This window comes from Bufo gargarizans, chromosome 2, assembly GCF_014858855.1.
Source record: "Bufo gargarizans isolate SCDJY-AF-19 chromosome 2, ASM1485885v1, whole genome shotgun sequence".
NCBI lineage: Eukaryota > Metazoa > Chordata > Amphibia > Anura > Bufonidae > Bufo > Bufo gargarizans.
The window spans coordinates 106,426,929-106,571,107 of NC_058081.1; the positions used below are offsets into that span (position 1 = coordinate 106,426,929).

A 144,179-nucleotide genomic window follows, 5' to 3' on the forward strand; every position below is an offset into this window, starting at 1 on the left:
GGACAGGAGGGGTGGACACAGCAAGTAGGTGGAAGGGGCTCTGAGGGGGATTCATACAAGAAGTAGGGGCAGGAGGTCTGTGCAGGGCAGCAACAGGAGATAGGGGGTGAAACAGGAGCTCTGGATACATGAGGGAGGAAAGGAGACAGCAGGGGCCCCATGAGGATAGATAGGACAGGATATGGGGGGGGGGGGGCAGGTATCATGGAGGCAAACTGCTTAATGAAACAGTAATACAACTAAATAGAATGAAGCAGCAGCCGATCGGAGAGTCCCCCCCTTCTGTCCCACAGACAAGAAACAGTCACAGTGCAGACTCACTCACAGCTCCAGCCCTCCAGTCTCTCTCCTCAGGCAGCATGTTTCCTGTGTAGAGGGGGCGTGTTCTGAGTCTCTGCAGCTCAGAGGGCCCCACCAAAGGGGTACTGCGTAACTGAAATGACAGCAGTGAGAGCTCCCATCTGTATTGATGGAAGTGCTCATAGCAGCTCAGTGGGCCCCCCCAGGAGCATTGGGCCCCGGCACTTGCCCGGGGATGCCGGGTTATGACGCCGGCCCTGCCTGCCATTCCCCAGTTCAATCAAATCTAGCAGACAGCATGAAACCGGCAATTTATAAGGAATTATGAATCACCCGGCCATCGCAGGCGCAAACTGGATACATATTTGTGTGTCCCTGTGGCCACGATGAACAGGCCCGTGGTCATAGTCTGGTGGTGGGAGGCCAGGGAAGGGAGATATACATATCTCCCCACAGGAACTAAATAGCGGTACCATGCTTGGACTCCACTTGTAGCTGGAACCCAGGTAGGTCTGTTTGTCCCAGAACCATCTCCCTGTGACCTTCTGGTCTGGACCTATGAACCCTAAAGGGTTTTGTGGGTCATTGAGCTGCCAGAATCAGCAGGGAGGGGGACACCATCCCCAGAGGCGGGAAGAGGAGGGGCCGGCTACAGTTTAAAAGGCTTGTGCCAGCAAGCTGGCGTGTCTTTTCTCTGAAGGAGGGTCACATCGTGCCATGTGTTTTGATAGTCAGCAGGTTGCAGGTCATCACTGCCCTCCATGTGAATACAGCTAAGAACGCATCACCGCCCAAAAGGACTTATCCATCTGGTAAACTGACTTTTGTTCTGCTTAACTCTGTTTGTACCATACCACCTGTATTTGTAATCTCAGACCATTGCATATATTCCTTGTGTGTATAGTGTTATTTGTAGTGAGTCCTTAAGGCGATTAAATATATAATTTAATCTTGTGCTGTCTTGCATCTCGATCACAAATCCCCAAGTCAGTGTTTCGACCTAGTTATACACTACCGTGGGTTGCTTTCTTACCCTATATAATCCCGTTAGTGGACCGGGCTGATATCGAACAAGAAACTGGTGGCAGACTTCCTGGGCTGAGAACGCGCTGTTTCACTGGGTCAGTGAAAAGGCTCTCTCAGCTTGTTGCCTCTCTGTGCCCGTGTGGACAGGAGGAGTCTGAAAACTGTACCAAGACTGACCTTACCCGCTCCTCCAGGAGGGTGTAACGTCACACCTTGGTAACCAGTGACCATACCGTATCTCATGAGCTCGACGTAGTTGACGTCCGGCGTCAGTCGGAGGCACGAGGGGTACAGTATTTGTCACAAACTACTCGATTGGGGACAGAGAGTTGTTGGTCCTCAAGATGGCATTAGAGGAATGACGTTACCTTCTGGAAGGAGCCAGTCATCCTGTAGTGATCTATACTGACCACAAGAACCTCACCTACCTACAGTCTGCACAAAGACAATCCTCATAAGCTCGGTGGTCCCTGTTCTTTGCTCGTTTTGATTTTGTTCTTTACTTTCGTGCTGCAGATAAGATCATAAAAGGAGATGTTCTTATAAGATCCTTTAATTCCACTGACCAGGAGGAGGAGCCCCAATTCATCATTGATCCCGCTAAAATCTCGGCCTGTCCTGTCAAGCTATGCAAAATCCCTCCTGGAAAGACCTTGTGTTGCAGAGTCTCTCAGAAAGCAAATCTTACTATGGGGTCATTCATCTAAAGTGGCAGGTCATGCTGGTCAGCAAAAGACCTTCAGGTTCATTGCGCAGCAGTACTGGTGGCCATCCATGCGACAAGATATCCAAGAATTTGTAGCTGCCTGTCCATCCTGTGCGCAAAACAAGACTTCTAAACAACGTACAGCTGGACTTCTGCTTCTGCTTCCTGTTCCTGAGGTTCCCTGGCAGCAAATAGCTATGGACTTTATCACGGATCTACCCACTTCCTCCGGTTGTTCCATAATTTGGGTAGTGGTTGACCGCTTCTCTAAAATGGCGCATTTTGTTCCTCTGCTTAGACTTCCCTCTGCTCCCTAACTGGCCAAGAAATTTATCGAACACATTTTTAGTCTCCGTGGCTTCCCACTCCGTATTGTGTCCGATAGAGGTGTACAGTTTACGTCAAAAAGAGCTCTCTGCTCTCAAGCTATTAAATGCATCTCTGGACTTCTCGTCAGCGTATCATCCTCAGTCTAACGATCAGGTGGAGCGTTTCAACCAAATTCTTATTAAAATTATTGCGCCACTTCACCAACAGTCATCACGACAAAAAAATAAAAATAAAAAATAAATCACTATTTATTGTTGTTTATGGCCAACAACCAAATATCCCACTCCCGGTGTTGTCTTCTTCCGGTATCCCTGCTGCAGATGCCACCTCAAGAGAGTTCTCTAAAATCTGGGAGGAGACCAGGGGAGCTCTGAAAGAGGCTTCTGTGCGCATGAAGGAGGCTGCTGATAAAAGAGGTAGGGATTCGCCCAAGTTCTGTCCTGGTGATAAAGTGTGGCTTGCCTCCAAATACATCCGGCTCAAAATACGCTCTTACAAATTGGGCCCACGCCTCATCGGTCCATTTGAAATTCTGGAGCAAATCAATAAGGTTTCCTACAAACTTAAATTGACGGCCTCTCTCCGGGTACCGAATTCCTTCCACTTCTCCCTGCTGAAGCCTGTCATCCTGAATCGTTATTTCAAGAAACCTGTCTCAGCTCCTGTTGCGGTCAGTGATGAGAACGTCTATGAGGTAAAAGTTATTCTGAATATGAAGAAGAAGAGTAGAGGAAAAACCCTGTTTCTGGTGGATTGGAATGGATTTAGCCCTAAGGAAAGATCTTGGGAACCTAGAGAAAACATTAATACACCTCTTCTGAAAAAAATTATTGTCCAGGACCAGGCCTGAGGAGAGGGGGTGTAAGAGGGGGGTACTGTTAGCCTAGCGATCCGTGCCGGCACTGCTGCCCCTAACCGCGGGCAGGGGCACCGGGCTCCCTCTTTCCCTCCTGCACGCTGTGCTGACAAGCTGAGGCAGCAGGTAACTTAAATATGGTATCTGTGATCCATGCCAGAGTTTCCTTCCTGCTGGAGACCTGTACTGGTGTTTGAGCTTGCATAGGTGTGTCTCTTCACCTATGAAGCAGCACATACATGCCCTCTGTCTCACCAGCCTATGGCTGGATTGCAGCAGGTATTTAAAGGCGCTTTCTTCCACCGGAAGATGCCTGAGCAACTCATGGGCTCTAGCTTGTCTAGCTCCAAGTGCAAAGGTGTTTCTCTTGTCTGCTTCACGGTGTACCGGACCCTGCTTATTGAACTCCTGGACTTTGCCTGTTTGCCGCCTGCCTCTGACCTTGTACTTCACTTACTGACCTTGCTTGATCGCTGCCTGTCCTGACCCGGAACCTCCTGGCCACGCACATACCCTCGGTGCTTGCACTGGGTACTCCGACCCCCTGGTCAGCTGCCACTGACTCGGGAACTGCTCTGGAGTGGCACCTGGCAACTACCCTAATGGCTCAAGCCTATCCTCACCATCAGTGAAAACCAGGTAGTTGCTTAGTTACGCCCCTCCAGAGTGCAGCCAGTCAGTGGCGCAGTGGGTCCACACCCGCTTGCATAACAATGAATGACATTTTTTTCCATTGCAATAGTTCCATTTAACTCCCCTCAATGTATTTAAGGATAATTTATATTGTTTTGGGAGGAGTTTCTCTTCTAAGGGGACTTGTCACCACAAAATGGAGTGCAATCTACAGGCAGCATTTCATTGGGCAGGAAGAGCTTTGTTAGATTTAAATATATAGTTTTCCATTTTACCACCATGACAGCATATAACTGGAGATTGACCACTGACCTCTGTAGGGACAGGAAACAGAGAAAGATTAAATTGCCCCTTCCCACCTCAGCGTTTTTCCTGCCCCTATAGTGGCCAGGATAGAGAAAGGCCTCTCTGCCAGCCAGGGAGGTAAAGATTGAGTTTAAAGCTATCCAGTCGGTTACAGGGAGGACACATTGGGGGCTGGGGCCTTCCTTGCATCCCTCAAGAATCCCTGCAAGATCCCCTCGCAGGCGGTTGTATTCTGGACAGGGAAGAAGAAAGGCCTGGCAGCTGTTGATCGAATGCCTGTTCTTGGGCTGCCACACCTTCCTTTCCCCTGGTGGGATGTATGTTCGGGGATCCAGTGTGCTGCCACTTCTGGTTTCAGAGTGGTGCGGCGGCGTTCCCGGAAGTGCGTTTCACAGGAGGCCGACAGGGAGCCAAAAGCAGACGAGGTGAACCATGGAGCTACTTATCTGAGGTCTGTGAGGAGAATGTCAGCCCCTGAACTACAGGCCACTGAATGTGTAATATATATACATACATATATATATATATATATATATATATATATATATATATATATATATATATATATATATATATATATATATATACATACATACACATATACACACACACATACATACATACATATATATATATACACACACACATATATATATATATATATATATATATATACACACATACATACATACATACATACACACACATATATACACATATACACACACAAATTGTGATGGTGTTACTCTCTTAACAATAGGTATCTAAGGTGGCTCAGAAAAGGCCGAAAAAGCATTAAATGCATTTTTTATGATTTAAAAAATTACCAGACCAATATACGAAAAGCTATGTAAAGAATGCATTTCTAACATCGTAAGAGAGGAACAACCATCCATGATGGATAAATTAAGGACCATAATCCTCTGGCCTCTTTGAGAGATAACAGCCCAGGTCCACAATACCCTAAACGGCAAAAATTAGCAGCTCACTACTCCTCCGATAGTCTAGCGGAGGAGGCCGCTTCTTAAAAACAGTAGGATGATGAGGATCCCCTTTCTGAAAAAGAGATGGTTTAAGATTCAAAGAAAATCAAATTTTTCTGCTGATGAAATGTGTGATCTGTTCAGGGCGGTCAGGGCAACAATAGGCATTGAAGAGGTTCAGAAGCCACATTCAATACAGGAGATGTTTGGGGGCCTAAGAACCAAACGCTCTAGAGTTTTTCCTATCAATGAAAACATTAAAGAGATGGCTTTGGATGAATGGTCTGACCCAGAAAAAAAAAAAAAAAAAGAGTAGGCATATCTAAAAAAAAAATATATAAAAAAAATATAAAAATCGGTTACTGTTTGATCCCGACCGAATCTACAATATTTGACTCCTCTCAGTTAAGAGACGCCATGGAAAGAAGCCTCTTATGCAAATCATGGGAAGCGGCCATGTTTAGTTTAAAGACCAAAATATCAGTAGCCAGATCCATGCATCTGTAGCTTAATGAGCTGGAAAATCATCTGAAAAATAAGACCCCAAGAGAGGAAAGAATAGATTTGGTTCCCTTACTAAAGTCAGCTACAGCCTTCTTAGCCTCAGCAGAAACTGTGAAATTCTCAAAGGATGCAGCTCTCTCCAATACAGCCAGAAGGGCATTATGCATGAAGTCCTGGTCTGGGGATAAAGCCTTATAAAATGAAATTGTGCACTATTGCTTTTTCTGGGGAATACATCTTTGGTCCAGTTCTGGACAAGATCCTTGAAAAAGCAACTGATAAGAAAAAAAGGTTTTCCTGAATAAAAAAAATAAAAAAAAGACATTTTCCTTTAGCCCCTTATGGTAGCCAAGAAACTGGTCGGTAGAATTACCACAAAGGAGGCAGAGGAAAAAGGATTCTTCTTCAACCCTTAAAACAAGTCAAATGATAAACAATGATGCCAGGATAGGGGGGCGACTAAGAAACTTATCCCAATGGAAACTAGTAACATCAAATCCTTGGGCTCTGAATATTGTGGAGAACAGCTACAAGATAGAATTCTCATCTCTTCCCCCAAACAGATACATGATCACGTCTCACAGATCAAAATCATCCCTCAAAAAAATCTGGAGGGGTGGTAAGGACTTACTAAAACTGGTGTTGATTGTCCAAGTTCCACCATCTCATAAAAAGCTGGGCTACTACTCAAATCTGTTCCTGGTAAAAAAAAACAAAAAAAAAACTGACAGATCATATTGAATTATAATAAGTCTAAAGCATTTAAACAAACATATTTTGTACAGGAAATTCAAGATGGAGTCCCTGAACTCAACTATCCCTCTAATAAAAAGAGATGCGTTGATGACTATGGTCGATTTAAAAGACGCTTGCTACCATGAGCCAATACAGGAACTCTCTTAGAAATACCTACGATTCGCCCTAAAGGATCTGGCAGGAGTTCATAGCTCTCCCGTTTGGCATTTTATCAGCCCCCAGAGTGTTCACAAAGCTAGTTATAGAAATGGTAGCACATTTAAGAAAGGAAGGTTTGATGATAATCCCTTACTTAGATAATTTTTTGATAGTGGCGGATTCTTACTCCTACTAGAAGAACTGGGATGGGTGATAAACCTGAAAAATCCTCTCTTCTTCCCCAAACAAGAGTAACATTTCTAGGAACATTTCTAGAATCAGAGGCATAAACATCTTTTCTTCCAGAAGAAAGGATAAAGGCTTTAAGACAGGAGGTGTGTAACTTTCAGAAGAGGAGTTCCTGCTCCATAAGAGAAGCGATGATTCTGTTAGGGGTATTAACATCTTGCATAACATCAGTGTCTAGGTGCCAGATTCATTTTAGAAGTCTACAATCCTGGCTGCTAAAGAAATGGGACAGAAGTCCTATATTTCTAGATCAGAAGAAGCTAATCCCAGAACATGTGAAACTGTCACTCATCTGGTGGACCATTCCATCAAACTTCAACAGAGGGCTAGTGTGGCAAAAGATACTGTTCATCCAGATTCAGACAGATGCAGGAAAGGCAGGCTGGGTTGAGAGTATAGACCCCAAAAAATTTCGAGGGTCTTTGGCAAACAGCCAAAGCAAAACAGTCATCAAACTACAGAGAGCTTCGGACTGTATGGGAGACTCTAAAGGCCGCATCAGTTCACTTAAGAAGTCATCATCTAAAAATCTCCGACAATGTAAACAGTGTCTTATTTAAAACATGAGGGAGGAACAATATCAAAGGACCTAATAAATTTGTCAGGGAAAATCTTTTCCTGGGCCGAAAAAAATAATAAAATAAGATCAGTAAGCTGTATATCTGCAGTTCATCTAAAAAGGTTCCCAAAATCAGATAGCAGATTTTCTAAGCAGAAGGAAGCTGGACCAGTGGGAACGGTCTCTGAATATAGAGATCTTCAGACTGATCGAAAAGAGATGGAGTTCTCCCGTGATACATTTATTCGCTCCAAAAAAGAATGCAAAGGGGACACCTTCTTCGAGACTTGGAACTGGAGCCTAGCTTATGCATTTCCCTCATTCCAGCTGATACCGAGGGTGATTCAAAAGATCCTTCAAGAAAAACCAACCCTCATACTAATAACCCCATTCTGGCCAAAGAGAAGCTGGTTTCCCATTCTCAGAAAGCTGTCTCTACAGGAACCTTGGCATTTTCTCACCAGAAAGGACATTCTAACACAAGGACTGATTGTCCTCACCCATCCAGAATTCTTCAGGTTAACAGCATGGATCCGGAGTCCAAGATCCTAAAACGCCAGGGTCTTTCAGATAAAGTAATCTCTACTCTCAGATTTAGCAGAAAGAAAATTACTTTGGCAATTTATCTAAAGATCTGGAAGAGATTTTGTTCTTGGTCGGGCGAACCTAGCCCAAATCATTCAGAACCAAACATCCAAAGAACTCTGGAATTTCTTCAGCAAGGTTTACATCTAGGTCTTTGACTTTCTACCCTAAAAGGTGCAGATCTCTCAGTGCTTTTTTCTATACAGACCTAGCAGAGCATAGATGGATTCAAAGATTTATCGGATCAGCTTGTAGATTAAGACCTTTCATTAGACCGTGTGTCCTTTCTTGGGATTTAAACATAGTGCTAAAGGAGCTAACAGCGGGTCCTTTTGAACCTCTAGATCATGGATGTCAAACTCATGGCCCTCCAGATGTTGCAAAACTACAACTCCCATCATTCCCTGATAGCTGTAGTATGCCCAGGCATGATGGGAGTTGTAGTTTTGCAACAGCTGGAGGGCCACGAGTTTGACATCCCTGCTCTAGATGATAGTTCCGTTAAATTCCTCTCTTACAAACTGCCTTCCTAATAGAAATTTCTTCTGCAAGTAGATAAAGAGATACAAGCTCCGTCAGAGATTCCTATTTAACAATTCTGGATTCCTGGTTTTCTTCCTAAGGTTGTGTCAGATTTCTATAGAAATCAAGAAATAGTACTACCTCATTTTCTAATAATACTAAAAATGCAAAAGAAAGAATACTATTCTTTAGATGTCAGAAGATCGGTACTAAAATATCTAGAGGTTTCCAAAAGCTTTAGAGTAGTAGACAGCCTTTTAGTCCAATTCGCAGAAAAAAAACAAAGGGAAGGCAGCATCCAAAGCTTCTATTGCTAGGTGGATTAGACAGATAATCTGTAGTCGTTATCTGATTCAGGGTCTTCAGTAAAAGATTAGGGCCCATTCCACCAGGGCTATGTCTTCTTCATACGTGGAGCTAGTGCATCTTTGAAACAGATCTGCAGGGCTGCGACCTGGTCCAATGTGCATACTTTTATTAGACATTATAGGCTTGATTTATCAGGATCATCAGAACTATGTTTCGGATGAAAGGTTCTTCAAGCTATAGCCCCCTTAACTGGTGATCTGTTAGGTCTCCAGTTATATGCAGTCATGGTGGTGAAATGGAAAATCTGAATTAGTGTTACCGGTAATGCCGTTTCCATAATTCCATCATCATGGAACAGAATTCCCACCCGAAAAAAGAAAAAGCAGAGATTGTATATATGTGTGTGTAGATAAATAGAGTATAATACAAAAAAAAATAATAAGTGAATAGTTTTCACAGGCACTACAGTAATTTGGTAAACACTGAGGTGGGTGGGTAATAGAATTACCAGTAAAACGAATTCAGATTTTTGGGAAAAGATTTAGCAAAACTTGTAATTTATACATTTAAGTCTCTTTTTCTGAACTCTGTTTTACACAGGGCTACCTTTTCAGTGATTGATAGTATTCTCTGTGTAATGCTTCATTTAGAGTGCCCAGTTGTCAGATTATTGAGAATGAATGTTCTGACAAACGTTTGTTCACGATAATCTGTCCGTGTACTGCAGATCACCAGATGTACGATTACATGATCTTTACTGTGGACACCTCAATCATGGTTTCTGGGCAGCAGACTGCACTGTCAAAACAGTACTCCACTGCTCAAAAACAATGGATTTATACGTGGACGAGCAATAGCACTAGCCATCACTTGTCCCCATACAGTGGAGGTGATCACTTCATGTATATCCAGCTCGTCACTGATGACCAGGCAATTATCATGATGGACCGCTTCCTTCCTGATTAATTGTCTGCTAGTCCAAGCAGTGTAGATGCCTCTTAAGTGTGTAGCCATAGATAGCCGTCAGTCACTAATAAGTTGGCCCCATGTACAACTGAGCTGAATCTTTTCCCATAAAACTGTAATGTTCATTTTAATTTCCAGTCTGCTCAGCTCTTCCTGCTCTGAAACACATGCTGCCTACAGATTACACTGCATTTCGTGGTGACCGCTTTCCTTAAATGGGCAGTAACGTTTCAAACAACTTGTTCTCAAAGGTCATAACAGAATTCATTTATTAAGTGCATGAGTGCCTCTGCATGTGTTGGTTTTAGCTTAATAGTCAGCATCCCTTACTACACTAACTCTGCATCATTTTACATAGTCCTTGCCCCGTCTGTGCTGTAATCAGTGCCCTTGTGTTCTGGATGTTTTCCCTCCAACAGCCCCTCTCCCCTATAAACTATTTTCTGTAACCTGCAATTATTTTACCCTCTCCGTTCTGTCATGATAATGTGTATTCTGGAGACCTAGATCTGTGTGCTGCGAGTATAAACTGTCTCTTACACACTGTGTGTGCTGAGGATAGGGCAAGGATTAGGATAGGGCTCACTGGAGATTGGCCCAGGTATGGGAATGGAAGTCTAGACCAGTATAGTACTGGCAGACTGCCTGTATTAAGATGCGCCTTCAGGCTTGAGGAGAATTGCTGGATACAGGAGCAGCACACCGGGGCACCCAGAAGTCAGTATAAGCAGATCAGAGCACTGGGGAAGGATTCAGCAAAAGCAGAAGTGAATTTCTGAAAAGGTCTAAAAAACGCAGTTACCCTTTAAATCTCAGTTTTTTCTGAGTTCAGTTATACTTGGGGTCGTCTTATCAGTGACTGACAGCTATCTCAGTATACACACTTACGAAGGGGATACTATCAATCACTGATAAGATGTCCTGTGTACAACTGAGCTCAGAGAGAGCAGAGCCATATAAATCTGCTCAGCTCCTCCTGCACTAAAAACATGCGGCAGATTCCATTGTGAGAGGTTCTCAATATTGGATAGATAGAACAGTAGCTTTACATAGTTAATACGGTTGAAAAAAAAAGACATAAGTCCATCAAGTTCAACCAAGGGATAGGTGGGGACTCGAATCCCAGAAGGAAGTCAGACCCAGTTTTCTACATGTTTTCATAAGCATTAAGGCAATTTACTTTTAAGAACTCATCTAAACCCTTTTTAAAACTGTCCACTGTTCCTGATGTGACCACGTCCTGAGGTAGTCTATTCCACAGATTCACAGTTCTTACAGTAAAGAAGCTTTGACGCTTCCGGAGACTGAACTTTTTCTTCTCTAGTCGGAGGCAGTGCCCTTTTTTCTTTTGAGGGCATTTGACATGGCCATATTTTTGTATGGCCCATTTATATTTTTTATAGGTTAATCATGTCCCCCCTTTGAGGTCTCTTCTCAAGACTAAATAAATTATTTTAATATTTCTTCATAACCAAGACCCTCCATGCCCCTTATTAGTTTAGTCGCTCTCCTCTGTACTTTTTCCAGCTGCAGAGCGTCCTTTCTATGGACTGGTGCCCAGAACTGGACTGCATATTCCAGATCGGATGAGGCCGCACCAACGCTTTGTAAAGTGGTAATATTACATCCCTGCCCTGCGAGTCCATGCCTCGTTTAATGATTTATGTTACAGAACTCAGTCCAAATTATACAAGTCTTTGTCATAGGTTTATTGTAGTCAAAGATAATACATCTGAGATTTCCAGAGGTACAGGGTATAAGGACTGAAGGCTTCTGATGGAACCAGGCGTTGGCATCAGCCTTCTCTTCATCACCTCGTATTGTCTGATGTAAGAAGCAGCTTACATACACTCGGTACAGGAGAATAATGAAGATCAGAAGCCTGACACAGCAAAATTATTCTGAGCGATCACATAACATTAAAATAGAAAATAAATATGAAAAGTCAGGGCAGGTGAAGAGGCAAAGGCACCAGAACAACTGCTGGATACACATCCCCCTCCTCTACCGGAGCAACATGCAGGGGGTACTATCATTTAATACAACTGTAATGCTCCATGGACTTCACTGCTACAGATTACAGAAAACCTGAAATGTAGTATGTTATAATTGATTATATTTAAAGTGATTCTGCACTTTGTTTAAACTGATGATCTATCCTCTGGTGGGGGTCCGACACCCGGGACCCCTGCCGATCAGCTGTTTAAGAAGGTAGTGGCGCTCCAGCAGTGCCGCGGCCTTCTTACTGTTTACCGCCAGCCCAGTAACGTCACGACTAGTATCACTGGCCTGGACGCGGCTAAGCTTCGTTCCCTTGAATGGAGCTTAGCCGCGCCCAGGCCAGTTGATACAAGTCGTGACGTCACTCAGCCAGCGGTAAACAGTGAGAAGGCCGCGGCGCTGCTGGAGCGCCGCTGCCTTCCCAATAGCTGATCGGCGGGGGTCCTGGGTGTCGTACCCCCGCCGATCAGAAGCTGATAAGCTGATGTTCTATCTAGAGGATAGATCATCAGTTTAAACAAAGTGCAGAACCCCTTTAAATTTACTAAAACTGAGTGGTTTGTACCAAGAGAGATTAAGTGCGGTAGCCAGTTTCACGCTCCGGCAGAGAGGAGTTATTTCCAAAAAGAAGGCAAATTCCTAAAAGATGGTAGGCTCTGGGTTATGGCTTTGATGCTGGTTTTATTGCGGACAGCTACCCGCATGGCTCAGATCTCCAGACAGCTCAGGGTACTAGCTGACAGTATGGGTTGTATTCTCATATGGGACCAATTTCAGCTGTCATGAACAGTAATATTAAGAAAAATAGGTTTTGTTTTTTTACTTTAGAGAAATATATCTAGATAACTGGTACAAATTAGACATTTGTATCTTTACCTTTTCAATCTGCTTTTGACTTCGAGAGACACGACAATAAAATAAAATATTACAGCCCTTGGCTGAGATTGACAGCCATTGAACCCTTTTGCTAGGAAATTAAAATTAACAGTTTGTTCCCCTCCTAAACAAAAAGACTAGAAGAATTGTCCTGTTATGGACTGAAAACGTTGTGAACCACAAAGCATCATGGGATAGAAGCAAGCATCTTACTGCAGGTGAAGCCCACGGGAGACACTGAGATACATCTATTCTTGAACCACACCCTTCTTTGAATGAAGGGGTATAGAGAATGAATATAAACCGTTTATTTTTGGCACGTTCTGCAGAGATCCCTGCAGGATGGCAGAAGAGGGATAGGTTGGCTCTCTGCCTGGACCGGCTTCTTGTCTCATTTTCCTCACACACTCGCTGCATGAGTGGGGGTGCTGGGCTGTTTCAGGCCCATAGTAGAACACAGCCATCCGGCAAAATCCACCTCTTCTTGCTCTGACGTTTTAATGAAGCTGTGAACCTAAAGGACAATCCAAGGCATGTGTTAGTGACAGAAGGAAAAATTGGCGGGTGCCCATGACGTGTACGCAAAGAGATTCAGCATTTCACAGACCAGAACATTGACATTTGTTAAAACAGGAAGTCATTACCATGAGCTGTTTGAGGTCGGCTCTCTCTGCCGGATTCTTCACCAAGCTGAAGGAAAAATAAGGAAATAACATTATCAAATGTGACTTCTAATATGGCACTCTTGTGTCTCACCTGAATTTCTGCTCATGTGTGAAATTCTATTAGGTGAATTCATATATTTGCTGCAGAAATTTCTGCAACGGCTCCATTCATCTGAGTGGGATTTGCAGACATCAATGTGCTTTCCACCAGGACAACCCCTCAAAAAAGTGTCTGCAACAAATCTGCCAAGTGTGAATACACACTTAATGTGGCATCGGTTTTTAAAAAGAACCTGTCACCATGAAAATTCAGTGTAAGCTACCAGCAGCATGTTATAGAGCGGGAGGAGCTGAGCAGATTGATATATAGTTTATGCGAAAAAATTCAGCAAAACTTGTAATGTATTCATCTAAGGCTACTTTCACACTCGCGTTTGGTGCGGATCAGTCACGGATCTGTTCAGATCTGTTTAGAACGGATCCTTTTGTATTATCTGTAACATAGCCAAGACTGATCCGTCTTGAACACCACTGAAAGTCAATGGAGGACAGATCAGTTTTCTATTGTGCCAGATTGCGTCATAGAAAATGGATCCGTCCCCATTGACTTAAATTGTGTGTCAGAACGGATCTGTTTGGCTCAGTTTCGTCAGACGAAACCCAAAACGCTGCAAGCGTGGAATGGAGACGGAATGGATGTAAACTGATGCATTCTGAGTGGATCATTTTCCATTCAGAATGCATTAGGACAAAACTGATCCATTTTGGACCGCTTGTGAGAGCCCTGAGCGGATCTCACAAACAGAAAGCCAAAATGCCAGTGTGAAAGTAGCCTAAATCGCTGCTCATTCTGAGTTAGAGGACATTTCATGCGATTTTATTAAGGGAGATATATACCTGTACTTGCTGATGCTGCCACCCTGCTTGATTTTTTAAAATATGCCCTGCTGGATTTCTCCCACTCCCTGGCTGTGACGCTCTGCGCTGCGATTGGACAGCGCTACAGCCAGGGAGAAGGAGACGCCCACGTAGACTCAGTCTCCTCCTCCTTGCTCAGTATTAGCATACTGAGCGGGAGAAATTCGGCGGGGCATAGGAGGCATATTTAAAAAAATAATAATCAAGCAGTGACCACCTTCCCAGGGCGATAGATAGCCACCCACATGACTTCTTAGCTCCGAATGAGATGCAATTTAGATGAATAAATTAAGTTTTACGGATAATCAACACAAAAAAAATACAAACATGAAAATAAAATAAAGTAAAACAGTCTCAAACTGCAATTCCTCCTGGAGTGCAGCAGGTCTATGGTGAGGTAGGTTAGCGTTCACACTTAGTCCTGAATATTATACAAAAGACCACGCAGCTCCTAAATCCACAATGGAAGTATCAGTATTCAAAAGGCACACAGTCTATTTTCGATGCAATTGATCACTGGATAAACAACAGGACTTCCTCTCCACCGTTTTATTAGGAAGCTAAATATTACTAAATATAGGATGTCAAACCCAAAGCAAATTGCAAGAGAAGGAGGAAATTGTGATATTATCCACATTAGTTTACGCAGAAAAAAAATCTAGTTTTTTTCTGCAACCCCAAAAAAATAAATGAGTGTGTTGAGGCCTTTAAGAGAGGTTTATTAAAAGAATTAGAGAAGATATATATGAAACCCAGATACATGAACCTTACGTATGGGGAAAGACAGGGTTTGAAGTCATTGGAAAACAATAAGCATATAGTTATAAAGCCAGCAGATAAGAGGGGAGGGGTGATAATTTTACATAAAGAAAAAATATGAATACCGTATGTGATGCAAGGATTATTACAAGATGAGAAAACATGCAAGAAACTTAAAAAAGACCCGACTATCAATTTAAAAAAAGAAATGGAGACGTTGTTATTAAAAAAGGGAAGAGAAAAAATTATTTTAAATAAGAAAGAATATGAATATTAGGGAATTAAACATCCAGCTATTCCCGTTATCTATTATTTACCTAAGATACATAAGAGCACTACGGATCCCCCTGGATGACCAATAGTGTTGGGGATTAATTCCCTACAAGTCGCTTGTGTGAATATGTGGATTTCTACCTGCAATATGTAACGGGCACCCCTGCATATCTGAAAGATACAGGGGATGTAATAAAATGATTGACACATTTTGGTCCCTATACTGAAGATGTACTATTTGCGACTGTGGATGTTACATCCCTTTATACAGTAATCCCTAGGGAGAAAGGGAGAAATGTGGTGGATTTTTTTATGAAGAAAGATCCTGAGAGGACATTTGAACAGAGGATTTTTATATTTGAATGTCTAGAATTCTGTCTATGCCATAATTATTTTTGGTTCAACGGAAATTTTTATTTCGGAGGAATTTATAAGTCCTAAGTTGAGTATAGGTAGAGATGAAGGGAGGTCTAGTATTTTGGAAAAGATATATAGACGATTGTTTGCTCGTATGGAAAGGGGATAAGTTGGGATTGGAAAGATTTTTAGTTTACATAAATGAGAAAAATGAGTCTATTAGTCCCACCTCTGTAAATGTCCACCGGAATTGTACGGATTGGCAAGATTATGAGGAACAAAGTACATTAATTGGGCAAAGGTTTCTAGAAAAAAGAAAGATTTTTTTTTGCAAAAATGTAAAGTGGATGTGGTGAAAGAAGGGGAGACGGGAACAAAATGGCTCCTGCAAAGGAAAGGAAGGAGAAAGTAAGATTAGCGTTTATTATGCAATATAGTAGTAGTGCAGGTGTGATTAAAAAAAATGCCGTATGTAATAACTGGTCTGTTTTGAAAAATGATCCGGTCTTGGGAGGGTTAATCCCAGAAAAACCTACTATAACCTTTAGAAAAGCCCCAAATATTAAAGACAAATTGGTGCATAGTTTTTTTACCTATTAATCAACAAAAAGAGAAGAAACACCAATTCACATGGTGCGGTTTTTGTGCACCTTGCAAGAACCATCCAAAGGGAAATAGACAAAACAGAATCCATTGTTGAATGGATTAGGCAGTGGCAGAGGGACAGACAACAGAGGGTTGTAGTCAATGGAGTATATTCAGACCATGGTCTTGTTACCAGTGGGGTACCTCAGGGATCTGTTCTGGGACCCTTATTGTTTAATATCTTTATCAGCGAAATTGCAGAAGGCCTCGATGGTAAGGTGTGTCTTTTTGCTGATGACACAAAGATTTGTAACAGGGTTGATGTTCCTGGAGGGATACACCAAATGGAAAAGGTTTTAGGAAAACTAGAGGAACGGTCAAAATCTGGCAACTCAAATTTAATGTTGGTAAGTGCAAGATGATGCACCTGGGGCGTAAAAACCCAAGAGCAGAATATAACATCAGTGATACAGTCCTAACCTCAGTATCTGAGGAAAGGGATTTAGGGGTCATTATTTCAGAAGACTTAATGGTAGGCAGACAATGTCATAGAGCAGCAGGAAATGCTAGCAGAATGCTTGGGTGTATAGGGAGAGGCATTACCAGTAGAAAGAGGGAGGTGCTCATGCCGCTCTACAGAGCACTAGTGAGACCTCATTTGGAGTATTGTGCTCAGTACTGGAGACCATATCTCCATAAGGATATTGATACTTTGGAGAGAGTTCAGAGAAGAGCTACTAAACTAGTACATGGATTGCAGGATAAAAAAAAAACTTACCAGGAAAGAATAAAAGGACCTTAACATGTATAGCTTGGAAGAAAGACGAGACGGAGGGGATATGAGAGAGACTTTTAAATACATAAAGGGAATCAACAAGGTAAAAGAGGAGAATATTTAAAAGAAGAAAAACAGCTACAAGAGGACAGTTTTAAATTAGAGGGGCAAAGGTTTAAAAGTAATATAAGGAAGTATTACTTTACTGAGAGAGTAGTGGATGCATGGAATAGCCTTCCTGCAGAAGTGGCAGCTGCAAATACAGTGGAGGAGTTTAAGCATGCATGGGATAGGCATAAGACCATCCTTCATATAAGATAGGGCCAGGGGCTATCCATAGTATTCAGTATATTGGGCAGACTAGATGGGCCAAATGGTTCTCATCTGCCGACACATTCTAGGTTTCTATGAATTGAGGAGATAGTGTCTAGAAGTAAAGTAATTTGTGTTAAAGGTGAAGTGTCATGCGAATCCACTATGTAGGGAGGACCCTGAGAAAACTTAAAAAAGTGTGCAAGAACATATACATATAAAAAGAGGTGGAGACGCATAATGTGTCAGCTCTCTATAAAAAAGTACATAATAAAAATCCAGGTTTAAAATTTGTAGGTTTGGAGAAAGTATTGACAAAGCGGAGAGGGGAGGATCCTATTGCAAAAATTTATAGGAAAGAGGTGGAATGGATCTATTGCCTGGGCACTTTGCAACCCACCGGATTTAATGTTGAGTTGGACATCAAGACTTGTATTAAATGAAAAATGGAGGAATGTAGAACTTGGGATCTAACCTGTAATAGAGATTAATGTCTGGGGATTTATCATGTGATTAGAATAGAGGGATCGGAGGTATCAATGGTATTTAATCACCATGCAATTGTTTAAAAGAAGCTGAAATAGAGAAAGTAGACTATTTAATTGCTGGGTCTGAAAAAATTATGAAAAGTGTTTTTGATTGGATATGGCTATGTGGACAAGATAAGCTCATGAGATGATTATGCTGTGATTTGTATGATGTAAATGAGAGAATATGTATGAAAAGTCTTTTTTATATTTTTTATGTTTTTAAATGACTCATTTTATTTGAAAAAGGCATCTCTTAGGAGGTATTAGTGACAAGGCCCATACCATCATAAAATGAAGGGTGTTAGTTTAGTATGGAGCTGCCCCTGAAGAAGCAACGAGCGAAAACCCAGGTCGGGCAGGTGGAGAAAAAGACTCAGTTTTATTTTATATGCATTTGTTTTAAACTTTGTAAGTACAATAAAAAAAAAACGCGATCATAAGAACCCTTGCGGTACTTCACTATGTTGGGTTGACTTAATAATATTTAGGTAAGTTTTGCTTAAGCTTTTCCCATAAATCTATGCATCAATCTGCTCAGCTCCTCCTGCTCTAGAACATACTGCCTGCGGGTTACGCTGCATTTTCATGGCGACAGATTCCCTTTAAGGATTGCGTTAAAAAAACAGTAAAGGGTTAAACAATGATTTCCAATCATATTTCTATTTAGTACGCCTTGAAAAATTTATTTACTATAGGAACTTCATAACTCAAAATTAGCTTGGTGTAAGGGCAGGAAAAGCTAAATTGTTTTAGGGCTTTTGCCTGTCCCTAGGTACAAAGCATTTTAAGGCAGGCTTAAATCAGTTTATGTCTGTGAAGGTTCTCATTTTACAGATATCAAAATCAGTTTACCATCCCTACTTCAAAAGTGAGACCTCCCTGTGTAGTAGGGCATTTTTGACCAGATACCAAGGGACCCCAAAAGCACCCTGGTTGGGAAGCACCACCCTACGCAATGACTATATTCCCCATAAAAATAGCACTTCTCAAACACTTTTTCCCCATAACTCTGCACTGAGCTGTTCCTCTGTTATTCCTCCTAGAAGTTTAGGAATAAAATGAATTGCCAACTGAGTGCTACCAGTAAGGAGTGTGTCCCTGCAGAATACGACACTGGCAGCACTGACTGGGAAGTGTCAAACTGTGTAGAGACACACCCTCAACTAGCATCACCCAGTTGTCAATTTGTTCACACATTTCTAAGAGACATAACAAAGGCATGACAAATCCGTTTTAAAAAAAATGTGCTCTAGAATTATTTTATTGGGAATAGAATATTTACTACTATGAGGCATGAAGTGATAGATCCTTTCTAACATGCATCACGGTATATGATTTTGCATCGAACAGATAGACGACTGATCTGCAGCTAGCAGAGGAAGTGGTTGCTGCTGGAGTCTGCTGACAGTCAGCAGCATGGATCCGGAGACAAAGTAGATTTGTCAGCAACAGCCTCTATGTAGAGTATTACCAAATTAGGGAAGTACAGATAATGGAATTCCCCAACACATTAGTTTATACTACAGTCAGGTCCATAAATATTAGGACATAGACACAATTTGGCTCTATACACCACCACAATGGATTTGAAATGAAACAAACAAGATGTGCTTTAACTGCAGACTGTCAGCTTTAATTTGAGGGTATTTACATCCAAATCAGGTGAAAGGTGTAGGAATTACAAGTTTGCATATGTGCCTCCTACTTGTTAAGGGACCAAAAGTAATGGGACATAATAATCATGGATCAAACTTTTACTTTTCAATACTTGGTTGCAAATCTTTTGCAGTGAATTACAGCCTGAAGTCTGGAACACATAGACATCACCAGACGTTGGGTTTCATCCCTGGTGATGCTCTGCCAGGCCTCTACTGCAACTGTCTTCAGTTCCTGCTTGTTCTTGCGGCATTTTCCCTCCAGTTTTGTCTTCAGCAAGTGAAATGAATTCTCAAACGGATTCAGGTCAGGTGATTGACTTGGCCATTGCATAACATTCCACTTCTTTCCCTTAAAAAAACTCTTTGGTTGCTTTTGCAGTATGCTTTGGGTCATTGTCCATCTGCACTGTGAAGAGCCGTCCAATGAGTTCTGAAGCATTTGGCTGAATATTAGCAGATAATATTGCCCGAAACACTTCAGAATTCATCCTGCTGCTTTTGTCAACAGTCACATCATCAATAAATACAAGAGAACCAGTTCCATTGGCAGCCATACATGCCCACGCCATGACACTACCACCACCATGCTTCACTGATGAGGTGGTATGCTTAGGATCATGAGCAGTTCCTTTCCTTCTCCATACTCTTCTCTTCCCATCACTCTGGTACAAGTTGATCTTGGTCTCATCTGTCCATAGGATGTTGTTCCAGAACCGTGAAGGCTTTTTGATGTCGTTTGGCAAACTCTAATCTGGTCTTCCTGTTTTTGAGGTTCACCAATGGTGTACATCTTGTGGTGAACCCTCTGTATTCACTCTGGTGATGTTTTCTCTTGATTGTTGACTTTGACACACATACACCTACCTCCTGGAGAGTGTTCTTGATCTGACCAACTGTTGTGAAGGGTGTTTTCTTCACCAGGGAAAGAATTCTTTGGTCATCCACCACAGTTGTTTTCAGTGGTCCTCCGGGTCTTGTTGTGTTGCTGAGCTCCCCGATGCGTTCCTTCTTTTTAAGAATGTTCCAAACTGTTGTTTTGGCCACGCCTAATGTTTTTGCTATCTCTGATGGGTGTGTTTTGTTTTTTCAGCCCAATGATGGCTTGCGTCACTGATAGTGACAGCTCTTTGGATCTCATCTTGACAGTTGACAGCAACAGATTCCAAATTCAAATAGCACACTTGAAATGAACTCTGGACCTTTTATCTGTTCATTGTAATTGGCATAATGAGGGAATAACACACACCTGGCCATGGAACAGCTGAGAAGCCAATTGTCTCATTACTTTTGGTCCCTTAACAAGTGGGAGGCACATATGCAAACTGTTGTAATTCCTACACCGTTCACCTGATTTGGATGTAAATACCCTCAAATTAACCCCTTAGGGACACAGCCTTATTTCACCTTTAGGACCAGGCCATTTTTTGCAAATCTGACCAGTGTCACTTGAAGTGGTGATAACTTTAAAACGCTTTGACTTATCCAGACCATTCTGAGATTGATTTTTTGTCACATATTGTACTTCATGACACTGTTAAAATGAAGTAAAAAAAAATATTTTTTTTGCATAAAAAAATACCTAATTTACCAAAAATTTGGAAAAATTAGCAAATTTCAAAGTTTCAGTTTCTCTACTTCTGTAACACATAGTAATATCCCCAACAATTGTGATGACTTTACATTACCCATATGTCTACTTCATGTTTGAATTATTTTGGGAATTATATTTTATTTTTTGGGGATGTTACAAGGCTTAGAAGTTTAGAAGCAAATCTTGAAATTTTTCAGAAATTTACAAAAACCCAATTTTTAGGGACCACTACAGGTTTGAAGTCACTTTGCGAGGCTTACATAATAGAAACCACCCAAAAATGACCCCATTCTATAAACTACACCCGTCAAGGTATTCAAAACTGATTTTACAAACTTTGTTAACCCTTTAGGTGTTGCACAAGAGTTATTGGCAAATGGGGATAAAATTTGAGAATTTCATTTTTTTGCCTAATTTTCCATTTTAACCCATTTTTTCCCACTAACAAAGCAAGGGTTAACAGCCAAACAAGACTGTATCTTTATTGCCCTGACTGCCATTTACAGAAACACCCAATATGTGGCCGTACACTACTGTACGGCCACACAGCGGGGCGTAGAGGAAAAGGTGCGCAGTTTGGTTTTTTGGAGGGCTGATTTTTATTTACACCGTGTCCTATTTCAACCCCCCAATGCACCCCTGGAGTAGAAACTCCCTAAAAGTGACCCCATTTTGGAAACTACGGGATAAGGTGGCATTTTTTTGGGGACTATTTTTAGGGTACATATGATTTTTGGTTGCTCTATATTAAATTTTTGTGAGGCAAGGTTACCAAAAATTTTAATTCTGAAATTTCATCTCCATTTGCCATTAACTGTTGAGGAACACTTAAAGGGTTAATAAAGTTTGTGTAATCAGTTTTGAATACCTTGAGGGATGTAGTTTCTTAGATGGGGTCACTTTTAGGGAGTTTTTACTCTAGGGGGCATCAGGGGGGCTTCAAAAGGGACATGGTGTCAATAAAAAAGGCCATCAAAATCGGCCTTCCAGAAACCATGTCGGTCCTTTCCTTTTGCGGCCTCCCTTTTACTGATACAGCAGTTTATGACCATAAATGTGGCATTTCTGTTAACTGCAGTATCAGGGTAATAAATATTAACTTTTGTTTGGTTGTAAACCCTTGTTTTGTTATTTCAACGGATTGAAATAGAAAAGTGCTAAAAATAGCGGTTTTGGCTCAGTTTTTTTTTGACCGTGTTAATCTGGGGGGGTTAGGTCATGGAATATTTTTATAGAGGAGATTCTTACGGACGTGGCGATACCTAATAAGTCTTTTTACAATTATTTAGGTTTTTGACTATATTATCCTTTTTGATACAAAAAAAATTATTTTGTATCTCTAAAGTCTAAGTCATTTTTTTTTTTTTTTTAATCCGATTATCTTATGTGGGGGCTCATTTTTTTGCGGGATGAGAGGACGGTTTTATTGGCACTATTTTTGGGCTATATGACTTTTTGATCGCTTGCTATTAAACTTTTTATTATGTAAGGTGACAAAAAAAACAACTTTTTTTTTATTTTTTTCTGGACCATGTTAATCTGGGGCGTTAGATCATGGGGTATTTTTATAGAGAAGATTCTTACCGACGCGGCGATACCTAATATGTCTACTTTTAATGTATTATTTTAGTTTTTTGGGGTGTCTCAAGTCTGAGAACCAGTTTTTTTTAATCCGATGTCAGTGCTAAATTGGGATATAAATTTAGTACTCCATGGAAGTGTAATACTCCCTGAAGCAACCAATAATGCAGAGGCCCGGATGATCGGGGCACGTGTCACATTGAGTTGTGGCGTCCTTCCGTATCCCGCTCCTGTGACACACTATGCACCTTTTTTGGGTTCGTCCCTTCTTTCCAGTATGGGGGACCACACCTGGAAAGTGTTGGCCAGGGACGATCCGGGCGCCTACAGTTCCCGAGGTACTCCGGCCTGCTCTTTCCCGGTCCGAAAAGATCAGGGCCTTGAGGACTGCCTCATAGAACTGAAGGAATGTCCCTGTGTTGCCAGCGCTCCGGAACAGCACAAAAGAGTTGTACATGGCAACCTGCACCAAGTAGACAGCAACTTTTTTGTACCATGCCCGGGTTTTGCGCATGGCGTTATATGGATTGAGGACTTGATCAGAGAGATCAAGTCCACTTGCCACTCTGGTGGCAAGGGACTGGAACAAGGGGATACTGGTATAAAAGTTATCCACGTACAGGTGGTAACCCTTATCCAGCAGTGGGTACATAAGGTCCCACACAAGTTTCCCGGTAACACCCCGAGTGGGGGGACATTCTGAGGGTTGAATCCAGGAATCTCGCCCCTCGTATACACGAAATTTGTAAGTGTACCCTGAGGTACTCTCACAAATTTTGTATAGCTTCACGCCATACCTCGCTCGCTTGGAGGGCACATACTGGCGGAAAATGAGTCTCCCCTTGAACGCAATGAGAGACTCATCAACCGCAACCTCCCTTCCAGGTACATAGGCCTCCATGAATTTGGCCCCAAAGTGATCGATGACCGGCCGTATCTTATACAGACGGTCATGGGCAGGATCACCACCAATGCAGACATTTCCGGATGGCCTCAAACCGGAAGCGTGTCATGGCCGTACTGTAAAGTGGGGTCTGGTATAGGACGTCCCCACTCCAGTACAGCCTGACACTGGGTTTCTTGACCAGGCCCATATGCAGCACGAGGCCCCAAAATGTCCTCATTTCGGCTGCATTGACCGGCGTCCAGGCACCGGGCCTGGCCAAAAAGGAGCCCGGGTGTTGAGCAACGAACTGTTGGGCGTACAGGTTCGTCTGCTCCACCATCAGATTTACCAGTGGGTCACTGAAAAAAATGACAAAAAAAGTCATATTCAGTGTAGCCCACTGTGGAAATCTGGATTCCTGATTGGCCTACAAAATCAGGAATCACGGCTTTGTATCGCTCTGGGCTACACCAGACTAGTTCACCGGCAGGGTGCTCCGGTGGATTTAACTGGTGGGCCGGAAAACTAGTAGGAGCCCCAGAGCTTCTCGTACTAGGCTGGGCCACAGGGTCCCTAACATGGCGGTCCCCTTGCTCCGCCTGGCGGCGTCTCCGCGGATGACAACGCGAATGTGGGGTCATCCTCGTCCTCATTGGGACTCTCCGAGTCGGAGGCAAGCTGGGCGTATGCCGAGAACGTCCGGCGGGCCATAGGGGAGTGTGTGTCTGCGTGTGTAATTGCGTGTGTGGAAAATCTTTATTTGGTGTGTGTGTGGGGGCACAGGTGTTCGCGAACTCACCCTAAAACTAACAGAAAAAAAAAAAAAGGGCTAAAAAATGTGACTTTTTTTTTCCAAAACAGTTGATCAATCGTCTGAAGTTGATCAGCGGTGGGGTGTGCTATTCGCTAACAGTGGCCGGCCACAGTCAGCGTACACAAAAACAAAAAAAATAATAAATCCTGCACCCCAAAAAAGTTGGGGGGGGGGAGCGGCAGCACCCCTGGGGGGGGTCTAGGGTCACACAGCTGTGCTGTGGACCCCAGACACCCTAACTTAGGGTGATGCAATCAAAGTTTTCAAACTAACTTTCCCTTTATTTTCCCTGCCTAACCCAAACTTTCCCTATGCTTTCCCTATGTACCTGCGGTATAGATGGGGGGTGCTGGGGCACAGATCGGGTCCTGGGGGGCACAGATTGGGTGATGCTGGCACCGATGGACACAACGTGCAGGCAGCTCCTCTCTCCTCCAGCTCCGGAACACAAAAGGAGGAGGAGAGGAGCGCTTGCAACTTTTGAATCTCGTCCCGCCCACCAACCATCACCTCTCAGGATCGCAGGATGGTGATTGGTGGGGTAAAATCACACCACCATCACCATCCTGTTCCGGGTTATCGGGTCTTCAGAGACCCGAATAACCCGGAAACGCAGAAAAGCGCAGGTCTGAATTCACCTGCGGTTTTCTGCGATCACCGACATGGGGGGGGGGGGGTCACAGGACCCCCCGGCGCACTTAGCCTAGGTGCCTGCTCAATGAGTAAGTACCAGGGCATCATGATGTACCAGTACGTCATGTGTCCTTAAGAGGTTGAAGATGACGGTCTGCAGTTAAAGCCCATCTTGTTTGCTTCATTTCAAATCCATTGTGGTGGTGTATAGAGCCAAAGATTTTAGAATTGTGTTGATGTCCCAATATTTATGGACCTGGCTATTTATTATCAGCAGTTTTGAAAACTGTGGGATCTGCGTGAAGAGGAAAAACTGCAATGGAGGAATCCAGTGGGCGCATCTACCTGGTATAAGGTAAGTTGATTCATTAAACAGATATAGTATATTTTCTAAAGAGACTGCAGAGGAAAAATAATTTTTTGAAGGGATTCTCTGAGATTGAGAACTGACATAAGAAAATGAAAAAAGTCAATTTTCATCTAAACACTTTGTAATATCTTATCTCTGCAAATATACGATCACTTGAGTTTATGGGCCCAAAGCCTGGAGACAGATTCTGCTGACAAAAGTTCCTGTTCTGATTTCTGTCAAACGGTGTCATGGAGACCTTGCATGGCTCTCAATCAACAAACATAAAGATGTACCTACATAAACACACTGCTATTAAAGCCAGGTCAAAGGTATACGTTACAATTCACACCAGGTCTTCAAGACAATGCTGTGCCTTATAGGAATCAGAACAGGAAATTGTCTCAGAAGCCTTCTTCAGGTTTTGGACTAGCAACTTCAAACAGTAATTTTTATGATCTATTTATTTAGAAACAGATTTACAATTTGAATGTCCAATAAAATGGTATTTTCCTCATTTTTTCTGATAGGTATCCTTTAAAAGGAACCTGACACCATGAAAATGCAGCGCAATCTGCAGGCAGCATGTGAGAGCAAGAGGAGCTGAGCAGATTGATATTTAGTCTCATGGGAAAAGATTCAGTAAAACTTGTGATTTATTAATTTAAATCTCTGCTCTTTTTATTCTTAGGAGTCATGTGGGCGGTCCTAACTCAGTAACAGCGTTCCCTGTATTATACAATGTTAGGCTACTTTCACACCTGCGTTCAGGTGTCCGCTCGTGAGCTCCGTTTGAAGGGGCTCACAAGCGGCCCTGAACGCAGCCATCTGGCCCTAATGCAGTCTCAGTGGAGGCGGATCCACTGAGAATGCATCCGTCTGCCAGCGCTCAGCCTCCGCTCAGTGAGCGGACACCTGAACGCTGCAAGCAGCGTTCGGGTGTCCGCCTGGCCGTGCGGAGGCGAGCGGATCCGTCCAGACTTATAATGGAAGTCAATGGGGACGGATCCGCTTGAAGATGACACCATATGGCTCAATCTTCAAGTGGATCCGTCCCCCATTGACTTTCAATGTAAAGTCTGAACGGATCCGCTCAGGCTACTTTCACACTTAGAAATTTTTCTAAGTTATAATGCAGACGGATCCGTTCTGAACGGATGCAAACGTCTGCATTATAGGAGCGGACCCGCTCCGAACACTAGTGTGAAAGTAGCCTTAGCTGTCAATTACTGAGTGGTAGCGCCCACATGACTGCTGAGATTCAATGAATAAAGTACACAATATACTGACTCTTTTCCCATAAAAAGCTATAATCAATCAGCTCAGCTCCTCCTGCTCTATAAAATTCTGCCTGCAGACTGATCTGCATTTTGAGGACACGTTTTCTTTTAAGAACAAGTCTAATTCACTGCAGCATGGACATTTCTGAAACAGCAATTCATGCCCCATGACAATGCGTGAGGCCTTCAACTGACACCTAGAGGACTGTTTTTCCTTCCAGACATACGGATTGTAATTCACTTGTACAATATAAGCAAAGGAACAGGATACATCTGCCTGCATAATGGTCATACCCACCATTTATTCACAAAGTCCTGGAACTCTGCTCCAAACACTCCACTGGGCAACTTCGGAGGTGGCTGAAAGTGGAGAAGAAACTGCATTACACAGAGAATTATGTAAAATATGTAAAAACACAATAAATACACAATAAGTAAAAGGGAAGAGCAGCATCCCAATACTTTTCTGGTGTATTTCTCCAAAACGACCTGACAAACAATGCTTTGAGTCAAGAGAAAATGTTCTCTTTAGAGCTTGGAGACTTTGCTAAATGATTTTGTGCAAATAAAACTGAGAAGTGGATTAGAGGCCTTACATAGGCCAATGATCAGTGCAACTATTGGAAAGGAGCGTTCCTAGAACGTGTGTAAAGGATCCGCTGATCACCTGATGAATGAGTGAAAACCTGCATCAGGCTGGGTGGCTTTGCCTGCTTCACGGTGGCCTGGATCTCTTTCAGAGGAGCATGGATCAACTGAAGTTCTCCACTTCAAATCCAGGGTAAGTGAATCAAAGTCTTAAGGCCCCCATACCCATTAGTGTATCGTTGGCTAAAAATGCTGAAAATGTCAGGTTTGGCCAAAAGTCTGATATGCCCACGGAGCTCCTGACCCTATTCAATGATGTTGAGGGGAGAAGGATCGAGTAAAATTAATATTTTCTCCCCAATCCCATTGTTCTCTTGGTAGTAAAACCACTGCCAGTAGTGTCTGTCAGCAGTTTTCTCCCCACTTAGTACACGTACACCTTAGGCCGAAACAAATATGTATAGGTTTGGGGTAGCCGGGAGAGATAACTGTCTGCCGAACCATCATTCAGCCATTGGCTATTGAAGGAGTATAACAGTCTTTAGGCTAGACATATGTGGCATCTTCTGCAGCTCAAGAGCCCCTTATATCCTTCCCCACAGCAACAAATTGTAAGCTGTAGAAACAGCCCCATCATGTTTTTTAGGATGTGAGCATATAAATGTTATAACCCCATATAAATAGAAAAAAAACTAAAGACTAACTGATCCTGGACAAACTACTTCTTAATGCAGTACACACAAAGAGAGGCAAGTAAAATGCACAGGAGACACCAACACATAAATGGACTGAAAATTTACCTCATTCACTATATAATCCAGTAACTCAAAAATGGCCATAGGAGGTCGGCTGTCCGGACCATAGGCTGCAAAAAAGCAAAGCAATAGAGTTAGAGTTTTAGAGATTACAACACAAGATAATGTCTGTGGAGAGCAGCAGCTCTGAGTGCAAAAAAGTTACTTGATGGTTTAAAATGTTTAGCACATGACAGAAGCTTTTAAAATAAAAATGTAATTAGTACATGTCATAGAAGTCACTGTGCCCCATCAGCCTTGATTATTGTGTCCAAACTTTTGGAGATGGAAATTGTTATCGTTAATATAAGGTAATTGGCAACTATTTCACAAGGGGTTATTTTGCCATCCTCTGGATCAACGCTGTACAATAATAAGTTGCATTTGATGGATGTGTTTTTTTTTTTCAATGTTACTATGCCATCATGCACACAACCTAATTAGACTCATTTGCATACATCAAAACATTATATTTTTCACAGCAACGAGGGCACATATGAACATGGGACCAACACAGATGCCTTCCGCTGCCAAGTGCACATACAACAGGTCAGCCAGTGTCATGTTTGGTCTGGGAAAACAGGTATTTTCCTCTTAGCATGTGCTACTGGACTGATTTACAGCCAGGTAAGGTCAAATACCGGACCGGATTTTAAATACCAGTCCGGGTTTTGGCAGCACCTGGCTGTCCTTAAATAGGCAGCTGGGCTCAGAAGCCATGTCTCTGTGTTGAGATCTGGGAGCCTTGTGTCTGGATGAAGGTTTGCTACCCGTTTGGTGTGAAAACAGGTTGGAGCTGCTATCAGCAAGGACTCTGAGGCAGAATTGCCGCATGGTGAGAATTACCACCAACACCACAAGGTGACTTTTTGTTTGAATAGGACTGCTTGTTTTGTCACTTGCCTAAAGTGTGAATAAAACACTGAACTGTTTGATCCAAAGAACTTGTTGTTGCCTCTATACTGCGTACACTAATCCTGTCTACCAGAGCGAGTCCCCACAATTGGTGGAGGATGCGGGCAGGAGGAATGAGGCTGGCGTGAACACCGATATTTTTGGTTTCTGCATTTTTCAGGCACAGTTTTATTTTGTACATTAAACCAGCTGTATTACAACTAGTGCCCCACGACAAAATGGAGGCTGTTGTGAAGGCCCTCATAGAGGCTAACCTGCGAGGCTAATAATCAGCAGCAGGAGACTAACCAGTTGCTGCTACAACACATGATGGCTTTGCAGACAGCAGGAGCAACCTTGAGTGTCCACGATGCCCGGAAAGCAGTCTGTGCCGCGATTCCCAAGATGACCCCCGCAGACAACATCGAAACCTACCTGGTGATGTACGAGAAAGTAGCCATCAGAGAAAAGCTAACCCGTGACCAGTGAGCTGAGGTCGTCGCTCCATTCCTGGCATCCTCGCGGTCTCATGGATGTGGCCAAAGAGGTGTGGGAACAACAACCCACTCCACATAAAAAAGTGTCATTGAGTACGTTACCCAGATGCAAGATTGGATAGAGACAGTGTATCCTCTTGTTAGAGAGCATATGGAGGCAGGCTTGGGTCAGGATCTGTAACCAGGGTGATCGGGTTTTGGTTCTGGTGCCGACCGTAGACAGTAAGTTCCTGGCTAGGTGGCAGGGGCCCTACGAGGTACTCGAGAAAATTGGAGATGTAAACTACAAGGTACACAAGCCAGGGCGGTGAAACCCGGAACAGGTTTACCATGTAAATATACTCAAACCGTGGAAAGATAGGGAGACCTGTACTGAAGACAGCCCACGGCCAGGTTTTCTAGGAGAAGAGGTACCGGCCCCTCTGTCTGATGCAAGAGAGGCGGCTGCCACAGTAAAAATTGCTAACAGCCTCTCCTCTAAACAGACTCAGGAGGCCAGGGAGTTTATTAGTCGAAACACGGATGTGTTCTCAGACCTCCCTGGACACACGTCCATAATCCAGCATGACATTGTCACTGAGCCTCAGGCAAAAGTCCGAATAAAACCATACAGAGTGCCCGAGGCTCGGCGACAAGCCAAATCGGAGGAGGTGCAGCTAAACGTCATTGAGGAATCAAAAAGAGAGTGGGCCAGTCCTATAGTATTGATACCCAAGCCGGACGGGACGTTGCGCTTTTTCAATGACTTTCGAAAACGTAACGAGATTTCCAAATTTGATGCATATCCCATGCCCCGGGTGGATGAGCTCATCGAGAGGTTAGGTTCAGCCTGGTATTTTTCTGTTTTGGACCTCACGAAAGGGTACTGGCAGGTACCCTTATGGAGGCTGCCAAAGAGAAAACTGCCTTCATCATGCCTGAGGGGCTGTATCAATATAAGGTCTTACCCTTTGGTCTGCATGGCGCCCCCGCCATTTTTCAGCAACTAATGGACATTGTGCTTCATCCACATCCTCGGTATGCTTCGGCTTACCTGGACGATATTGTGATCCACAGTACCTACTGGGAAAGTCACCTACCCAAAGTGCAGGCTGTAGTAAAATCCCTTCGGAAAGCTGAACTAACCACTAACCCGCAAAAAATGTGCGATAGGGTTAGAAGAGACTAAGTACCTGGGGTATGTCATTAGGCACGGAGTCATCAAACCCCAAGTGATCAAAATAGAGGCGATACGGAATTGGCCCCGACCTGTCACCACTAGGCAAATAAAGTCATTCCTGGGAATGGTGGGCTATTACATAAGGTTTGTTCCTCACTTTGATACTCTAGCCGCGCCCTTGACAGGGCTCTTGAAGGGACACAAGTCAATGATGGTTCACTGGGTTCATCGGGCGGAAGAGGCTTTCTCCGCATTGAAGTCGCCCTGTGCGGGTCCCCGGTTTTGGCGACACCCGACTTCAAAAGGGAGTTTATAGTACAGACCGATGCCTCCGAAGTAGGTCTCGGTACTGTACTGTCTCAGGAAGTCAATGGGGAGGAGCATCCCATTGTCTTCCTCAGCTGTAATCTCACCCTAGCCGAGACCCGGTACAGTATAGCAGTGTTTCCCAACCAGTGTGCCTCCAGCTGTTGCAAAACTACACCTCCCAGCATGCCCGCACAGCCACATGCTGTCCAGGCATGCTGGGAGTTGTAGTTTTGCAACAGCTGGAGGCACGGTGGTTGGGAAACACTGCAGTATATAGTGAGAGAGAGTGCCTGGCTATCAGGTGGGCACTAAAGTCTCTCCGCTATTATTTATTGGGGAGAAAATTCCGCCTGATGACTGACCACCCCCCTCTCAAGGGGATGAGCCAGGCCAAAGACAGAAATGCCCGGGTCACTCGATGGTTTCTCCCTACAAAACTTGATGTCCCGGGTACACTGTCTGGAGTAGGGCTGCAGCTAACGATTATTTGAATAATCGATTAGTTGCCGATTAATTTCTACGATTAATCGATTAATCGGCAAAAACGACAAAATTACAAAACAGAGGTTTATATGATCTTACTTGAAAAAATATGTTCAAAGGCCATATTAAAACAAATTGTGGACGGCGCAGTTATGGAGAGGGGGATCTGTGGGCGGCGCAGTTATGGAGAGGGGGATCTGTGGGCGGCGCAGTTATGGAGAGGGGGATCTGTGGGCGGCGCAGTTATGGAGAGGGGGATCTGTGGGCGGCGCAGTTATGGAGAGGGGGATCTGTGGGCGGCGCAGTTATGGAGAGGGGGATCTGTGGGCGGCGCAGTTATGGAGAGGGGGATCTGTGGGCGGCGCAGTTATGGAGAGGGGGATCTGTGGGCGGCGCAGTTATGGAGAGGGGGATCTGTGGGCGGCGCAGTTATGGAGAGGGGGATCTGTGGGCGGCGCAGTTATGGAGAGGGGGATCTGTGGGCGGCGCAGTTATGGAGAGGGGGATCTGTGGGCGGCGCAGTTATGGAGAGGGGGATCTGTGGGCGGCGCAGTTATGGAGAGGGGGATCTGTGGGCGGCGCAGTTATGGAGAGGGGGATCTGTGGGCGGCGCAGTTATGGAGAGGGGGATCTGTGGGCGGCGCAGTTATGGAGAGGGGGATCTGTGGGCGGCGCAGTTATGGAGAGGGGGATCTGTGGGCGGCGCAGTTATGGAGAGGGGGATCTGTGGGCGGCGCAGTTATGGAGAGGGGGATCTGTGGGCGGCGCAGTTATGGAGAGGGGGATCTGTGGGCGGCGCAGTTATGGAGAGGGGGATCTGTGGGCGGCGCAGTTATGGAGAGGGGGATCTGTGGGCGGCGCAGTTATGGAGAGGGGGATCTGTGGGCGGCGCAGTTATGGAGAGGGGGATCTGTGGGCGGCGCAGTTATGGAGAGGGGGATCTGTGGGCGGCGCAGTTATGGAGAGGGGGATCTGTGGGCGGCGCAGTTATGGAGAGGGGGATCTGTGGGCGGCGCAGTTATGGAGAGGGGGATCTGTGGGCGGCGCAGTTATGGAGAGGGGGATCTGTGGGCGGCGCAGTTATGGAGAGGGGGATCTGTGGGCGGCGCAGTTATGGAGAGGGGGATCTGTGGGCGGCGCAGTTATGGAGAGGGGGATCTGTGGGCGGCGCAGTTATGGAGAGGGGGATCTGTGGGCGGCGCAGTTATGGAGAGGGGGGATCTGTGGGCGGCGCAGTTATGGAGAGGGGGATCTGTGGGCGGCGCAGTTATGGAGAGGGGGATCTGTGGGCGGCGCAGTTATGGAGAGGGGGATCTGTGGGCGGCGCAGTTATGGAGAGGGGGATCTGTGGGCGGCGCAGTTATGGAGAGGGGGATCTGTGGGCGGCGCAGTTATGGAGAGGGGGATCTGTGGGCGGCGCAGTTATGGAGAGGGGGATCTGTGGGCGGCGCAGTTATGGAGAGGGGGATCTGTGGGCGGCGCAGTTATGGAGAGGGGGATCTGTGGGCGGCGCAGTTATGGAGAGGGGGATCTGTGGGCGGCGCAGTTATGGAGAGGGGGATCTGTGGGCGGCGCAGTTATGGAGAGGGGGATCTGTGGGCGGCGCAGTTATGGAGAGGGGGATCTGTGGGTGGCGCAGTTATGGAGAGGGGGATCTGTGGGTGGCGTAGTTATGGAGAGGGGGATATGTGCACTGTTATGGGCATAACAGTGCACAGATCCCTTTCCTCATAACAGTGCACAGATCCCCCTCCCCATAGCAGTGCCATACACAGACCCCCCCCTCCCTTTAGCAGTGCCATAGACAGATCCTCCCCCCTCCCCATAGCAGTGCCATACACAGACCCCCCCCTCCCCATAGCAGTGCCATAGACAGATCCTCCCCCCTCCCAATAGCAGTGCTATACACAGACCCCCCTCCCCATAGCAGTGCCATAGACAGATCCTCCCCCCTCCCCATAACAGCCCCGGCCCCGATGCTTATAAGTCGGACTAATCACGTCTGCATCTTTATTTTACCTTTTTACAATGACGCTCCTGTAACAGCCAGGCAGAGCGGACGGCGGCGTAACGTCACTCACTCACGTGACGCACCTGCTCCGCCCACCTCATGAATGAAGGAGGCGGAGCAGGCGTGTCACGTGAGTGAGTGACGTTACGCCGCCGTCCGCTCTGCCTGGCTGTTACAGGAGCGTCATTGTAAAAAGGTAAAATAAAGATGCAGCGCCCGCCCGCATAGCAAAGAATCGGCGATTATTCGATAACTGGATTCGTCGACAACGAATCCAGTTATCGAATATAATCGATTACATCGATTAATCGTTGCAGCCCTAGTCTGGAGTGTGTTTTCCCCTTCAGGGGTGAACAAAGGGGAAGGGTATGTGACACAATGAGAGGTTTGGTCTGGGAAAACAGGTATTTTCCTTCCAGCATGTGCTGCAGGGCTGATTTACAGCCAGGTGAGGTCAAATACCGGACTTTAAATGCCAGTCCGAGTTTTGGCAGCACCTGGCTGTCCTTAAATAGGCAGCTGTGCTCAGAAGCCATGTCTCTGTGTTGAGATCTGGGAGCCTTGTGTCTGGATGAAGGCTTGCTACCTGTTTGGCGTGAAAACAGGTTGGTGCTGCCATCAGCAAGGACTCTGAGGCAGAATTGCCGCATGGTGAGAATTACCACCAACACCACAAGGTGACTGTTTGAATATGACTGCTTGTTTTGTCACTTGCCTAAAGTGTGAATAAAACACTGAACTGTTTGATCCAAAGAACTTGTTGTTGCCTCTATACTGCGTCCGCTAATCCTGTCTACCAGAGCGAGTCCTCACAGTAGAAATCTGCTGACAGATGCCCTTGATCAGACTAAGACCTCATGCACACAAACGTAATTTCAGTCTAAATCCAGTAGTTACTAAAACATACATGTCAGGAGAGGTGATAGGTCCTCTTTAAGTAGAAGCAGTTCAAGAAATAAAGACTAACTTTGTACATGATCTTTTCTATGTTTTAATGTATTAAAAAGTACTCCCGGCTATACTAAAATATCATTCCAATGAGTCATTAAAGGGGTTGTCCAGGTTCAGAGCCCAGACATATCCCCTTCTTCACCCAGACAGCCCCCCTGAGATGAGCATTTCATTAGATCTGGAGACGTACCAGGTCTCTGCTAGGTGAAGGCTTCCGCGTAGCAGTGTTCCCAGTGATGTCACCGGCACTAATGGGCATGCTGTAAAATGGCTAGGGCAGCACTAAAGCCTGCCCATTAATGCCGGTGAAGAAACAAGTACAGCATATGATCTGTGGGCGGCGCAGTTATGGAGAGGGGGATCTGTGGGCGGCGCAGTTATGGAGAGGGGGATCTGTGGGCGGCGCAGTTATGGAGAGGGGGATCTGTGGGCGGCGCAGTTATGGAGAGGGGGATCTGTGGGTGGCGCAGTTATGGAGAGGGGGATCTGTGGGTGGCGTAGTTATGGAGAGGGGGATATGTGCACTGTTATGGGCATAACAGTGCACAGATCCCTTTCCTCATAACAGTGCACAGATCCCCCTCCCCATAGCAGTGCCATACACAGACCCCCCCCTCCCTTTAGCAGTGCCATAGACAGATCCTCCCCCCTCCCCATAGCAGTGCCATACACAGACCCCCCCCTCCCCATAGCAGTGCCATAGACAGATCCTCCCCCCTCCCCATAGCAGTGCTAACTTTGTACATGATCTTTTCTATGTTTTAATGTATTAAAAAGTACTCCCGGCTATACTAAAATATCATTCCAATGAGTCATTAAAGGGGTTGTCCAGGTTCAGAGCCCAGACATATCCCCTTCTTCACCCAGACAGCCCCCCTGAGATGAGCATTTCATTAGATCTGGAGACGTACCAGGTCTCTGCTAGGTGAAGGCTTCCGCGTAGCAGTGTTCCCAGTGATGTCACCGGCACTAATGGGCATGCTGTAAAATGGCTAGGGCAGCACTAAAGCCTGCCCATTAATGCCGGTGAAGAAACAAGTACAGCATATGAAAACAGAAAGACCCTAAGGTGGTCCAGAGTATATTAATAGAAAGCCAAAGAAAAATAGCTAAAAGCTACAAAAAAAAAAAAAAAAAAAAAAAAAAAAAAAAAGAAGAACACACACCCCGGTCATGTCCCGTTTATATAAAATTTTGCTTTTATGATGAGTAAAATAGAATGAATATGTGCCCCCCAAAGAACTTGATTAAAATATTGCTCTCAATGCCTGTATTGTAGTCTCAGCGATATCCTTAGGTATATAAGACAACAAACTAGAAGGGACTGTGGATGCATTTAACCCTCATACATTCAGAGCTGCCTAATCCATAGTGGATTGTCATCCGATTTATCAGAAGACAAACATACGTCCACTCTCAACTGAGAGGAGTTGATAGTTACCCCAAAACTGGTAAAGGGGTTACTCTAATAAATTGCAAAGTGGCCTAAACAATGTATCTTTTCGAATGGCTACTTTAGTAAATGACTTGTGAATGTATCTAGCAGACGGCAGCTATTTGATTCAGCTATACCATCTGTGGAACTGTAAGCCTTTGTCACAGCAGATACCAAGTCAGTCCCCAAGTTCTGTTCATATGTTGTAAGAGTATAGTGATAAATCATGGTAGTGTGCCTCAAGTGCCCGCTGCCAGACAAGACCGAGAGGTGGAATTTAAAACCTAGGACAGGATAGCTTCCCTGACATGTTTCGCCGTGAAACCGGTGTCATCAGGGGTAAGGAACTTCTAGCAAGCAGATTGTGTAAGTCATGGGTCTTTTAACTTGTAAAGTTGTTGCCTAAATAGCGATGAGGCCAGTCAGTGAAAACACCTGCTTAAATGTCATAAAGAAACCCCCATCACCAGGGCCAATCTCAGACGGACGCCGGTGCAGGTGCCCTGAAGCAGGAACAGCCTACGGCAAAAGATGTCGGGAAGCTATCCTGTCCTAGGTTTTAAATTCCACCTCTCGATCTTGTCTGGCAGCGGGCACATTACCATGATTTATGACTATAAGCATTCGTCTTACGAGGTATGAACAGAACTTAGGGACTGACTCAGTATTTGCTGTGAGAAAGGCCCACAGTTCCACAGACCGTATAGCTGAATTACATAGCGGCCGTCTTCTAGATACAGTCACAAGTCATTTACTGAAGCAGTCAACTGTAGCCATTGGAAAAGATGCATTGTTTAGGCAACTGGCCGAATTATAAATAAAATTTTGCTAGTTTTTCTCTGTATAAAGACTTAGATAATAATGGCTAGCATTGCTTAACCCTTAAGATACCAGAGTTTTTTTTTCCCGTTTTCATTTTTCTTCCCTACCTTCCTTGAGCCATAACTATTTTTATTATGTTTTTTTTTTTTTTATGTTAGTCTGCCACCTGGTGGCCAAAATAAGAAATGCTACTTCAATACTGTCAGCCTCTTTAGCGAGGCTGAGAGCATTGAAACCAATTACAGGCATCCTCATGGGCCACAGAGGATGCTGGTAAGATGTCTGGAAGTGCAAGCTTCCTGGTTTTTGACACTTTAGGTGCCATGATCTCACTTGATCACGGGCATCTAAAAAGGCTTTAATTACCGCGATCGGCATTATTGCCGGTTGCGATAATTAGCCGCAGGTCTCTGCTGTTTGAAACACCGGCACCATGTTTGCCTATCGCTCTAGTAGCAAAAGGGTTAATGACAACAGACAGCTAGATATTTCATAATGTCCTCTCTGGCGATTTATTAATTAGAGTAACCACTTTACCAATTTGGGGTAACTCAAGTCCTCTCAGTTCGAGAGTGGCCGTATCTTTATTTCTTCTGATAAATCGGATGACAATCCACTACGGATTAGGCAGCTCTGAATGTATGAGGGTTAAATGCATCCATAGTCCCTTCTAGTTTGTTGTCTTATATACCTAAGGATATCGCTGAGACTACAATACAGGCATCGAGGGGAATATTTTTAATCAAGTTTTTTGGTGGTGCACATATTTATTCTATTTTAATGATAGTAAAAGATAAGTTTTATATTATACACAGCAGTGCAGGACAGATCTCCGTGGAAATCAATGCAGTATTCAGACATACACTTGACAAATTGCTGAAGAAAACACAGTAGTAAGTACAGAGACTTGCAAATGCAATACTCACAGCTAATGGGGCGACCAGGTGGTCTGGGACGGGGAGACAGATCAGATGACGAAGGGTCTCCTTCAACAGAACAGCCAAATATCAGTTCCAGCTCCTTAGCATCAGGGGGTGGAATTGGATAGCGCCCAATAGCCATTTCCACCAGTGAGAGACCCATGCTCCAGATGTCAGACTGCACAGAGTAATGTGTGCCTTGTAGTCGTTCCGGCTAGAGTAAGAGAACATACAGTCATATGAATAAGATGCACTGCAGATAGTGATGTCTACATTTGATTTTTCACATAGTTTTGGAATATTTTGAATGCTCCAATGTGTTAAAAAAATAAATAAAAAAAATTCATCTCATAAAGGTAGGGGGTCCCGTCAGCACATGGGGGTTGACAGACATTTATGAAGATCGACGATTTAGACACCAGTCTTATTCTCTCCTGCCCTGGCGGTTCATCCGCCTAAGTTATGTAGAGGTGCCGGCCTCTACACATGCTAGTGTAGATTTAGACCATTTTCTACTCCTAAAACAGGGGTGTAAAATACAGGCCGGCTGGCCCTCCCTTTTTTTAGGCCTGGCGTTAGCGTTCGAAAAGGGGGTAAAGTCGCAGATTGAGGCAAAAATAACCTTTGCTCCGCAATCTGCGACAGATATATGCCAAAAAGTGGTTGATATCTGTTCGTAAATGACTCATCGTTTTTTCCTAATATCTCTGGCCTTTATGTGCCGAATAGAGTACATGTCAGTTTTGTCATTTTTACTAACTGGAGACTGGCGTCATAATGTCTAACCAGTTGTTTGTCTATGCCAGCAGGTGCGAATGTAACCATAGGGACCCCCTACCCTCACCTCAAAGAAACATTTGGAGTACAAGCAGCAACAGCAAAAATTATCTATATTCTGGTGAAGATTTGTTGACTTTGCCTGTCCTGCTGCCAAGCATTTTTGGGCAGACCGAAATAACTTTTCATCCCTGCTGTAAAGGTGACAGCATTTGGTGCCGCTGTTCTGTGGAGGACACGTGACCATGTTCCAATAAACCCCGGTTACGAAACACTGTCCTATGCATTGTATTCATAATAAAGAAGCAGAGAACAGACCATCAGCTAGTCAAAAACACGTGAGCACCAAGAGGCCTACTCTGCAACTTGTGCCTATACATTGCATTCGGAAAGCCTTCAGAACCTTTCACTTTTTTCACATTTTGTAGCAGTCTTCGGCTACTTTCACACTAGCGTTCGTCGGTCCGCTCGTGAGCTCCGTTTGAAGGGGCTCACGAGCGGACCCGAACGCAGCCGTCCAGCCCTGATGCAGTCTGAATGGAGCGGATCCGCTCAGACTGCATCAGTCTGGCGGCGTTCAGCCTCCGCTCCGCTCGCCTCCGCACGGACAGGCGGACAGCTGAACGCTGCTTGCAGCGTTCGGGTGTCCGCCTGGCCGTGCGGAGGCGTGCGGATCCGTCCAGACTTACAATGTAAGTCAATGGGGACGGATCCGTTTGAAGATGCCACAATATGGCTAAATCTTCAGGCGGATCCGTCCCCCATTGACTTTACATTGAAAGTCTGGACGGATCCGTACGAGGCTATTTTCACACTTAGCTGTTATATGCTAAAATAATGCAGACGGATCCGTTCTGAACGGAGCCTCCGTCTGCATTATTATGATCGAATCCGTTCAGAACGGATCCGATCGAACGCTAGTGTGAAAGTAGCCTTATGCTAAAATAAAAAAAATAATTAAAAATTTCCCCCTTTCAATCTTCACTCAATACCCCATAATGTGAAAGCAAAAACTGAATTTCAGATATTTTTGCAAATTTACTAAAAAAAAAAAAAAAAAGGACATAAGTAGTCAAACCCTTTGCTATGACACTTGAAATTTAGCTCTGGGGCCTCCCATTTCTCTTGAACATCTTTGAGATGTTTCCACACCTTGATTGGACCGCTTGTTTGCGGTAAATTCAGTTGATTAGACATGATTTGGAAAGACATAGCCCTGTCTATATAAAGGTCTTACAGCTTGACAATGCATATCAGAACAAAAACCAAACCATAAGCAGAAAAGAACTGCCTGTAGAGCTCAGAGACAAGATTGTGTGGAGGCAAGAACTTGAGATGGGTACAAAAAACGTTTCTGCTCCACTAAAAGTTCCCAAAAGCACAGTGACCTGCATAATTCTTAAATAGAAGAGTTTGGAACAGCCAGGACTCTTCATAGAGTTGGCCACCCCACCAAACTACAACCCTAAATGCAAAAAGATATACAATTATTTATTTGCAATTTATAAATTATTTAAAACAGAATGCAATGATTTGCAGATCTCAAAGACCCATATTTTATTTACAATAGAACACACATCAGATTTTGAAAGTGAAACATTTTACCATTTCATGAAAAAATTAACAGATTTAGAACTTGACTGCAGCAACACACCTCAAACATGTTAAGACAGAGACCATGTCTACCAATATGTAGCATCCTCTCTTTTATCAACAGTCTGTAAACATCTGCAAAGTGAGGAGAATTCTAGCTGCTCAACGGTCTTGGGTCCTCTTTGCCGAGTTTTTGGTTTCATGATGCACCAAATGTTTTCTGTTGGTGAAAGGTCTGGATTCAGGCAAGCAAGCTTGGCACCTGGACTTTAATCCTGCGAAGCCATGCTGTTGTGATGGATGCAGTATGTGGTTTAGCTTTGTCTGGCTTAAATATGCAAGGCCTTCCCAGAAAGAGATGTTGTCTGGATGGGAGCATAGGTTATTCTAAAACATCTGTGTTCAGCATTGATAGCGCCTTTTCAGATGTGTAAGCTGCCCACGCTGTAGACACTAATGCAACCCCATACCATCAGAGATGCAGGCTTTTGAACAGCGCGCTAAGCTGGATGGTCCCTCTCCTATTGAGTCCGCAGGACACTGTGTCTGTAGTTTCAAAAACAAATCAAGTTTTGATTAAATCTGACCACAGAACAGTTTTTCATTTTGCCTCTGACCATTTGAAATGAGCTTTGGCACAAAAAAGACAGTTGTGTTTCTGGATGTGTTGACATATGGCTTCTTCTTTGCAGGAAACAGCTTTAACTTGCATTTGTGGATAGTACAGAAAACTGTATTCACAGACAATGATTTCTGGAAGATCACGAGCTTCCAATATTGAACGTCGGCCTTGTCCTTTCTATATGGATTTGAATCTTTTGATTATATTATGTACTATAGATGGTGGGATATTCTAAGTCTTCTCATCTTTATGTTGGGGAACATTTTTCTGAAATTGTTCCACAATTTTTAGACAGTTTTCCGCAGATTGGTGAAACTCTGCTCACCTTTGCTTCTGAAAGACCCTGCCTTTCTAACATGCTATTTTTGAACCCAGTCCTGTGACTTTGTTGCAGATTGCTCCTCTAGCTGTTTTTGTTTTATTAGTACCACTTACTTTTCCAGCCTTTTGTTGCAATCAAGTTCTAAATAAGTTAATTTTTTTTTGTCAATGAAATGGTAAAATGCCTCACTTTCAATATCTGATATGTGTTCTATGATTTACTGTGAAAGAAATACTGTTCTATAAGATTTACAAGTCATTGCATTCTGTTTTTATTTACATCTTACACAGCACCCCAACTTTTTTGGAATAATGGTTGTAAGTAATCACTGGAGAAGGGCATTGGTAAGAGAAGTGACCAAGAAACCAATGGTCACTCTGGCTGTGCCCCAAATATCCTGTGTGCAGATGGGAGAAACTTCCAAAAGCTCAACCATCACTGCAGCACGCCACCAATCTGGGCTTTATGGCAGAGTCACCAGAAAGATGCGACTCCTCAGTAAAAGACACATAAAAGTTAGCAAAAAAAAAAAAAAGCACCTAAAGGACTCTCAGATTGTGAGAAACAAGATTATTTGGTCTAATGAAACAAACATTGATATTTCTGGCCTCAATTCTAAGCATTGTGTCTGGAGGAAACCAGCCACTACTCAAGACCTGCCCAATACCATCCCTACAGTGAAGTATGGTGGCAGCAACATGCTGTGGGGGGGGGGGGGGGGGGGTTCCAGTGGCTAAAACAAGAAGTGTAGTCAAGGTTGAGGGAAAGGTGAATGGGGCAAAGTTCAGACATATTCTTAATGAAAGCCTGATCCAGAGTGCTCTACACCTCAGACTGGGCTGGAGGTTCACCTTCCCACAAGACAATGACCCTAAGCACACAGCCAGGACAACAGATGAGTGGCTTAGGGACAACGCTGTGAATGTCCTTGAGAGGCCCAGCCAGAGCCCTGACTTAAAACCAACCGTCTCCATCCAACCTGACAGAGCTTGACAATAATCCCCAAATCCAGGTGTACAAACCTTGTTGCATCATACCCAAGAAGACTGGAGGCTGTAATCACTGCCAAGGGTGCTTCAACTAAGTCCTGAGTAAAGGGTCTGAATACTTAGGATACTTTCACATTAGCGTTTTTCTTTTCCTGCATAGAGTTCCGTCACAGGGGCTCTATACCGGAAAAGAACTGATCAGGCATATCCCCATGCATTCTGAATGGAGAGTAATCCGTTCAGGATGTCTTCAGTTCAGTCGTTTTGACTAATCAGGCAAAAGATAAAACCGTAGCATGCTACGGTTTTATCTCCGGCGAAAAAAAACTGAATACTTGCCTGAATGCCGGATCCGGCATTTTTTTCCATAGGAATGTATTCGTGCCGGATCCGGCATTCAAAATACGCATGCGCATACTATTAAAAATGAAAAAAAATAAAAAATACTGGATCAGTTTTGCCTGATGACACCGGAAAAACGGATCCGGTATTGCAATGCATTTTTCTGACTGATCAGGCATTTTTTCAGACTGATCAGGATTCTGATCAGTCAGAAAAAATGACATGCGTTTACATACAGTTTGCCTGATCAGGCAGGCAGTTCAGGCAACAGAACTGCCTGTCGGAATCAAACACAAGTGTAAAAGTACCTTTAGTTTTTCCTTTTCAATACATTAGCAAAGATTTCAAACATTCTTTTTTGACTTTATGATAATGGGGGATTGAGTGCAGAATGCTGATTTTTTTTTTTCTTTTAACACAAGGCTGCAACATAAAATATGGGTCTGAAGACTTTCCAAATGCACTGTATATAAGAACTCCTGTTCAGAGGTGTAGTGTCTTCATATATTTGGAACACGTAGAAAACACCATTATTTTCTCTTATGCATCTTTCAAATATTTGCAGTGTTGTAAAATGTACCCTAATTTACAGTATACACTCCAGGCGTTCCATACAAACTCTCACAGGAACAAAGTGTTAATCCATTTTCTGCAATGCATCAAAATGTCTCTGGGGGACATAATGTGAACGGATTACACCCACCCCCACCCCCACGTGTATCGGAGAGCTGTTATTACACACACACACATACACACAATCACTGTGTGGGAGGACATTTCTAATACTCCATCTGCTGTGTGACACACAATGTGAACAAATGGCATCCAGTATACAAAGATAGCATATCTTGCACGCTGCATGGCAATCAGAAAATTACATAATGCGCACAAGTAATGCATGCTCTATGCCACACAACTTACAGTACAGGCGTGATAATGAGGTGGATCTGTACAATATATTGGAAAGACATATAGACACTCACGGACATGTATGATCTCGTCCCCACAAAAGAATTTGCCATTGAGTCAATGAGCTGTCCGCTGACTCCAAAGTCACAGAGTTTGATTTCTCCTCTGGAGTTCACAAGAATGTTAGATGGCTTCACATCTACAACAGAGTAAGGAAAGAATTAACGAGCGCAGAGGAATAGCAATAGAAAGTACTGGAGCTGGGGGTGGCATGGAGCAGACCGCAGTAGTCAGAGTATTCCTTCCTCTAACAATGTGCTCAGTTACTTGGTGACAGATGCTCTAAAAGCTTCTCCTATGGGGGCAATTAAAGCACTTGTGGATGGACTCTACTGCTACATGGAGATTCAGACTTCCTACTGACAGCCGCTGCTGTCCTTGGTGAAACAATGAAAGAAGGCGCCGTATCCAGTGATCAATGTGATGTACTGTAGAGCATGTAACTCACACGGCTACGCCCGACTGCTGCCTGCTCTATACCGACGGGTGAAATCCAGGTTTCATTATGTTTTTCAACTAATCTGTATGATGCAACTCGAAGGCAAACGTACTGTTCTTTTTCTCGCGGCAGATTTTTTTTTAAGAGCAAAGGAGAATTAATCTAATGCCATTGCACAACAGAAAATATACTGTATGCCAACGCCTTCAAGTGGACTTCTGAAATAAAAAAATGGTTTCCAATTCTGACATTTCTTATTAATATCTGATACTCAGAAAGCTGGGTAACAATTGGTGTGGCTCAGCTATCTCCACCAGTCCCATAGAGCTGAACAGAGTTGCAGTGTGCATGCGTGACCGCCGCCTCATTCCCCTATACCCAGCGTTCAGACTCCGACCAAGCAGTGTGCATGCATGACCGCCGCTTCATTCCCCTATACCTAACGTTCAGACTCCCACCAAGCAGTGTGCATGCATGACCGCCGCTTCATTCCCCTATACCTAACGTTCAGACTCCCACCAAGCAGTGTGCATGCATGACCGCCGCTTCATTCCCCTATACCTAACGTTCAGACTCCCACCAAGCAGTGTGCATGCATGACCGCCCCCTCATTCCCCAATACCCAGCGTTCAGACTCCCACCAAGCAGTGTGCATGCATGACCACCGCCTCATTCCCCTATACCCAGCGTTCAGACTCCCACCAAGCAGTGTGCATGCGTGACCGCCGCCTCATTCCCCTATACCCAGCGTTCAGACTCCCACCAAGCAGTGTGCATGCATGACCGCCCCCTCATTCCCCTATACCCAGCGTTCAGACTCCCACCAAGCAGTGTGCATGCATGACCGCCCCCTCATTCCCCAATACCCAGCGTTCAGACTCCCACCAAGCAGTGTGCATGCATGACCACCGCCTCATTCCCCTATACCCAGCGTTCAGACTCCCACCAAGCAGTGTGCATGCGTGACCGCCGCCTCATTCCCCTATACCCAGCGTTCAGACTCCCACCAAGCAGTGTGCATGTGTGACCGCCGCCTCATTCCCCTATACCCAGCGTTCAGACTCCCACCAAGCAGTGTGCATGCATGACCGCCGCCTCATTCCCCTATGCCCAGCGTTCAGACTCCCACCAAGCAGTGTGCATGCATGACCGCCGCCTCATTCCCCTATACCTAGCGTTCAGACACCCATCAGTGTGCATGCATGACCGCCGCCTCACTCCCCTATACCCAGCATTCAGACACCCACCAAGCAGTGTGCATGCATGACCACCGCCTCATTCCCCTATACCCAGCGTTCAGACTCCCACCAAGCAGTGTGCATGCGTGACCGCCGCCTCATTCCCCTATACCCAGCGTTCAGACTCCCACCAAGCAGTGTGCATGTGTGACCGCCGCCTCATTCCCCTATACCCAGCGTTCAGACTCCCACCAAGCAGTGTGCATGTGTGACCGCCGCCTCATTCCCCTATGCCCAGCGTTCAGACTCCCACCAAGCAGTGTGCATGCATGACCGCCTCATTTTCCTATACCCAGCGTTCAGACTCCCACCAAGCAGTGGGAATGCATGACCGCCGCCTCACTCCCCTATACCCAGCATTCAGACACCCACCAGTAACATAACAGGATAGGGGATAAAATTATTTAACCTCTTTAAGAGGACTTGACGGCACTCCTGATACGTCCGTTTTAGTGACTACTGGTTTTACCCATAAAATATCAACTCCCCAGCACTTTATCTTAGATCTTTGCATACTGATGTTCCTCGGATATTACTGTTAGGATTCATGCACACGACCATATGTATTTTGCGGTCCACAAAAAATAGGAATGACATCTGTCATTCTGACAGCTGGCCACTGATAGAACAGTCCTATCCTTGTCCATAATAAAAGGACAATAATAGGACTTTTGTTTTTTTTTGGGCAGAACAGATATACGGACATACAGAGTAAGGCCTAGTTCACACGATCGTATGGCTTTTCTAGTTTTTTGCGGTCCGTTTTTCACAGATCCGTTGTTCCGTTTTTGAGTTCCGTTGTGTTTCCGTTTCGTTGTTCCGTTCCGTTTTTCCGTATGCCATGTACAGTTTACAGTAATTACATAGGAAAAATTGGGCTGGGCATAACATTTTCAATAGATGGTTCAGAAAAAACGGAACGGAAACGGAAGACCTACGGATGCATTTCCGTATGTGTTCCGTTTTTTTTGCGGATCCATTGACTTGAATGGAGCCACGACCCGTGATTTACGGCCAAATATAGGACAAGCTCTATCTTTCAACGGAACGGAAAAACGGAAACGGAAGGCATACGGAACACATTCCGTTTTTTTTGCGGAACCATTGAAATGAATGGTTCCGTATACGGAACACAAAAATACGGCCCGTACACCCGCAAAAAAAACGTTCGTGTGAACTAGGCCTAACTTCCGTTTGTTTTTTTTGCGGACCCATTGAAATGAATGGTTCTGCATATGGTCCGCAAAAACCCCCAGAAAGGACATGGAAAGAAAATACATTCGTGTGCATGAGGCCTTAGAAATTAAGTAAATTGACAACACCCTGTGAATAGTGTCTCACTACACCAAGAATTAAGAGTCGTGGCAGCCTAGTCAGCAGAAATGTACCGACTTCAACTCTGGATTTAAAATAAAAAATTTAAATATTCTATATTATTGTTCTATAAAATGCACATATAAATGCAGTACTCAGGAATTTAGAGAAGACATTCTATTGCAATAAATATAATTTACGTGATGGTGAAGAAAAGCCCGATGCTGCCCTAATTTTACAACAGCATGTTCTTAGTAATTATTTGACATGGGTAAGATATGTCGGAGGCAGAAATTTAGCTTTCTGACTTCACAGCCCCGTTTTTTGGTCTGAGGACCACCATGTCAAAATGCGTGACTCTCAAGGGCCTCAATAAAACAAAGAGCCGCTTAAATCCAATACTGAAAATACCTGTATAAAATGTCTGATGGGTGGGAGTTCCACTTCTAGGACCCACACCTATTTGGAGAATTGGGATCCCCTATTTCCCTGGTCAACACTCTAGAGAGGTTCAGGCATGCAGCTCTCTCTATTGTAATATATCTCCCAATCATCGTTGCCTGAGGACTCAGAGGGCATGCAGTCTTCTACCGCCCCCCTCAGGCCTGAATTAGGCATAACACACTAAGGCCCCTTTCACACCAGCGAGTTTTCCGCGCGGGTGCAATGCGTGACGTGAATGCATTGCACCTGCACTGAATCCTGACCCATTCATTTCAGTGGGTCTGTGCACACGAGCGTTTTTTTTTCCCACCCATCAGTCCTGTGTTATGTGAAAAACACAGCATGTTCTATATTCTGCGTTTTTTCACGCACCCCTTGCCCCATAGAAGTGAATAGGGCTTCAGTGAAAAACACATTGCATCTGAAAGCAAGTGCGGATGCAATGCGTTTTTCACCGATAGTTTCTAGGAGATGTGGTTTGTAAACCTTCAGTTTATTATCACGCGCGTGAAAATCGCATCAAAACGCATTGCACCCGCGCAGAAAAAACTGAACAACTGAACGCAATCGCAGACAAAACTGACTGAACCTGATTGCAAAATGGTGCGAGTTTCACTGAACGCATCCGGAGCCAATCCATCACGCTCGTGTGAGAGGGGCCTAACAGTTTTCCCTGGACCTTTCGACAACCATGTTATCTGTGTCCTGATAGATGGTGGCGACATGGCATTTTGTACAGCAGTCTAACGCCATCAGCATGTAGAGACATTCCCAATCAACAAGGGGAACAGTATCACCCTGTATGATGCAGAGCTCTAAGGCCCTGTGCAGACAGTACTGAGGGTATACTACTGTAGTATCTAAAACAGACATGTCAGGAGATGGGACAGCTCCTCTTTACGGTGGAGTTCACCCTGCGTTTAGACCCCCGCTGGGCTTTCTGTTGGGGGTATACATTTGAATACCTCAAACATATGCCATAATGGGTAAATTCACTTCAATGGTGTAAACAGAGTGCAAAGGATTCAGATTTGAAAACCTTTTGACCTGTGAGCAATTGTCTTATTTAGCGGTCAGAAACCAACAGCATGTAGGTCATAAGAAGTCCAAAGGTGAACGGTTTTCCTCCCTGAAGTGAACGTACCCATCGCTGCATACGTCTGAATACTAACACGGGAAATACCTTTCCTCATATTCCAACCAGGCTATAATTACATATATTATTAAAAAAAATATATTATTCTTACCTCGGTGCATAATTTTATGCTTCTCTCTCAGGTAAGTCAGGCCTTTTATCACCTATTAAAAAATATATTGGTGTCAAATTGGTAACAATATCCTGGCCACAATGCACAGTGCTAATTCGACTTCATTTAGGCCGGGATCACATCACCGTTTATTTTTCAGTTTTTCTGATCCATCAGAAGAACAGAAAAATTAAGAAAAAAGCTGATCCTGTATTTTAAGCATCCGTTATGCTCAGTTATGCACATTTGGCATCTGTTTTAGCCATTTCCATCTGAGAACCGTTTCATTTATTTATTATTATGCAGATGATGCCCTTGGTTGGATTGGAAATCCCAGAACTGCATTGCGCCAGTGTTTACCACTGAGCCACCGTGCGTGCAGGGCATTTCCGTCTAACACAACGGCTCTCAGACGGAAACGGCTGAACAGATGCCAAGTGTGCATAAATGAGCATAACAGATGCTTTAACTACAGTTTTTTTCCGATGGATGTGAACCGGGCCTAAATCGTTATAACAGAAGTAAGAGGTGACGCTATTAGTTATAAGGCTTATCATGAAGTGTTGTCATGTGGACACTGATGCCTTTCTCGCGGGATGACCCTCTGCATATGTATGCCTCTTCTGTTCACATCTGCTCCGTGGTTTCCATATATAACAGAAACCATGACGCAGATTCATCGCACATGTGACAATAGGGTCTGCCTGGTTCTGCCAAGGAGTCCATTTTTAGGGAGAAAATAATGCAGTTTGCAATGCTATTGTTCCCATCAAATATGACAGAATGAACAAGCGGAGGCTCCAGCGTAGATGTGGACATTGCCCAATTATATGTAATAAAATATATTGAAACTGGCGTGTGAATATTTCACAAAAATACTGTCTACAGCAGTCTGATCGAGCAACCTCCGGGTCTATAAATTATATACTGTATGGGTACATTACAAACTACAACTCCTACAAAAAAATACCGAACGGTACACCACACATTAAAAACAAATCTTTATTGTTAGATAATATCATAAAAACATTGAAAACATGGCACAATCTATACACAGAGACAGATGCAGACCACCCCTCCCTCGCATGTAAGGTCAAAGGGGTTAATATAAAACTATGGGAAGGCAAGAGAGGAGGGTACCCTCTATTCCAAGGATCAGCAACCTTCGTCACTCCAGCAGTTGCGAAACTACAACTCCCAGCATGCACACTTACTTGGCTGTTCTTGTAACTCCTATAGAAGTGAAAGGTGGATTCTAAGAGTTGTAGTTTCAGAAGAGTTGGAGTGCCAGAGGTTACTGATCCCTGATCTATTCCATTTACTAATATCAGGCTAGAAAGCCAGTACAAAACACATCTTAATGCACCCCCAAAAAATCCATAAGGGTACTTTCACATTAGTGTTAACCATTGCCGGAACTGGAAAGCCGTATGCAAACGGATATCTTTTTTTCCGGATCCGTTAGACTTTTGCATTGAAATACCAGATCAGCCTTTCCAGTATCATCCGGAATAACGGATCCGGTATTTAATTTTTTCAAAGCTATAAAGAAGACCGGTAAACCGGATCCGGCAATTTCTGGAACACTTGGTACCGGATCCGGTGTTAATACATGTCAATGGAAATGGATCCGGCAAATGCAGTAGATTTACAGGATGTTATCTAGTCAAATACCATAGAAGGGATGAAGGGATGCCGTATTGCGGACTGCATTTGAGGATCCGTAATACACGGGCGTCGTTCCGTGGGCATTCCACAACATGGATGCGGACCCATTCACTTCAATGGGTCCGCAAATCCGGAGATGCGGAATGGAATACACTACCGAGTGCTTCCGTCCAGTAATTCCGTTCCACAAAAAGATAGGACATGTTCTATCTTTTTGCGGAACGGGCAGATCGCGGACCCATTAAAGGGAATGGGTCCGCGATCTTCTGTGGCTGCCCCATGGTCGTTTTTGTGCACAGCCACGGCGCGCACACATTAGTGTGCAGGAGGCCTTGAAAGGGTTTTTCAGGAATCTAGTATTGAGGACTTATCTGTAGGGTAGGTCATCCATATTACAATGGCGGGGTCCAGGTCCTAGCACCACCACTAATCAGCTGATTACTGTACTGTATTGGCCGCGTCTGGTTACTACAGCTGAGTCCCATGAAAGCTGTAGTAACCAGGCACAGCCAGTGTACGGAGCAGTGTCTGGTTCTGTTGCACTGTGCGCTCTGTAATCAGCTGATCGGCGGGGGTGCTGGAAAAATGAAGTCTTAATGTATACAAATGAGCCTCTAGGAGCAATGGGGCGTGTGCAGGAGGCCTATGGCTAGGGCTACACAATGACATTTGTCGCAGTAATGTTGCACAACATTTTTTGTAATGATAGTCTATAGTGTTGCACTGCGATATGCTGCGACTGACACAACAGTCGCACAAAAATCCAACTTGGATGGATGACTGTTGTGTCGCAGTACAACATCATAGATTATTATTACCTCTCATGTCGCAGTGTAGTTGTACCAATTTGTCACGCAACAAATATCATCGTGTAACTGTACCCTAAGAGCTACCATGCCAAATATAGAATATATATTATATAAAAAAATATATATCATTTTAAATTGCAAACACTGAGGGTAGATAAACACAAACTGGAAATAACGCATGAAAACACAGCATTCAAAGCGGCACCCAAGTCTGCCGGTATTTCCTGCTGACCAATGAATGAGCTCCACAGTCCCTTGGGTCCTTTATTTCTTGCTGTATTATATACCTTTGACCTTACATGTGGGCGAGGGCTTGTCTATATCTGTGTATGGATAATGCCATGGATTTGATGTTTTTATGTTTTTGATGTGTGGTGTACCGTTTGGTGTCTTTTGTAGGCGTTGTATCATGTACACATAGAGGAGTGTGAATGACAGCAACATCAGTTATCAGAATCCGAGCTTAGTTGGTGAGCTAGCCGTCTGCATATAACAGACTATTCAGGTTAACCCTCACAGCAAAATAGCAATATTAGGGTGGGTTCACACTAACGTTATGGAGTCCGTTATGGCTTTCCACTATAACAGGGTTATAACGGAAAATAACAGAATCCATAAGACGGAAGGACGGATCCGTTTTGCTACCCATAGACTTGCATTATGACGGAATGCAAAACGGACGCCTTTAAAAAGGCATTCTGTTTGCTCTCCGCCCTAATAGAAGTTTATGGGAATCAAAACTGATCCGGCTGTTTTCCGTCTTGAATAACGGGAACCAAAGTCCTGTCGACAGAACTTTGTTTTCAGTCTTGCATAACGGGATCCAGACGGTTCCATTAGGTTTTCCCATAGACTTCTATTAGGACGGAGCAAAACGGAATTCCTCTTAAAGGCTTCCGTTTTGCATTCCATCCTATGGATTCCGTTATAACCATGTTATAACAGAAAGCCATAACAGACTCCATAACGCTAGTGTGAACCCACCCTTTCACAAGTCCGCAAAACGTGTCTGCATCGGTTGTGCAATTTTGCGGAACAGGTGCAGACCCATTCATTTTCAAGGGGGCAGGAATCTGCTGCCCGCATTTGCGGATCCGCACTTCTGCATCCGGAAAAAAATAGAACGTGTCCTATTCTTGTCCGCAATTGCAGACAAGATTAGGCATTTTCTATTATAGTGCTGGCGATGTGCAGTCCGCAAATTGTGGAATGCACATTGCCAGTGTCCGTGTTTTGCGGATCCGCAGAACACTTACGGACGTGTGAATGGACCCTTAATGTTAAACTAGTTATTTTACAGCATGGGAGTTTAGCAGACTGAATCGCATAAACGGCCATATGTTTTACATTCACTTCTTTCTAAACAAAAGCTAAGAATCTTACACTTAAATAGGTGGTTACCAAGTGTCACCCATCTAAATGAAGCTACCTGTGTGAGGCTACCTTTAGGTTGAATGAAGTATTTATTCAGTACTGCTTATTGATACTCACTGCAATGCTGACTTTTCCCAAAATTTTCTCAGGAATTTTTCCGGCTTTCTTTAGAACTTGATCAAGTGACCCACCATCCTGGAAGAAAAAAATAACACACAGCGTTTTTTAAAATGTGGCATCTAGATCCAGCCAATTAGAACCATAATTTGTCTAAATACATCCGCCCAGATTTCCTAAAGTGTCTGTGCCAAAAACCTGTCTAAAAAGAAGTACAAATTGGCGCATCTAGGGTTTCTACACTTGCTCTACAAGGGGCAGAGTTTAGCATGAAGGGGATGCTTAACGTGAAAGGGGGCAGGCCTAAGATGTGCCATTAGGTGCCAAAATTGCACCACAATTCTGGCATTAAAATCTGTCTCAAAGTAAGCCAACCAATAGTTTGTATGGAGTCCAGCCCGAGCCCCGGTGATAAATCTGGTGCAGGTCTAGACAGCCGGTCTAAGCTTACACCATCTACAGGTTTAGTAATTCTGGGCCATTGTATATAGCAAAGTAAAGGTCCCTTTGCATGGGACGATGTACAAGCAGATTGTCGGGAAGTAAGCGTTCCTTCCCGACAATCTTCTGATCGCTTGCATTTAGATGCACCAATCTCCTCCAGAGCATGGGGACGAGTGATCCCCATAACAATTAGTAGTTACCCGGCAGCAGATCGGGTGTACACAGCACGATCTGCTGTCAGGAAACAAGGATTTTTGTGCTGGACTAACTATCCAATTACCCGATGTACGAGCATTTCGCCGGTTCATTGGGTAATCGGCAGTGCATTTACATCGCCAGATCATCTAAACGAGGTTCCTATAAACACTAGTTAGCAATAATCTTTTCAATTCTCAGCCTGTGTAAAGGGCCTTTAAGGCATCATGCACACAGCTGTGTTTTTGCATTCTGTATTTTCCTCACTCCCATCAACAGAAAGGGCTTTTCTCATCCACAATACAGACTGAAATAGGAGATGCTATATAATTTGCGGAACGGCCACACGAATCCGCAAAAAATACGGCTGTGTGCATGACAAATGAATATGGACAGTACACAGGTAAAAAATATGGTTTGGTGCAGGAGGCCAAAGAGCATGGTTTTCTTTACTGTAAGAGCAGTGAGAAAGTAGAACTGACTATCACAGGATGCTGTAATGTTTAAAGTCGTTCACCAGGACTTTAGTCAACTTTATCGGTGTCCCAACTGTGACTGAGGCCACTGGGCCAGACTCCTCTCACACTAGTGAACTTACCTTCTGAACAACCCATCCTAGTAAAGGCACCTTAGCACCCAAATTTAATCTCCAAATAATTCCATCATCTGCCATAAAGCTGATATGTTGTCATTTTTTTGTTTTATTATACTATATGTGTTATCATGACCCTAACACTGGACATTTATTACCTAATCCATCAAATACTCTAGGTGATAAATATCCAATCGCTCGGGGTCCCACTGATTACTAGAATAGGGGTCCCCACGCCTCTCCTCCTCGTTCTTGTACAACCATAGTGAGGAGGAGTTAAACTGAAGTGGTAATCAAGTGCGAATCATGTGCTCCATTGAAAGTCTATGGGGCAGAGAAAGCTGCTTCCGTCAGCCCCACAGACATTAAGTGGAGAAGCAGGACCCATGTATGACCACCACTCACTTTCAAACCTAACCCCCCCCAACCTCCACCCCTCTGTGAAGATAAACAAAAGGCTCAAGAACCCTCTTCTAATGATCAGTCGGGTGCCTAGTAGTGGGGTCCCTGACTATTACACATTAATCACCTATCCTACAGATAACCGTCAACCCCTTTAAGAATTGATGGCCTAACATTATAAGTTCGCCCCATTCACTGTGCTGATTATCAGGACTGTTAGCAGTTGGAATCCCACCTATTAAACGTTGATTGACTATCCTTAGTCCCGAAAAACTGATTTGAAACACTTAACTGATTTAGAGGGTCTTTCGGGGATTTTAATATTGATGACCTACCCTCAGGATAGGTCATCAATATCAGATCGGTGGGGTCTGACACCCAGAACCCCTGCTGATTAGCTGGTTGAAGAGAAGGCTACGCTGGGTGCGAGCGCAGCCTTCCCTTTATTGTTTACCTGCTCGCTGTTGACATCGCAGTGGTGAGCAGGTGTAATTACAATCCACCCTATGCACTTCTATGGGACGGCTCTTTCCTATATACTTAAATAGGAACGGCATTCTCTTCAACCAGCTGATCAGCGGGAGTGCTGGGTTTCGAACCCCCACCTATCTGTTATTGATGACCGATCCTGAGAATAGGTCATCAATATGAAAATCCTGGAAAACCCCTTTAATGGGGGTTTGATTGTCTTCCATCTACATCTTAGGCCACTTTCACAGGTCTATATTTTGGCACCAGAGAGGCTGGCGCCTTTTCCTATAGTCGGCATGCACAGCCACCGCTGATTGATTGCAGTGTGGTCACAACCCCTGGAAACAAGCAGTGTATAATGTGATGGAAAAAAATGAATCAAACCAGCAAAGGAGGCAAGATTAATTTATGTCTTTATGAATGTATGTTTTCAACCTTGCTCACAAAGTTAGGGCTGATGCACAAACTTTTTTTTGTCCGTTCCATTTAGCTCTTCCGTTATTTTTTTGTTCTGCTCCTATAATCCAGAGTAACAGAACCTCTAGCGCTGCTGTGAACCCAGCCCAACCTTATTACTGCTCAGTGCTCTAAAACTAGACCTTTATATTCGTCACCTTTCCTCTAATGTTTCTGCACCACCACATCCCCTCCATGAACCCATTCTTACCATATGCTCCATGCAGATACTGATTTCCCCATCACTGTAGAATGCCCCATAGAAGCCCACAATGTATGGGGAGTTACACTCATGCAGAACCTGCAGCTCTCGAATAATCTGGTTTCTGATTGCTGGTTTGATCTCCAGATGAATCAGCTAAAAAAGAGGAAATAACAAATTTTAGAAAACACATTGGGGGTCATTTATCAAAGACTGGTGATTTACGTAGGTCTTTTATTCTCCCTCCACTGCCGGAGGATGAGGCTCATTTATGGCGGGGTGTAGGCCTCATCATAAATTAGGTGAATCCTCTACTAGTCCTAGTCTACTTCAGCCCCTGACTGAAGCAGGTTTCCATGTGAAAGCTGCCCAGCATTCAATCACACTAGTAGCGCTGCAGCAGGAAGGGATAAATCAAATACACGATATGAAAAAGATCCCAGCAGACGCTGTATACTCTCAGTAGACCTTTATTTCATTTTTTTAGCAAACAAGATACAGGGTGCATTTCAGCCCAGCCTTTTTCAACTACTGAGACCGTACAGCGGCTGCTGGGATCTTCTTCATATGCCTGGAAACCAGTGTAACTGTTAGTAGTAAATTTGTCCTGGCCAAAGGCCCAGCCCCCGCCGCTCCCCGAGAGGGGAGGACAGCGTAAAAACAGGGTCTCGCGACTTTTTTTTTTTTTATGGCAAACTAGCATTAGTAAATTACTCCCATTGACTACCCTGTAATAATTGTACAGTACAACTGACACATACTATGCCACAAAAGTCCTCTGGTAACCATAAATGAGATCTCCCCAAATTCAAACTGATCCATACCCTTCTGGTACGCCTTTGTAATATTCAACTTGTATATTATGTTTGTTGAACCTTTAAGGGAAAAGCAATAGCTCACCTTTCTAGCCATGATAAGACTGGATGGTTTGTGTGAAACTTTGAAGACCACCCCACCATTTCCAGCACCAAGCTCGGACACTTTTTCAAAATCATCATCCTTCAGTTCTCCAACTTTCTGCTTCTGGGTGAGGAATGCTTCCAGGCGCTTCCTCTGCTGTTCATCCAACTCTAGCTCCTCTAATTTCTTCTGAAGGGCCTCAAGGTTGGTCCTGAGAATGGAAGAAGTTGAAAAAAATACATCAAGAAAAGGTCTAAAGTGCTTGTAGATGTTATTACATGCTGGAGGCAGTGGTGCATCAACAGGTGATGGACTTTTCAACACTTGACACATCAATAAGACTGCCCGTAGAGCCAAAGTCCTGAAATTCTGTTTCAACATGACGCTGTCCCATTATCTGCAAATGGGTCATATAAGACCATGGATGTGTTCCTCTAGGCAAGCTGTTAAGTGGCGTGCAGATTTTCAGATGACCTGCTCAAGACATTACAGTGGGGAAAAAAAAAAACTACTTAACCAGTTGGTAGCAGGCTTCTCATAATAAGAGAAGTGATGGTCAAAGCTAGGAAGCAGTATTCTCATATCTTAAAATGGGGGCATATCGCTAGGTTATGCCATCACTTTATGATGGGTGGATTTTCTAACTCTGGAGCCTCTACCGATCTTGATAATGAAGGGCCATAGCACCGATTACGTTTTCCCTGCAAAGCAGCGCTCTCGACCACCTGTCTGTGCAGGAAACTGCAACCGGCCCCATTCTCTCAAATGGAACTAAGCTGCTGTATACATGCACAGCAGCTGAATGGGGCCGCTGTACAGGAAAAGACTGCAATGCTGAATTCTCAGGATCGGGAAGGAAGGGGGGGGGGGGGGGGTCTCAGAGGCCAAACCTCTATCAATCATAAAGTATTACAGTGTTGACAGTTTAGCTGATATTTATTGCCGTCACACGTACATGTGCACATCCATCACCCAATCGTCTTCCATCTGCAGCTTGAACCAATAATGAGATGGGGGGGGGGGGATGGGGGTCTCTCAGACTACCGCAGACTCCCTACAGACACTAACTAAACTGTAGTCACAGATTTCAGCTCTGCCCTAATGGAGTCAGATCTGAGAAATATAGAGAGTAGGTAATCCTCCGCTGTCGGTACTGACTTGTATATCATTTTGGAGCACCTGACTGGACTTTCGCTTTAAAGGGAACCTGTCACCGGGATTTTGTGTATAGAGCTGAGGACATGGGTTGCTAGATGGCCGCTAGCACATCCGCAATACCCAGTCCCCATAGCTCTGTGTGCTTTTATTGTGTAAAAAAAACTGATTTGATACATATGCAAATTAACCTGAGATGAGTCCTGTCCCTGAATCATCTCACGTACAGGACTCATCTCAGGTTAATTTGCATATGTATCAAATCAGTTTTTTTACACAATAAAAGCACACAGAGCAATGGGGACTGGGTATTGCAGATGTGCTAGTGGCCATCTAGCAACCCATGTCCTCAGCTCTATACCCAAAATCCCGGTGACAGGTTCCCTTTAAGAAATATAAATGGACTCCCAACTTATGGGTAATATGGCCTTTTTTTGTTAGTATTCTATTCCGATATAGGAGGACAAGTGATAGCTCGTTTCTAGGATTGAGGTTCCTGCATGAAAGATCATTTCACCAGGCGAAGGGGCGTTTTGCAGTTTCATCGGGTGATCAGCGGCGCCTTTAAACGGGTCGATTATCAGGAATGAAAGTTTGTAGGAAAGACTGGCCCGACAATTGGGCCATGTACATGAAGCATTACACAGAATGCTATTAATCACTGATGAGAAGGCCCTGTGTACATCTGAGCTCAGAAAAGGCAGAGACTTAAAAGGGAACCTGTCACCTCTACTATGCTACCCTGACTGAGCGTTTCTAAATGTTCATTGTGTTACCCTAAACATATAAATTACACTTTTAATTTCATTTGCCGACGAATTCAATAAGTATTATGCATTTTTGTACTTCCTGCCTTTTATGCAAATTACCATACAAGAGTCATATCTTACTTGTGTGACCAGAGTAGAGTCATATTTTCAAGCTCGGACTCATCTCAGGTTAATTTGCATATGTATCAAATTGTTTAGTTTTTTTACACAATAAAAGCACACAGACCTATGGGGACTGGGTATTGCGGATGTGCTAACGGCGATCTAGCAACCCATGTCCTCAGCTCTATACACAAAATCCAAGTGACAGGTTCCCTTTAAATGTACAAATCACAAGTTTTACGGAATATTTTCCCCATAAAACTATCAAATTGCTCCCTGCAGATTGTTTTGCAGTTTAACCCATTAAGCACCGTGAAATTTTTAAGTGTAATATAGCCGGTACCTGCTGTGTATGGAGCGGAATCAGCCATAGGCCTCTTTCCCTACACCTGCACACTGCTGACGTAATATTACAAAGGGAGGGGTTAAGAGCCCGATTATTAACTAGTTGTAGTCTTGATGCAGTTGATAAAAAAAAAAAAAAAAACACACATTCAAATATTGAGTTTAAATCATCCCTCTTTCCCAATTTTACATATAAAAATATATATTAAACAATAAAAATAAAAAAACACCCCAAAACCTTGGCAGCAGCGTTTAAAAAATAAAATAAAAAATTATTTAACCCCACAAAAAAATGTTTCCCCGTCTTCCAATAACAGATATGGTAAATTAAATGGTGCATAAAAAAAAAATGCATCTTGTCCCACAAAATAAACCCTCATATGGCTATACAAACAGAAAATTTAAAACGTTATGGCTATTGGAACGTAGAGAGGACAATAAAAAAAATGCAAAACCAAAAATGAGCCGGGTACTTAAGGGGTTAAAACATAAGAAAGACCATACATATGCGGTACATCCGTAATTGTACTGACCCGGAGAAAGAAAGGAACTGGTCATTTTTACCAAACTGCGAACGCCGTAAAGACAAAATCCATAAAACTGTGGAGTTGCATTTTGTTTTCCAATTCCACCCCATTTGGATTTTTTTTCCAGCTTCCTACTACATTAAATAGTGCCATTAGAAAGAACCACACATCCTGCAACAAACAAGCCCTCATATGTCTATGTGAATGGGAGAATAAAAAATAAATAACAAGTTATGGCTCCGGGAAGGCCAGGCGTAAAAAAAACAAATGCAAAACAGAAAAACCCTCCAGGATGGAAGGGGTTAAAGGGAACCTGCCAAGAGCCATGGGCAAGATGAAATCTGGAGACTCCCTGGTGGCAAACACCTATGTCTGTAACCAGGTTCTCCTTAAATTAAATTAAATACAAATTATACTGAATCTTTTCCCAGAAACTATAGAACAATCTGCTCATCTGTATATACTGTGCTGCCCCCATAGCGGACTGCATGACAACATGACAGCCTCCCTTTAATACCATTCCTCTACAGCCTGTATGATAAAATAACAGAGTAATTAAAAACTGGACAGTTATCCACAGGCAGAAAATGACTTGTCACTCCTGTGTCATCTTCTGCCAGCGGTAATGAGTCCTTGTGATGTGGGAACAGATTCCGAACAGGAACTGGATCTTATCCAGTCATTAGCTGACTTACATGTGCGCTCCCACTGCACCCATCCTGCTGCCCGTACCATGAGAGGCAATCAAAGAACATAGAAATAGAAGTTACTAAAGGTGTATGCCAGTATCCCCGTGTAAAGTCACTCATTTTGAATAAGTCCTGTTTTGAAACCCGTTTTGCTGTTGTTCTAATCAGACAGCATCACCGTGGCCAGACACATTTATTAATATGCGTGTCAGAAAACTGGCATAAATTACTCCAGATTCTGGTGTACAGACCTCCCAAGGATACACCAATATTTGCGTTATAGCTTCATGCATTCCCCATGTAACAATTCTGGAGCATCTATTCTTATGGCTCTATGTTGTGCCATTCATTTATTATTTCTACTAGAAGTTATGAATGAATGCTAGCAGTCTGCAGTAAGGGTACAGAGGGGTGTTACCAGTAGGGGGTGTGTACCTGAACAGTCTGACAATGGCAGCACTGATTGAAAATAGCGAGACTGTGCAGGTACCCCCCCCCCCCCCCCCAACTGGTTTCCTCCCCTCTGTACCCTTACTGCAGACTGCTAGCAATTTCAAATAGAAATAATACAGGAATGGCACAACATAGAGCCAAAAGAATAGAGGCTCCAGAATTGTTATTGCATGGGGAATGCATGAAGCTATTAAAACAGAAATGGTGAAAGGTCCTCTTTAACTCACCTCATCATCTTGTTCGCGCAGCCAGCATCATCATCTTCTTTCTTCATCTTTCAGGACCTGCAAAAGGACCTTTGATGCTGTAATCGCGCAGGTCCTGCTGAATTTAGATAGAAGGATCTTCTATCTTCATTTAGCAGGACCTGTTCTGACGTCACCACGCTCACCACGTGGTGAGCGCGATTACGTCATCAAAAGGTCCTTTTGCAGGTCCTGAAAGAAGAAGATGATAACGGCTGCGCAAACAAGAGGATGAGGTAAAAAAAATTTGACCCCTCAAGCCACATTTTAATAAGCATTCTGTATTAAAGTTCTGCGCACTCATTTAACTGATGATCTATCCTCTGGATAGAGATCATCAGCTTCTGATCGGCGGGGGTCTGACACCCAGGACCCCCGCCGATCAGCTGTTTGAGAAGGCCGTGGCGCTGCAGCAGGAACAAGCAGGAACTGAAGACAATTGCAGTAGAGGCCTGGCAGAGCATCACCAGGGATGAAACCCAGCGTCTGGTGATGTCTATGTGTTCCAGACTTCAGGCTGTAATTGACTGCAAAGGATTTGCAACCAAGTATTAAAAAGTGAAAGTTTGATTTATGATTATTATCCTGTTCCATTACTTTTGGTCTCTTAACAAGTGGGAGGCACATATGCAAACTGTTGTAATTCCTACACCGTTCACCTGATTTGGATGTAAATACCCTCAAATGTTTACTGCCGGCCCACTGACGTCACGACTAGCATCAACTAGCGTGGGCGGGGCTAAGCTCTGTTCACTTGAATGGAGCTTGGGCCCGCCCATGCTAGTTGATACTAGTCGTGACGTCAGTGGGCCGGCGGTAAACAGTGAGAAGGCCGCATATACACATACATACATACAGCCAGGTCCATAAATATTGGGACATCAACACAAGTGTAACATTTTTGGCTCTATACACCACCACAATGGATTTAAAATGAAACGAACAAGATGCGCTTTACCTGCAGACTGTCAGCTTTAATTTGAGGGTATTTACATCCAAATCAGGTGAACGGTGTAGGAATTACAACAGTTTGCATATGTGCCTCCCACTTGTTAAGAGACCAAAAGTAATGGAACAGGATAATAATCATAAATCAAACTTTCACTTTTTAATACTTGGTTGCAAATCCTTTGCAGTCAATTACAGCCTGAAGTCTGGAACGCATAGACATCACCAGACGCTGGGTTTCATCTCTGGTGATGCTCTGCCAGGCCTCTACTGCAATTGTCTTCAGTTCCTGCTTGTTCGTGGGGCATTTTCCCTTCGGTTTTGTCTTCAGCAAGTGAAATGCATGCTCAATCGGATTCAGGTCAGGTGATGGACTTGGCCATTGCATAATATTCCACTTCTTTCCCTTAAAAAAAACTATTTGGTTGCTTTTGCAGTATACTTTGGGCCATTGTCCATCTGCACTGTGAAGTGCCGTCCAATGAGTTCTGAAGCATTTGGCTGAATATGAGCAGATAATATTGCCCGAAACACTTCAGAATTCATCCTGCTGCTTTTGTCAGCAGTCACATCATCAATAAATACAAGAGAACCAGTTCCATTGGCAGCCATACATGCCCACGCCATGACACTACCACCACCATGCTTCACTGATGAGGTGGTATGCTTAGGATCATGAGCAGTTCCTTTCCTTCTCCATAGTCTTCTCTTCCCATCACTCTGGTACAAGTTGATCTTGGTCTTATCTGTCCATAGGATGTTGTTCCAGAACCGTGAAGGCTTTTTTGATGTCGTTCGGCAAACTCTAATCTGGCCTTCCTGTTTTTGAGGCTCACCAATGATTTACATCTTGTGGTGAACCCTCTGTATTCACTCTGGTGGAGTCTTCTCTTCAGTCATCCACCACAGTTGTTTTCCGTGGTCTTCCGGGTCTTTTGGTGTTGCTGAGCTCACCGATGCGTTCCTTCTTTTTAAGAATGTTCCAAACAGTTGTTTTGGCCACGCCTAATGTTTTTGCCATCTCTCTGATGGGCTTGTTTTGTTTTTTCAGCCTAATGATGGCTTGCTTCACTGATAGTGACAGCTTTTTGGATCTCATCTTGAGAGTTGACAGCAACAGATTCCAAATACAAATAGCACACTTGAAATGAGCTCTGGACCTTTTATCTGCTCATTGTAATTGGGATAATGAGGGAATAACACACACCTGGCCATGGAACAGCTGAGAAGCCAATTGTCCCATTACTTTTGGTCCCTTGGGAGTGGGAGGCTCATATGCAAACTGTTGTAATTCCTACACCGTTCATCTGATTGGGATGTAAATACCCTCAAATTAAAGCTGACAGTCTGCAGTTAAAGCACATCTTGTTTGTTTCATTTAAATTCCATTGTGGTGGTGTAGAGCCAAAAATGTTAGAATTGTGTCGATGTCCAAATATTTTTGGACCCGACTGTACATGACCTACGGTGTGGATTTGTCGCACGCAAATCCACACGCAATCCTGATTGTGTGCATTGAGCATTAAAGGGCATCTGTCAGCAGGTTTGTACCTATGACACTGGCTGACCTGTTACATGTGTGCTCTTCGCAGCTGAAGGCATCTGTGTTGGTCCCATTTTCATATGTGTCCGCATTGCTGAGAAAAATGAAGCTTCAATATATGCAAATGAGCCTCTAGGAGCAACTGGGTCATTACCATTACACCTAGAGGTTCAGATTTCTCTGCAACTGCTGCACCCTCTGCAGTTAGATTGACAGGACCAGGCAGTATAAAGATAATCACAGCTGGCTGTCAATCAAAATGGAGAGGGCGTGGCAGTTGAAGAGAGCTGAGCCTATAGGTGTAACGGCAACGCCCCCATTGCTCCTAGAGGCTCATTTGCATACATTAAGACTTCATTTTTCTCAGCACCCCCGCCGATCAGCTGATTACAAAGCGCACAGTGCAACAGAACCAGACACTGCTCCGTACACTGGCTGTGCCTGGTTACTACAGCCGACTCCTATTCACTTGCGTGGGACTAGTACAGTAACCCGCCATTGTAATATGGATGACCTACCCTACGGATAGTAGATTCCTTGAAAACCCTTTTAAGACAAAGGCCATGAAATCAACAGTGTACACAGTGCTGCCATGTATGCGAGTCCTTTGACCTGGGCAGCCCCCATGTAATTAGTGGCCCCATAAATATTCACTATATGCCTTGATTATACAGACCGGCGTTACTTCTGTCCCCAGGTGCTGCTGACAATTCGCCAAAGGAATGTTCTGGGGATTACCGGATGCCATGAACTTGTATGGTACTTCCCCGGACATTGCCGAGCTGTCTGCAAAGTATCCCCGATCGTTAACCCCTTCAGTCGATCCAAACCCGTCCTGCTGTAAAACCTTCCATCACGTTTCCCATTACATGTGATTGTGTGGGCAATGTGGGTACAGCGTGGGTAGCTTCAGCTTGTCAATCTGCACACACGCAACTCGCTCTATTAACTCTTGCTGTGCCTGCACCCTGAAGAAAGAAGGAGCCACACAAATGAAACTTTCTATTGTATTTCCCCTTTTCATCCTGAGATTAGGTGACATTAAGGTATTGCTCCATCTCAAGCTAAACCTGGGCTGATTTCCTGCTCGTAAAGACAATTTTAGGAGATCCTTGCTCCGGTGTATAGACATCGTAGTGTTAATGGGTTCTGTAGGAGGAAAGGCATTTCAAGAGTAGTATTTATAAGGATTCGGCTCGTTTCCAATGCCAGCGTTGCTAGGCAACATAAATAACAAGTACGTCCTTACACTACAGCCCCCCCCCCCCCCTCCCAATCAAACACACATCCCCCACGTTCTACTTCCATGGATCGAAACATACAGTCGCTCTCATGGATAATCTACTTTTCCTATCGTACAGATGCATCCAGAAAAAGCAGGCAGACGTTGCGGCAGACAATAGCACCACGGCTTTGATACATGCGCCATGTTGATAGACTTAAGGGAATGTAATTCCATGTGAAATACTGAAGGCTTCATGCACAAAAAGTCAACCAAACCTAATGCTTTAAAGCAGATCTGACAGGTTGGGATGGTTAGAACACCAAATTGGAACTGGACAATATTAGATCAGGTCATAGCAGACTCTCGGAACCCCCCTCTGGGTCAGCTGTTTGAAGGCGCTGCAAAGATTTTTTTTTTAACGTCAGCCCAGCCCAAGTGCTAAAGGGGTCTCCCGTGTATCGATGAAGGGGAGTGCGGCTGTAACATTAGGGACGCACTGCTGCTCTAACGGCAAGAACCAGCAGGAGCAGCGATCTGGCCCATTTAACCCCTTACATACTGCAGGCAATAGCGCTTGTGGCATGTAAAGTTACAGGGGGAGTGGACTCGCTCCTGTCAGCACCCCGCAAATGAGATCACGGGGTTCCAATGTCAGTGCAGGCAGCACAGTGCCTAGTGAAGGCCCCAGGCCTGCCTCTAGTGTGTCCCAGCAGGCCAAGCCTTTCTGGCACAGCCTGCTGGTAAAGGTCAGTATAGCACTGACAGTAAAATACATTGCACTACGGGAATAACGCAATGTATTTTAGAAGTAATCAAAAGATCGCCTATTATAGTCCTCTCGTCTATTATGTAATTTATTTCATATGGTGCACACCGTAATAAAACTAAAAAAATGCCCAAATTTCAGCTTTTTGCTTATTCACAAGAAAAAATGGATAAAAAGCGATCAAAAAGTGTTATATATCCCGAAATTATATCAATGAAAAAACTACAAGTTGTCCTGAAATAATCAAATAATCATCACACAACTCTGTAGAGAAAAAAAAAAAAAAAAACACACACACACACACACACACACACACACACACACGTGTTTGGTATTGGTATGAATATAAAAGTTATCATGTTTATGCCAAAATTTGAGCACCACAAAATTTATAACGCAAAAAGCTAGGGCTCATAGATGCGCCCATTGCGGATGCCGCAGACAGATCCAGATCCATTCAACTTGAAGGGGTCCGTGATCAGTCTGCACCACAAAAAAATTAAATAGAAGCGTTTAATTTTTTTGTGGTGCTGAAACATGGAGAGAAGCGCCACGGTAGCACTCCATAGTGCTTCTGTGTGGTTCCGTGCCTCCGTTCCGCACTGCACCTTCCAGATTGCAGACCCGTTCAAGTAAACGGGTCCGCATCCGTGATGCGGTGCAAAAATAGCCAGGGCCCATATATTGCGGACCCTCTGTTCGTGTGCATGAGCCCTTAAATTGGTAAGTTATGTGTACCCCAAAATAGCACTATTAAAAACTACAACTTGTCCAGTGCAAAAAACAAGCCCTCATATGGCTACATAGACAGAAAAAAAAAAAAAAAAGCTATAGCTCTTGTAGGGCATGAAATTGATAGATAATCTATGCTGAGGATAGGTCATTAAATATCAAATCGGGTTGCATCAGACTCCTGGCACCCCCGCTGATCAGCATGTTTGAGGGGGCTGCAGCGCTTGTGCTGCGTCCTCTTCCATGTTTACCTGCACACCGTATAGACTGTAGAGCCTGTCCAGGGAAATTCACTGGAATAGGAAAAGAAGCTACTATGTAAATACTGAAGAGGACACAGAACTCGCGCCGTTACCCCTTCAAACAACCTATCCCTATGGGTGCCAGGAGTCTGACCCCCACCGATCTGATAATGATGACCTACCTTGAGGTTATCATTATTAGTGGCTTCATAGCTGTAAGGCTACATTCACACGTCAGTATTTTTCTATAATCCGAATTTCGGTCCGTTTTTTGCGGATCCGTTGTTCCTGAAAATGTTTCCGTATGTCATCCGTTTTTTGCGGATCCGCAAAAAACGGAAACATGTATACATTTCAATAATCAAATAAAGTTGTTTGGATTTCTTTGAAAAAATAAAAAAATTTAAAAAAAAATTTAAAAAAAATTGCTATGTGTTTCCAGGAACGGATTCCGCAAAAAACGGAAGACATACGGAATGACATCCGAATGTCTTCCGTTTTTTTGCGGAACCATTGACTTTGCATTGTACCAGGATCCGATTTTTCAGGAACATAATAGGACATGTTTTATATTTAAACGGACATGCGGAACGAAACAACGGAAACGTGCTGTCCGATTTTTTCCAGGACCCATTGAAAATGAATGGGTCCTGATCTGGTCCTGATCTGTTCCGCAAAAAACGGAACAGATCAGGAAAGAAAAAACGGACGTGTGAATGGACCCTAAGTCTGCAGTATCCATGGGCTCTCCACCCCCTCACCTATGACTGGAGGCACCCATGTATGTATCACCTGTTAATCACCCATGAAAGGCCATGCAGAGGCACTAGGCTCATGAGCACACCACCCTAATTCTGCATACCCGCCCCCCATCGGACCCCTACTGCATATAGAAGTAGGGGTCAGATGGAATAAAGTACACCTACAGGACCCAACTACACAGTGTTCTGTCTGTGACCTGTTACCATGGAGACACACAGATCTGCAGGCAAACAAAAGATTTTTTATTATCTGTATAGTGGTTTCAGTTTTCATTTCAGATCCATACACGGCCACAGCTTTCAAGCATGCAACTGCAGAATCCTTTTTGGTAGCTTAATCCCCTGTACAATCAGCAGGACGGGTGCTCATAGGAATACACGCTACAGAGACATCTTCATAATAATAATAATTAGATGTCATTTAATTAGATAGTAGCCGAATCTTCTAGACCCGCCCTCTCAGCTGTTCAGCATCCACAGGGACCCATAAAGATGGAAACGCAGGTGCTAGGTATGGAAGAAACAGATAAAAGGAGGTCCTTAGTGAATCACATGTACGTGCATTCACTTTGTGAATTCGGGCTCATGCACATGACCATTGCCCATTTTGCAGTCTGCAAATTGCGTATCTGGAAAACACGGATTCCAGCCACGTGCGTTCCAAATTTTGCAGAACAGAACAGCTGAGCCATAATAGAACAGTCCTATCCTTGTCCGTAATACGGACAAGAATAGGACATGGTCTATATTTTTGCAGGCGCCACATAACGGACATAAGGATGCGGACAGCACACGGAGTGCTGTCTGCATCTTTTGCGGCCCAATTGAAGTAAATGAGTCCACATGAGACCCGCAAAAAATACGTTTGTGTGCGTGAGCCCTTGCTTGCTAAATATTTCACTTAAAAGGGAAGCTACTGTAAAAATGTTACCACATAATCAGCAGTTTATATGAGATTACTTTTCTATATAATTTTTAATTTTTTTGTAAAAAACAAAACAAAAACACAAAAACAAACAGGTGCATCATTTCCTGGATATCATTTTTGGAAGTCATTCCACTTCCTTTCCTGGTTCTTCCTCCTTTGTTTGGACTTTTAGCACGGCAATCAGCCTCGCTTGACTTGCTCAGGGTTCATGCACACAACCGTTCTGTTATTCCACATCCAATTCACATTTTTGGGGGTCAGATGTTGTCCACATTAGAATGTTCGTTCTGCGGCACCCGCCAAAAAATTAATAGAACAAGTTTTATTCTACACTCACAGAATAAAACCAAAATTCTTTATTTAATCCAGTTAAAACAACCAGTACCTGGTACTGGTAGCTTATGGTTAAATACATTGTACAAGCACGACCACCGATACTGGATTGCAGGGTGGTTACAAATCCTGGAAACGAGCAGTGATGTGAAGGAAAAATTATTCTAGCCAGCAAAGGAGGTAATATAGACAATCACAATACATTAGTAAGTGCCTTGTATTAATGCGGCTCTGTTACCTGGATCAACCCTATTAAACCAGACATACTGCCTGGTACGGCTCATCATGACATATGATTAAAACGATACCTTTCTTTTGTCTGTATGCAAAACAGCTGCAGAGATATATTATATATATATTTTTTTATATATATATATATATATATATATATTATATATGCAAATAAGCATGTTTAAGCACCAGGAGGCGGGGCTGAACCCTTTGCGCACTGCTACGTAGCGCCCCCTATGTTCTGCTCACTCCACCCTCCTCTTGATTGACAGGGCTAGACATTCACATGCCGTGAGCAGAGCTGTGTCCTATAGCATGTACATATCATATACACCATGTACTATAGCCTCACCACACTGAGATCTGCCCAGAACGCTAATCTACATATTACCGCTTTATTCACAGGAACAATATGTGATTAGAAAGACATCAGTAATGTGTGTCCGCTTATAAGCATTGAAAAGACAGTAAGGCTTCTTTCACACGAGCGTGACGGATTGGTTTCGGAGGAGCGTCAGTGAAACTCGCACCATTTTGCAAGCAAGTTCAGTCAGTTTTTTCCGTGCGGGTGCAATGCGTTTTTCACACGCGAGATAAAAAACACTGAAGGTTTACAAACAACATCTCTTCGCAACCATCAGTGAAAGAAGCATTGCATCCGCACTTGCTTCCGGATGCAATGCGTTTTACACTCATTTAACCCGTTTTACACTCATTTTCTCTCATTTAACCCATAATAAATAATATATAATCACATAACAATAAAAAGCCTTACTATATAGAGAACAGGTTTTATTTTTGTGCTCAGCAACCTGAGACTAGGGCTGCAGTTAACGATTATTTTAGAAATTGAGTATTCTATTGATTTTTTACGATTAATCGAGTAATTAATAAGAAAACATGAATGAATAGACTGTTTTCCTTTATAAAAACTCAGACCCCCTGCCATCAGTCCCCAACACCCTTCCCCCCCTGTGCAATCAGCCCAAGTGCATCAGTTCCCCCAGTGCCATCAGCTCCACTATCCCCCAGTGCCTTCAGCTCTTCCTCACCCCAGTGCCATCAGCTGCCCCCTCAGTGCCACCAGCTTGCGCCCGCAATTTTCCCCCCAGTGCCACCCCCTCCTAGCCATGTCCCCAGCAACAGTACTTACCTTTCCTGTAGGGGCGCAGCTCCACAGCTCCTCCATCTTCTTCTCTGTGTGCTGCACTGAGATCCTGACGTCACACAGCGTTGGGTCATAGTGCGCGCTTACGTAGGAAGGAAGAAAGTGCAGCGTGGTGTGGGCCGACGGGTGACCACGGAGCGGTAAGTAATAGCAAGCGCTTCACTCCCGCTCAGTGGTCACATCACACAAACGAATCCTCGATGCAAAAAGTTTGCATCGAGATTTTTTTGTGTCTAATTACTTGATTAAATCGAGCAATCGTATTAGCCCTACCTGAGACCTCTTACTAGTTTACTCATAAGCATAATATAGGATTATAAAGAAAACAGCAATATTTTATTAGCTTTTTAAAGGGGTTCATGATTGCTACATTAGAAATATCAATATGAATTGAAGCATATTATAATAACCAATCCAGTTAAGGACTCAGGCACACGACTATATTTTCAGACTGCGTCCAATCTGTATTTTTGTGGATCACACGCGGACCCATTCATTTGTATGGAGCCCAAAAAAAAAAAAAATGCGTATACTGTCCGCATCCGTGCCCCAAGTTATACAACTTGTCCATTTTGAGGACAAAAATAGGCATTTTGACAATGGGGCCCCGTGAAAAGTGCGGATTTACAAACTGCAAACTGGATACTGCTGTGTGAATGTAGGCAAACAGTAACATTTTAATAATTCATCATTTGATTTTACTCCTCCTAATTACTTATTTGTAGAAAAGACTGCAGTCACTTGTACTAAGTGGATCAATAATATTCCTTCGGAGACTTTGAAGCAAGGCAGCATTCTTTATACAGGGGACTTCATATGTCAAAATGGTTTCTGAAAAAAATAGTACTTATTCTTCATACATGAGACCTAAGGAGATATAGTCAAAAAAGGGGGTCAGCGAAAAAGTCTAGCCACCTGACTGGACACCACAGAATAGCTACTATAGCATTAGTTGCTAAAAAAAAAAGTTAAAGGGGTTGTCCAGGATTAGAAAACCATGGCTGCTTTAGGCCTCTTGCACACGACCGTATGTATTTTGGGGTCCGCAAAAAATACGGATGACGTCCGTGTGCATTCCATATTTTGTGGAACGGAACAGCTGGCCCCTAATAGAACAGTCCTATCCTTGTCTGTAATGCGGACAATAATAGGGCAGGTTCTATCTTTTAGTGCAGTGGTCAGCAAACTGCGGCTCTAGAGCCACATGCGGCTTTAGCCCCCTGATATTGGCTCTTCCAGGTGTGGGCTCACATGTACAGTGCAATAGCATTTTCGTTGCCCGTAGCAAAAATAGGCAGGAGGGTGAAGTCCAGGAAGCGGTGAAGGCTCTGTACTCACCGCTTCCTGGTCCTCGGTTGTAGGCTGTGCAGGGCTGCGCACAGTGTGAGCCGCTCTGTGACGTCATGCTGTGAACGCCAGTTCACAGCACAGCTGACAGCAGGAGGAACACAGAGCGCGGGTGGTGAGGAGCAGCGGCATCCAGGAGCCGGAGTGGTAAGTGCTTTTTTATTTGATTAAACTTGGGGCTGATCTGATGCAATGGGGTGATGAGAATCATAATGGGGGATATGAGAGGCATCATGGATGATAATGGGGATGATGAGAGGCATGGGGCTCTTATTTGAGGTCTGATTGAGGGGGGTCATTTACTTTGGGGTCTGAGCTGACGTCTGATCTCAGGGCGGTCTTATTAACATTGGGGTTCTGATTAGTGGTCGGACCTGAGGTGTAATTAAAAATATTGTTTTCCATATTGTCCGCCTCTAAAACCTACGTGCGTCTTATAGGGTGAAATGTTGTGGAGTGAAAGAAGATCTAGTGTCGAGGATTGAGAAAGGTATGTTCAGATGGTTAGGAATACCCTTATGAAGTAAATAACAATGTACCTTCCTATATATTTGAAGTTTAAAAAATTTGGCTCTCAAAAAAAAAAATTACATCGCTGTTTTGTCGATATTTGGCTCATTTTACTAATAAGTTTGCCCACCACTGTTTTAGTGGAACGGAATGCACACAGAGTACATTCAGTTTTTTTGGCGGAACCATTGAAATGAATGGTTTCGCATACCGACCGCAAAAAAAAAAAAAAAAAAAAAAAAAAAAAAAAAAAGACACGGAAAGAAAATACGTTCATGTGAAAGAGGCCTGAACTGAACCACACCTGTCCACGGGCTGTGCCTGGGTATTGCAGCTCAGCTGCACTGAAGTGAATGGGGATGAGCTGCAATGCCACATAGAACCTGTGGTCAGGTGTGGTGCCTGGACAACCCCTTTAATGTTGTCTATGACAGAAAGGAGTTAGTACACGCAGAGCATTGTAGATTGCTGTGCATGATACTAAGGAGCTTCAGGCTGGTCAGGGTCCACAATGTAAAGCACCTACAGTATCTCACAAAAGGGAGTCCACCCCTCACATTTCTGTAAATATTTTATATCTTTTCATGGGACACTGAAGATCTGACACTTTAATACAATGTACAGTAGTCCGTGTGCAGCTTTTATTAAAGTGTAAATTTGCTGTGCTCTCAAAATAAGGCCACTTTCACATCTGCGTTTTCAATTCTGCTATTCAGATCCGTCATAGGATCTCAATAGCGGAAGAAAACGCTTCAGTTTTATCCCCATTCATTGTCAATGGAGACAAAACTGAACAAAACTGAGTGCACCAAAATGTATTCCGTTACGTTTGGTTGCGCCCCCATCGCGGACAGAAAAACTCTGCAAGCAGTGTTTTTCTGTCCACGATGTGGTGCGGAGCAAGACGGATCCGTCCTGACACACAATGCAAGTCAATGGTAACGGATCCATTTTCTCTGACAATAGAAAATGGATCCATTCCCCATTGACTTTTAATGGTGTTCAAGACGGATCAATGGCTATAAAAAGACATAATACCACCGCATCCATGCGGTGGTATTATTATTGTAACAGAAGCGTTTTTTGCAAATCCATGACTGATCCGCAAAAAATGCTGATGTGAAAGTAGCCTAAGGCCTCTTTCACACTGGCGTGTGCGCCCCGTTGCCGTACTGCCGACCACATTTGAGGATCCGCAATACACGGGTGCCGTTCCATGGGCATTCCGCATCATGGATGCAGACTCGTTAACTTGAATAGGTCCGCAAATCCTGAGATGCGGAACGGAACCACTACGGAGTGCTTCCGTGGGGTTTCGTCCCGTACTTCCGTTCCGCAAAAAGATAAAACATGTCCTATCTTTTTGCGGAACGGCCGGATCGCGGACCCATTCAAGTGAATGGGTCCGCGATCCGCTGCAGCTGCCCCACGGACTGTGCTCGTGTATTACGGGCCGCACACGCCAGTGTGAAAGAGGCCTAACTTAACACACAGCCACTGGCAACAAAAGTGAGTACACCTCTAAGTGAAAATGGCCAAATTTTGCCCAAAGTGTCAACATTTTGTGTGGCCACCATTATTTTCCAGCACTGCCTTAACTCTCTTGGGCATGGAGTTCACTAGAGCCTCACAGGTCTCCACTGGAATCCTCTTCCTCTCCTCCATGACGACATCACGGAGCTGGTGGATGTTAGAGACCTTGCGCTCCTCCACCTTCTGTTTAAGGATGCCCTACAGATGCTCAATATGGTTTAGGTCTGGAGACATGCTTGGCCAGTCCAGCACCTTTAGGGCTCATGCACACAACCGTTGTCGATTTGCGGTCTGTTTTTCACGGATCTGTTGTTCCGTATCAAAGTATTTTTTTCTCTGATTTAAGTCCTCTTCCGTTCCGTTATTTCACAAAACATATCCGTATGGATTCCTTATGCAATCTGTTTTTCTGAGGATTGGAAACGGAAAACAGTAACTTAAAATCACCAAACACATGAGCAATATGGGCTGGGCATAGCATTTCTACAGTATGGATCCGCAAAACACGGATGACATACGGATGTGTTCCGTATTTTTTGCTGAACCATTGACTTGAATGGGGCCCTCGGACTGTGATTTCCGAACAATAATAGAACATGCACTACTTTTTTGTGGAACGGAAATACGGAAACAGAATGCATACGAAGTACCTTCTGTTGTTTTTGCAGACCCATTGAAGTAAATGGTTCTGCATACGGCACGCAAAAAAACGGAACATAAACTGAAAGAAAATACTTTTGTGTGCATGAGCCCTTACCCTCAGTTTCTTTATAACAAGGCAGTGGTCGTCTTGGAGGTGTTTTGGGGTCGGTATCATGTTGGAATACTGCCCTCCGGCCCAGTTTCGGGAGGGAGGGGAATCATGCTCTGCCTCAGTATGTCACAGTACATGTTGGCATTCATGGTTACGTCAATGGACTGTGGCTCCCCGCAGCCGGCAGCACTCATGCAGCCCCAAACCACGACACTCCCGCCACTATGCTTGACTGTAGGCAAGACACATTTGTCTTTGTAATCCTCACCCGGTCGCTGCCACACACGCTTGACACCATCTGAACCAAATACGTTTATCTTGGTCTCATCAGACCACAGGATGTGGTTCCAGTAATCCATGTCCTTAGTCTGCTTGTCTTCAGCAAACTGTTTGAGGGCTTTCTTGTGCATCATCTTTAGCAGAGGCTTCCTTCTGGGACGACAGCCATGCAGACCATTGATGCGGTGTGCAGTGTATGGTCTGAGCACTGACAGGCTGACCCCCCCCTGTAACCTCTGCAGCAATGCTGGCAGCACTCATACGTCTATTTGGAAAAGACAACCTCTGGATATGACGTGGAGCACGTGCACGCAACTTCTTTGTTCGGCCATGGCGAGGCCTGTTCTGAGTGGAACCCGTCTTGTTAAACCGCTGTATGGTCTTGGCCACCGTGCCGCAGCTCAATTTCAGGGTGTTGGCAATCTTCTTATAGCCTAGGCCAGGGATGCCAACCTGCGGCAAAACTACAACTCCCAGCATGCCCGGACAGCCTACAGCAGGGCATGGTGGAAGTTGTATTTTTTACAACAGCTGGAGGGCCGCAGGTTGAGCATCCCTGGCCTATGCTATCTTTATGTAGAGCAACAATTCCTTTTTTTAAGATCCTTAGAGAGTTCTTTGCCATGAGGTGCCATGTTGAACTTCCAGTGACCAGTATGAGAGAATGTGAGAGCGATAACACCAAATGTAACATACCTGCTCCCTAGTCATACCCAAGACCTTGTAACCCTAATGAGTCACATGACACCGGGGAGGAAAAATGGGTAACTGGGCACAAATTGGCTATTTTCACTTAGGGGTGTACTCACTTTTGTTGCCAGAGGTTTACACATTAATAGCTGTGATGAGTTATTTTGAGGGCACACCAGATATACACCGCTATACAAGCTGTACACGGACTACTGTACATTGTATCAAAGTGTCAGATCTTCAGTGTTGTCCCAGGGAAAGATAATAAAATATTTACAGAAATGTAATGGGGTGGACTTACTTTTCTGAGATACTGTAAATATTTATTATTATTTTTTTTTTTTAACATGTAGGCATGTGAAGGTTGGTGGCACTATATATGCTGAGGCCAATATGGAGCCAAATATTTATACTGGAAGTCACTATGGGGGACATTATATACAGTGCATTTGTAAAGTCTTCAGACCCTTTCACTTTTTGTTATGTGCTAAAATGAAAAAATAAAAAAATAAATACAATTTCAGGCTTTCCGCATCATTCTGCCCTCAATACCCCATAATGAGAAAGTGAAAACAGAATGTTAGAAATCTTTGCTAATTTATTGAAAAGGAAAAACTATTGTATTGACATAAGAATTCAGACCCTGGGCCTCCACACAATCCTGTCTGAGCTCTACAGGCAGTTCTTTTCTTCTTATGAGACAATAAAATAATATAAACTGCCCCTTGTACATTATATATAATATTTATAGTCGTAGGTGCCCAATTGTGAAGGGGGTAGATATTCACATACAGTCTAGTTGCGTTTTTGGTTGGACCGCGCTGCCTCTAAAAGTCCCGGAAGAAGTTCATCAAGTCAGAGCCATTCGAACTAATGGACAAGGGTAAACACTGAAAGCCACCTTCACTCCTATACGTGCTTCTGTGGAAAACCAAAGATCGCAGCAATAGTGAAGCACAGTCACCAAGGGTCAAATGCAAAAGGGGTTTAATATACTCACAATATTTCAATGAGATGAAAGCAGTGTATACAAAAGATCAAACACCGGGTTTCGCGCAAAGCTTTGTCAGGGTTTGGTTTTCGTTCTGATATGCATTGCCAGCTGTGAGACTTTATATAGACAGGGCTGTGCCTTTCCAAATCATGTCCAATCAACTGAATTTACCGCATGTGGACTCTAATCAAGGTGTAGAAACATCACAGAGATGAGCAAGAGAAATGGAAGCCCCCCCAGAGTTAAATTTCACGTGTCAGAGCAAAGGGTCTGAATACTTATGTCCATGTGAAATGTTAGTTTTACCTTTTTAATAAATTTGTAAACATTTCTAACATTTTGTTTGGACATTTAAAAAAAATAAAAAAATAAAAAAAAGACAGTTTTTCATAACCATTTTGCATCAGTGTGCGCATCCTTTTTCTCACCGCCTTTCAGCTATTTTGCATCAGTTGTCAACGGACATTAAAAACCAGATGTAGATCAATTGGGGTATGTTTACGTCCCAACCCCTGCAGTGCCCTCAGTATATTTTATGCCCCCCCCCCCCCTGGACATTAAATGCCCACCATAGTGTACCCCACCTCAGAATAAATAAATAAAAAATAAAAAATAAATTATATAATAATCACCAGCAGCACCATTGGAAAAAAAAAGGGGGAAACGGGAGCAGAGCCCAAGTATGGGAATAGGTGCTTATCCACTAGTATAAAAGGAAAAATTGGACTGCACTCCTGTAGACTTTCAAAATTTTCAGTGAAGAAACTTTATTCACCCATAAAGTTTCGGCTCATACATAAGCCTCTCTCAAGACTTGAGAAAGGCTCATGTATAAGCCGAAACGTCGCAGATAGGAGTGCAGTCCTATATATATTGTCCACAAATTCAGAAATACCTCATTCATTTAAATGTGGTAGAACACTCGTTCCTCACTGGAGGCAGCAGGGCCTGTGCTCCGAGCATGATGACGTCACATCATGTGACATCAATACGCTTGGAGCATCAGGTCCTAAAGCCTATAGCGGGGAGTGAGTCTTCCCATGCTAGCAAGTGGATCAGTTTTATTATTTTTTTTTTAAACTTTTAACCCCTGAATGGACTCCTGTCTAAACAACTGTTAAAAACTGTCCCATTGACTTCAATGGGATCCGTCTGGCTGTGAAAACAGCCAAAAATAGGACAGGTCTTATTTAAAAAAAAAAAAAAAAAACACACACATGTGAATGGTTCTATTCAATTGGTTCTTTAAATGGCTGTGAATGTAGCCTACAGGTACGGCTGATCACATTCATTGTGTGAAAGCATTGCTGATGTGGTCACCAGAATCATTGTTTCTGGGCAGCAGATCACCCTGTGTAACCAACGATTCTCTAGGAGGACAAGCGATCACACCAGCGATCCCTCATCCCTATATACATAGGACGTGACTTTTGCTCTCACCTCCTCTGAGAAGCAGGCAATTATCGTTAACAAATGCTCCCGATATCGGCCTGTGGTGTAGGCCTATACAGAAAAGGCTGTCAATCATCCTCTGTGGGCGGGGTAATCAGGACTCCCACCGTCTCTTCGAGGAGTCCTGTGAGGATTTACTCTGCTTTCTACTCAACTGTACATCACAGAGCTCCCTCTTTCATATCCCCGACTGCTTTAACATGCGGTTGCCAGATGCTAAAGGACACCTTCAGAGGTCTTGTGGAGTCCATGCCTCGACGGGTCACAGCTATGTAGGAGTCCAGCTGATTTTAATGTTATGGCTGATCAGCGTATAAATACCTTACAGTGTATAATGCATCATAGGTATTGTTACCATACATTTCCAATACTTGAAAATGTAGCAAAAATGTTTTATACGTATGTCACATAAAGGCGCAGCTAGTTTTTTCTTGTTTTTTTTTTCAAATTTATCAGAAGATAAAAACGCTCTCTGCCTTTGGCACCAATATACATGGTCGAGTAACATTATTCTGACCACCAGCTAATACTCAGAGTGATCGTTGTGTGCAGCACGGACAGCAGCTAGACGGGTCAAGAAGGTCCTGGTATCTTGAGCGAGGTTTACTGCAGTGCACCCACACCTGAGGAAGGTGTGCGGAGGAGAATTCATAGAGCAAACAAAGATCGAGGTGGTCCCACACATGCTCAACTGGGTTCAAATCTGGGGAATTAGGGGCCAGGGTTTTACGTGGATGTCTTGGTCATGCTCTTCCAGCCAATTTCAGACATTTCTAGATGCCGTGTGACATGTCGTGTTGTCTTGCTGGAGGATCCCATCCACCACAGGGAAGATCATTAGCATGTAAGGGTGTACATGATCTGCAAGGATGGGCTTAAACTCAAATCTGTTGAAAGCACCTGCCACATGGATGAGTGGGTCCAAAGAATGCCATGAAACCATTCCCCAGACCATAACGCTGCCACCACCAGCTTGTGTTCTTCCTGTAACGGTTGTAGGGCGTTTCTTCTCCCGTGTATCTCGCCTGACATGCCAACATCTAGCCGTTCCATGAAGTAGACAAAAAAAAAAAAAAAAAAACTCATCAGAAAAGGCAGCCCTTTGTCAATTAAGCAGAGGTCCAATTCTGATATTGCCTCAAAATGTAAGCCTTTTCTGCCGATAGAACTTCTTTCACAGAGGTGCAGTGACCATCCGTCTGCTTCTGAGAACCATACGCAGCAGGATCCGCTGCACTGTTGTTTTAGACACACGTCTGTTTAGCCCCCCGATTCGTTTTGGTCGCGAGTTGCTCCACTGAAGAAGTCGCTCCGCCCTCGCGCACCTTCATAGCGGATGTTCACCTCACATATCAGTGACACGTGGTGCGCCGCAGGGTCCACGTCACTTATTCACACTGGTGCCACTTGTCCACTCATGATACACCTTCACCACAGCAGCACGAGAACAGTTCTGCATCCTCGCCCCAAAAGCAAGTAATCATCCCTTTTTACTACTCTGAAAAATCATCCCTTTTACTCATGACAGCGACGAGGAATTTGTGCGCAGACAGCCTATAACACCCCTTATATACCCACGAGCCAGCTCACCACCCCTTATATACCCACCGAGCCAGCTCACCACCCCTTATTACCCACCGAGCCAGCTCACCACCCCTTATTTACCCACCGAGCCAGCTCACCACCCCTTATTTACCCACCGAGCCAGCTCACCACCCCTTATTTACCCACCGAGCCAGCTCACCACCCCTTATTTACCCACCGAGCCAGCTCACCACCCCTTATTTACCCACCGAGCCAGCTCACCACCCCTTATTTACCCACCGAGCCAGCTCACAACACGCCACTTCCTTTATGAGCTACGCGCTGCCGCCATTGAAATTAGGAAGTAGTCATAAGGTGACCTGACTGTGTGGGTGTCATTTCTCCTAATGTACACAGTTAGCCGGTAACCTGATCGCTTCACTGGTAAACTAGGATGACACACAGCGTGGATTCTTGCTGGCACCGGGCAGGATACCAACCCTCAGCCCCCTCACACATTCATTTCAGCCTAAAGACTTGTGCTGGCATGACAAGCCAGACCCTTCTCTTTCCTATAGAGGAAGCGATCTGACAGTACTAGGGGGGGTGGAGACCCCCGTCAGGTGTCCACCATAACAAAGATGGCGATGGAGGGTCCTAGCTGAGCATGTCTGGACACTTACAGGCCTGGAATGGAGACTCGCTGCAGGAGGAGGAGGAGGAGGAAAGCTGCACTCTGCACATTCTTGTCCTAGGGCTTGCTCACTCCACACCTTCCCAGCCAGACACACCCAGACCGAAGGGAGCACCCGTTATACCAGGCACCCGAACACCCAGCGCTGCCTCCCTCATCACTTTCTGCATTGTATTCTCTCTGTAGATATAGGTGTCAATATTATATAAGAACCAAGACGCAGCCCATGGCATAACGGAGGCACCATACTCTAACGCACATAAATCAACAGAAACCCCTTAAATGAGGGTCTCTTTAAAATGCCCCCAAAAATATATATATTTTAGTGTCTCCACCTCTCTGGTCAGACTCTTCGGTGTTACATTTCTAATGAATGGGGAAGACTCAATGGAAGTTGGAGCATTAGGAGAGAAGAGCATGGTGTACTGTGCCATTCACCCCCCGAGGGGCAGTTTACAGGGTTCAGTTGCCCCCATTAGTTCTGGGGTATGGCGAGTGGCACAGTGAGTATTTGGGTGGCATCAGCTTGCAATGCCCAGTAGCATACAGTGGGGCAGCAGGGGGATACCAGCAGAGCCTGGCAGAGAGCTGGCACTGCCCTGCATCAGGGAGTGACAGGGGGACCTGTGCATCAAGTGTCTCTCCCGTCCACTGGAGGAAAAGTCTCAGCACTGGAGAAGGCAGGAAATGACTGGTAGGAGCCTGCCTCATAGGTAGCCGGGGGGCCACCACCGCAGGGGCCCCGCCTCCATCACCCCCCGCGGTCACTTACTCTGCAGACGGGGTCCCGTTCACAGTGGTCCCATCAGGGGTGGGGTTGAGCTGGATGGGTCCGGGCTTCCTTTTGGGCATGTTTTGCCTGGGCTTGGCCGCGTGCTCCACAGCTGTAGGTCGGTGTGGCTGTCCCCGTGCCTCGGCTGTTACTCTCTCCGATCTCAGGCGGGTGGAATGAGTGCGTTACCTTCAGCCCTGCTATCAGCAGCAGCAGCCAATGGGAGGAGACCACCGACAGACAGAGGGACCGCGGAAACACGTCATGCCGGAGTACAGGAGAGCAGCAGCGCCACCTGGTGCCACAGGAGAGAGGCGCAGCTGGACGCTCATTTCTGAGACGGTTCTGTAGGAAAATATAAGCCTGCGGTTTCCTTCAAAACAGCTTTCTAATGGCGTGTGTGGTTTTTAAAAGACGTCTATCATTTAGCGATGCCAGTCCTCATAGGAAGTGTAATCAGTACTGGAATTCCCATTTTTGTTTACCACCTCAATGTTTTATAACCTGTCACTGGGACATGTAATGAATGGGATATAAATCACTGAACACAAAGGGGGTCTGAGTTCTAGGGCTGATCTCTGGGGTTAGATTTAGGCTAGTTTGGATGGTGCCACAAACATGACCTTTAGGCTGTGTTCACATGGTGGGCTCTGCTGTGGTTCTCACTTTACGGGCTCGTGCACACGACCGTATGTATTTTGCGGTCCGCAAAAAATACAGATGACGTCCATGTGCATTCTGTATTTTGCAGAACGGAGCAGCTGGCCCCTAATAGAACAGTACTATCCTTATCCGTAATGCGGACAATAATAGAACATGTTCTATTTTTTTGCAGAACAGACATACGGAAACGGAATGCACACGGAGTAACTTCCGTTATTTTTTGCGGACCTACTGAAATGAATGCATATGGTCCGCAAAAAATAAATTAAAAAAACGGTACGCACAGGGAAAGAAAATACATTTGTGTGCATGAGCCCGAAAGGACATCTGTCAGCAGTTTTGTATTTATGAAACTGGCTATATAATTATATACAGGGGATGCCCAGGTTATACCAGTATGCTCCATATCACTATATATAAGTAGGTGTATAATGTATACCAGCTGTACATATATAATTATATACACGAGATGCCCAGGTTATACCAGCATGGTCCATATCACTATACACAAGAAGATGTATAACTTATACCAGCTGTACATATATAATTATATACAGGAGATGCCCAGGTTATACCAGCATGCTCCATATCACTATATACAAGAAGATGTATAACGTATACCAGCTGTACATATATAATTATATACAGGGGATGCCCAGGTTATACCAGCATGCTCCATATCACTATATACAAGAAGATGTATAACGTATACCAGCTGTACATATATAATTATATACACGAGATGCCCAGGTTATACCAACATGGTCCATATCACTATACTCAAGAAGATGTATAACGTATACCAGCTGTACATATATAATTATATACACGAGATGCCCAGGTTATACCAGCATGGTCCATATCACTATATACAAGAAGATGTATAACGTATACCAGCTGTACATATATAATTATATACACGAGATGCCCAGGTTATACCAGCATGGTCCATATCACTATATACAAGAAGATGTATAACTTATACCAGCTGTACATATAGAATTATATACAGGAGATGCCCAGGTTATACCAGCATGGTCCATATCACTATATACAAGAAGATGTATAACTTATACCAACTGTACATATATAATTATATACAGGTGATGCCCAGGTTATACCAGCATGCTCCATATCACTATATACAAGAAGATGTATAACGTATACAAGCTGTACATATATAATTATATACAGGAGATACCCAGGTTATACCAGCATGCTCCATATCACTATACACAAGAAGATGTATAACGTATACCAGCTGTACATATATAATTATATACACGAGATGCCCAGGTTATACCAGCATGCTCCATATCACTATATACATGAAGATGTATAACGTATACCAGCTGTACATATATAATTATATACAGGAGATACCCAGGTTATACCAGCATGGTCCATATCACTATACACAAGAAGATGTATAACGTATACCAGCTGTACATATATAATTATATACAGGAGATGCCCAGGTTATACCAGCATGCTCCATATCACTATACACAAGAAGATGTATAACGTATACCAGCTGTACATATATAATTATATACACGAGATGCCCAGGTTATACCAGCATGCTCCATATCACTATATACAAGAAGATGTATAACGTATACCAGCTGTACATATATAATTATATACACGAGATACCCAGGTTATACCAGCATGGTCCATATCACTATACACAAGAAGATGTATAACGTATACCAGCTGTACATATATAATTATATACAGGAGATACCCAGGTTATACCAGCATGGTCCATATCACTATACACAAGAAGATGTATAACGTATACCAGCTGTACATATATAATTATATACACGAGATGCCCAGGGTATACCAGCATGGTACATATCACTATACACAAGAAGATGTATAACGTATACCAGCTGTACATATATAATTATATACACAAGATGCCCAGGTTATACCAGCATGGTCCATATCACTATATACAAGAAGAAGCCGTGTACTCACTTAGTCACGCTCTAAGATGGCACAGCTGCCTCCCTGTTGTTACCGCTGTCACGGACGTTCCCACGACAGGTGGCAGGATATCAATGAGACTGGCAACATGTGGTTTGATCTGACAGGTTTTCCATTTGGATTAAATGACATCTGTGTTGTTTCTGGTGCTTTCCAAGCCTTCTTTCCCCAGGTGTGGCTATTAGGGTAATTTAACCTTCTCTATTTATAGTTGCTTCTCCCACAATGCTGTGCGGTTTATAGCTTCTGTTTGGACCTTTGGATAGATTGTGGTTGGATCTCGGCTGAGGTCCTGGTGCTTCCATTGCTCCTTTGAAGTTAAGTCTTTCCTTTCTCTTTTGTATGGGTTCTGTGTGTTGCATTTCCCTATTGCTTGTATTAGGCCTGAAGGAGACTCCTGTCTGTCCTTCCTTTTGGAGGAACAGGTAGCCTTGTCCCTGACATTAGTACCAGGGTGCTATAGGGCTAGGTAGGACTCTAGGTATTCCTGCGTATGAACACACCTACCTCTGGGGTCTGTTCATACTGGTAGTCAGTCAATATTGTGGTTAGGGTTTTCACTAGGAGGTGTCCATCTTCTTTCCCTAGTTTCCAGGCCTTATTCCCTTACTCCTTTCCCTCCTATGCTTGGTGTGGTGTTTCCCTCCCCCACCAAAGCATGACAACCGCACTCTGGGCGGAAAAAGGAAAAGGCAGCAGCAGCGATATGGGGTAGGTGTCGCCCGCTTTGAGCCCCACACAAATGTCCTAACACAAGCAGGGTGGGTGACATGCTATCTGCTCATCTCTCCAAAGGAAAGCCTTATGGATATACAGTACGCAGTGCAGAATGTATTGCCAACACTTCTAGCTTCTGAATGCTGGTATGACATATTCACATTCTATATTTATGTGACAGTGTCTGAAAACACTTCCTAAGGGTACTTTCACACTTGCGGCAGAGGATTCCGGCAGGCAGTTCCGGAAAAATGGTGGATCCGGCGTTCTGGAATTTTGGACGGAGATAAAACTGCAGCATGCTGCGGTATTATCTCCGTCCTGAGAAGTCAAAAAGACTGAACTGAAGACATCCTGATGCATCCTGAACAGATTGCTCCCCTTTCAGAATGCCGGAAAAGAATAACGTTAGTGTGAAAGTACCCTAAGGGGGCAGTAAAAGTACATATACTGTGCACAAAGCACACATCAGTGGTGTCATTCACACGCTGCTTACAGTGCAGCCAGAAAGCTCACATAATAACCACAAAGTATCTACTACTGTGACAAAGTTCTGCTGTTTCCATAAGGGCGTCTAGATGGTTCAGTGCAGATTCCACATCCCAAATCTGTGGCAATTTGCACAAAAAATACAGGGGGGGGGGGGACTCATGATGGAAATACGAACATGCTACGGACTTTTCCTGTGTGAAGATCTTGAGAATTTCACTCTTTATTAATGCACAGGGTGAAATCAACAGCACAATTTGCGTTCAACATATGTAGATTTTGCTGTGGAATTGCAACAGATTTGCAGCCCATAGACTTCTATTATGACGGAATGAATAACGGAATGCCTTTAGAGTGCATTCCGTCATGAAATGGAGTTATGGTCCATGGTAATGGAATCCATAACGCAATTCAGTAAATACCACAACACGAACCCGCACACGAAACTTAAAAATATGAAATTCGCTCATCCCTACTGATGACCTATGCTCTGGATAGATCATCAGTATCTGATCGGTGGGGGTCCAACACCCGGGCTCCCCACCAGGCAGCTGAGAAGGCAGTGGTGCTCGCAGTAGCGCTGTGGCCTTCTACATCTTTCCCTAGGCTCAGATTTCCCTGACGTCACGTTCATCGGTCACATGGCCTAGGCGCAGCTCAGCTCCATTGAAGTGATACTAAGCACAGCCACGGCGCTGTGCTTGGTGAGCTGGGAGAAGTCCTACTGCGAGGACTGATGGCTTCTCAAACAGATGATCAAAGGGGGGAAATCATTTCTAGCCCGACAAGGCCAGGAGTTGCAGTGTTGTCCCAAGTCTTAGACAACCCCTAAAATCACAACTAACTATAGTAAATGTGGTTACATTAAATTTCTCCTGACTGTTGTGTCGTCGCCATGTTAAAGGGGTTATCCAAGAAATTAAAATGATGATCTATCCTCGGGATAGGTCATCATTGTCACATCGGCAGGGGTCCGATTCCTGACACCCATGACGATCAGTTGTTTCAGGTAGCTGCAACGCTCCTGGTAGCTCACCAAGCACAGCGCCGTACATAGTATAGTGGCAGTCCTTGGTATTGTCACTCGGCCCCATTCACTTCAACAGAGCTGCGCTGCAACTAGGCCATGTGACTGATGTACAGTGGCGTCACTTGGCCTAGGAAGAGGCCGCGGTGCTCTCCTAACTACTGATCGGCAGGGGGTCTCGGCTGTTAGACACCCACCGATCTGATACTGATGACCTATCCCGAGGACAGGTCATCAATATTATTTCCAGGATAAACCCTTTAACTTTTGGGGCGCAATGCACCTAATTTCAATATCATTAGTTAGTTAGCGCATGTTAACTTAATGTTCAGTGTCTAGGTGTACTGACATTAGTAAATGTGAGCTACTACACACAAAAGATAAGCCACTTGCTAACACACTATGTACTTCTCAGAATATTTGAAGGAAAATATATCTATTTTAGATGTGTTTCCACCTGACACCATCCGAAATAATGATTTCAGTTTTTAGCGCCATAAGGACGAAGCTTCTGGATATTTCACTTTGCTTTTCTTCACCACATTCCAAGAGGCATAACTTTTTCTGTCAGTATAGCTAGTTTATATTTTTCAATGGAATCTTTTTGGGGCACAAATAACTCATTTTTAGGGCTCATTCAGATGGCCGAATGTGTTTTGCGGTCCGCAAATCACGGATCCGCAAAACACAGATACCGGTCCATGTATGTTCCGTATTTTGCAGAGTGCACACGGTCAGTTCTATGATAGAAATGCAATTGCGGACAAGAATAGGGCATGTTCTTTATTTTTTGCGGGGCCACGGAATGGAAGCACGGTGTGCTGTCTGCATGTTTTGCAGCCCCTTTGATATGAATGGGTCGTCTAATGAGCCCTATATTTTAGGCAGAGTTCACACCACCGATATTGATTTCCATTGTTCTGCTCCTTTTTTATTAATAAAAATAACAGAAGTGACGGATTTGGCACATAACTAACCCGAACAATAATGGCGTTTGTTCGGGATCCACTTTTTTTAGCTGAGAAAAAAAGTCCTGCACGCAGAACTTTTGTTTCCTGTTTTTGATGGACTCTGCGACAGAGGTCTCAATTAGAGCCTCCAACACAAATGTGAACAAGGCCTAAGAAATCTATTAGTATAATCTACAGATTCCAGAGATCTCTGTGACTGCACGGTCATTAGACAGATTAGTACAAAAGTAGGTTACACAAAAAAAATTGCGTAAAGCAGTGATAAAGCCCCTCACAAGAGCTTAACTCAGAAACTGATAGATAACCTATAAAAGGACGCTGAGAGCTAATAAGGCCTCTTTCACACTTGCGTTGTCCGGATCCAGCGTGTACTCCACTTGCCGGAGGTACACGCCGGATCCGGAAAAACGCAAGTGTACTGAAAGCATTTGAAGACGGATCTGTCTTCAAAATGCTTTCAGTGTTACTATGGCAGCCAGGACGCTATTAAAGTCCTGGTTGCCATAGTAGGAGCGGTATACTTACAGTCCGTGCGGCTCCCGCGGCGCTCCAGAATGACGTCAGAGCGCCCCATGCGCATGGATGACGTGCCATGCAATCACGTCATCCATGCGCTTGGGGCGCCCTGACGTCACTCTGAAACGCCCCTGGAGCCGCACGGACGGTAAGTATGCTGCTCCCCCGCTCCCCGCTACACTTTACCATGGCTGCCAGGACTTTAGCGTCCCGGCAGCCATGGTAACCATTGAGAAAAAGCTAAACGTCGGATCCGGCAATGCGCCGAAACGACGTTTAGCTTAAGGCCGGATCCGGATCAATGCCTTTCAATGGGCATTCATTCCGGATCCGGCCTTGCGGCAAGTCTTCAGGATTTTTGGCCGGAGCAAAAAGCGCAGCATGCTGCGGTATTTTCTCCGGCCAAAAAACGTTCCGTTCCGAAACTGAAGACATCCTGATGCATCCTGAACGGATTTCACTCCATTCAGAATGCATTAGGATAATCCTGATCAGGATTCTTCCGGCATAGAGCCCCGACAACGGAACTGTATGCTGGAAGACAAGAACGCAAGTGTGAAAGAGCCCTAAGCTATAAAAATATTGTTTTATTGAATATATAGTTAAAAACATACAAAGAGATGACAGACAAATGCACAAAGTGCAGTACAATCCTGGGAGAATTTGTAAAGTACAACAATATGAAAAGATAAATGACCTAGATGTAAATACTTATGAATGAAACTGGCGCATGAAATATATATTAAAAGAATACCCACTATTGGTAAGGGTGCAAGTAATATCATCGAATATAAAGTGCAAGTGCAAACTGCTATATAAGCAGAAAAAAGAAAGGCAACTCTCCAATGTGGGTCTCTGAATATATATGTATACCTATTCAATTAAATTAGGCGGATAGTAAAGTGCATGTGCAAGTTACAAGAAAGTCACAAGAGGAAAACATAGTAAATGTTTTATCAAGAGGCAAAGACCGCAAAAAGGTAAGGCAAACAAGCAGATAAAGAGAATAAGGTCACATACCGTATGTAAAATAGTAGCACAGGAAGACTGCACACCCCGACGCGCGTTACGATAGGAAACCTTCCTCTGGGGGTACAGTCTTCCCGCTGGAGAAGTCCACTTTTAAATATGCGTTCCACCAATCGGAGTCCGTTAACCAGACATGTAATGTCTCTAGAATCAAAAGTTCTGAGGTGCAGGTGAATCGCGCGATGGCCAGTCGCGCAGGTGCAGCTGCGCCTGCTACTCAAGGACCTTCCATGACGTCAATGGCGTCATAGTCCCGCGAGATGTTTGGCGGGTCACGTGATGGCCAGTAACGCGAACAGCAAAGTCACGGGGATGAGTCACGTGATCGTGAATCACGATCATGTGATTCTCTGATAATTCAGCCACCACATGGGAGGAGAAAGGACGTCACAAATTGTGAGTGAGTGATGAGAACAACATGAATGGTGCAACTGTATATGAGGATGCAGTATACCCAGGCATGATAATAAAAGTTAAATAATAATTAAATGAAGTGAAATGAATCGCGGTTACATAATCTCCCATTGATACGACAACCCAGAGGTGGAAACTCAATGGGAGAAGAATACATAATGGCAAGTCAAAAGAAATTAATTAACATATTAAATGTGCTGTAGGTATATTATACCGATTCATGATATTATTAATGAGTGATAAATATATGAAAAATTATGAATCAAAGGTGACAAATAAAATAAGGGATAGTGATAAAAAGTGAATATGTGAACCTAATAATGCCATAAATAAATAATATAATGCAATACATGGTGTTCATAAATAATTAAAAGTGACAATTAATAAGACCATAGAACAGGAAAAAGACAGGGGGAAAATGGAAAAGGGGGGGGGGGGAGGGAAGGAAGGGGATGGAAAAAGGAGAAAAAGTGAAGAAGCATTTCAGTCCTCGGATTGTATCTTTGATGGCGCAGATGGTCCAATGGAATGTGCCCAAGGTTCTTATAGGAAAATGGAAATAGATGTATTAGCCTATATATAGAAAGACATCATTAGTAACGGAACTCTCCAGCGAGAAGATACACAAAGCATAAATGTGAACATGAAGTCCTGTTAAAAAATAAAGATCCAAAAATATAAAGAAATATTTCTATTACTAAAATGTGAATTTACATGTTCACTGTAGGAAAGGGGCATAAGACAGGGCATCATTCTTGAATCACAATTTGAAGCCCATGGTAGAAGGCTTATCATCATATACCGCCGACCTTCTTCAGAAGATTGACGGTATTCATCTCGAGCCCGATATGATGCTGGTGACATGTGATGTCGAATCACTCTACACCAGCATCAACCATGGGGATGGGATACGTGCTGTCTCTTACTTTTTGTCTATGACAGACAGTGACAAAAAGTTTTCGGCCTGCCTGATTGAGCTGTTACAGTTTGCCCTCACGCACAACTTTTTTACTTTCAATGGCTCCTTCTACCTGCAGCTCCGGGGGACGGCAATGGGGGCGGCCTGTGCGCCCTCATATGCAATCTCTTCCTGGGGCTGTGGGAGAGGGAGCTTTTCATGTCTGATGGGCATACGTCGATGGACCGGGTCATTTTTTTGGGCCCGGTACATCGACGATATTTTTCTCATATGGCAGGGTACTTCCGAAGCCTTGGGATCTTTTATGGACAGTCTCAATGACAACACATATAACATCCACCTGACTTATAAACATAACATGGAACAAATTGAGTTCTTGGATGTTTTAATTAAACGCGACTCATTGGGCCACTTACAAACAAATATATACAGAAAGGAAACGTCTGTTAACGCACTTTGACATGCGTCATCCTCTCACTCTCCTCAGACAATCAAAGCAATACCCACTGGTCAGTTTATCAGGATCAGGAGAGTCTGTTCTACTGATGAGGACTTTGAGATTCAGTCAGACATTCTACGACAACATTTCCTAGAAAGAGGCTACAGTAAGAGATCAATAAAGAGAGCGTACAATCGGGCCAAACGCTCGGTGCGACAAGACCTTATCAACCCAAAACCAAAGAAGGAAACATCTGATATGGTAAGATATATCACCCCTTACCATTCGCAATGGCAACACATGCAAGGAATTTTTGAGAGATTCTGGCCAATTTTGAGGGCGGACCCAATCTTGGATAAGATATTATCTCCATATCCATCTGTTGTACCTAGGAGGGCGAAGACCTTAGGAGACCACTTAGTTAGGTCCTACTATACCCCTCAAATACAAGGCACAATTATAGGCTCAAAGGGACCTAAATAGGGGTGCTCCCCTTGTGGGAAATGTGTGGCCTGTGATAACATCTTGAAGACTACTGAGTTCATGAATTCTGCCCAGACTAAAACGTACAAGATCACACATCACATCTCGTGCACGACCAAAGGGGTAATCTACCACGCTACCTGTCTGTGTCCAAAAATTTATGTGGGACTAACAAGTAGGGAATTAAAAGTACGAGTTCGTGAACATGTCAGGGACATTTTAAAATCCCCTGATGTGGATGACCTAAAACCGATTGCGAGACATTTTAGGAACTTTCGCGACAATGATCCCTCAGTTCTGAAGATCTGTGGGATAGACCACATTGACCTAGGTATGCGCGGTGGTAATCTGATGAAACGTTTGGCCCAATTAGAGACAAAGTGGATTTGGACTTTGGATACCACACAACCAAAAGGCCTCAATGATGCCCTGTCTTATGCCTCTTTCCTACAGTGAACATGTAAATTCACATTTTAGTAATATAATTTTTTTTTATATTTTTGGATCTTTATTTTTTAACAGGACTTCATGTTCACATTTATGCTTTGTGTATCTTCTCGCTGGAGAGTTCAGTTACTAATGATGTATTTCTATATATAGGCTAATACATCTATTTCCATTTTCCTGTAAGAACCTTGGGCACATTCCATTGGACCATCTGCGCCATCAAAGATACAATCTGAGGACTGAAATGCTTCTTCACTTTTTCTCCCCCTTTTTTCCATCCCCTTCCTTCCCTCCCCTTTTCTTTTCCTCCCCTCCCCTTCTCCCCCCCCCTTTCCATTTTCCCCCTGTCTTTTTCCTGTTCTATGGTCTTATTAATCGTCACTTTTAATTATTTATGAACACCATGTATTGTATTATATTATTTATTTATGGCATTATTAGGTTCACATATTCACTTTTTATCACTATCCCTTATTTTATTTAAGTGACCTTTTGATTCATTATTTTTCATATATTTATCCACTATTTGTCACTAATATCATGAATCGGTATAATATACCTACAGCACATTTAATATGTTAATTAATTTCTTTTGACTTGCCATTATGTATTCTTCTCCCATTGAGTTTCCACCTCTGGGTTGTCGTATCAATGGGAGATTATGTAACCGCGATTCATTTCACTTAATTTAATTATTATTTAACTTTTATTATCATGCCTGGGTATACTGCATCCTCATATACACCATTCATGTTGTTCTCATCACTCACTCACAATTTGTGACGTCCTTTCTCCTCCCATGTGGTGGCTGAATTATCAGAGAATCACATGATTGTGATTCACGATCACGTGACTCATCCCCGTGACTTCACTGTTCGCGTGACTGGCCATCACGTGACCCGCCGAACATCTCGCGGGACTATGACGCCATTTACGTCATGGAAGGTCCTTGAGTAGCAGGCGCAGCTGCACCTGCGCGACTGGCCATTGCGCGATTCACCTGCACCTCAGAACTTTTGATTCTAGAGACATCACATGTCCGGTTAACGGACTCCGATTGGTAGAACACATATTTAAATGGGACTTCTCCAGCGGGAAGACTGTACCCCCAGAGGAAAGTTTCATATCGAAACGTGCGTCGGGGTGTGCAGTCTTCCTGTGGACTTGCCACTATTTTACATACGGTATGTGACCTTATTCTCTTTATCTGCTTGTTTGCCTTACCTTTTTGCGGTCTTTGCCTCTTGATAAAACATTTACTATGTTTTCCTCTTGTGACTTTCTTGTAACTTGCACATGCACTTTACTATCCACCTAATTTAATTGAATAGGTATACATATATATTTAGAGACCCACATTGGAGAGTTGCCTTTCTTTTTTCTGCTTATATAGCAGTTTGCACTTGCACTTTATATTCGATGATATTACTTGCACCCTTACCAATAGTGGGTATTCTTTTAATATACATTTCATGCGGCAGTCTTGTTTAAATCATAAGTATTTACATCTAGGTCATTTATCTTTTCATATTGTTGTACTTTACAAATTCTCCCAGGATTGTACTGCACTTTGTGCATTTGTCTGTCATCTCTTTGTATGTTTTTAACTATATATTCAATAAAACAATATTTTTATAGCTTATTAGCTCTCAGCGTCCTTTTATAGGTTAACGGTCATTAGACAGCTGCGGTCACAGTGAGGAGTGCCGAGACCAGCAGAAGCAGTCTCACTGCGTGGACCCTGCTGCAGGGATTCATTGCAGTGTACAATGTAAAAGCTGTCGGAGTGCTCTTCCTGCTGGCTGTGATATTAACTGCGAGTCTGCAGGCTGAGAGTTACCACTTTCTGCCATGACTGTGGCAGGAAGGGGTTAATTCACTTATTTAAAATAAATAAAAATTCTAAATAAAGAAAATTCATTAAATTAAAAAAATAAGTGAAATAAAGACAATACAAACGATAAAAAGTTATACCAGTAGTTACTAGTATATATTTTTTTGATTAGACTACTTTCACACTGGCGTTTCTGGTTCCGCTTGTGAGATCCGTTTCAGGGCTCTCACAAGCGGCCCAAAACGGATCAGTTCAGCCCCAATGCATTCTGAATGGATAAGGATCCGTTCAGAATGCATCAGTTTGTCTGCGTTTGGTCTCCGTTCCGCTTTTGAGGCGGACGTTTTGGTGTCCGCATGATGATGCGGAGCCTAACGGATCCGTCCTGACACACAATGTAAGTCAATGGGGACGGATCCGTTTTCACTGACACAATATGGTGCAATTGAAAACGGATTCGTCCCCCATTGACTTTCAAAGTCAAGACGAATCCGTTTTGACTTAGACTTGCAAATGGATCCATTACTGGATACAAGCGTTTGCATTATCGGTGTGGATCCGTCTGTGTAGATACAAGACGGATCCGCACCGAACGGAGGTGTGAAAGTAGCCTTCATTTATTATACCCCCTATATTTATCGCTGACATATTCTGCAGCGCTTTACAGACATTATCATCACGCTGTCCCCAATGGGGCTCACAATCTAAGGTCCCTATCTGTATGTCTTTAGAGTGTGGGAGGAAACCAGAGAAACTGAGGAAACCCACACAGACATGGGCAGAACATACAAACTCCATGCAGATGTTGTCCTTGGACGGATTCGAACTAGGCAAGGCACCAGTGCTAACCACTATTAGAAATAGTATAGCACACTGTGTACACACATACACATAGACCCTTTTAGTTCATAAAAAAAAAAAAAATAGCACTAGAATAGAGGATTTTTTGTGTGTACCATTTACAAACATACACAAACTTTTTCCCTTTTTGCTTTCTTAAAAAAAAAATATTTAAATCCACGTATTCATTTTAACAAGTCATTTTTTTTCATGGAAATTTTTAAGAAATAAAAGGAACAATGGGTACAACTGCGTATGAATGCAACAGTATGATCATAACATCAATCGTACATACAATGTGAGCTTTAAATTAGGCTATTAGATGAAATGTAATACAGTTGAAAGGTAAACTATGGAGAAAGGTTTAAAGGTGGGAGGGTAGGCGGGAAGGGGGCTGGGATTGTTAAAGGGATTAACAATAGCTATACAATAAAAGATCATTCCCCACTGTAATGCCTATCAGGAAATTATAAACTTATTCTTATATAGGCTCAAGATGTTGATCTACTAGAGAAGCTGCACTAACAATCACCTGAAAATAGGGTAGAGGAAAGGATATAAATCAGTTTGGGGGTTGGAGATTGAGAAAAAAGTATATGTGTGGAAAAAAATATAATAAATGAGGAGGAAGGGAATGAGTGGATTCAAATTAGAATAAAATAAAATGCAGTCTATGCCGCAACCCAGGCGCTCCAGCCCTCGAGGCAGGTGATTACAGAGAAATATTATTGATGTGCAATTGTATCGTATGTTGTGGTACAATGAAAGAGGGTTTGCAATAATGGAACAATGAAAGGCTTCAAATATAAGGTTCTATAGGCTATTAGATTCAGGTAGAGTTTTTTCTATAGGCCTTCCATGGAGCCCAAAGCTTTGTAAACTTAGCATGGTTACGCGTAGCCCAGCTCGCCAGTTCTTCTAATAAGTAGATTTGGTCTACTTTTTCTTGCCGAAGGATGATGCTAGGTGTGATATGGGAGAGCCAGTTCATTGGAATCAAGAGCCTGGCACCTTGCACTAAAAGTGTCGGTAGGTCATTTATAGAAGGGTTCCAATAGTCTGAAGGTAGCCAAAGTAAGACTGAAATCAGATTCAACCTCAAGGACGTGTTACAAACTTTGTTAATTATGTTCTCTACCTGTGACCAGAAGGATTGTATAATAGGACAAAACCAGAAAAGATGGCTAAGATTTCCTTCTGGCTGGGAGCATCTCCAGCAGTTATCAGAGACAGACAATCCCATCTGATGAAGCTTTTTTGGATCATTATACCATCTGGTTATGGTTTTATATCAGTGTTCTTGGGTTCTAATACACCTGGAGAAACCGTGTGATCTGAGGTGGATCTGGTTAATTTCAGGTTCAGAGACAGTTTTCTGTAGTTCCTGTTCCCAGTATCTAATGTATGCGGGTACTTCTTTAGAAGGTTGGGAGGAGATGAACTTATAAAGGATGGAGATTACGTGACTAAATATGGTGTCCTTTGTAAAAAGCTTCTCAAACCAGGTAGCGTCGCTTTTAGTTTGGTATTTAGAGATTAAAGGAGAGCAAGAGCGTTTAAATTCTTGTGTGACCAAGAAGTTGCACTTTTTGACCACTTGGGTGAAGGCCTGATTAATATCAGATTCAACAGACACTCCTTGAAAAAGCTGGTTGACTGAAATATTTTTGATAAGAGACCAAAAGTGAGGTGTATCTTGAGTTTTGGGGTCCAGTAGAAATGGAATGAGTGCAGATGGCATAGAATGGGGTATAGTAGAGAAAAGAGGAATATTTTTCTGGAGAGAGCGGATATTAAGGACAAGTCCCTTAGTTAGCCCTTCTGGAGTATCATGAGGATTTGATTACCAGATGTGGATTCAGTTACATATTTATTCCCAGAATTTTTGTACAATCACTCAGAATTGAGAAAGCTCGTTGGAAGAACGAGTGAAACGTTTTCAAGAAATCTACAGTACGTCCAGTTGCCTTGATTTATTCTTTACAGATATGAGGATTTGAGGCATTCCGCAAACCCCACAAGCTTGCCAGGTGTATGTCTGTCAGCAATGCCATTTTGATGTCCACTCCCAAAGGCCTGTATGCTGGGATGCAGAATTGTAGCCATCTCTTTAGTTGGATGGCTTTGTAATAAGTAAGCAGATCTGGTAAACCAAAGCCACCATCGGGCCGGGTTCTGATGAGGGGCTTATAAGCGATCCTGGGTCTCTTTCCCTTCCACAAAAAGGAGGCAAATAATGCTTTTAGAGAAGAGATGATAGGAATAGCTCACTCCTGTGCAGATAGGGACCAGGTGCTCTAGGCCAAGAATACTGTATCACCCATACAGAAAAGAGTCTTAAAATGAATGGATAGGTAGGACTGGCACTCTGTATGCATGGGATAATATGGATAAAATAGTAATACGGTACAGTGATCACACAATTTAATTCAACAAAAAAATAATAATAATAAAAGCATGTTAAAAATACATCCTAATGTGTATATATAAAAAACACATTAAAAAAATAAATATAAAATGAAAGATTACAGCAGCAGTATTAATTCATAAAATGATCCAGACTTATAGAATTCAATAATCAAATGGACCCAAGGAAAAAGTTCTTCTTGTATATAATTTCTTTGATTGGGAAAAACAAGATCAAGAGAAGATATGTCCTTTCACTCAATAATGTCTATAGGAAAAAAGGTGCTGTATGAGTAGAGTTTAGTTCCAAGAAATATCCTTGATCACGACTTGGTTTAATGTATATATAAAGTGCTGTGTGCTCAGGGGTAGAGGGAAAAAGGTATATCTTACCTCGGCCTAGATGGTAGTTTGAAGTCCGGGTAGGTGCCGCTTACCTGACAATTAGAGTGAGCGCGGTTCCGTGGTGTTGAGGCCAGACGCTAGGATCGCGTGGTCTTGTCACGGATGGTGTACAGGAAACAAGACAATGCAACATGCATATATGACTCACTGGATCCAAAGCTAAAGAACCAAAAGGGAGACCCCTGCACAAGAGCTGGCACTTTCCCTGGCTGCTCAGCCTATGCAAAAATCCCAAAGGTGGATGGTTGCATATCCACGTACCTCGACTATATAACACCTGAACACCCTACAATAGTGAGGGGACACAACCACCGGCTCCCTACACCAGACACGGAGGGAGTCAGGGTCACCTGGGATCCAGCAAACAGAAAATAACAGATAAATGTACAGCACTTAACTTAGTAGCAGACTGGGAAATAGGATCAGCATGCACACACACTCCAGGAAGAAGTATAAGCCGCCCAGTAATGCATTATGGGGAGGAATTTAAAGGGAAGCAATAAGTCCAACTACATGACAGCAGAGAGAGGCTAACGAGATGAGGAACTGAATACCACAACAAAGAAAACTCAAGGAGGAGGTTCTGAAAGGCCTCTGTCAGAGCTTCTCAGCTGTCTGGTTGTGACAGTACCCCTCCCTCTACGAGTGGACTCCGGACACTCAGGATGGGACCTATGGAAAGCCCTGATGAGACAAGAGGCCTTAATGTCCGTCACTGGGACCCACATCCTCTCCTCAGGACCATAACCCTCCCAATGAACAAGGTACTGAAGAGAACCGCGGACAAGACGAGAATCCACAATCCTAGAGACCTGAAATTCAAGATTCCCATCAACCATAATCGGAGGAGGAGGCAAAGGCGAGGGTACAATGGGTTGAACATAAGGTTTCAATAAGGACTTATGAAAAACATTATGGATCTTCCAAGTCTGAGGAAGATCAAGACGGTAGGCAACAGGATTGATGACAGACAGGATTTTGTAAGGCCCAATAAACCTAGGACCCAACTTCCAGGAGGGAACCTTCAATTTGATATTCTTGGTAGACAACCACACCAGATCACCAACATTCAGGTCCGGACCAAGCACACGTCTCTTATCTGCCACACGCTTATATCTCTCACTCATGCTCTTTAGATTATCCTGAATCTTTTGCCAAATAAATGACAAAGACGAGGAGAAGACCAGAAGACCCCTCTCCCGAGAAAGTCCCAAACTGCGGATGAAACCCATATGCACCAAAAAATGGTGACTTATCAGAGGACTCCTGACGACGGTTATTTAAAGCAAACTCAGCAAGGGACAAAAATGAACACCAATCCTCTTGATTCTCCGCCACAAAACAGCGCAGATATGTCTCCAGATTCTGACTGACGCGCTCTGTCTGGCCATTCGACTGCGGGTGGAAAGCAGAAGAGAATGACAACCGAACCCCCAAGCGAGAACAGAAAGCCTTCCAGAATCTGGAAACAAACTGCGTGCCCCTATCAGAGACTATGTCTGAAGGAATACCGTATAATTTGACAATGTGATCAATAAATGCCTGCGCCAGCGTCTTAGCATTGGGCAAACTAGGAAAAGGGATGAAATGCACCATTTTGCTAAAACGGTCCACCACCACCAGAATCACAGTCTTCCCCGAGGAACGAGGCAGGTCCGTTATGAAGTCCATGGACAGATGTGTCCAAGGACGGGAAGGAATGGGTAAGGGAAGGAGAGGACCTGATGGCCGTGAATGAGGGACTTTGGCACGAGCGCAAGTCTCGCAGGCTGCCACAAAACCCTCAACCGACTTACGAAGCGCAGGCCACCAGAATCTCCGAGCGATGAGATCCAGTGTGGCTCTTGCCCCCGGGTGCCCAGCAAGGACCGTATCGTGGTGTTCCTTAAAAATCTTGTGTCTTAAAGCGAGAGGCACAAACAACCTCCCAGGAGGACAAAGATCAGGAGCCTCTGACTGGGCTGCCTGCACCTCTGCCTCCAATTCAGAAAAAAGAGCAGAGACCACCACACCTTCAGCCAAAATGGGACCCGGGTCTTCAAAATTCCCGCCTCCCGGAAAACAACGTGACAGGGCATCTGCCTTCACATTCTTAACTCGCGGAACGTGACAACAAAATTGAACCTAGAAAAGAACAAAGACCATCTGGCCTGTCTCGGGTTCAGACGCTTGGCTGACTCCAAGTAGGCCAGATTTTTATGGTCAGTAAATACGGTAATAGGGTGTCTGGCTCCCTCTAGCCAATGGCGCCATTCCTCAAAAGCCAACTTGATGGCCAACAATTCCCTATCTCCCACATCGTAATTTCTCTCTGCGGAGGAGAGTTTTTTCGAGAAAAAGGCACACGGTCGCCATTTGGCAGGAGAGGAACCCTGAGACAAGACCGCCCCCACACCCACCTCAGAAGCATCAACCTCAACTATGAAGGGTAAAGAAATATCAGGTTGCACCAAGATGGGAGTGGAAGCAAAACTCTCCTTGATATTAGAAAAAGCCTTACGCGCCTCTACTGACCAAGAAGAAAAATCTACCCCCTTTCTGGTCATATCAGTGAGTGGTTTAACAATAGAGGAATAATTCAAAATAAACTTCCTGTAATAATTGGCAAAGCCCAAAAAACGCATCAGCGCCTTCTGATTCTCAGGAAGCTCCCACTCAAGCACAGCGCGGACCTTCTCGGGGTCCATGCGAAAACCAGAAGCGGAGAGAAGAAACCCCAGAAATTGAATTTCTGGAACCGCAAACACACATTTTTCCAGTTTCGCATATAATTTATTCTCCCGCAGGATGAGCAAGACCTGACGTAAATGTTCCTTATGAGTTTTGAAATCAGGAGAAAAAATCAAAATGTCATCCAAATACACTAATACAAATTTTCCCATCAAATGATAAAAAATGCTGTTCACGAAATGCTGAAAAACGGCTGGGGCATTCATCAAACCAAAAGGCATAACCAAATTCTCAAAATGGCCCTCAGGGGTACTGAAGGCCGTCTTCCATTTGTCTCCTTCTCTGACCCTGACCAGGTTGTATGCCCCTCTTAGATCTAATTTGGAAAAGACTTTAGCCCCAACAACCTGGTTAAACAGGTCCGGGATCAGAGGAAGCGGATAAGGGTCACGAATAGTGATACTGTTCAGCTCCCTGAAATCCAGACAAGGTCTTAAAGAACCATCTTTTTTCTTAACAAAGAAAAAACCAGCGGCAACAGGTGACTTCGAGGGTCGTATGTGTCCTTTTCTCAGACTCTCAGAGATATAAGCACGCATAGCGATCCTCTCAGGTTGGGAAAGATTGTATAAACGAGATTTAGGCAGCTTGGCGCCTGGGATGAGATTAATAGGGCAATCGTACTCCCTGTGCGGGGGCAAATCCTGAACTCCACTCTCAGAGAAGACATCCGAAAAATTCAGAGAGAAAAGATAGTACAGTCTTAGTAGAAACCTCAGAAACAGATGTCGTGAGGCAATTCTCTCTGCAAAAGTCACTCCAACCATTTATTTGCCTCGCTTGACAATCAATGGTGGGGTTATGTTTAGTGAGCCAGGGTAGCCCCAACACTAGAGGAGTAGGCAAACCGCTAAGGTTTGACTACATGACAGCTGTGAGAGGCTAACGATATGAGGAACTGAATACCACAACAAAGAAAACTCAAGGAGGAGGTTCTGAAAGGCCTCTGTCAAAGCTTCTCAGCTGTCTGGTTGTGACAGGTCTATGGTAGACTTTCAGTTTCCGGTAAGCTGCCTGTATCCCAGGGCACCCGCGTCTCACGTGGTCTATGACGTACCTCTGGCTTGAAGGCTGTAGCGAGGTATCGCGGGAACTGACGTGCTCCTGGTCCGTAGCTGTAGTCAAATCTCGCGGGAACTTCGCTCTACGGTGTCTGTATACTAAGTTTTTTTTTCTTTCTTTGGAGCGCTCCAAATATTAAAATAGAGTGTTTACAGGTTTTATATCACCTGTGTCCTCTATGTAAAGGCCTTGGAAAAAATAGGAGTTGTCAGCTTAGTCACGCCAGACGCGTTTCGGGGTCCTCTTACCCCTTCCTCAGTGGCAGCTGATCTCCTAAATTTGTGCTGACTTTATATACACCATTTGGTATGGTCTAAAAAGTGGTCTGGATTCTAGGTTGCACAGTGAGATCTAAAAAATGGTCTGGATTCTAGATCAAATTTTCTTTTTTTAGATCAAATTTTTCTTTTTTCTTTTTGTTTTCATTCATCCTTTTATGTGTGGTTTTGTACGCTGTTTTGCATTTTGATTATCGATCTTACCAAGTCTGGTATACAGTTCAAAATAGTCAAAAAAGATTGATAAATACTGCAGCTGTTTGGCCACACAAAGAGTGTTATTAGTAGTAGCAACAATGTTTTCAATCAAAGCACATTATAACCAGATAAAAAATAAATATATATATATATATATATAAACAGAGATCATAAAATTTAATGATATAAATAAAAGGACATGAATAAAAATGATGTTGATACATATAATAGTCGCCTCTATGTAAATTGGTTCTAATATTTCGGCTGCTATGAAGGACATTGCGAGATGATTAAAGGGGATGCATGTCCGACTCTAAGGGAGAGACTCAGTGCTGATAAACAGCCTGACATGAGGCTCTCCGTCAAAGAACGGACATGCAACCCATGTCTATAAAAAGCCGAAAATTTCTAGATCGGCATTTAAACCCATCGGGATCAAGCTTCCAAAATCAAATATCAAACGTGATTCGGCCCTGGACATCCTATCTATGTGTTTGCCTCCTCGCCAATGGGTGTCAATCTTTTGTAGTGCCATAAAAAATATGCCCTTTGGGTCTTTATTGTGGACCTCTTTAAAATGTTTTGATAACGAATGTTTTAAATATCCATTTCTGATGTTACGTAGATGCTCACTTATCCTTGTTTTCAAACACTTTTTTGTCCTGCCGATGTATTGTTTTCCACACGGACATTGGATAAGATAAATTACACTGGAAGTATTGCAGTTTAGAAAGCTCTTAACAGTCATGGAGAAATTATTTTGAGTTGAATTTATTTCAACAGTTCTTTTTGGAAACTTCGTTATCTTACATCCTTGACATTTCCTGCATCTATAAAAACCTTTGAGACTCATCCAATTTCCGGTTAAAGAAGTTTTTTTGGAGTTGTGTTTTATTGAAGGTGCAATTTTAAGACCTAAGTTTTGTGCTCGTGTATATATGATTTGTGGTTTTAGTGGTATAAGTGGACCGATAAATTTGTCCTGTGCTTTTACTTGTTGGAAGAAATAGCGTGGTAAGTGACTGGGAATCATCTGCATTAAGTACAGGAATATTGGTAGGATGTATGTTTGTAGAAGATTTTTACGTCCCATCCAGGATACATAGGGTAGGGATAAGGAGGACAGTAATTGTTTAACTTTATTCAGGAAAGGGGAGCAATTGGTTGTATATAGTTTGTTGGGATTTTTGGTTAAGAGTTGTATTATTTTTTTCTGGGTAGGTAACATTAAGTGCTTAAGATTTATTATAATTAATACAAAAATTGGATAGGGTGCCAAACTGTTCAAAAAGGGATAATATGTGTGGGAAGGCCTGGAGAGGGTTGGTGACTAGTAAGAGTAGGTAGTCTGCGAATGCAGCACAATTATGTTCTGTTTTTCCTATTTTGAGACCCTGAATTGCTATTGTATCTCTAAGTGCTTGTAGTAGTGTTTCAATTACTAAAATGAATAGATAAGGGGATAGGGGCAGCCTTGTCGGGTACCGTTCCGAATGTTGAAGGGTTTGGATGATTTGGTGCGTTCAATGAATAGCCAGTTAACCCTATCAAAGGCCTTTTCTGCGTCTGTACCTAAAAGGATCAAGGGTACATTTTTCTGGGTGGTGTATTTGATTGCATTCAGTATTCTACACGAGTGGAAGTTGCCTTCTCTATTTCTCACAAATCCTGCTTGGTCTGGATGTAGAAGTTTGGGGGTGAGGGCACTTAATCTGTTGGCTAGAAGTTTCGCCCATATCTTAATGTAGATGTTGAGGAGAGATATTGGCCTATAGTTACCACAATCTTTCTGGTCTTCCCCCTCCTTATGTAGAATAGTGATAGTGGCTTCTAATGCTTGTTTTGGTAAGTGTTCTCTTTTGGCCAGAGCTTGGCACAAGTCAGATGTGGGGAGAGTGTTGGGAGGAGTTTTTTGTAATAAAAAACCGGTAGGCCATCTAGACCTGGGTCTTTTCCTAGGGGCATGGATTTGATTACATTTATTATTTCTTGTTGGGTAATAGGGGTTAGGAGGGAGGTAGCCTCATCATTGGATAAAGTGGCTAGGTTTACGGCAGAGAGGAATTCGTCTATCTTAATTGGGTCTTGAGATGGTGGAATATTGTTCTGTGTGAGGGTACTTTATGGGGTTAGATTATATAATTTTGTGTAAAATGAGCCAAATTCATTAGCTATGTCTTCTGTGGACTATTTGGCCTTTCATGTTTCTGATCTGGCTAATAAATTGTCCTTGCGTTTTTTCAGGAGGTGGGTCATTAATTTGTTACCTCTATCCCTGTGAGCATAGTGTTTGAATTTAGCATACTGGTAGGCTTTTGCACACTTAGAGGTTGTCCGGTCCCAAAATTAAAATTATATTTATATGCTCCTAACACCCCTCACCGTGCATACATATGCCCCCAATACCTGTTTTTCAAGTCTGAGCTTTCCTTCCCCCCCTGGAAGACATCAGAATATCCTGGCAGATCTGTTTACTTTCTTCCCTTGTTTTGTTGAATATATAACTTTATTGCTACACAACTCTTTCTGCACTGCACAGTGATGAGTCACAGGCTGGACCTCCAGATGGCTCGCCAATGCGACTTAGAATTGCAAAATGGCGTTGAGATTTTGTAGTCTTGTCGCCATTTGCGCCTAGACCCTCCGCTGCTCTGCCTCTTTAAGAAAAAATAGGCTTTCATCCAGCACTGCTGTGTACGCTCCTGTGCTGCAGAGTATCCGCTACAGACTGACGTCCTAAGACAGCACCGTACTGGGAGTCACAGAGCCATGTTCGTTTTCTTGTTGTATTATTGCTACTAGAACTGTAGTTAGAAGTGTTGGATTCAGAGCAGGAGGGGTCACATTATGGAATGGACAATGTTCCCTACATACAGTATTTCTATTCACTCAGTTGTGATTAATAAAACAACCACAGTATTTTATACCCAGGTTGATAACGGTACAGATCGCAGCATCTTTCTGTCCGGCTGTAAACTACATTTTCCTATCGCCCATGACAACACCACCAGAGAGAGGATCCGCCCCCACGAGACAGGAAACCTGCAGAATAAAAAGGGCGGACACTCTCCTCCCCTTCAGTGTGGTTTCCTGTCTCTGGTGGGAAGCCTGCAGCATGGATGCATCAGATCCCTCTCTCTGGCGGCGCTCCGCTACTGACCTGCGGCCCCTCGAAGTTGGCGGCATCGAGGTGCGCTGAGGACCGAACAGAGGCACAGCTGAACTCCGGAGGGGGTATTCAGTGTGCTGGAGCTGCCGCGAAGATTCCCGCCGGCCGCCAGGGGGAGGAAGAGGAGGGGCTTCGGCAGTGAGTGCCGGATAGCGCTCCTGCAGTCATGTGACCGCCGTATGCGTCGGCGGTGACGACATCGGTATGCACCCTATGAGAGGAGCGCGATTTTCCTATTGCCGGCGTCTGTTTGCGACCTGGCTGAGCTGCCTGCATCATGGAGGAAGACAAGCCATCTGAGGAGCCTGCTGTCCCTCCTGCTCCGGTACCTCTGAAGGGGTGAGTGTGGGTCTCTTATGACCTAGATTCCCTTTTACTAATTGGCATTACTGTTTACTTACAGGTTAAGCCTAAGAAAGTGGTGGCCAAAAAGAAAAATAGAGAGTGTGCTTTGTGTAAAGTGGGGTTACCCTCAGACTGGGATAAAAAACTGTGCCAGGCCTGTATAGACAAGACGGTTGCAGAAGAATCTCCTTCCTTTTATAAATGTCTACAGGCGTTGGTTCGGTCAGAGGTTAACTCCTCCTTAACTGCTAAAAAGGATCAGAGGCCTATTCGTAAAGAGACCCAGCGAAATCCCATTTTTTCAGAAGAAGAGGAAGATTTTCCTTCTTCAGTAATTGAACTTTCTGACGTCTCATATCAGTCCTCTCCTGATGAGGAAGAAGGTCAGGGACGGAGACCGTGTTTCCCTGTGGAAGATACGGAGAAGCTTTTAAAGGCCGTTCGTTCTACTATGGGCATAGAAGAGACCCGGGAGCCCCGTTCCTTTCAGGACATTATGTTTGAAGGGTTAGAAGCCAGACAACATGGTACATTTCCGGTACACAAAAATGTAGCTGCGTTGATTAAAGGGGAGTGGAAGAAACCAAATAAGAGTATTTATTTCCAAAAATCTCAAACGCAAATACCCCTTTAAAGAAGAGGACTCTGCCTCCTGGGATAGGGCTCCCCGTATTGACGTGGCCATCTCCCTAGGAAAATGGCCTTGCCATTTGAGGATACCGGTATACTGAAAGACCCTCTAGATAAAAAAGCAGACGCTTTTCTCAAAGGAGCTTGTGAGGCATCTACCTCATCCTTTAGGCCCGGTATAGCCTCCACCTGTACTGCCCGTTCCTTAATTGTTTGGCTATCCGAATTAGAAGCTCAGCTAAAAAACAGGAGTCTTCGTGAGGAGATACTGGCCTCTCTCCCTACGATTAAAAAAGCAGCTGATTTTTTGGCGGATGCGTCTGCTGACTCAGTCAGACTGGCCGCTAAGTCAGCAGCCTTATCCAACTCGGCTCGGAGAGCACTGTGGATAAAGAATTGGTGTGGCGATACTGCCTCCAAGACTAAGCTCTGTGGAGTTCCGTGTGAGGGGGGGGTACCTCTTTGGTCCTAGTTTGGACGACCTCCTGGATAAGGCGGCTGACAGAAAGAGAAAGTTTCCCGGTTTTCAGAGCTCTTTCCCCAGTAAAAACAGGTTTAGTCGCTCCTTTCGTCCCTTTTAAAAATAACCAGGAACAAGATAGAAAACCTAGAGAAGACCGGTTTAGGGGTCAAAGGAAGAGCAGAAATGTTTTCTTTAGCCAGCCCTCCTCAGATAAAAAGAAGTCAGACCAGCAGGGGGCAGACTGAAGGGTTTCGCATTAGAATGGAGGAGTATTTCTTTGAGCCCTTGGGTACTCGATACCATTTCCGGAGGCCTAAATCTGGAATTCCTTCAGTCTCCTCCTGCCAGATTCTTACCCACCGTAGTTCCTTGTTCTGTGCAGGGAAGATCCATCATGGAAAAAGAGGTGGTGAAATTAGTAGAAAAATCAGTTTTAATCCCGGTATTAGAAGAGGAAAGGGGGAAAGGGTTCTATTCCCCGCTTTTTCTGGTAAAAAAAACAGACGGTTCCTGGAGAACCATCATAAATCTAAAACGCTAAATCTCTTCCTTCAGCCAAAGAAATTCAAGATGGAGACAATAAAATCAGCGATCAATCTCTTATACCCTCAGTGCTTTATGGCAGTTCTCGACCTAAAGGACGCATACTACCACGTCCCCATTGCTGTAGAACATCAGAAGTTCCTAAGGGTAGCAGTTTTTTTAGACGGTCATCTTCAACATTTTCAGTACCAGGCTCTCCCTTTCGGGCTTTCCATGGCTCCGAGAGTTTTCACAAAATTGGTAGCAGAGATGGCGGCCCACATAAGGGAAAGGGACATTCTTTTTATCCCTTACTTAGACGATTTCTTAATCGTAGGTCAGTCAGAAGAGGCTTGCAGTCTAGCAGTTCTAGAGGTCCGTACCATTTTAGGAAAACTGGGTTGGATGGTAAACGAGGAGAAGTCAAGATCCCGTCCACTGAAGAAACAGGTGTTCCTGGGCCTAATTTTGGACTCCTCTCTCCAGAGATGTTTTTTACCTGTAGAGAAGATACAGACCGTTCAAAGCAAAATTACGAGTCTAACCCAGAGACCAGTGACTTCCATAAGGAAAGCAATGTCAGTCCTGGGCTCCCTCACGTCCTGTATTCCAGCAGTAAGGTGGGCACAGCTTAATTCCAGGACCTTACAGTGGGAGATTCTGGCCAGTTGGGAGAAGAGCAAGTCACTGGATGCCAGTTTGGAAGTCTCTTCCCAGACTATCCAGGAACTAGCCTGGTGGCTAGAAAAGGGAAATCTAACACAGGGGACTCCTTGGAAAATCGAGAGTTTAGCTTGTCTGACTACAGACGCAAGCCCTTGGGGGTGGGGGGCTCACATTCAAGGTTCTTCCTATCAGGGCCATTGGAATTCCCTTCAGAAAATTCAATCCTCAAATCTAAAGGAACTGATCGCAGTGGGCTTAGCTATGAGGAGTTCACTTCCAGAAATAAAGGGAAAGAATTTAAGAGTTCTTTCAGACAACAGGACGGTAGTTTCCTATTTAAACAAACAAGGAGGAACGAGATGCAGAGCCCTCATGAAAGAAGCCTTCTCTATTCTGGAGTTATCAGAGAGAACGTGTACCTCGATTTCAGCCGTTCACATAAGGGGTGTGGAGAACAAACAAGCCGATTTCCTGAGCCGTCATACCCTGTCTCAGGGGGAGTGGTCTTTGGACCCATTAGTCTTCCAGAAGATTGTAGATCTTTGGGGCCTTCCGGAAATCGACTTGTTTGCTACCCATTCAAACAAGAAAGTACCGAGGTTCTTTTCTCTAAACCAGTCGGGGTCCCCTTGTGGGATGGATGCTCTGTCCCAGGAGTGGAAGTTTTATCTAGCTTACGCTTTCCCCTGATTCCCCGGGTTTTGAGGAAGATTCGGGAAGAAAAGGCCAGGGTAATCATGTCGGTATCCGATCCTTGGGTTCTTCCTTCGGCCAGGGGGCTTCTAAGCCAGGGACCGGTGATACATCCAGCTGTGGAGAACCTACACTTAACGGCCTGGAATTTGAGAGGTGGTTACTAAACAAGGAAGGGTTTTCTGACGCCCTAGTTTCTACCCTGCTAAAGAGCAAGAAAGAGGTCACTGTAGGAATTTATAGCAGAATCTGGCATAAATTTCTAGACTTCGCCCAGATCCAGTTAGGGAGCATCCCTGCAGTAGCCCCCTTACATACTATCCTGGAGTTTCTCCAGAAGGGGCTAGAACTGGGCCTAGCAGTCAGCACTCTAAAAGTTCAGGTCTCAGCTCTTTCAGCCTTGTTTAACCAGAACTTAGCAGGGAATCCATGGGTTTCCAGATTTTTTAGGGCTGTAGATAGAACCTCCCTAGTGTCAGTTCCTAGGCCTCCTCCGTGGAGTTTAGAGGTAGTGCTGAAAGCCTTATCAGAATCTCCCTTTGAGCCTATTGAGTCCTCCTCTATCAAGCATCTGACCTTCAAACTAGCCTTGTTAATAGCCTTAACCTCCGCCCGCAGGATTAGTGAGATTCAGGCCATCTCCATAAACCCTCCGTACACTTTGATATTAGATGACAAGGTTATCATTCGTCCTGACCCGGCTTTCCTCCCGAAAGTCGTCTCTAAATTTTACCGTTCTCAGGAGATTGTTCTTCCTACCCTTTTTCAGAATCCTTCCACTGAGGAGGAAGAGTCTCTCCATTGTCTAGATGTCAGAAGAGCTCTTTTAGCTTATCTATCCTCTACATCTACCTGGCGGAAGTCTTCTTCACTGTTTCTTCAGTTTCAGGGAGTGAATAAGGGTTCGGCTGCCTTTAAAGGTTCCATCGCCCGATGGATTGTTGCTGCTATTTCCTTATCCTATCTATCCTCTGGTCTGTCCCCTCCTGTTGGGTTAAGGGCTCACTCGACCAGAGCGGTGGCAGCATCTTGGGCAGAGAGGTCCGCGGTTCCAATTGAGAAAATTTGCAAGGCGGCCACTTGGTCTTCACCCTCTACCTTCTTTAAACATTATAGGTTGGACCTGAACTTTTCGGGGGATTCTTCCTTTGGTGAAGGGGTCCTTCTTTCTACATCCCACCCTTAAGTGTTCCTCTAGTAAGTCTCTGGTGGTGCTGTCATGGGCGATAGGAAAAAATGGTATTACCTACCAGTAATTTTATTTTACGGAGCCCAAGACAGCACCACGGCTTTCCCTCCCTATGTGTCCTTTCTTTTTGCACGGGTGATATAAAAAAAAAAAAAAAAGGGGTGATATTTAATGAAAAAAAAAAAAGAATGTTCATTTACACGTCTAATATATGTTGGCGGCTTTCCTCCGATACTTGGAAAACTCACTGAAGGGGAGGAGAGTGTCCGCCCTTTTTATTCTGCAGGTTTTCTGTCTCGTGGGGGCGGATCCTCTCTCTGGTGGTGCTGTCATGGGCTCCGTAAAATAAAATTACCGGTAAGTAATACAATTTTTTTTTTTTATTGATTATCTTTATTAATTAATATATCAAAACATTACAAATAGAAAAAAGGATGCAATTCCCCCCCAACCCCAATTCCCTAACCCCTCCCCTCCTACCTGTGGTGCGTCAAAAAAAAAAAATATATAAAAATCACAACTAATCAGGTCCTCCAACCACCCCATATCTTAGTCCACTTCTCCTCAGCTTCCCTCTGTTTATACATGATTTTCTCATAATTTTTTACCTTATCAATTAGATTTATCCATGTATTTATATCTGGAGTATATCGAGCAAACCAGGTCCGACTGACCAGCACTCTGGCCAACATCAGTATCCTACTCAGGAGGATCTTTTGATACTTATGATTATTTAGTTTGGAAAGATCATTAAGCACAAATACTTGTAGTTCAAAAGGGATTCGTATTTTTAGTTTATACATAATACAATTATTTATAGTATTCCAATAGTTTATGAGTTCTGGACAAGTCCATATCATATGAAGAAAATCCGCTCCTGCAGTGTCGCATTTAGGGCAGTTAGACGTGTCTCTTAATCCACATTTATTCATCCATAAAGGAGTGATATATAATCTATGGCAAATATAGAATTGTACTTAAACATGGTTGAAGTTCTGGGATAGTGAGCCTAGGTTCCCAAAAATATTCTCCCACCCTTCTAATTGTAAATTCGGACAATCCACCTCCCACACTCTTTGTCCTGGTGACTGTGTATCACTGAACCGTGCCTTAAGTAGTAACTTATATATATTTGAAATCTTTATTCTAGACAATGTACCCCCTACCCAATCATTCAAAAAAGATGAATTATCTATATCCAACACCAGTTTATCGTCCAGACTGGATAGTACTGAGCGCAATTGAAAATACCTAAACCATGAAAGGTTTTCTATATTATGTGTCATCTCTATAAATGGTTTAATATCTCTATCCTTAACTACCTGTGAAATATACAGAATTTTATTCTTCTGCCAAAATGTGTCGGCTGCAATATCATCTAGCCTTTGTAGATACACATTATGCCAGAGGGGCGTAAATGTAAGTGAACCCTTAACCTTCAACCATGTCCTAGTTGTAGCCCACACTTTCAGGAGTAGTTTTATAGTCTTTCTATAGCCTCGCTCAAAGCTCTTCAATAGCCCGGATTCCAACAGGGTAAAAATATTGTTGTGAGCGTGACTGGTTACCAACTTCCCCAGCAGTGCGCTGTTCTCTGATTCATAGCACATCAATAACTGGGCTGCAATAAAATACCCTTTAAAGTAAGGGAGATTTAAACCCCCGCACTCCACTGATTTATACAAATATTCCAACTTTATTCAAACTCGCTTTCTTCCCCATATTAAATCATTAATTATTCTTTCCATGAGTTTAAAATACTTATCTTGTATCCAAATAGGTGTATTCCTGAGCACATAAAGAAATTGTGGTAATATCACCATTTTAACCAGTGAAACTCGGTCAGCTCTGGATAGGGGAAGTCTCAGCCAGATCCCTATTTTAGCTCTACTCCTTACCATTATGGGGATCAAATTAAGTTGTAAAAAATTTTCAACCCGGGGTGATATAGTCAAACCCAAGTATTGAAAAGTGTCAACAATGTCCAACTGTGTCACAAGAACCTCTTTCTGTGGCAGGGGGTCTATTGGCATCAAACTGGTCTTGGCCCAGTTTATAAGAAGACCGGACACCTCACTGTCACGACCGCTAGCCCAGCAGCAGTCGTGTCGCACCAGATGGAGGGGAAGGGGGACCCTTATCTACGGATGGGAAATAGAACGGTCACCCCTGACTAACCCTAAGCTGGCACCTATCTGCCCTGATACCCTAGACGGGGTGTGAACCCGTGCGGCGAGCAGGATGCCTAAACCCTCAGTCACCCTAACAAGACTAGACTGGGGAAAGGTAGATGGGAGCACTAGTCACCATCACTCACGTCTAGGAGAACAACAGGGGAAGACAGCAACAAACAAACAAACAATCAAACATAGATAGACTTATCCAGTCACGAGCAGAGAAGGTGATCCCAATAACGACAGTCCACACCAGACGAGAGCTCCACAGCAATACCATCAAACGATCTCCTTCAAAGGTCAGAATAGCACTGGAAATAAGGACTATATCTGGCAATGACTGCAAGTGAAACTGAAACTAATATAGTAGCTGGGAGTGGCAGACAGGACTCACCTGAGAAGGATGCCTACAAACTCCCAGTCAGGACAAAAAGGTTCACAAGGCAAAACCCTGATGACATACCCTGAACCACAGAGCAAACTCACAAGCTATCGCGAGTAGCAAGTCGCTGCGACCTTCTCCTCCCAGACCTGTCTGGATCAGTCACAGTCGTGACACTCACCAAATGCTTTAACCATTTGAATAATCCTAGGAAGAGTAATTTCCGTATGGTCTATAAAAAAAAGAACATCATCCGCATATAAGGAGATACGGTCTTGTGATCCTAGCGTACCAAATCCTTTAACCTGATCGTCCTGCCTGATGGCCATCGCAATAATCGAATAACAAGGGAGATAATGGACAGCCCTGCCGCGTGCCTCTATTTAAATCAATACTACTACTCAGGATTCCATTAAGACTCAATTTTGCCCTTGGAGATCTATACAATAACTTGAGAGTACCTATAAACTTTTCCCCAAAGCCCATCCTTGCCAGGACCTTCCAGAGGAAGCGCCACTCTACCCTGTCAAAGGCCTTGGAGGCATCCAATGACAGGATGGAGCGAGCGGTCCCCCTAGGTGCCTGAATATTAGAAAAGAGCCGATGTAAATTATGATGTGTGCCCTTGTTTTGAATAAAGCCACTCTGATCCGGATGGACAATAGAGGAAATGACCCTAGAAAGCCTTGTAGCCAGGACCCTCGCAAGAAGCTTTACATCTGCATTAAGCAGTGAGATTGGTCTATAAGATTCTAGATCTAAAGGGTCCTTGCCTTTTTTTGGAATTAATGTTATTACAGCTTCCATCATTGAATCTGGCAACTTCCCATCCTCCATTGATTCAGAAAAGACTTCCAACAGTCTAGGGAGAATACAGTCCCCATATTTACTATAGAATTCATATGGGAGTCCATCTGAACCAGGAGAGGAGTTGGCTGAGCATAATTTAATAGCTCCCTCAAGTTCCTGAATTGAGACCTCTAGTTCAAGTGCTTTCTTTTGCGCCTCAGTAGTAGTTGGAAAGACGATCCCGTCAAGATAGAAATCTATCTTATCATCTGTGATCTTGGATTCAGCTTTATACAAATCAAGGAAATAGTCAACGAAGGCCTTCTCTACCGGACCCTGTCTAGTGACCATCCTACCATCAATCAGTCGAACCTTATCTATATATTTTTTGGATTGTTGGCTTGAGATTACTCTGGACAAAAATTTACCAGGTCGCCCTGACTCCGTGAAGTATTTTTGCCCTGTAAGTAATACCATTTTTCCCATGATGCTGGCTGATTCCTGGGCTCTCAGTGCCTGGAGTGGGTGGGTTTGGACGGAGCACAGTGCTTGATCCCATGCTGAAACTTCCTTTTCATTTACAGCCACTGAATGAAAGCAAGGCAGCCAGTGGCTGGTGCAGGTACAGGTAGTGTTCTCCTGGGCAGCCTGGCAGCACTGCACAGTGAGTCACAGGCTGGCCACGCCCCCCCCCCCCCCCCCCACTGCTCTGCATGAAGCTGCTACACCCACTACAACTCCTGTGTCCATCTTTCTGCACAGAGACATGAATATACTTCTCACCCAGTATCTAATTGTAGTGTCCCACTAGGTAAAGGCGGGCACTACACAAGGGTTAATGTGTTTATTGCATTTACTGTCATGTGTAATGTGCATTTCCCTGTGTTATCTGGGTGTCAGGCCTGTCAGGGTGCAGTTTAGCCTCCCAGACGTTAGAGGGAGCTAGAGAGCCCTAGATATATATATAGGAAGGCCCAGACAGGGGAGAGTTAGTGTATGCCAGGGGACTAGAAGGACCACCTAGTCAGCCTGAAGCTCCTGAGGCTAAGGATAGCTCAGTTGAAACACCCCAGTAGTAGGAGAGCACCTCCTGGGAGAAACCTGCAGCCACCGTTCCAATCCAGCAGAGAATCCAGCTAAGAAGCAAAGGTACTGTAGTATTTAGAGCAAGTGCCAATACTGAAGGAAGAATTATATATACCAAGGATTTAAGCCAGCAATTAGGCATTCGGGCCTTGGGATCCAGCCAGCTAGAATAGCTGTGGGGATAGAGCAGCATTGTACTGCGAAGCATTAAAGGGCTTCTGTCAGCCCACTAAACCGTTTTTTTTTTTTTTTGGTTAATATTAATCCCTACACTGCAAGCTCCCTGTACATATGTTAAATATTCATTTTTGTTCAGTAGATTTTGTTAAAAATCAAGTTTTATAATATGTAAATTACCTTGCTACCAGCAAGTAGGGCGGCTACTTGCTGGTAGCAGCCGCATCCTCCTCTCATCATGACGCTCCCTCCGCCGTTTGATTGACAGGGCCAGGGAACGGGATCGTTCTCTGCTGGCCCTGTTTGAATTCAAAATATCACGCCTGCGCCGTACCTGTCTTTAATCGGCGCAGGCGCACTGAGAGGCGGCCGCACTGAGAGGCGGCCGCTCTGTCGGACGCTCCATCCTCAATGCGCCTGCGCCGATGACGTCACATCTACACCCGGCGCAGGCGCATTGAGGATGGAGCGGCCGCCTCTCAGTGCGCCTGCACCGATTAAAGAAAGGTACGGCGCAGGCGCGATATTTTGAATTCAAACAGGGCCAGCAGAGAACGATCCCGTTCCCTGGCCCTGTCAATCAAACGGCGGAGGGGGCGTCATGATGAGAGGAGGATGCGGCTGCTACCAGCAAGCAGCCGCCCTACTTGCTGGTAGCAAGGTAATTTACATATTATAAAACTTGATTTTTAACAAAATCTACTGAACAAAAATGAATATTTAGCATATGTACAGGGAGCTTGCAGTGTAGGGATTAATATTAACCCCAAAAAAACGGTTTAGTGGGCTGACAGAAGCCCTTTAACTGTATACCCTCCAAGTATCTTGCAAGATTTAAACCTGCTGTGAAGTAAACCTGCTGTGCATTTGTACTGTAAAGAACTGCATTATCCACTACTGCAACTGCTTGTATAAAGTTGGACTGTTTCACAAATTAAAGCAACGTTTGGTTTACCATCTGTGTACTCCATTAATCCTCCTGCAAACCGGTGTGCCACCGTTACAGGCACTGGCGTCACGATTCTTAAAGGGACCTTACCTAAGGCACTCAAAATACCTGCAACATCCAGGGCACCTCACACACCATCAGGCCTGGTCCCTACATCCAGAGTTTCCCCCAGAGGAACTAGTGTCTACCTCTCCTTCACTGTCGCATGCCTGCCCAGGGTTCCTCTCTAAAAAGTGAGTAACCCTCTATTGCCCATAACCGTGACCTCACTCTCGTTATACCCTGCAGGTCTGGCGTGCTGCATAATCCCATCACTGACCATCTACAGGCTCTGCCCTCACCATCTCCAGAGTGTGAAAAACACATCATATCCAATCACATCTGTATCTAATCCTATCCTGTGTGATACAGCCTGCAGAGCGGTGTATCTAATCCCATCACTGACATTGCTAAAATGTGTATCTAATCCCATTTTGTACGATCCTGCCTGCTGAGCTGTGTATCTAAACCCTTATGCACACGACCGTATCCATTTTGTGATCCAAATTTTTTGCAGTCCCATTGAGTCCATTGAATGGATTTGAGGTGCTCATTTTGAGGACCTGAATAGGACATATTCTGTTTTTACTGGAACTGACATAAGGATGTAAAAAACACACTGACGTCCCTGTGCTTTCCACATCCGTATGTCAGTTCTGTGAATGGTAAAACATGTCCTATTCTGGTCCTCATAATGCAGATCTAAAACCCATAGAACTCAATGGGACTGCAAAAAAATGTGAATCGCACACGGACAGTAACCACATTTAGTGGATCTGCGACTTGCAGACCCAAAACAGATACGGTTTTGTGCACAAGCCCTATCACTTATACTCAGCCCCCATAACAGTGACATCCACAGTGCCCCCATAACAGTGACCTCCACAGATCCCTCCTAACAGTGTCATCCGCAGATCCCCCATAAGTGTCATCCAGTGCATCCATAACAGTGACGTCCACAGTGCATCCATAACATTGTGTCATCCGCAGATCCCCCATAACAGTGTGTCATCCGCAGATCCCCCATAACAGTGTGTCATCCGCAGATCCCCCATAACAGTGTGTCATCCGCAGATCCCCCATAACAGTGTGTCATCCGCAGATCCCCCATAACAGTGTGTCATCCGCAGATCCCCCATAACAGTATGTCATCCGCAGATCCCCCATCAGTGTGTCATCCGCAGATCCCCCATAACAGTGTGTCATCCGCAGATCCCCCATAACAGTGTGTCATCCGCAGATCCCCCATAACAGTGTGTCATCCGCAGAACCCCCATAAGTGTGTCATCCGCAGAACCCCCATAAGTGTGTCATCCGCAGATCCCCATAAGTGTCATCCAGTGCATCTATAACAGTGACGTCCACAGTGCATCCATAACAGTGTCGTCCATAGGTCCCTCATAACATTGTGTCATCCGCAGATCCCCCATAACAGTGTGTCATACACAGATCCCCCATAACAGTGTGTCATACACAGATCCCCCATAACAGTGTGTCATACACAGATCCCCCATAACAGTGTGTCATACACAGATCACCCATAACAGTGTGTCATACACAGATCCCCCATAACTGTGTCATACACAGATCCCCCATAAGTGTGCCATACACAGATCCCCCATAACAGTGTGTCATACACAGATCCCCCCCATAAGTGTGTCATACACAGATCCCCCCCCATAAGTGTGTCATACACAGATCCCCCCCCATAACAGTGTGTCATAAACAGATCCCTCCCCATAACAGTGTGTCATACACAGTGCCCATAACAGTGTGTCATACACGGTGCCCATAACAGTGTGTCATACACGGTGCCCATAACAGTGTGTCATACACGGTGCCCATACCAGTGTGTCATACACAGTGCCCATACCAGTGTGTCATACACAGTGCCCATACCAGTGTGTCATACACAGTGCCCATACCAGTGTGTCATACACAGTGCCCATACCAGTGTGTCATACACAGTGCCCATACCAGTGTGTCATACACAGTGCCCATACCAGTGTGTCATACACAGTGCCCATACCAGTGTGTCATACACAGTGCCCATACCAGTGTGTCATACACAGTGCCCATATAAGTGTGTCATACACAGATCCCCCCATAAGTGTGCCATACACAGATCCCCCATAAGTGTGTCATACACAGATCCCCCCCCATAACAGTGTGTCATACACAGATCCTCCCCATAACAGTGTGTCATACACAGATCCCCCCATAATAGTGTGTCATACACAGATCCCCCCATAACAGTGTGTCATACACAGATCCCCCCCATAACAGTGTGTCATACACAGATCCCCCCCATAACAGTGTGTCATACACAGATCCCCCCCCATAACAGTGTGTCATACACAGATCCCCCCCCATAACAGTGTGTCATACACAGATCCCCCCCATAACAGTGTGTCATACACAGATCCCCCCATAACAGTGTGTCATACACAGTGCCCCCAATAACAGTGACATCCACAGTGCCCCCCTTGTTGCTGATCGCTATGCTGTCACTCCTGCACAGCGCTTACATCGCGCTGTGCAGGAGTCAATACAGGCTTCACATAGAAGCCTGTATGATACAGACGGCGGTACTGCGCATGCGCACTAGCATTCAGCCTAGTGCGCTGTGTAGACCAAGAGGCAGTGACGTCAATAGTGACGAACCGTCTGCTGCTGGAGAAAGGAAGAGAGGACCGGAAGACGGACTTCGTCCGGATGGCTAGATGGACCACGTGACGAAAAATATGGCTAGATGGACCACGTGACCAAGATCCAGATCGCAAGAACAGCTGCACTGTGGAAGGTAAGTATATTAGTAATACTCTTTCCTCCACAGGTTAGTTCTTTTTATAACAAAAAATAAATGTTTAGGCCGGAGAACCCCTTGAATGTTCAAGTGGTCTTTCAGTTGTCTTCTAAGGAACAGTAGTTCATTTAGGTCATTTATTACCTTGGATCTTTTTTTGTTGTGATTCGATGGAAGCTATTTGACCTGGTAGAGAGCTGAGTGTCTTTTGTCGGTCTCTTTTGACTCTAGTGCCTAGGGCTGTTAACTCTCCTCTTATGGAGGCTTTATGTGCTTCCCATATAAAAGTATGAGAAGTCTCTGATGGTTTGTTATCTTGAAAATATAGGGTTAATTTGTGTTTTATGTCAGTGAGATTTTTCTCATTGTCCAGTAAGGTTTCATTCAATCGCCATTGCCATGCTCTTGCTGATAAGTTACGAAGGACTATTTTTAGTACAAATTGGTGCATGGTTAGAGATGGCGATTTGTTCAATAGAAGAGGCACGAAGGGCTTTCAAATGTCCTTCTGATATGAAAACATAGTCGAGCCTTTGGAAAGACTTATGGGCCATTAAGAAAAAGGTGTAATCTTTGACTGTTGCATTAAGTGCGCGCCAGGAGTCAACCAAGTGAAACTCACTCAGTGACTTCTGAGACTGTGCTGAGGTGCCTGATGATGTGTCTAGGGAAGGATTTAGAGCCACATTTAGGTCGCCTCCAACAATTTTGAGTCCTTCTGCAAATTCATGGAAGTGTTCTTTTAAGCCATTTGTGTTGGTGGGAGTTCGGAGCATAGAGATTAGCTAGGAACACAATTGTATGACCGGTTTTACCTTTTAAGAGGTAGCGACAATCAGGACCTGTTTTTGTAGTACTGTTAACAGGAAGGGGATGTTCCTCGAAACGGCAATGCTGACCCCCCACCCTTGACACTGAGCTGTACGATGAATGGAACCACTGTGAGAAGTAAGTAGTAGAAAGAATAGGGATTTTACTGGTCTTTATGAGGGTTTCCTGTAAGAAACAAATATCTGTTTTATACTTTTTTTTTTTTTTAAGAGTTAGAACCTGAGATCCCTTTTGCGGGGTGTTGTAGCCCCTGACATTAAAGGAAGTAATATTTAGGGTAGACATAGTAAAGATATTACATCCCTTATTATATTTGTCTCGAGTGGTGTCCATCCCGCAGCAAGGCCAAAAACATCGAAAAATACTATAACAGAGAAAGCAAAAACAGGTCAAGAGAGTATGGTTAGCAAAGAGAGAGATGGGATGGGCAACAGCAGCTGGAAAAGGCCCCACAGCCGAAGTTCGTTCATTATGGAAGGGGAATGTGGAACCGAGGGAGGAGTATATATCTTATCCCGACCTGGCAACACATCCCCATGCCTCTATTGGATAGGTATAAACATTCAATTCTATATAACGAATAACTAAGTAAACAGAGTGGCCTCTTGATTGTAAATAAACTTAGGCTAATAAGATTTTGCAGAACGGCCCATATAAGTTGCTTGACATGTTTTTAATGTTTTTCACGTCGGATCTTTATGTTAGAAAGTTCATGAGTGGCACCAAGAAGAGGTGGACTTGCAGTAGAATGTAGGATAGGATTGTTTATTCATGGTGGCAGATTTATCGATTAGGGTATTCCTTGCTTATGAGAGAGAAGCCAAAAGGTGAAGTCTTGATTGGAGGCCATTGCAGTAAGTCCTGGTAGGAAAATGTACCTTTTTTGTTTGTTTGTTTGTTTGCAATAAAACTATTGCAATGGGTCGTATATTGGCTGGACAGTTGTGGCACTAGTTTGAGAAGCATTGCAGATCAATAGAAGTTCTCTTCGGGAGAGGGTTTTGCGTGTGTATTCTGAGTCCAGGACTAATCTACATTGGGTGCCACTAAGTAATAAAGATTAATTCTATGCGTCTCTTGCCTCTCGGGGACTTGTGTTTGATGACTGTCCTCCAGTCGTCCTGGTGAGGTAGTTTTTGTACAGAAATGTCTACTGGTAGCCAGGAATCAATGGACAAGGGAGCAATCCCCAGGATAGGCCAAGCTGCCGGAAGGTCTAGCAGTGTTTTTATAGTGCAGCGTTTCCCTTCTTTGTTCAAAGTCAGTCCAAATGGGAATAGCCACTTATACAGGATTTTTGGGCTGTGCAGATAATCTGTGAGGACCCTCCATTTAGACAGGGTAGATGGTGCAATATCTTGGTAAAGGTGGATCTGGGTCTCTCCCATAGTAATTGCTTTTGTTCTCCCTCGCAGCCTGTAGCATGGCAATAGTGTCCCTATAGCTGAGGCGGCCACATAACGTCTCTCGGGGGCTCCCCTTGTTTAGGTGGGGGTCGGAGGGATCCAGTAATTCTTTCAATGGTGATGATTTGGGCTCTTTCCTCTCCCAGGAGGTCAGAGAACAGTTCTATGGCGGTGGAGTGTAGTTCACGTGGCGTGACCAACTCTGGGAGGCCTTTGTGTCTGATGTTCCTTCTCCTACTGCGATTCTCCTGATCTTCTATGAGGAGGTAAGCAGTGTTCAGAGAGTTAAGTTGTGTGCCCATCGCTTGCACTATGGCGGAGCTATGTGTGGCTATGAGATTTTGGTTGCCCTCTAGGGATTCCACCTAATGCCCTAGAGCCCTCATGTCTTGCCCGAGTTCTTTAACTTCTTTCAGCAGCGAGGCAATTGCTTGTGTCAGCGTGGCTTTGAAGAAGGCTCTGGTGACCGCTCCACTGTCCCCCCCCCCTTCCAATGCATCTGGAGCGCAGCCTGGTTCCCCCTGGTCTTCTTCGTCAGAGCCTGGGGCGCACGCTTGCGGCGCCATCTTGTCCAAGCGCACAGGGGAGGCTGCAAGTTTTTCTTTTGAGAAAGCTATCCATCTCCGCTTGATTTCTTTTCTGTGTGGGAGTAGAAGGTGTCTCCCTGGAACAATCTCTACCAAGTTTGACCATCTTGGGGTAGGTCCGACGTGGGTAAATGTAGAGGCACGGGTTAGCGAAGTGAGAGCTCTGACTCAGACCTCCATCCTGCTCAGCGGTCAGGTTCCTCCCCCCACGTATTCATTTTAGCTATATTCAGTATAGCTCAGGTAGTGGTGGTGGATTCTGCGTAAAATATACAAATGCACGCATATTTTTTTCATTTATAATGCTTAAAATATCCAAATTGCCCCAAGATTAATGCCTTAGGGGGACAACATAAAAAAGCCAGTTTGAAGTTATTTTTTTTATGTTTTAGCGCTATCCAACATCTGAGTTGGCAATACGGTGCTATAGAACCACAAAAAAATAAAAATAAAATAGGCTGCCAAAATGCACTGTAGCCTTTTGAAGTCTTGCGGCGGGGCCAGACAATAGAAAAATTATACAGTGTCCATTTGCAGAGTGCAGAAAAATCTGATCAAATACATGTAGGCTGGCTCAGAAATTAATTTGTTATTTGTAGTTAGTGATAAATTGGCCTGGTACGGAAGAAGGCCTCATGCACACGGCCATATGCATATTGCGGTCCATAAAACACGGATCCAAAAAAAATGTTGATGACATCCGTGTGCATTCCGTATTTTGCGGAACAGAACAGCTGGCCCCTAATATAACAGTACTATCCTTGTCCGTATTGTGGATATGTCCTATTTTTTTGCGGAACAGACACGCGGACATAAGGAAACGGTGCGTATAAACAGTATATACCGCACATGGAGATTACCCCTCGTAACACTGTCCAGCTTACCCACCGCTTCTATGCCACTGCTGGAAATGGAAGGTCAAAGAGGACATTTAGGCTGCTCCCCCCCCAAAAAAAAGTCTTACACTGGTCGAAAATGGGTAATGTAGTACCACAAATGATGGGTTTTGATACATATGCTAATGATGGCATTACCCAAAGCTATAATAACCTGCACTTGGAGACTGCCCACACACGTAGTTGAAAAATGTTAGTGTTCGTCCAGGAACAATAAAGTTTTCAGTTTCAGAACTCCCGCGTTTTTCTCTCCAAGCCGTTGCTTAGTAACAAGCTAGTCCGTCAGCGGTGGCTCCCCCTCTCTGCCGTGACGTCATTTATCCTGAAGGCGCGCTTTATTGCATGGGACTGTAGACTGTAGGGAGGCAGCTGCGCCGGGCACGATTGGCACAGGTATACAGATGGTGATGTACCCCGGTATACGGGCTGTGGGCATAGCGTCTGCGATGGCGGCCTGCTTTCTAAGGTGGGAATACATGCATGCCGAAGGTTGTACAGAGTTGCACACCAATGGAGGTTACAGGTTTGTGCAGAGCTATGGGTCCCAGCACGCCCAAGGCCTGTGTGTAATAGTGACCCCCTGCCAGCATCTGGGTAGAACCAGGTAGGTGGTAGAGCAGAAATCAGGAAGCTCCAGCTGTTCTGAAACTACAATTCCCAGAATGCTCCATTCACCTCTATGAGAATTACTAGGGCAGCCGTGTCAGTGTGCATGCTGGGAGTTGTAGTTTCACAGCAGCTGGGACGCTAAAGGTTGCTGACACCCTGCACAGTGCAGGTCCAAGTGTCCTGGGCCGGTGCCTGTGTATATCCAGGTTATATCACATCTGATACCACAACGCCATACACTGTTTTATGTCGCTTGTCATGGTATCAGTGAAGTCTGAGGCACAGTATACGTCCCATAGAGTATTATTTACTGGCATATTGTAAATCTGTGGCGTGTACTTGTGCAGGAGACCTAAGGCCGCATTCAGCTATTTTATTTTTCCTTAGGGTACTTTCACACTTGTGCGTTGTTAGATTCCGGTGTTCTGCCACTTTTCTATTCCCGGAAGTGATGTAGCTGCACCGGAAGTCACGTGGACGTGTTGGAATCAGCTGGGGGAGGGGGTGTGTGCTCTGCGCAAGCGCATTCGGCTAAAGTATAGTAATCTGGCAGAACGCCCCTGCGTTTTCCCAGCCCTCCATTTCTTTACCATCCATCTCTTTCTTTACCATCCATGGCGGCATAGAGTTAGTTTTAGCAAATGCCGAGCGCAGCGAGGCCGAGCCCGATGCGTGGAGAGCGTACAAATTAATGTAGATTACGGGCTCGGGGTGTTCTGCCAGATTACTATACTTTAGCCCAATGCACTTGCGCAGCACGCACACCCCCTCCTCCAGCTGATTCCAACGCGTTCACGTGACTTCCGGTGCAGCTACATCACTTCCGGGTATAGAAAAGTGGCAGAACACCAGCAGGCAGTTCCATTGCCTGAACTGCCTGCCTGATCAGGCAAACTGTATGAAAACGCATGTCATTTTTTTCTGACTGATCAGGCATTTTTCTGACTTAGGCCTCTTTCACACTTGCGTTGTCCGGATCCGGCGTGTATTACACGCCGGATCCGGAAAACCGCAAGTGTACTGAAAGCATTTGAAGACGGATCCGTCTTCAAAATGCTTCCAGTGTTACTATGGCACCCAGGACGCTATTAAAGTCCTGGTTGCCATATTAGGAGCAGGGGAGCGGTATACTTACAGTCCGTGCGGCTCCCGGGGCGCTCCAGAGTGACGTCAGAGCGCCCCATGCGCATGGATGACGTGTCCATGCGATCACGTGATCCATGCGCTTGGGGCGCCCTGACGTCACTCTGGAGCGCCCCGGGAGCCGCACGGATGGTAAGTATGCTGCTCCCCCGCTCCCCACTACACTTTACCATGGCTGCCAGGACTTTAGCGCCCCGGCAGCCATGGTAACCATTCAGAAAAAGCTAAACGTCGGATCCGGCAATGCGCCGAAACGACGTTTAGCTTAAGGCCGGATCCGGCCTTGCGGCAAGTCTTCAGGATTTTTGGCCTGAGCAAAAAGCGCAGCATGCTGCGGTATTTTCTCCGGCCAAAAAACGTTCCGTTCCGGAACTGAAGACATCCTGATGCATCCTGAACGGATTTCACTCCATTCAGAATGCATTAGGATAATCCTGATCAGGATTCTTCCGGCATAGAGCCCTGACGACGGAACTCTATGCCGGAAGAAAAGAACGCAAGTGTGAAAGAGCCCTTAGGGTACTTTCACACTTGCGTTTTTCTTTTCCGGCATAGAGTTCCGTCACAGGGGCTCTATACCGGAAAAGAACTGATCAGTTTTATCCCCATGCATTTTGAATGGAGAGTAAGGCTACTTTCACACTTGCGTTCGGAGCGGATCCGTCTGGTGTCTGCACAGACGGATCCGCACCTATAATGCAAACGCTTAGATCCGTTCATTACGGATTCGTTTGCATTACCATGAACAAAAAAAATATATAAATTTTTTTTTTGTTCATGATAGTGCAAACGGATCCGTTTTGACTTTACATTGAAAGTCAATGGGGGACGGATCCGTTTGAAAATTGAGCCATACTGTGTCAACTTCAAACGGATCCGTCCCCATTGACTTACATTGTAAGTCTGGACGGATCTGTTTGCCTCCGTACGGCCAGGCGGACATCCGAACGCTGCAAGCAGCGTTCAGGTGTCCCCCTGCTGAACGGAGCAGAGGCTGAACGCTGCCAGACTGAAGCATTCTGAGCGGATCTGCATCCACTCAGAATGCATTAGGGCTGGACGGATCCGTTCGGGGCCGCTTGTGAGAGCCTTCAAACGGAACTCGCAAGCGGAACCCCGAACGCAAGTGTGAAAGTAGCCTAATCCGTTCAGTTTGCATCAGGATGTCTTTAGTTCAGTCGTTTTGACTGATCAGGCAAAAGAGAAAACCGCAGCATGCTACGGTTTTCTCTCCGGCGAAAAAAACTGAAGACTTGCCTGAACGCCGGATCCGGCATTTTTTCCCATAGGAATGTATTAGCGCCGGATCCGGCATTCAGAATACTGGAATGCCGGATCCGGCGTTCCGGCATGCGCAGATCGGTAAAAATGAGAAAAAATGTACATGACAAGCGGAGAGACGGATCCGGATCCGTCTCACAAATGCTTTCAGTCAGCGGCGGATCCGGCGGCCAGTTCCGACGACGGAACTGCCCACCGGATCACACTGCCGCAAGTGTGAAAGTAACCTGATCAGTCTGAAAAATGCATTGCAATACCGGATCCGTTTTTTTATTTTATTTTTCTCTTTTTTTTTTAAAGGTCTGTGCATGCACAGACCGGAAGGACGGATCCGGCACTAATACATTCCTATGAAATTGAATTCCTATCTGGCATTCAGGCAAGTCTTCCGTTTTTTTTGCTGGAGATAAAACAGTCGCCGGAACTGCCTGCCGGATCAGGCAAAATGTATGCTAACTGATGGCATTAGTAAGACTGATCTGGATCCTGATCAGTCTTAAAAATGCCTGATCAGTAGAAAAAAATGCATTGAAATGCCGGAAGACAAAACGGATCCGGCATTTATTTTTTTTTCACCTTTTTTTCAGTCTGCGTATGGAACGGAAGGCCGGATCCAGCACTAATACATTCCTATGGGAAAAAATGACGGATCCGGCGTTCAGGCAAGTCTTCAGTTTTTTTTCGCCAGAGATAAAACCATAGCATGCTGCGGTTTTCTCTTTTGCCTGATCAGTCAAAATGACTGAACTGACGACATCCTGATGCGAACGGAACTGATTTCTCTCCATTCAGAACGCATGGGGATAAAACTGATCAGTTGTTTTCCGGTATAGAGCCCCTGGGACGGAACTCAGCGCCGGAAAAGAAAAATGCAAGTGTGAAAGTACCCTGAGCCAGTTACTTACCCACATACAGACGTTTTCTCCCAGTCCGACCATTCTCATTTTATATACTAACCTTTTATGTGGTGCAGTGTCAAATGGATTGGAGAAGTCCAGATATACCACATCCATTGATTCGTCGCTGTCAAGTCTAGAACTTGCCTCGTCCTATTCTTATGGCTCTATGTTGTACCATTCCTTTATTATTTGTTCTAGAAGTTATAAATGAATGGGCTAGTTTCAAATCCCTAATAATGCCCTAATAAAACTATTTGTAATGTACTTTAGTAATTTATTTTGTATTTTTATTATACCTTTACCATAGGTTGATGCTGTGCGCTCCCGTGCACACGTTGTATGCCGCTTCGGGACATATGGCCCGCTCACAGACCGTATGTCTCGGAGGGCATACGGTTGTGTGCATGAGCCCTTAGTCCGTACATCCCTAAGCAGTCAGTGGTGTACAGAGAACTGAGTTTTAAAGGGGTTGTCCGGTTTCAGAACTGAACCTGGACATACCCTGAATTTCACCCAGGCAGCCCTCCCTGACAAGAGCATCAGGGCAGTTCATGCTTCGATGCTCTCCTTTGTCCTGTGCTAAATTGCACAGGGCAAAGGCATTTTCTAGAGTTCCGGTGACGTACCGGGCTCTCCATTGGGGCTGCCAGGTGAAAGCTTCCGCCAAGCACTGAGCCTGGTGACGTCACCGGCAATGATGGGCCAAAGCCTCCGCCCGGCAGTGTTATTGTAAATAAGAGCCCTTGCCCTGCGCGATCCTGCGCAGAGCAAGAGAGAGCATCGGAGCATGAACTGCTCTGATGCACTTGTTGGGGTGCTGCCTGGGTGAAATTCTGGGTATGTCCGGGTTCAGCTCTGAACCCGGACAACCCCTTTAAGTGCATTGGGAGTTGTGCACTTTAGGGAGGGAAAAGACTAAGAAAAATACTAAATTAAGTATATTAGAAAAAGTTTTATTAGCGCATGAGGGACATCATATAAAAATGTCACACAAAGGTTTAGTTACTCTTTATTACTGGTTAAGAGATCCCGCAGAGTTAATTCAGCTCTCGGAATTAAACTGATCCGTGCCATTTAATGCATCAGTTTAGGACGGATCTGGTTGTATTAAATCAAAACTGAACAAACCGGATACAGTATGAAAATCGTTGTAAGTCAATGGGCGCCAGGTCCATTTATTTATTATTTCTTTTCATCTTCCACAAAAAACAAACAAAACTGATCCGGCGCCATTGACTTACATTGATTTTTACGCCGGAGCCGGTTTGTTCCATTTTGCAAGCAGGACACAAAACTGCAGCTTGCAGAGGTTTTGTGTCCATCAACAAAACGGTACAGATGAAAGGATTGACAATGAACGGGAACAAAACTGCCGGATCTCAAAACCAGAATTGAAAGCACACATGTGAAAGTAGCCTTACCTTCAGGCAGAATTTTACACCAGAATTGTAGTGCAGCTTTGGCGCAAAACGTCACAACTTAGGTCATGCCCCTTTCCCGCACAGCTGTGCCTCTTCCTGCTAATCACCACCCCCTTTTCCAGTAGAAAGAACCCCTAGTTGCGCCACTTTTTAGACGGTTTACAAGTGCAGACATATTAGTAAAGTGGGGCCGTGGTTCACAGCACACAGTAAGTACAGATGAACCTGTCTCATGTTACTTGTGTGTGCAGCCTCTAGGGATCATCCATGGTGAATAATCCTGATTTGGCTGAGGGCAGGGTAATCCCTGTCCTATTATACAGGACCTGCACTGTGGTGCTCAGCACATAGGTGATCCGCTCATCGCTGAATTTCTCATGTGACATATGAGTAATGAGATCCTCTCGGATACAGTCAGAGGCTACCAGGTGGTATAAGGAAAGAGGACGCCCATGCTCCGGTAAAACGAGCATGCCTTATTACATGTTAAAATCCACATTAATCACACCTAAACAGTTCTTGAAGGCATCATCTTTTTGTTTAACTGGCAAATATTTAGCCCCCACAATAAAATGAAGTCTGTAGACATAACTAATAAACAATATTTATATGCAGTGTGCCTAGTAGGCTGACTTGTTCCCGAAGTTCTGTCACCCGCGTCCCTCTGGATCCCTGCACGACCACCGCAGTCGTGGTCGATGCACCCAATAGCAGTTCACAGTCGCGGCCTGCTCCTGCTTCCCTAGCATTACAGGTGACGTCGCCCATGATGCAAGAGGGCTGGTTAAATAATACATTTTAGCCCTTGTACATGTGCTCTAAAATAACAAAAGAAGTGATATATCCCCTTTCTTCCAGTGCTGCTTTCCAGTCCTCCCTGCCACTGACGTTCTGTGCACACAGGTCACCATGCAGCCAATCACCAGCCTCATCCGTACACGGCACATCACTTCTGAGGTCACCGATTGGCTGGAGCGGTGACCTGTGTGCACCGAACGTCACCTCTGCCGTAGAGGAGAGGACCAGGGCTCGGCGTAGAAAGCAGCAGAGGAGAAAAGGAGTGAGTGTTAATTTTTTCTTTTTGTTATTTTAACACATGTAAAGGGGTTGCCCAAGTGTTTATTCGATTCGTGGGCCATGGATTGGCTGGAGCGGTGACCTGTGTGCACAAAACCAGGACGTCTCCTCTGCCACCATAAAAAACAGATAGAATTCATTGGTAAAAAAAAAATCTATAATGACCTCCTTGTAATGCTCCTGGTTTCTATAATGCTCCCATAGTAGCCCCATTATATATAAAGTCTCCCACAGTGCCATCCTATATGTAAAAATCCCCCTGTATATAAAATGCCCCCAATGGTGCCTCTAGTATAAATTAGTAACTTTTTTTTTTTTTTTTTTTTTTTTTTTCTCTTGGTGCCAAAAAACAAAACAAAAAACTTACCTCATCCATTTGAACGCACGGACACTCCCCAGTGCAGAGCACCAGTTCACGTGGATCAGGTATCTAAGAGATAGATAGATATCTCTCTATCAGTCTCTCTCAAAATTGAGTCCTCCCCTCATATTTTGATAAATATTTTATATCTTTTCATGCCACAACACTTAAGATATGACACTTTGATACAATGACGTTGCGTCTGCCCTGTAGCTGTGTTTTAGTGTAATTACACATTATTTAGTGTAAGTACTCTCTAATACTATCCAATAGCAGACGGGGACAGGCCTCCCTAGGCGATGTGCGATGCTACGGAGACTCATCCCTGTCACTGCCTCATATTGGCTGTCCCACCCTGACACCGGATGTTTTCATCCACGTGACAGGGGGATGCAGCTGTGGGCTTTAGAAGCAACGCGGGTGCTGGGGAGCTAGGTAAATACATTGTATGTGAGGGGCCCGGGCATGATGACTCCTTTGATTAGTTAACCATCAGTGTGTAGTCCTGGAAAATCACCTTGATCACACCCTGCATGGCTGTTGAGGCCGGCCGGTTCTGAGGTCTTTTTCTTCAGTATCGAATGCTGCTCAACATTAAGAGCTAGCTTTAAGGTTGGGTTCACACCTGAGCGTTTTACAGCACGTTCCTACGCGCTGTAAAACGCTCAACAAGGAGAAACCGATGATTCCCTATGGGAATGGTTCTCACCTGGGCGTTTTACAGCGCGTACGATCGCGCTGTAAAATGCCCGACGCCCCAAGAAGTACATGAGCTTCTTTGGGGCGTCTTGTCGCGCGTTCCCGTACATAGACTTTCGGGAACGCGCGACAATCGGTGTTTGCTTGTCTCTGTATGCGCGATTGCAAACGCTGGTACAATCGCGCATACAGAGTGCTCCTTTGAGAACGCTCGGGTGTGAACCCAGCGTAAAACAAGACCCAAGAACAAAGCTCTAGAGCTGGAACTAGTTGAAGTGAGCGCTGCGTGTACTGTACTTGAAGTTCTCACTTCAACCTGTGTGGAGTTGGGGTCGAGGCGAGTAGACAGAATGCAGGGAGAGGAGGCAGCTCACAGATCTTCCTCCTGTCTCTATGGGTTTAGACCAGATTCAAAATTGGCTTAACTTGCTAGCTTTGTCCAGTTACTTTTTCTCATTATGGAGAGCACCTAGCATGCATGAGAAGTATTGTAGGGCAGACAATGCTGCTCTGGGCTTCTGGGAAAATGTGCTAATTACCATTTCTTACTTTTTTAATCAGGGAGGCTTGGCTTTCTTCTCCTTTTGGAAAGAAGGCTAATTTTTATATCTTCGGGTTCTTTGGAATATTCCTCATGCATGCTATGCACTCTCCATAATGAGAAATAGAACCCCCACCACCCCACCCAAAATATAAAATAACATACAGTATCAGAGGAAGGTAGAGTTGGAAGGGGGTAGGTACTAGGTATCCAGATAAAGAGATCTATGATAAAGAGTGTGTGTGTATAAAATTAAAATATACTCTCGGTCACATTAGAGCTCTTGCATAAATCTTAAGAAAAAGATACGGCCTTGTGATGTTTCTAATTCCTTTCGTAGGTGTGCACAATATATGCTTTGCTTATACCTTATTTGTAGTGAAACATGGCATCCACTTAAGATATAATTAATGTTTAATGCACTAGCTCTCCTGTTCTTGAACTGGGACTTGTAGTACTATTAAAGACTCGCTTTAGTACTGTCTTTTCTTGAAATGTGCCGTTGTCTAATGTACGGAACCCAGTATATTATATCTGATAACAAGAGACTGCTGTGACAGTAGTGTTCATCCAATCTGCGGCAGCTAAAAAGTACACATCGTAAGTCCCACCATCCCGAAAGGCCCTCCAGGGACTCCATAACTTCAGAAATCTATTATGTTGCCTACCTTTCCAACTAGCAAGTTCTTAAGGCCCCTTTCACACTGGCGTTGCAGGAAAATGTGCTGGTGCGTTACGGGAACACCCGCGATTTTTCTGCGCGAGTGCAAAATATTGTAATGCATTTTGCACTCGCGTGAAGAAAATCGCGGTGTTCTGTAGATTGTATTATTTTCCGTTATAACATGGTTATAAGGGAAAATAATAGCATTCTGAATACAGAATGCATAGTCAAATAGCGCTGGAGGGGTTAAAAAAATAATAATAATAATTTAACTCGCCTTAGTCCACTTGTTCGCGTAGCCGGCATCTCCTTCTGTCTACTTTGCTGAACAGGACCTGGGGTGAGCATTCATTACATGAACAGGACCTGTGATGATGTCACTCCGGTCATCACATGGTCCATCACATGATCTTTTACCATGGTGATGGATCGTGTGATGACCGGAGTGACGTCATCACAGGTCCTGTTCATGTAATGAATGCTCACCCCAGGTCCTGTTCAGCAAAGGAGACAGAAGGAGATGCCGGCTACGCAAACAAGTGGACTAAGGGGAGTTAAATAATATTTTTTTTTTTTTTTTAACCCCTCCAGCGCTATTGTACTATGCATTCTGTATTCAGAATGCTATTATTTTCCCTTATAACCATGTTATAAGGGAAAATAATAATGATCGGGTCTCCATCCCAATCGTCTCCTAGCAACCGTGTGTGAAAATCGCACCGCATCCGCACTTGCTTGCGGATGCTTAAGATTTTCACGCAACCCCATTCACTTTTATGGGGCCTGCGTTGTGTGGATTATCGCAACGCACAAAGAGGAGCATGCTGCGAATTTCACGCAACGCATAAGTGATGCGTGAAAATGACCGCTGATGTGAACAGCCCCATAGAAATGAATGGGTCAAAATTCAGTGCGGGTGCAATGCGTTCAACTCACGCATCGCATCCGCGCGGAATACTCGCCTGTGTGAAAGGGGCCTAAGACTGCACATCTGGTCTGCCTTAGGGTACTTTCACACTAGCGGTTTTTCTTTGGCATAGAGTTCCGTCACAGGGGCTCTATACCGGAAAAGAACTGATCAGGCATATCCCCATGCATTCTGAATGGAGAGTAATCCGTTCAGGATGCACCAGGACGTCTTCAGTTCAGTCGTTTTGACTGATCATGCTACGGTTTTATCTCCGGCGGAAAAAAAACTGAAGACTTGCCTGAATGCCGGATCCGGCTATAATACATTCCTATGGGGAAAAATGGCATTCAGGCAAGTCTTCAGTTTTTTTCACCGGAGATAAAACCGTAGCATGCTACGGTTTTATCTTTTGCCTGATCAGTCAAAACGACTGAACTGAAGACGTTCAAAATGCCGTTTCCGTCCTTCCGGCCTGAACAGAAATGTTGAGCTTACCTGTAGTCTTGCAAGAAGTTGCCTTATTGTGTTTGGTATAAGTATTGTCTTGCTTAGTCATGTTGTGTATGTAAGTACTTATTCTTCAAGTAATATTTATGCTGCTTCTTGTGTAGAATTTGTCACAAAGACGATGGATCGACTAGAAAATGACCTTTTTGACATGCCGGATTATGAACACACAGAAGATGAAAGTTTCCCTCCTTTACCACCACCACGTTCTCCTGGTGCAGCGGATGATGACAATGAAGACTTAGCTAATGGAGGTAGCTGTTTAAAGTCTACATGGACTTCTTAGTTGTATATTACATCATGATAATGCTGATATCAGATTCAGACAGATGAATGAATGTTCTGTTCCAAAGAGGGGTCCATAACTGATCTTCTAGCGAGCAACAACAATCCGCTCTTGCCTGTTTTGGCCAAGTGAGAGGTTGTACACAGTAGATCATAGTGAGGAGAGCATCTAAGTCTTCAGGGAGTGCAGATCACACAGGCTATAATATATCATGGTATAGATGGAGAGAAGTCCACACACAGGAAAGGGGAGAGATTATTTTTTATTTTTTTTTCCCCTGCTTCAAAGATGTGCAAAGCCTTGGAATGTTATGAACCTTATTCTCTTCATTTTTCGGCAAACAATGCTGTTTTCAGATTAGTCGTCGTCCTGTTTCTTTTTCTGTTCTGCGTTTGTCTTGAATATAAAGCTACTTATTAATTTCTTTGTAGATGACTGGACTAGGAACATGGGAGAAACACAATCAGAGGAAGCGCCAAAGCCTGCCAGAAGAGTCGTAAAGAGACCGCAGCCAAAACTAGATGCTCAGCGGTATGTGCTAAATACTCTAATTATTTTCATCTATCAAATGGCACCTGATGAGGTGTGTGGGATTTTTATAAATATGGCATATTCCCATGAGGCAGAATACTTGCAGAAATTTCTGACTGTCTGGTTCATCTGAATGGGCTTGCAGAAATCTGTGTGCTTGCCACCAGAACAACACTGTTCATTGTTACCTGTGGAATTTGCAGGAGGCTCCATTAACACAACAGTGTTTGTTTGGCGAACTGCAGATCTACAAAATACGGACACCGGCTGTGTGCACCCTGCATCGTGGTGCGGACACAATGACTTCAATGGGTCCATGATCTGCAAAAAGTGGCTAAAGATAGGACATGTCTTATCTTTTGTGGCGTGGCCCCACGGGCCCGGAAGCACATGGAAGTCCTTCCATGTGCTTGTGGGGCCATGCGGCCACACCTCAAAATATGGGTTATGTTCTATTCTTGAAGTCAATGGGTCTGCACCACGATGCAGGGTGTACACAGCCAACGTCCAACATTTTATAGCTAATGCAAGTACATTGGGTATTTTTATGCTCTGTTCCGAACGGCTGTGGATTAGTCTCATTGAATGACTAATCCACATGCAGATCCGCTGGCATTGGATTTCTTCAAAAATACATATCTGATTTACCTTAGCGTGTGAACACTAAAGTGATGGGCTTATATAAAAGGTGCTGTCAAAGGAATGGGCATAATTTTCATATATAAAATGTTAGATTGCAAACAAAATCGCTCAGGCAGTCTACACAGATGAATGTGGGTGAATTGGAGGAAAATGAAGTCTTCTCTGCCTCAGCTGTGATCAGACCACGACTGATCCATTACCTGTCGACTCAAAATGGAAGTGTGTGGAACTGTTAGATAAATTTCCAGAAAATTGAACATGTCCAGTGTAATGTGGAAAGGAGATGTAATTGCGTACGCAGTATTAGGTCAGTTTCAATTGGTGTAGTTGTAAATAAATGTATTGCGAGAGCCTAACCACCATACAGAGTTGATTGGCACTACACCGACATCTCTTCTTGTGATAGGTCTGATTTATCCATGCAAACCACGACTGACTGACATGTGCTCTTTTTAAATAAAAGATAGTTTGTCAGCAAATGCAGTAGGGCAGTCTAAGGGTCCATTCACACGTCCGTTTTTTCTTTCCTGATCTGTTCCGTTTTTTCAGGAACAGATCAGGACCAGATCTGGACCCATTCATTTTCAATGGGTCCTGGAAAAAATCGGACAGCACAATGTGTGCTGTCCGTTTCCGTTGTTCCGTTCCGCATGTCCGTTTAAATATAAAACAAGTCCTATTTTTGTCCTGAAAAATCGGATCCTGGTACAATACAAAGTCAATGGATCCGCAAAAAACGGATGACATTCGGATGTCATTCCGTATGTCATCCGTTTTTTGCGGATTCCGTTCCTGGAAACACATAACAAATTTTTTATTTTTTTCAATTTTTTTTTTCAAAGAAATCCAAACAACTTTATTTGATTATTGAAATGTATACATGTTTCCGTTTTTTGCGGATCCGCAAAAAACGGATGACATACGGAAACATTTTCAGGAACAACGGATCCGCAAAAAACGGACCGTTTTTCAGGATGAAAAAAAACAGGACGTGTGAATGGACCCTTAGGGTACATCCGCACGGGGCATACAATACAGTGTAAGAGACCCCTGTGAATTTTGCTGTGGATCAGCACTAAGGGTACTTTCACACTAGCGTTTTTCTTTTCTGGCATAGAGTTCCGTCCTAGGGGCTCAATACCGGAAAAGAACAGATCAGTTTTATCCCCATGCATTCTAAATGGAGAGTAATCCGTTCAGGTTACATCAGGATGTCTTCAGTTCAGTCTTTTTGTCTGTTCAGGACGGAGATAATGCCGCAGCCTGCTACGGTTTTATCTCCGGGCAAAAATCCGGAACACGTATTTTTTTTCCATAGGAATGTATTAGTGCCGGATCCGGCAAGTGTTCCGTTTTTTTGGCCGGAGATAAAATCGTAGCATGCTGCGGTATTATCTCCGTCCTGAAAAGTGAACTGAAGACATCCTGAGCAGATTGCTCTCTATTCAGATGCATTAGCATAAAACTGATCAGTTATTTTCCGGTATTGAGCCCCTAGGACGGATCTCTATGCCGGAAAAGAAAACCGCTAGTGGGAAAGTACTCTAAACCTGCTTGTCATTTAGTACATTTTGTCCTGTTTTCTAATGTATTTCCCTCTAGGCTCACTTCACAGCGGGGCTTGCCTGCTTTAAGGAATCTGTTTGATGGCACAAAATTCAAAGGAAAGGGACATGAGGTGAGCTGTGACACTTGTGGTCATTTTGTGTTTTGTAAGTAATTAGTATAGGAGATAAAAAAGGGGAATTGTTTCTGTTCCCCTCCATTAAAACAGTGGGGGTGTTCTACACGGTTGAGAAAATATGTCCGTCATGTGGTCAGAGTACATTTTTACGCAATTGTTTTGTAAAAGCTAACTCTGCTCAGTTAGGGTCAGGGCTACTCAGCGACGTGTGTCATTTAAAAATGATAATGGTGTCGCACTGCAACATGACAGTCGCAAAAAATCTATCAAAGTCCATCCAAGTAGTGTTACACCATTGACTATCATTACAAAAAAATGTTGCGTGACACATGTCGCCGTGTAGCCCTAGCCTAATGCTCTGGACAAATCTAAGGCTTTCACGTCTGTGTAAGGGGCATATGTTGCAGATTCTGTAATAAAAAAAGCACAAAATTGTGTAGCAAATAAAATGACTCCATCATAATCAAGGGAGTCCTTTGTGAGCCTGTCCTTAAATTGTAGGTATTAATATGACAAAACAGTGAAATATTTATGTAGTTGGTACTAAAATAGCACAAATGGTGCCAAATTGTAAATGTATATGATTGTATTTTGCTCATTTTGGGCAACAGAAAAATACGTTTCAGTCGGTCTTTAGTAAACATTTATTTTATTTTTAATTTTTTTGTTCAAACTGATAAGAATATGACTTAAATGAGTGTTTGTCAGGAGTTCAGAGGTAACTGCTACAGATCCTCTCTGCTTCACCGCACAGTGAAGCTGCACTGATGAGGTGAAGTTAGGCTATATAACAAACTTTTTTTTTTTTTTACCGTTGGTGTTCATAACCTTTTTAAGTACTGGTTTACCAATATAAAAAGTATTCTGTTAAAAGAGAACCTGTCGCTCCTCACCTTCCAGTGCAGGCAGTGTGCTCCTCATATAATTCATCTGTACCACAAGGCATCTGCATGACTTGGGAGATGGATGGGACCTCAGTTGGAAAACCGATTTTGTTGTTCTCGGTCTCTCGCAGGCAGACGATTTGAAGGTTCTCATGAGGCAGATGGAGAATTGGGCGCACAGACTGTTTCCAAAATTGCAATTTGAGGACTTTCTTAGTCGCCTGGAAACACTAGGGAATAAGAAGGAGGTACAGGTAAGTGAGGATGGAGCAGAACATGCTGTCCTAAATTGTGATTGCTTTACTTAATAACAATTTCACCTACTTATTGTGGCATTGACATTCAACCTTGATGTTCCTGCCCCACCTCTGTGGCATCTCTGCGTAACGGACTGCTAATGCCTTGTAAGTGTATATTCATATGCAGCAGATTTATTGCAGACGTTTCAGCAACAAAACAATTGATTTCATACCTCTGCATGGAGTTATTTCTGCAGCAAGTGCATGGACTTCAGGAAACTCTATGCAGGTGAATTGGACAGTTTAAGAAATGTCTGCAATAAATGTAAGTGTACCTTTATAGTGTATGTGTTACTCGCCTTTAAATATCCTATGGAGAAGGAACTAAAGATAGGATAAATAGGAGTGCACATGACTGATATGGTTTCAGCTATTAATCAGATCCGTATCCGTTTTTTGTGTCCGCATTGCATCGGAGTGTATTCAGTTTTTCACTGATCCAATAGACTTTAAAGGGGTTATCTGAGGCTGGAAATTCCCCTCACACTGATTCTACTTACCTGGCTTCATGCGCTGCCCTTGGTCCCTGCACAACTGCCGTTGCTTCTCCCCGTGCGCGGATGAAAACATACAGTGTCGGGGAGGGGGAAGAGCCAATGGCAGGCGGTGACGTGGACAAGCCTCCCTAGGTTAGTCACCGTCTGCCATTGGCTGCTCTTCCCCGACACCTGATGTTTTCATCCACATGCGGGGACCAGAAGCAGCGCGGGGAGCCAGGTAAGTAGAATCAGTGTGAGGGGCACAGGCTTATGAGGAGGCATTTCCAGCCTTGGATAACCTCTTTAAGAAGTGGCTTGGATTAGTGAAAACTGACATGAATAGGACAAATTCTAAAAATATCAGAACGGATACACAGATCCGTTAAAATAATTGAAGTGTACATTGTGCCTTTGAAATACTTTGGGTCTATTGCTATCCAAGTGACATCCGTTATAAAAATGGATGTCACTCAGGGAGGTTAAAAAAATTGGTTGTGTGCAATCCATGACCCTTTAGGCCTCTTTTACATGGTCGTCGCGTGTGAGGGTCGGATAGGATGCGGGTGCGTCCTGGGAAAATTGTGCGATTATTTTATTTATTTTGCCTGCGAGTAGGGTGAGTATTTATTGTATGCGATTGCGTTCTTCAGTTTTTTCCACGCGAGTGCAATGCACGTGCATGAGAAAAAACAGAATGTGGTACCCAGACCCAAACCCGGACTTTTTCACTGAAGTTTGGGTTAGGTGTTCTGTAGATTTTAATATTTTCCCTTATAACATTGTTATAAGGGAAAATTATAGCATTCTTAATACAGAATGCTAAGTAAGTTAGGGATGGAGGGGTTAAAAAAATAAATTAATTAATTAAACTCGCCTCATCCACTTGTTCGCGCTGCCCGGCTCGACTTCTTTCTTCTTTTGAGAAGCTGGGAGGAAAAAAGAAGACGAGCCGAGCAGCGCGAACAAGTGGATGAGGTGAGGTTTGTTTGTTTGTTTGTTTTATTTATTTTAACCCCTCCATCCCTAATTTACTTAGCATTCTGTATTAAGAATGCTATTATTTTCCCTTACAACCATGTTATAAGGGAAAATAATAAAGATCGGGTCCCCATCCCGATCGTCAACTAGCAACTATGCATGAAAATAGCACCGCATCCGCACTTGCTTGCGTTGCGTGAAAAACGTACAATATAGAGCTTGCTGCGATTTTCACACAACGCTCAAGTGATGCGTGAAAATCGCTGCTCATGTGCACAGCCTCATTGAAGTGAATGGGTCCGGATTCAGTGTGGGTGCAATGCGTTCACCTCATGCATTGCACCCGTGTGGAAAACTCACCCGTGTGAAAGGGGCCTTACTGTTGGGCTGAGAGGCCCAGTCAGTTTTTATACTGTACTTTATACTTGGTTAACCCTTTAATGACAGGCTGGAAAAGGCCCTTAACAATTAGAAACTTATTTGTTGGACTACAAAAATATTATTTTGCTGCATTTTTACATGACACATATAAAAGGTCTATGTTTTAGACATAATCGCCAGGTCCAATAGAGGAAGCGACACAGCTGCTGAGCGCTATGCACTGATTAAAGAAGAACATGGGCCTTTCTACTTGGGGTCCACGATTGCAGGAGCTTTAGGGCTCTTTCACACGAGTGGATGCCGTGTGGTTAATCTGCTGCGTGAAAGAGAGCCAAGCCGCGCTCTGGACAGCAGTGACATGGAGCATTAACATGATCTTTTTACTACAAAATCAAGCTGACAACTTTCTCACTTATCAATCATGGTAATGCTCTGTGTCTCTGCTATCTGTAGTGGCGTTTGGCACTCTTTCACGCAGCGGATTACCCGCACGGCATCCGCTCTTGTGAAAGAGCCCTTAATCCACTGAGATCAGAAGCATCTGATCGCATAGACGGACAATCAGCTGTGTTTATGTCCAGCATGACGGGGGGCTGGGGGTTGTGTACCCCTGCTGCACGTGCTCTATTTGAGAGCCTTTGTCACAGATTCCGTCAGAAGATCCTGCGTGGACTTTTTTTCTCTGCTAAGAAAAGCAGACTCCTGAACGGAAACCATACGGATCCCATTAGTCGGTGGGACCTGTTATGTGCTGAATTTTGCACTCCTGTTATTTTCATTGTTCTGCTCCTGTAATGGAACAGAACACAGGAAATAAATAGTTGTGAACTCATCCTTGGCTAGTAATGTTCGTCTTTACGGTATCTTATTTTTTATTTTTTTCCGCTCTTTCCCTAGACTTGCTTAAAAAGAATCCGCATGGATCTGCCTATTGTGCATGAAGACTTCATGAGTGAAGACGGTATTTTGCATGTTCAGTTTATAAATCACAACCGTGATGCCTTTTTTTTAATGCAAGTGTTTTTAAGATGTGGCAGATACCCCAGCGTTACATTAATGAGTCGTTTAATGTGACTTCAGACTGCCACATAGAATAAAATGGTTCCTGCCGACAGGACCTGGAAAGATGTGAGGCTTCCTGTGCGATGGCTCCATACATTCAAGTTCTGGTCTTTTTAATATCTTTATTACAGGTTTGTTTTTAATAACTGAAATCCATAAAGGAAAGGGGGGCATCGTAGTCAGCTGGCTGCTGTTAGCTTTCAAGAAGTTTTCCAGAAGTTATTTGTAGTAATATTTAATATAATTTACATATACAAAGTAACATAGTTTATAAGACTGAAAAAATACATTTGTCCATCCAGTTCGGCCTGTTGATCCAGAGGAAGGCAAAAAACAACCTGTGAGGTAGAAGCCAATTTTTTTAGGGGACAAAAAAATCCTTCCCAACTCTGATCAGAATAACTCCCTGGATCAACAACCCATCTAGTAACTATAGCCTGTAATATTACACTCCAGAAATACATCCAGACCCCTCTTTTAGTGAACTCGCCATTACCACCTCCTCAGGCAGGGAAGACTCCCCTGCATAACGGAAACAGATCAGCCCATAGACAATGCATTCCGTCATAGAATTGCGTTATGGTAACGGAATCCATAGCGCAATTAACCTTTTACCACCAAACGAAGTGTGAACAAATTTCAAAATATGAAATTCGCTCATCTCTAGTGAATACAGTGGAGATTTTTTTTTTTTTTAAATATAGCTTTGCTTTCTCCTTATCGCTCTCCAACTCCCCCCTCATTACTCTGTAAAGGGCAGACACCTTCAGATTTATACTTTTAACCATTTATGTAATTGAGAAGAACATTTTCTGGTTAGTTTTACTCTCTTTGGTATTTAATCTCTCGGTCTCTAGTTTGGCTGCTTTTTTGTCTTTTACATATTCTATTTTTTTTCTTTTAGTGATTTTAAATGCTTTCTTCTTGTCATTTATTGCTTTCTTTACATTTCTATTCACCCGCATTGGTTTTTTTCTTGTTCCTTAACCTTTTTATTCCCATAAGGTATGTACCTCTCACAATTTAGATTTTAGAATGCTTTTAAAAATATCCCATTTTGTGGCTGTTTTTGAGGACTTTATCCAGTTAGTTAGGCCTATGGCCTCTTGGTTACATTAATTCTCATCCCCCCCCCCCCCCAACTAATTTCAAAGTGTGCCCCCTTCTTATTCCTTTCAGGTTCTTATTAAACATGATGACAAAATTGCAAGCTTTTGAGACTACTCAGATTTCTTCCTCAGACAGGTTATAACACAGTGAGGTAGAACAAGTGATGTAAAGTAGATCTATATTAGTAGAGAAGTAAACCGTAGCAGTACATTGTTCTAGCAGTTACAGATAAGGAGTGGGGAGATTTTATTGTTCTCTGATGTATAACTAGTCACTGAATTGTACAGAGTCGTGAGAAGTCATTGCTGTTTTTGTTTTTATCCCCAGTTATTATACAGAAGGAGGAGGATGTCCCGGACTTTGCTTCTGAAGAATTTTCTGCACTCACAGAGTCGTCTCCTCCATCTGTTTCTCAATCTAGTGTAGTTGAACTAAGTGAGGAGACGCTTCAGAGGATAGAAAGGAACAGGCGCTTGGCTATGGAGAAGAGAATGCTAAAAATGCAGGTCCAAACAGACAGTCAAGGTACAAACTAATTCATAAAACTGTTATAGTTAATTGTAACACTGTAATGTAGTAAGGGTCTGAGGAGGTGACACAAACGTTGGAAATTATTGCAAAAATACGCCAACTTTTCTGGTCCACACTAGATGAAAATTGGACTGACAGGCCGGAAATCAAATGTGTTGAGGATTGATCCTACTTCCCCCTGACTGCAGGTTTCAGGGTAAAGAGAAATCTAGGAAAGGCTATCTTGGGGTACTTCCACACTAGCGGTTTTCTTTTCCGGCACTGAGTTCCGTCAAAAGGGCTTCATGCCAGAAAAGAACTGATCAGACATATCCCCATGCATTCTGAATGGAGGGTAATCCATTCAGGATGCATAAGGATGTCTTCAGTTCAGTCGTTTTGACTGATCAGGCAAAAGAGAAAACTGTAGCATGCTACGGTTTTATCTCCGGCGAAAAAAAACAGAAGATATGCCTGAATGCCGGATCCGTCATAAAAAAAAAAAAAAAAAAAAAAGAATGTAATAGTGCCAGATCCGTCCTTCTGGTCTGCGCATGCACAGTGTGATAAAAATAAATGACGCCGGAAAGACGGATCCGTCTATGGCTCCTTCTCCATTTTAGCACCCAATATGTTAATCTGCAGTAACGGTACTGGGAGGTGGACATCTCAGCTCTCCTCATTGGGGTGTTGCCTTCTCCCTTGCTGTGACGCTGCCCAATCAATGCTGACTGCTTCACAGCGATGCAGAAGACATACTGTTCTTGCAGGATTTACCCTGTGGGATTAGCCAGTGTAAGCAAGTCACCCACTGTCACAACAGCATTGGTTCCACGTAGACTTTGTTTACAGAGTGAAGAATCTCGAGAGAACGCGTCTTCTGCATCGCTGTGAAGCAGTCCATATTGTTTGGACAAGGTCACTGCAAGGGAGAGAAGGCAACACCCATTGATGAAAGCTGAGGTCTCCCTGTACCTTTACTGCAGATTTACATATTGAGTGTAAAAATGTAGCAGGAGAACAGAGGGGCAAGATGGTTCTGCCTCTTATGGGGCGAAAAATACGGTAGCTGAAATCCAGAGACCAAGAGGTATTAGCTTTAAAAAAAAAAAAAAATAAGACAGGTCTTCTTTAAATCCAATGTTTTATCAAACAGCATATTTCCTACTCTGTAATAAGCCTCCCACTGATTCACATCACCTTCAGTGTGACAGGCTCCTATTACAGTGTGATTCATAGAAGGCAATGAATAAATGGGGTTTTCAAGAATTTGGCCTCTGTGCAAACTACAAAGATACAACTTATAATGTGTAAAATGCAAAGAGAAAACTTTAGTATATTTGCCCCTCAAATTATCTATAAATCCTCCACTGTGGGGTTGTATGGATCCCCACTGCTTGTAGCTTATAAACTGGTATGGTGATTTGTTGGCTAATAATGCAGTATCGCCAGAATATGTCGCTGTGTACAAAATGTCATAGTAGACAGAATTGGTTGCATTGGGATTCTGCAATAAATGTGCAAGATGTATTTATTTATTTTCATCCTTTTTCTCTATTACTTTTAGCTCTTACTGCTCCTGCAGCTCTATCTCAGTCCAGCGCAACAGATCCAGATGATATTCTGGAGGATTTTGATGCAGATTTGTTGGAGGAAGTAGATAAAGCCGTTGAGATCTGCTCCCAGAAACAAGAGCCCTCAAGTAGCGCTGTCATTGAAGAAGGTTCTGCTGCACAGAATGAGCTCTTTATTGAAAAACTTGAAGACTCAGAGGAGACTGGAGATTAATTGCTACCTGTATGTGTAGATATAGTTTTCTATTAAAATATTTTATTTCAGGTTTGCATTAAAGTTTTGTATGTTAACGAGAGTAAAGTGATCTGTTTCAATTATATGTGCAATTGTTAAAAGTAGTCTGTCAGCAGTTTTGACCATTCTAAACTGCTGACAACACTAGATAAGGGTTGGGGAGAGCAGGACAGGCATTCCTTTCTCGCTGGGTATAGCTGTTTGCTGACACAGGGTGGCTTCCTTTTGATTTTATTTTATTTTTTCTTTCTCCATTTTCACTTCTGGATGGAGAACAGTCGCATTGCCTCTCTATTTACCCAGGGAGGCTGGCCAGTGTCTGTTGTCCCACCGCCCTGCCTTCCCAAGAAGAAAAGGTGGACCAGGGAAGCCTCGCTCCCCTGCTTCCCACCAGCGCAAGGGCCACCTGTTCTCCAAGCCCTTCCCTCACCAGTCCCCTGCCACTTCGGTGCCAGCGACTGTGGAGGTGGCCCTGCTGGTTTATAATGGAAGGGCGAAGAACACAGATAAAGGCAGGTGAGTACATCCCTCTCCCGTTCCCACTTCCCTCTCCAGTCTCAACCCTCTGCCTGGTCCCAGATTTGGACACCAGGCATCGCGGAGGGGGGTAGCGATATCGCTACTTCAGGCGGACGCCATTTGCGCCACCGCTGGTCAAGCTAGGTGTTTCGTGGGCCAGCCTTAATTGCAGCCTAGCTGTCTGGTGGTTCTGCTATTTAGGGTATGGGGGCGCTTTTTTGTCTCCCAGTGCATCATTCTGCCCTCCCCGCCGCTGGGTCGCGTATGGACTTGTGGTTTGTAGTTATTCTGGGAGTCCCAACCACTCTGTCGGGATCCCGATGTGCCGCAGAGTGCGTGGCGGAACAAGGGGGCCGTGGCTAGACGGCAGCGCGCTGCAATCGTCAGTTAAGCGCCAGTCATGCTCCTCAGCGTCCTGAGGGGTGCGGGGTTAGCTTTCCTGCCGCGCCAGGATGTTCCCTCATTCCTTCTTCCGCGGATCTCTGCAGCTCTGTCGGGGTACACAGGACCTGGGTTCGCTGGACATTCTGGTAGGAATATCGCTACCCCCTCCAGCTTTGAGCGCTATCAGCACACTATGTCTGACCCAATCAGTACTTCCCCTCAGGGCCACCTACTATGCTTGCACTACTTGTAAGGTAAAAAGTCCCTCGTGGACAGAAAGTCTCTCTGTGCTCGACATGCCATGTGCCCAGGCAGGCCCAATTTCCCCCTCTCCAGCCCACAGAGGTACAGGACCAATCTGTCAGTGTGGAAGCAGACTGGGCACGGGCAGTGGAGGAACTATCTAAGGCCTCGTTCACACTTCAGTGTTTAGACAGTGATTTCCATCAGTGATTTGTGAGCCAAAACCAGGTGCAACTCTAAACACAGAACAGGAGCAGATCTTTCCATTCTACCTCATGTCTGTGGAGGCTCCACTTCTGGTTTTGGCTCACAAATCACTGATGGAAATCACTGACCAAACACTGAAGTGTGAACGAGGCCTAAGATATCCCAAGCCACCCTTTCTCTCATGGGTTGTTTGGTTGAAAAATCGCCACCTGCGCAGTCTGCACCGTCTCAGGGCGTCCACTCCAGGGGCAGGCCTTCTAACAAGAATCCCAGAGCAGGACACCATTCCTCTGATGCCTCAGCATCCCCTCCCGGTTCCCAATCACAGGCGTCCTCCTCCCCCTCCGACATTGCGTCTCTCAGGAGGATCTCGGACGTGGATCCAGAACAGTCTTCCCAAATTGCATCCATGGTGGGTAGCCTGGTATCTGCCGTCCGGGACACATTCGAGGTGCAGGTTGACCTTCCCTCCACTAGGGGGTGTCTTTTCTGCGCTCAAAGCAATCCCCGACGACTCCCCTTGAACAATGACTTTTCTGTGGTTGTCGCCAAGGCATGGGACCAGCCAGGTTTGCGCTTCCTGAACCTGCTCTATCCTTTTCCCACTGAGTGCATGGCGAAATGGACCTCTACTCCGAAGGTGGATCCCCTGGTCGCTCGCCTTGCTAAAAATATGGCTATTCCGGTAGCCGACGGATTTTCTCTCCATGATCCTGTGGACTGTCGCATAGTCTCTCGACAAGTCCGTCTTTACAGTGGCTCAGCATTACGGCCCGTTTTCGCTTCTGCCTGGGTGGCCAAGGCGGTCTCTGAGTGGGCCCTCTGTTTGAACCAGAATTTGGCGGCGGATCTTCCCCCAGCTGAGCTCCAATCCTTGGAGGTTCAAATTGCTCGGGCAGGGAAATAAAGTTTGGGCGGCAGATTCCTCCTCTAAGCGATCACTCACAGGCCTTCCTTTTGCTGGGTCCCAACTATTTGGTACCCGACTGGACGAAATAATTTCGGAAGCGACGGGTGGAAAGAGCACCCACCTTCCACAGCCTAAGACAAAGTGTACATTTCATCCTAGGGTATCGGCTTCCCGTTCCCAGTCCTTTCGCCGATTCTCTGACACCCGTCCGGCGGCTAGCATGTCTGCCAGGCCGCCCACACAGGACCAGCGGGAAAAAACATTTTAAACCCCAACCGGCCTGGTGCTCGGTTGCCACTTTCCTCTTCTGGCAAGCAGTCTTCTGCTTGAAGGTGCGCCCTTGCGGGTGGGGGGTCGTCTCCTCCTTTTTCAGGAGACATGGTGGGCTCGCATCTCGGACGCATGGGCACTTGAGGTCATGACCTCGGGTTATAAAAAAAAAAAGAGTTCACCTCCACCCCTCCGAGCCGCTTTTTCCTCTCGCAACCCCCCAGGGATCCAGTTCGGGCTGTGGCATTCTTTTCAGACGGTTCTACAAACACAAAAGGGGGGGAGGGGTCAGCACCTCCCAATGCGCAGGTGCACGTTGCTAGTGTGGCTGCAAATATACATCTGACAAACACATAGTGCAACAGCACTCTACAAACTAAAAGTAGAGTACAAAAGTATATTACATTGCAAATGCTATGCTAATAACTTAGAGATGCTTAGCAAATACATTTTGTACAAAATCATTTGAGACAGTTTGCTGCACGCCAAGGCGATCTCTATGAGACTGGTCCTAACACTAAAGCTCACCTGTTGGGTGCCATAACAGCGACCATGAAATCCAGGAAGTGCAGGTCCCACGTGCATGCTGGGCCCCTTTTGATTTATATCTGTGTGGAGCCAAAATGGCCTTCATTGATTCCAGGGACTACAAATACCAGCATGCATGCTGAGCAGACTATATACTCATGCTAATTAAAAATCAGCCTGTGAGGCAGAAGAGGGGCTAAGGGAGTGCACGACCATAGGAGTCAGCCACAACGCCTATATTCAATGTGGAACCTGCACTTCCTGGATTTCATGGTTGCAGTTATGGCACCCAACAGGTGAGCTTTAGTGTTAGGTCCCGTCTTATAGAGAGCGCCTTGGTGTGCAGCAGATGGGCTCAAATTATTTTGTACAAAATGTATTTGCTAAGCATCTCTTAAGTTATTAGCATAGCATTTGCAATGTAATATACTTTTGTACTCTACTTTTGGTTTGGTTTGTCAGATATTCTTTCAGGCGGTTCAATCCCTCCTCGCACGGGGTGTGATGACTCCGGTTCCTCTGAAGGAAAGATTTACGGGTTTTTATTCAAACCTGTTCGTGGTTCCCAAAAATGAGAGCGCTGTCCGCCCGGTTCTAGATCTCAAGGTGGTAAACCGGTTTCTCAGTGTTCAACGTTTTAGAATGGAGTCCCTTCGCTCCGTAGTTGCTTCCTAGCGTCCATAGATATTCAGGACGCCTACCTGCACATCCCTATCGCAGCTGCCTACCAACGCTTTCTAAGTTTCGCTATTCGGTCGTGCCATTACCAGTTTGTCACCCTGCCCTTCTGCTTGGTGACAGCTCTGCAGGTATTCACAAAGGTACTTGCTCCCCTCCTTGCCCTTCTGTGATCCAGGGGCATCACTCTGCTCCACTATCTGGACGGCATCCTGATCAAGGCTCCGACAGCCGCTCAGTGCGAAGGAAGTCTATAGATCACCTTGGACACGCTCTCTCGCTTCGGCTGGCTGGTGAACCTGCAGAAGTCTTCCATGCGTCCCTCCACACAGATCAGGTTCCTCAGCACGATATTGGATTCAGGTGTGGCGTCGGTACGTTTCCCGGACAAGAGGCTGGATCTTCAGCGGTCGGTCTGTCTCCTCCTCCAGCGCCAAAGCCCATCAATTCGCAATTGTATGCGGATACTGGGTACGATGGTAGCCTCAGAGGCAGTTCCATTCGCACAATTCCACACACGGTTATTTCAACGTGCCATATTGTCATCCTGGGACAAATCCCCGGATTGGCGTATCCATCTGTCTCGGCAGGTACGGTCGACACTCAGGTGGTGGATCGTACCTGTGCACCTGGAAGTGGGGAAGTCCTTTCTCCCAGTGACATGGACAGTCATCGCCACCGACACCAGCCTTCAAGGTTGGGGCGGGGGCTTCGCCACCCGGACAGTTCTGGGCGTTTGGTCTCCATTGGAGTCCAAAGTGCCCATCAACATCTTGGAGCTCCGGGCCATTTATCTGTCCCTTCGGCCAATGCCACGGCTGTGGCTTATATCAACCACCAAGGGGGGACCCGCAGCTTTTCGGTGATGCAGGAATCGGCAAAGGTCCTACAGTAGGCGGACGTCCACGTTCCGGTAATCTCAGCGGTCTACATCCCGGGA

At 44.3% G+C, this 144,179-nt stretch overlaps 2 protein-coding genes and 1 non-coding gene across 5 annotated transcripts; 2 read left to right on the top strand and 1 right to left on the bottom strand.

Moving 5' to 3' along the window:
• Positions 1 to 12,703: 12,703 nt before the first annotated feature.
• MAP2K1 (mitogen-activated protein kinase kinase 1) lies at positions 12,704 to 79,318 on the bottom strand. The gene is made up of 11 exons (XM_044283155.1): positions 79,073 to 79,318; positions 55,361 to 55,571; positions 54,470 to 54,616; positions 51,699 to 51,776; positions 47,731 to 47,782; positions 43,063 to 43,187; positions 37,441 to 37,648; positions 27,960 to 28,024; positions 26,870 to 26,931; positions 13,250 to 13,295; positions 12,704 to 13,119 (listed from the first exon to the last, which is right to left on the bottom strand). Exons 1-11 carry the CDS (start codon positions 79,150 to 79,152, stop codon positions 13,006 to 13,008), a joined length of 1,188 nt encoding a protein of 395 aa, XP_044139090.1. The 5' UTR covers positions 79,153 to 79,318; the 3' UTR covers positions 12,704 to 13,005.
• A 39,707-nt stretch (positions 79,319 to 119,025) lies between these two features.
• On the top strand, positions 119,026 to 139,554 carry TIPIN (TIMELESS interacting protein). Of its 3 annotated transcripts, none has more exons than XM_044283156.1 (8): positions 119,026 to 119,126; positions 128,950 to 129,099; positions 129,563 to 129,662; positions 131,907 to 131,982; positions 133,004 to 133,126; positions 135,907 to 135,970; positions 137,509 to 137,706; positions 139,259 to 139,554. In XM_044283156.1, exons 2-8 carry the CDS (start codon positions 128,967 to 128,969, stop codon positions 139,477 to 139,479), a joined length of 915 nt encoding a protein of 304 aa, XP_044139091.1. In that variant the 5' UTR covers positions 119,026 to 119,126; positions 128,950 to 128,966; the 3' UTR covers positions 139,480 to 139,554. The 3 variants fall into 3 exon arrangements, with proteins under 3 accessions (XP_044139091.1, XP_044139092.1, XP_044139093.1); XM_044283157.1 differs by having other exon boundaries at positions 119,084 to 119,199; XM_044283158.1 differs by lacking the exon at positions 119,026 to 119,126 and adding an exon at positions 122,367 to 122,428.
• On the top strand, positions 136,040 to 136,169 carry LOC122929870. The gene has a single exon (XR_006388084.1).
• Positions 139,555 to 144,179: the final 4,625 nt, after the last annotated feature.

Excerpts from the sequence above, each read along its gene's own strand:
- MAP2K1 (XM_044283155.1), bottom strand. The coding sequence starts at position 79,152 with ATGCCCAAAAGGAAGCCCGGACCCATCCAGCTCAACCCCACCCCTGAT. Across the intron at positions 37,649-43,062 it reads GGACGAGATCATACATGTCC|CCGGAACGACTACAAGGCAC; the intron begins GTGAGTGTCTAT and ends CTCTTACTCTAG. Across the intron at positions 26,932-27,959 it reads TGGATTATATAGTGAATGAG|CCACCTCCGAAGTTGCCCAG; the intron begins GTAAATTTTCAG and ends CTCCACTTTCAG.
- TIPIN (XM_044283156.1), top strand. The coding sequence starts at position 128,967 with ATGGATCGACTAGAAAATGACCTTTTTGACATGCCGGATTATGAACAC. Across the intron at positions 131,983-133,003 it reads TCAAAGGAAAGGGACATGAG|GCAGACGATTTGAAGGTTCT; the intron begins GTGAGCTGTGAC and ends GGTCTCTCGCAG. Across the intron at positions 135,971-137,508 it reads AGACTTCATGAGTGAAGACG|TTATTATACAGAAGGAGGAG; the intron begins GTATTTTGCATG and ends TTTTATCCCCAG.